The 140,080-nt window shown below is 53.7% G+C and overlaps 3 protein-coding genes across 8 annotated transcripts in view; 2 read left to right on the forward strand and 1 right to left on the reverse strand.

The window, feature by feature from the left end:
* ARVCF (ARVCF, delta catenin family member) overlaps window positions 1-38,393 on the reverse strand; it is a 47,855-nt gene extending 9,462 nt beyond the window's left edge. The window contains exons 1-5 of the mRNA XM_025400532.1: window positions 38,366-38,393; window positions 11,101-11,328; window positions 2,458-2,616; window positions 1,738-2,264; window positions 276-775 (exon numbers count right to left, since the gene is read on the reverse strand). Coding sequence (XP_025256317.1) covers window positions 276-775; window positions 1,738-2,264; window positions 2,458-2,616; window positions 11,101-11,310 — 1,396 coding nt within the window. The 5' untranslated portion in view covers window positions 11,311-11,328; window positions 38,366-38,393. The remainder of the gene's footprint in view (window positions 1-275; window positions 776-1,737; window positions 2,265-2,457; window positions 2,617-11,100; window positions 11,329-38,365) is intronic.
* Window positions 38,394-49,409: 11,016 nt separating this feature from the next.
* On the forward strand, window positions 49,410-101,440 carry TANGO2 (transport and golgi organization 2 homolog). Of its 5 annotated transcripts, XM_025400106.1 has the most exons (10): window positions 49,442-49,603; window positions 51,894-52,015; window positions 71,287-71,381; window positions 78,196-78,284; window positions 87,686-87,805; window positions 88,658-88,772; window positions 91,157-91,227; window positions 96,763-96,916; window positions 98,864-98,968; window positions 100,072-101,440. In XM_025400106.1, exons 3-10 carry the CDS (start codon window positions 71,326-71,328, stop codon window positions 100,190-100,192), a joined length of 831 nt encoding a protein of 276 aa, XP_025255891.1. In that variant the 5' UTR covers window positions 49,442-49,603; window positions 51,894-52,015; window positions 71,287-71,325; the 3' UTR covers window positions 100,193-101,440. The 5 variants fall into 5 exon arrangements, with proteins under 5 accessions (XP_025255893.1, XP_025255891.1, XP_025255892.1 ...); XM_025400105.1 differs by lacking the exons at window positions 49,442-49,603; window positions 51,894-52,015 and adding an exon at window positions 53,920-54,048; XM_025400108.1 differs by lacking the exons at window positions 51,894-52,015; window positions 88,658-88,772; window positions 91,157-91,227 and having other exon boundaries at window positions 49,410-49,603.
* A 13,230-nt stretch (window positions 101,441-114,670) lies between these two features.
* DGCR8 (DGCR8, microprocessor complex subunit) overlaps window positions 114,671-140,080 on the forward strand; it is a 31,915-nt gene continuing 6,505 nt past the window's right edge. Inside the window, exons 1-9 of one of the 2 annotated variants that reach the window (XM_025398252.1) lie at window positions 114,671-114,822; window positions 120,149-121,145; window positions 121,613-121,772; window positions 124,146-124,288; window positions 124,453-124,735; window positions 125,898-126,095; window positions 126,332-126,433; window positions 127,273-127,371; window positions 129,818-129,900. In XM_025398252.1, the coding sequence (XP_025254037.1) occupies window positions 120,426-121,145; window positions 121,613-121,772; window positions 124,146-124,288; window positions 124,453-124,735; window positions 125,898-126,095; window positions 126,332-126,433; window positions 127,273-127,371; window positions 129,818-129,900 (1,788 nt within the window). In that variant the 5' untranslated portion in view covers window positions 114,671-114,822; window positions 120,149-120,425. The remainder of the gene's footprint in view (window positions 114,823-120,148; window positions 121,146-121,612; window positions 121,773-124,145; window positions 124,289-124,452; window positions 124,736-125,897; window positions 126,096-126,331; window positions 126,434-127,272; window positions 127,372-129,817; window positions 129,901-140,080) is intronic. The other variant, XM_025398253.1, reaches the window with a different exon arrangement.

A 140,080-nucleotide genomic window follows, 5' to 3' on the forward strand; every position in this document is an offset into this window, starting at 1 on the left:
GAGGCAGGTCCCAGGGGAGTTTCTGTGGGGGCAGGAGGTGAGGGGACATGCCTGAGGGGCCCACTGTCAGCCTCCCGCCTATAGTAGAGACTGGGGAGCCTGTCACAGCATCTGGGCCTGATGACTGGCTCCTGGGGCAAGCGTCTCAGTGGCTGCACTCCTGCCCACCGGGCACTCTCCCAGGCGGTCGCAGGCTGCGTGGCCTCGTTCCTCCCGTGCTGAGCCTCGCACTCTTCTCTTCCCAGGGGATGTGGGCATGGCCAGGTCCCACTCACCAGTGACAAGCTCGCGGACCTCGTTGTCCCGGGCGGCCCGCAGCAGGCGCACCAGGGCAGGCACACCACCACAGTCCCGGATGGCGGCCTTGTTGTCAGTGTCACGGCCATAGGAGAGGTTGCGCAGTGCCCCACAGGCCCGGCGCCGCACCTCAGCCCGCGGGTGGTCCAGCAGCGCCACAAGCAGCGGCAGCCCCCGCAGCTGCCGTACACGCCGCTTGACACCCTCGTTCTCAAAGCACAGATGTTGCAGGTAGGCGGCCGCATTGGCCTTCACGGGGTCCACGGGGTGCCGCAGCATGGCCAGCACCTCAGGCAGCTCAGGGTCCCGCCAGCGCGGCTCCTTGCGGGCGCTATCCACTGAGGGCGAGCGCCGCACCAGCCGGTCCAGGCTGCCCAGGCTGCCCCGTTCAGGCTGGGCCAGGGGCGCCGTCACCGCTGGGAACGCAGGCCGTTCATCTGTCAGCTCGCCGCCATCATCTGCCGCGTCCTCGTAGGCCCTGCACAGGCAAGTGGGGCGCGTGGACATCGTCACAGCAGCCGCCAGCCCCGCCTCTGAGCTGCCCCATGACACCTTCTTCAGGACTGCAAACTCACCCAGCAGGGCTGGGCTGAGAGCACCTGCATCTCCGCCCGAAGCATGGTGGGGACACAGAGAGTCATGCACCAGCCCAGTGAGAACCAATTCACAGCCAAATGCCAAACCCCAGCCAGAGGCTATCAGGACCCAGGCAACCCTCCCAGGACAGCAAGCTCACTCACTGCTGTCACCAGGCAGTGTTCCCCGATCCCAAGCAAAACATGTTTCTGTGCGATATCTGCTACGGCTGCTGGAGAGACCCACCTCCCTTCCACGAAACCACCCCATCTTCCATGAGGCCCATCTCTGGCTGTGTCAGGATGGAGAGGGGGTAGATGGCTCTCTCCACATGAAGCCATCCCAGTAGGACCATCCGAGGGGTGTTCAGGCCACCAGGCCCTTGCGGCACAAGATCTCCTTAACTCTCAGTAGCCCTGTGGGTTGCTGTCATCAAACCCACTGCCCTGAGGCTAGGAGTGGTCAGGTGACTTGGCCAGGGTCACACAACAGAATCCAGACCCGGGCTGTGGTCATGTCCCCACTCCAGAGATGCAGAAACTGAGGGCAATGGGGACAGAATCAGGGGCTGTGACAAGGGCCAGGGCTCTGGGTTCTGGTTACCCAGAGTGTGGATGGAGCAAGGCCGGTGGTCCGCACTCTTCCCAGCTTTTCCTAGGCCCTGGGCCTGCAGGATGGCGCCCAGCCGAACTCCTACCACCCCAGGGTCCACCTTTCTTCTCTCCCTGACAAGAGCCAAGGCCAATTCAAACTAACGTGCATGACTAACTCAACTGCAGCCACTTCACAAGTGGGGCACTCTGTAGTTGGGTGGAGGGTGGACTTCCCAGAGGAGGTAGCCACAGGGAATGGGGTGCAGCTCACCTGGTGTGAAGGCCCCGCCCACACTCAGGCCTCCTCCTCGTGGCCGTGCCATAGTCAGGTTCCAGCTCAGGGCCACCCTCGTCATCAGCGGCCAGGCTGCGCGTGTCATCCTCCAAGCCATACGGCTCTGCCTGGAAGCGCTCGGGCAGGGAGCGGCCACCTGGTGGCCCAGGCTCAGGACCCACTGAGAAGGCCTCCCGGTGGCCAGGCAGTGTGAAGCAGCCATCACCAGGGCCTGGGCCAAGGGGGCCAGCACGTGGGGGCCGCACACCCAGCCCTCGGGACAGGCTGCCATAGCTGGAACTGTCCCGGGGCTCGGGGCCTTCGGGAAAGCCAGCCCCGCTGCTGAGGTAGGCTCGAGAGAGTGTGGCTGCCGGGCCACCACCACGCAGCAGGAAATGCCGGTCCAGGGCACCATCGGCAAAAGGGCCTAGTGGGGGGCCGCCATCCAGCAGGGGGAGTCCGTCTGGGCCCAGGGGCACCTGGCGTACTGTCCGAGTGGTCACCGTCTTGACAGTCTTGGTGACCTGGTAGATGAATAGGCAGGTAGGTGGGGTAGCCCGAGAGACATAGAAACCGCTTTGTTGGGGCCTGGCTGGCCTTAATTTCCCACTCGAGCAATGAGGCCCCCGGTGGCAAGCTTCCATGTCCACTCTGCAGGTGAGACAGCTACAGCAGCCTGGCCCTGCTCACCTACCCACTGCCTGGGCCTGTCCATACCTTGGTCTCGGTGCGCCGGGTCGTGCCATCTTCAGATGTGACAATAGACACATGGGAAGTGGGTGTGCCGGGGTCCTCCTCCACCGTCACGGTCTCCTCCAGCACATCAGGCGCCTCCGGCATCGTGGCCAGTGAGGCCTGGCTGCCTGGGCTCTGCTCCTGGGGCAAGGAGGGGCATTGGTGGGCAGGCCTGCTGCTCAATCATCCCTGGAGTGCAGGTCCCCACGCACAGCAGCTCTGCCTCAGCTCGTGCTGGCCAGCACACCAGGGTGCCTTCCTCCTGGTCCTAAACCCACCCACCCCAGGGCCTGTCTCGGCCCAAGCTAGTAAGGACAGCAATAAGTTCTTGCCCTCTGAACATCAAGGTGCTAACCCTGCCCTGGCACCCCATCCTGGGGTGACCCTGGGGCTGGACCCCCATCCCACGCCTCCTCAGGCTGAGTTGGCAGATAAGGCCACAGACCCTGGGGGTGAAGTCTAGAGGGCCCTCCCCAAGCTGCATGGCCTGGCTGCCACAGGCTCCTCCAGGCCCCACGAGGTGCCAGTGAGACCTGCGGGATGCATTCCTGATGTCACCCGCCACCCCTAGCTGGGACATCATGGTGTCCTGGGGCCTCCTCCCTCACCTACCCCAGAAACCTTGAGTATAGAAGCCTTGTGGGGGCTGTTTCAGCACTGCCTACTGACTACTGTGGCCACACTAAGGTTCCCGCCACCAACGCCAGCCAGACGCCCTCAAGGGACAGAAATACGCAGTTCCCAGAACGCTCTATGCACCTGTAGCACCAATACATCCTTACTCTTTCCAGCCCAGACATTCTTTAGTGTTGTGCAGGTACAGCCTGGCCCTACCTCAGGCCAGTGGCTGGCGCCCCCAGTGACTGAGACTCTGGGCATCGTATCAGAGATCAGACACAGTGGATTTGAGCCTATGGGTGCCCTTGCCACCATTCTGCATGGGGTGACGACACTGGAATTCTAGGCAAGACAGCTCTGGACTGAGACCTTTCTATCCACATGCCTACTGACTAGACTTGCCAGTGGGAAAACTGAGGCTCAAAGAGGATAGGCTGGCCCACATCAGAGCCAGGCCCAACCCCTGCTGCGCTGAGTGGCTTGAGGACCTGAGACCCACAGCCTGCTCTGGGCCTCTGACTGCACAGGTGCCTGGCCCCAGGGCCACATGGCACCAACATCCGGGGATTGGCATCTAGCCAGGACGGGCAGAAGCTGAAACCCAAGCCCTGGTGGGTGGGTGAGGGGGAGCACATTCCCAGGCAGCCAGGGCAGGGTCAGCAGGAGGACAGGCCCCGCTCTGTGGCCCAGGCCCCTGGTCCCTGCACAATGGGTCCCTTGCCTGGGCCCCCTGGGGCCTGCACAGATACCAAGCTCTCTGCCAGGCTCCAGAGGGAGACTCTGCCCATTCTTGGGCCTGGGAGGTGAGCCAGGCTAGATACTCAGCGCTGCCCTCAGGACCTTCCTACCAAGGCCTGTGGGCTGGGAAGCCTCCCCAGGTCAGGGTCCTATCCTGGTGGAATACTTGACCCCCAAATGCACGCAGTGCAGGTGTCCAGGAAGGGGCCTGCACCAACATGTTAGGACAGGTGTATCCCTCAGGCTCACTGACAGAGGAAGGAAGTGGCCACAGAAGGTACCTCCCCCTCTCCCGGGGCAGGGTCTTAGAGGATGACAGGTAACTTTATAGATGGGAAAACTGAGGCCTGGCAGGGGGAGAGGATTTACCTAGAACTTCACAGTGCAAGTGGGATTTCAAGCATCCCCAGAGAAGGCAATCTGGCAAGGAAGCCTTTGGGCCTCATCTCACCCTCAGTCTTGAGATGTACGTGGAATGCCTGGCTAGGAAAAGGGGACCTGTTCCCTGAGAAAAAAAAATAGACTGAGGCCTAGAGTGGGGACAACTGGTATGCCGCCACGCAGGGCAGGCTGGGCTCTTCTCCAAAGGCACTGGGGAGCTGGGACTGCTCTGAAGCAGGAGAAGGCTTGTGTGGCCCATCACTGCTGGGGCTGGGCTACCCCATCTGTATCTGGCAAATGTGTGTCAGGCCCTGAGCTCTCTCTGCTGGGCCCTGGGGGAGCTCATCAGAGTTCAAGCAGGTGCCCAGGCACCGAGGGGCTGCAGTTCTGGCAACGGGGTGAGGAGGGTATGCAGCAAGACTGAGGGGATGTTACCCAGGACACTCTGCCAGTGGGATGTGGCCCCTCATAGATGCATATATTTACATCTATTAAAGACTCAGAGAAGAGCCCCCTCCTCCCTAGGTAGGCAGTGGGGGTAAGGGGGAGACGAAAAGGGGAGGACATCTCAGGACCCGGATGCCACTCTGTGGCCCAGCTTATCCCTCCCACCAAGGCTGTGGTGCAGGTCTGACAAGCAGAGCTGGGGTGGTCCAGGAGAGCCAGGTCCCCCCCAGCAAGACCTGGCAACCGTGCGGCATCACCCATCAGCCCCGGCCTAGCAGCTCGGCAGTAGGATCCCAAGGCCCCAAGAGTCCCTGCTGGCAAATGACCTCAGGGAGCTAAAAATGGGCGATGACTTCACCCGGCTGGCAGGAGCATGAGTCAGCCAGTGATAAAGCCCGGCCCCCGCTACACATGCCCAGGCACACACACATGCATATACGTGACCCCTCAGACAGGGACACAGGCACGTACATGTACCTGTGCGAATACCCAGCCTGGCACAGGCCGAGCACATCAACCTGTGTGCTCTAACAGCACCCCAAGGGCACGGCGCCCACTGTTCCCTGAGGCACACTCGTGAGCACACATCCTCCCGTCCTCCATCGTGTGTCAAGACCCTTATCCAGGCAGGGCCTCACAGACTCTCAACACACAGGGACAGGGGCCACCAACTCTGCCAATCACCTGCCCAACATCCACTCTGGGAGTCTCAGAGCTGGCTGGCAGAGGGAGAAATTGAGGTGTAGAGTAGTGAGAGGCCCTAGCCATCTGGTGGCTCAGGTCTCTGCAACATCTTTAGGGTGGGGCTGTGGAATGGTGGGCTGACTCTCAACAGAGGAGTTGGCTGCAGTCCCTGGATCCCTGTCTGGCCCCAGTGTCCATGTCTGACGTGCGCCTGCCCAGACTGGCCCACTCTCAGGGACCTGCAGCCTCACACAGCCTCTGCCTCAGACCCGACTCTGGGCTGTTCCCCTCTGCACTCTAGACATCGGGTCTACCCTGAACACCCTACCTCCAGTCCAACCCCATATGCTGCATTCTGTCAGTCGTCTCTCATCACCTCCTCCCCAGCCGGGGCTCCATCCTTGCTCCTCTTGCATCCTGCCCAGGCTCCCAGCACTCACCCCTCCCTTGGCTCTTCAATCTCTGGTGCACCAGGTCCGGGGCCCCCAGGACTGGCCTGGAAACAGGCTGCTGCCCAGGCCTGAGATTTCCCATGAGCTCCCTTGGGCTTGTGGGAAGGGCCAGAGTGGCCAGGGAGGTAGACCACCTACCCCTGCTCACAAGAGGGTCCTAGGAACACAGGGATGAGCCCAGCATAGGGGCTCTGGGCCCCATCACGCACCTGGGACTCAGCTTCTTCACAAGAAGGTGGGAATGACAGAGGGGGCTGCGGTCATGGGACATGCCGGGTAGCACTAGTCCTACCTTTGTGGCAAAATGCAAGGAACACAGGGAGCAGAAAAGCAAGACTGGACTAACACAGAGAGGGACTGCTGGTGGACAGGTGGCTGGGCCCTGGTCCCATAGCACTTATCTACCCGAACCGCTGGACTTCACAGATGTACAACCACAGTCTGTGTCCTGAAGAACAGACTGCAGGAGCAGGCTCCTCCCCTGTCCACGGCCTGGCTAGCACACACAGGGAAAGAGTTAAAGTGAGATTGCACACCTGGATCTCACACCTGCAGGCCAGGCTCCCAGAGGGCAGGAGGTGGCTGCCATCAGTTGGATGAATGAATGAATCTCCTCCATCCCCAGCATGGCCCTCCCAGGTAGAGTCCAGGACAAGCCAGGCTGGCATCTTCCACCAGGCAGCAAGCCCTTGGCCACCACAAAATGCCCTTTCCCTTAGTGCCACAGCTTCTGACCAGTCTCCAGGACCTGGAGCTCACTCCTCCACACAGCAGTGCACCTGCCAGGGCTTGGCCCCAGGCAGAGAAGACAAAAAGCCAAGCTGGGGGAGCAAGCTTGGGGTGGGAGAGCAGGGCTGACTGTCATCCACCTCAGCCTCCCCAAGCTCAGCTCAGGGTCATCAGACACACTGTGACCATGGATTTCCCAAAAACCATTCCCTCCATCTCTGAGGGCCAGACTCTGGGGGCCACACCAGGGCCGTATGACAGGCAGGGGCCTGGCTACCCAGGTGGGCAGTTGTGTGGGAGACCTGCCTCCCACCACAGAGGGTCTTGGCTGGTCTCTCCTCTGCTCAGTTTCCCTGCCTATTACTGAATCCAGCACTGCTCAAAGCAGAGAGCAGACTGCCTATGCCTCCGCCCCCCCGCCCCGCCTCAATGCTGAGAGGGGGAGGACCCCGTTTTCCTTAGAGATCCCCTCCAGCATCCATTAGTGGGCAGGGCCTGTCTCTACCCCTCCCATCACGTGCGCCTCAGAAGCAGAGAAGACTTCCATTAAAGCTCCGGAAGCTCCTTTGCAGGTCCCGGGAGTCAGAGCCGGCGCAGGGGGTGTGGAGGGAAGAGGAGGAAGCCTCTCAGGGAGCAGAAGGCCTACCCGGGCTTCCCTCTTCAGACTCCAGCCTCCTTCCTGCACAGACAGAAGCTGCTCAGGAAGGCCCTGGCTCTCCACCCGTGTCCCCAGGCACCTGTCCTGGGCGCTGGCCAGGAAGCGCCCATCCGGTCCCGGCCGGTTCCAAGAGGAGGGTCAAACTGCCAGGGGTCCCGGCCCCCGAGGACCCGGGGATGGGCTCCACAGTCCCCACGGCCCCTCCTGCACACCCGGGGGCACCGCACTCACACTGCCACCCGCCTTGCCCTGGCCCTAGGCTGACGCAGCCCAGCCAGGGGCGCAAGACAATAGCCGCCTCGGGCCAGCGGCTCCGCGGAACAAAAGCTGGTCGTCCCGGGCAGGCCGGCGCCCCGCCCTCCGCCTCCGACCCCTGGGCCAGGGTCCCCCCAAGCCAACTTCCCTCCAACCTGTCTGAGTTCGGCCGGCATCGGGCCGGGGCTCGGGGGCTCTGGCCAGCGGCGAGGGTGGCTGTGGCTGGACCAGGCTCGGCTCCGGCGCCTCGGCCGCTCGGGCTCAGGCTCGGCGGACTCGCTCCCCGCGGGGGCGGATCTGGCGGCGGTCACGGCGAGCAGCCAATCGGGCGGGGCCGCGCCCAGGTGGGGCGTGGCGGGGGCCGGGGAGGGCGTGACGGGTGGGCGGGGTGAGGTCCCGCCCCCCAGAGACAGGGGGTGGGGCCTGCAGCCCCGGGGTCGTACCCTGTCCACCCACCCCCCCACCCCCACCCCCGACTCACTGCTGGCTTGGGCGTCTGCTCCCTCCCCTCCCCGCGGCAGGGGTGTCATTTTCCCGCCGAAAGACTTTGGCCAAGTCCTTCCCAGGCCTCGGTTTATGACCACACTTCACTCCGCCTGCTGAGGGGGAAATAGTTCCGGCAGGGCAGGTGCCCGTGCTGCGATGGACAGAGCGCAAGGCCTCCCTCACTGGCACAAACCTGGCTGAGACTCAGTTTCACCTGCCGTGAAATGGGGGCCGGTGAGACAGCAGTCACGGTCTGCGAGATCCCTCCAGTCTCCCAGATCCGCCCCTCACCCTCCTGCCTAGCCGCCACTCCGAAGGGACCTGCAAGGAACTGTCCCCACAGAGTTCACTGGGGACCTGGAAAAGGGCCCAGCAGGGGACCCCCACTTTGTATCTTGGGCTCTCCCCATCGAGGCACAGAACCCCGGAGTGCACCCCCACCGCTCCCCCAGGCCAGCCTCAATGTGGGCCACACCCTAGGGAGTCTGGTTCTGCTTCGGTGAAAAACGGGATGGGAAGGGCTGGGCTGGAGCCACCTTCTTATGTCAAACCCCACAAAGGCCAAGCCAATGGCTCCAGCATCACGAACAGGGAAACAGGTTCCGAAATGAAATGAGCTGGGACCAACCCAGAGAGGCTCAGTGGGTCTGGAAAGAGAAAGGGCTCGGGCCCAGGCCTCCCACTGGCTTCTCCACGGACCCCTCAGAAAACAGCCTCTGCAGGGACCACACCCTGCTGCCCTGAATGCCATATACGGAGGCCAATCGGCTAGCATGCTCAAGTTTCTAGGTGCCCACAGTGTGCCCCTCTGAGTCTCAGTTCCCCCACCTGCAGAGGGGTGAGCTACCCTAGTATTGGCCAAACTCCTGTATCTTGCATCTAGGGCAGACCTGCCTGGAACCCCTGGAGCAGAGCGCAGAGGACCAAGCACTGCGCCAGAAACGCACCCGCATCTTATCTTTAAGCTGGCTCCATCTTCTCAACTGCACCAGTTGCTAGTGCCCCAGCCACCTACCCACCTCAGATGAGCCCGAGGCAAGTTCCCTGATGGCACCCCTCCCCACCAGGTGGGCGTCAGTCCTGCTTCAGCTGGCTGTCTAGAGGAGGGGCCCCTTCCTGCTGGAAGATGAAGGGCAGGTAGCCAGGATCCTGGAGCAGCCCCGTGAGTGCAGGAGCACTCCCCCTGACCTGGTTCCCCAGCCTCAGCCCCCAGCTACCTGCCTTGCCTGCCGTTGCCCGGCTTCCCAAAGCCCAGGCTCTGACCCTGTGGCTCAGCAGGTAGATTGCTAGGCACTTCCTACTGAGACCAATCTGGGAAGCCTGGCCAGCCCAATGTGGCCCTGCCTCCCCTAGTATCCTCATCAGCCCAGCCAGTTGAGCTGCAGCCCTGGCAACACATGCTCTCTTCAATCCCAGCCTGAGAAAATCAAGGGCAGGGGTGGAGTGGGGCCGGGGTGGGGAGTTCAGGGGCAAGGGTGGTAGGTGGAGGGGCAATAGCCCGAGGTCTTGAAGTATTTTGCTTGAGGAGGTCAGGGTAGCTCCAGGCTGTGGGAACATCTTCCCACCAGGGCATCAACCCTCTGGGGTGCCTCGGGTCCTCCCACACTGCCTGTCTGAGGACTGTTCCGGTCTGGGAGGGTTGGACTGAGCACACTGGCGCCTGAGAGGCGGCCTTGGGGTCACTGGCTTCTACTGTCCCCATGTGGCCCAGCTGGGCCCAGCATTCTGCTTCCCCTGCTCAAGTTTGAGGGTACAGGCCTCACATTTTGGAGTATCTCAAGTCTGAGGCTGTGAGGGTGGTCCTAGCACTGGGACCCACCAGAGGCCTCTGAGCACCAGGAGCCATGAAAAAGGGCCCCCCCAGTGAGTCTCAGACCCTCTGGGGACATTAATTTGGCACTGACCATGCACTGGTGCTGGGCTGGGCCTTTTATGAGGATCTCGTGAGCAGACGTAGGAAGCGTGACTTGCCTGCTGGCCAACAGGACACCAAGACTCAGGGAGTAGTCACCAACCCCAGGTCCCTCGGCCTGACACAGGCTGCTGGTTCTGAGCCCCACATGCCCCAGTCAGGTGAGGAGAGCCCATGGGGCCGCCTCAGCAGAGACCAGCATTTGCTCCTTTTCTCTCTAGACGAGAAGGGCCAGGCTGCCCCAAGCTCCTGGCATGTGTGTGCCAGGCACATGTTCCTAGAGTCAGAGCCCAGCAGGACCAAAGAAGGGCGGGTGGGGGTGCAGGTGCTGGGAGTGTGCTGGGGGAAGTCTGGTTGCTGGGTTTAGAGGGGCAGGGAGCTGAGCCAGGGAGACAAGACTCTGCTGGGTGAGCCCTCTTAGGGTCACTCTGTGAAGAACCCAGAGGCCACAGCAGGAGGCAACCCCCCGGCCTCTAAGCTGGGTGGTAAGGAGGGCCCCCCTTATCAGCGGCTGCTGGGACAGCTCCACCCTGACTCCTCACTGCACTAGGCCTCAGTCAGTAACAGGAACCATGATAATCACACCACATCCCAGGTCTCCCTGCATGTACTTGTTCCAGCCTCCCAACCCCAAGCCAGGGGCCCCTGCTGTTTCATCTACAGGTTAGAGCACTGGGGTGCTGGGAATGGGGTGTCCCAGTGGTCTAACTGTTCACTGCATACCCCAACTTTAGAGTTCTTAGGGCCTGGCCATGGAACACAGAGGGCTCTATATCTCCTGAGGCTGAGTAGGGGCCTGAGCCCATTCTGAGGATAATGGCCAGCAGAGAAAATGAGGCTCCCAGGTCAGCCTCTAAGCTGCAGGCAGAGCTCTGGGCCTTGCTCCAGCCTCCTGCTGGGGCTGACCCACCAGAGCATGCAATGAACACCGTAGCAGGGTTAGGCATGAGGCAGGCAAACCCCTAAAGTGTCTCTAGGTAGACCAAAGAGCTGCCCAGAACAGACCCCATCCAGCTGCCTGGGCCCTGAGGGCTCAGGGGAGGGTGCTGTTCTGAGTGTTGGGCTGTGTCCTGCCCACTCTTCACATGGTACCTAGCATACCCAAGTGGGTCCAGCCCAACCTGGGATCCCATTTTCCTTTCCTCCCCAGGAGCCCCATCAAATCTTGCAATAAGCAACTGCATGCTGGCTTGTGGTCCACCAGGACCCACTGATTGTTTTCCCATTTGGCAATTTTCACCCTTCCCAAGTCACTAGGCTGTTACCTGGAGGACCAGCTGTTGCCAGGCCATTGGCAGGGGCTGCCCACCGCCCATGCCACCACTGACCATGCCAGGCTGCTGGGCACGCTCCAGCTGCAGGGCAACATGGCGCCGCTCTTGCTCCAGTGCCCGTGTCAGCCTCTCGAAGCGGGCCTCCTGCTCCTTCACCGAGGCCAGGATGCTGGCAGCCGAGTGCACATTGCAGTCCTCCATGACCAGGGCGCCCGCCAGCTGCAGGCAAAGCAGAGCAAGCTCAGTGGGGTGGGGCACCAGCCTGGCAAGGCCATCACGGGCCCCTGCCCGCCCCACTCACAGACCATACAACTCACTCCCAGACCAGAGCATCCAGCCCTCTAGAGGGAAGCACATTGATTAAATTCTAAATTAAAAGTCATTAATCCGAGACTGTCTGGAAGCAGCGGGCTCACTCCCCATGGGTCACGGGACTCTGACCTGGCTCCTCCACTTCCTGCTAAGGCCTAGCAGAAACATGGGCCGTGGGCAGCTTGGAACCCGCTGGGAAGGGCAGGAAGAGCTGGTATGATGAGAGCTTCCTACCTCCCAGGCCCTCTGCTGCCCATAGCACATGCCAGCTCACCCTCCATTTCACAGGGCCACCTCACTCCCATCTCACAGAGGCAGATGCCAAGGCCCAGAAAGGGTGGGGGACCATTTGTAGCCACACAGCAGGTGTGGCATGGCCAGTGTGGCCAGCAAGCAGGGAGTGAGAAGCTGCTCCACTGATGGGTACCCAAGACCCTGAGGCAGGCACACGTGACCATAGCCTGAGAGCTCCCGGCAACATTGGTCTGCAGACCAGCAGTCCAGCCTCCACTCACATCCACATTGGCCAGGAACAAAGGTGGTGCCTGCTACACGTGACAGAGTGAAAACTGAGGACAAGCCTGGTTGAGGTTCTGGCTGGGGGTGCATGAAGTTAGAGATCCTAAGCCTGGAAGTGGCTGGTGTGTGTGATGCCTTATCCAGAAAAGGGCAGGGGCCAGGCATCGGAGGCCAGGCACAGGGTGGGATTGGGTGTGCCGGGCCCAGCCCAGTGTTGCCCTTCAGGGCCCCAGGGGAGCAGGCAGGGGCCATGAGGGCTTGGCAACTACAGTGACAAACCAGCACTTTCCCTCCCGGCTTGCTCCCTGGCTGCCCAGGATGTTTGTTTTTCACGGGTAAAAAGAAGCAGGACAAGTATATGGAGCTCAGATCCAGGTTCACTGCAGTGGGCAGGGCATAGCCACGAGGCCACACTGCCCGGAGCACAGTGAGCATGGCCCAGTGCCCAGGCCTGCTCAGGCATCCTCCTGGCCGGTCCCGCCAGCCTGCTGAGGCTGACTGCTGGATCCCTTGCCCTTGCACCAATATAGGGCCCTCCATGGGGAGGACACACATGGCAGGTGACATCCCCAGAGGATCAGCACTGCTGCTCACTGGTCTGGATGGAGCCAGCTGCAAGGACAGAGCCCCTAAGAGAAAAACCAGCGCTGAGCTCAGTTGCGCCAGTGCTGGCTGGGCCAGCAACACGGTGCGAGGACATGGGTGCACCTCATAGGTGAAGAGACACCGTGGAGCCCAGCACCACCAACAGCTGGGAAAACAGGCCCAGCAAGGGCGAGAGACCAGTGCAGGCCCCAAAAGCTGCTCTCCATTTCCGCAGCACCTGTCCCACAAATGAACTGTCAACACGAACTTTCGGGGAAGCCAGCGTGAGTGGAGGAGCTGTTTTAAGCCAGCCACAGAATGGAAGAATGCAGGGAGAGCTGGGGGCTGCCACCCGAGACTGAGGTGCAGACTGGATGCTCCAGCAAAGGGAAAAACAGCACTGCACACGCAGAGCATGGTCACACGGCTCTTCTCTACACACCTGATGCTGTCTATCCACACACAGGTCCCAGACCCACCAACACAGGGGAGCCTTGTGCATGAATGGACTGAATCCAGTTCTGGGCCTGAGGTGGGAATGGTAGGGTATTCCCCCTGGGAGGGCCAGGGCAGATGGCAGGGGCCATGTCACTGGAGCCCCCAGCCCAGTCCTGGCTGTAGCACAAGCCCGTCTCAGCCGAACCTCGGAATCAAGGGGCAGAAGGGAATGGGATGCAGCCCTGGATGGCAACAATCGGGACCACAGGGTAGTCATTGGCTTCGTGGACCTGGGCTGGCTTACTTCCCTCCCTGTGCAGAGACATGGACCCTCACCTACACCACACGCCCCATCCCCCATCTAGCAGGACCAGGCTTGGGTCGCAGACCCTGAGGACAGCTTATCTGACCTAAGCCTCTCCAGCACACCCTGGCTCTGGGGTCTAAAGATGCCCACCCTAAAAGGGCCCACTGGCTCTGGCTGAGGGCTCAACTCCAAGGCCACAGTGGGAAGGTGACCAAACCCCACACTGACCTTCTCATTGCCCAACTTGGCTCAATTGGTGCAAAATGACCATGTGTCTCTCTGGAGACATCCAGAAACACTGGCCAGTGTTTGGGGGGAGAGTCTGGCAGCCATGCTCAGGACAGCAGAGACCTCGGTGCTGGGCCTGTGCCATCTGTCCCAGCTACAAGGTATGCCCTGCATTTGCTCTGGGGGAAAGTGCCCTGGGCCCGCAGGTCATGGCCTTGGCACCTCAGGTGTCTCAAGAGCAACCTGGGACACGCTCCAGGCAGAGCACGGAAGGCCCAGGTCCACTCCTCTGACAGAGTAGCCTCTGGCCTATGACAGGAGCCCATGTGGATACAAGGGATCCCAGCCCAGAACCATAGAGGGCTGCTTTTCAGATGATAACTCAAAATGCTGCTTTTATATTCAAGTAATATATCACGTCAAGGAAAGCAAAATGTGCATGGATTCTTAAGATCGATGGGGCCTGAGTGGATGCTGGGCAGAGTGGGCACCAGATTTACTTTTGCTAGAGCCCAGGAGAGCCTTGGGGGCAGGCTGGGAAGGGGGACGCTGCAGGGACTCTGGCTGTCCTCTCTAGCCAATGCCACCTTGGCCTCCCCTAACCTGGGAAGAGCCCAGCATTGCCCTGTCGGGTGGACCCCTCACGACCCCCCACCCAAAACACAGCAGCCAGCTTCATGCCCAACTCTGAGGAGGCCACTTCTTGCCAAACATGTTGGCCCCAGGAGTTTACTTAGCAGCAACGCAGGAATGACAGTGCACAGTCCACCAGTGACCAGACTTCAGGACCATGTGGACACCATATTCCAGCCAGAAAACATCAGGAACTGAAGAGGGGTTGGAAAGGTTGGGGCCAAATTGAAACTCTGAAAAATAAATTGCAAAACAAAAGTGACGACCCAGCCCCAGCAACAATGGACATTGGCCTGGACCCAAGGGGGGTCGAGAGCCTCCAGGTGCTCTCACAGGACGAACTGCTGGGCAAGCAGGTGGCCCAAGGAGAGAAGCATGGCAGGAGAAGAGGGTGCCCCAGGCACACAGCCCATGGGAGACTAGAGGGAGGGAAAGCAAAGGAGAGATGGGGGAGGATGGACAGACAGATGGATACAGGGATGGATGGGGGATGGATGAATGAATGGAGGGTGGCTGGGGCAGTGGTGGAAGATGGACAGAGGGATGGACAGATGGATGGATGGGTGGGGGGATGGTGGGGGATGGACAGAGATGTATGGATGAATGGGGATGGACAGATGAATGAATGAATGGGTTGGGGGGATGGTGAAGGATGAACATATAGATGAATGAATGGATGGGTGGGTGGGGGGATGGTGGGAGATGGACATATAGATGGATGGATGGATGGATTGGGTGATGGTGGAGGATGAACATATAGATGGATGGGTAGGTAGGAGGATGGTAGGGGATGGACAGAGAGATAAACAGATGGATAGATGGGGGGATGGTGGGGGATGGACCGACGGATGGACAGATAGGGGAATGAGGGGTAAGAGGACAGATGGGTGAATGGATAGGCGAGTGGGTGAAGTGATAGAAGGGTGGACAGCTAGATGGATGATTGGATGGGTTTATAGATGAAATGAATGGATGGATGAGTAGTAGATTTGCAGGTGGGTGGCTGGAGGGATGGGAGAAGAGGCCAGATAGAAGGTGGTGTAACTGAGTGAGTGAACAAATGTGTGGACAGGAGGCTAGTAGGTGGTTATATAAGAAAATGAGGGGAGTTGGGAAGATGGGTAAATGGTGTCTAGTTGGATGGGAAGGTGGCTGGATGGATACGGGTGGTGTTGGAGGGATAAAACGATGATGGAAGAATGTGTAGGAGGGTGGGCAGATGGGATGCTGAAGGTTGGGTGGATGGAGGAGTGGATGATGGAGAAAATAGAGTGGGATGCATGAATGGAAGGGTGGGTGGGCTGTGTGGGGGCTGGTGGGCAGGAAGGTAGTGCTGGAACCTCATTAAGTGGAGAATGTCCTGGCCCCCAAACCCTCTGGGGCAAACCACAGTCAGCACACACTGTCAGGAACATGAAGGCATGGTGAGGAACCTGAGGGTAGAAGCTAAATCCTTTCCCTGAAACCAAAGCTGACATTTGACGTCTTCTTGCCAACCCAGACATTCCTCCTCGGGAGTGCAGCCAGAGCCTTGTCCGGAAAATGAAATTATGGGGCCCGAGTCCAATGTGGGTTGAGGAATTAGAGGAATTTCCGAAGGGTCAGGCCAGTGAGGGGTGGCAGGCGGGGCCTAGCTCCCATCCTGACCCCTTGCCAGCTGTCTACCAGGACACAGCCAGGGCTGCGCTGGCCCCCGTGACGGGAGAGAGGGGATGGATGACCATCGAGCTTCCTCCCACACCCCCTCCCCCCTCCACCCATCCCTACGAGCAGGAAATGACGCCAGAAGTGTCCTGGCAGGACTTGGACCCAGCCCCAGCACCCACCGTCTGCCTGGGAGGACATCCTGGGAGCTGCCAGCACAGAAACTTGCTCCCCACCCTAGCTGGCCAGGCCTTGTGGGGGCCCCATGTTTACCCTGTTGCCCCTACTGTGGTCAGATGGTGCCCAAAGCCTTGCGGGGAGCTTCTGGCCAAGCCCACTGGCCAGGCACTGCACCCGAGCTGGGACAGGGCCAGAGCCAAGGGCCTGAGGTGTGGGGTTCACAGGGCAGAGTCCACGCCCATCTGTGCCAAGGCCAGGACCACAGTCCCTTGCAGACTGTGTTGGGCCTGGGGTGCCTGGGCTGGGGATGACAGTTCTCAGCCTCTAAGCAGCAGAAGGAACCCCTAAGGAAAGATGGACAAGCGTGACTTTGTGAGAATGAAACTTTCTGTATTAAAAAAAAAAAAAAACAAAAAACAAAACGGGTCACACAGTGTGGTCATGATTTTTAAAGAACTGACACCATTTAGAGCCACACATGCAGAGAGTGTTTTGATGAAATAAAGAGTGCCAGCGCTACTCGCACACCATGACTCCAGCATGGTGAGGCTGGTGTGGGGTGTGCGGGACCCACCACACTAGGCTCTCCACTTCTGTGCATTTGTAATTTTCCATAATGGAAGAAGCAGACACAAAGAAAACGAAAAGCCAATCGGCATGTTGGGATCAAGTATTTGTAACATACAACAACAAAGTGGCATCCTCAACCCATTAGGGGCTCTCATAGGCTGCTCCACAGCCCCACAGTCCTGCCCCTGCTGGTGTACCACTCCTCGAAGCACGGGCCGCTGGCATCATCAGAACCTCAGTAGGAAATGGACAAACCAGATACCCTCCCCACCCGGCAGGCCAGTGCAAGCAGAGGCCAGGGACTAATCTCTCCAGGAGCCAGGGCGGTGCCCACTGTCAGAGAGCCATAATCAGATTCAGCCTGGAAATTTGATTTCCCCAGCAGAGGCGGCGAGCCAGGCTGGATGAGACGCCATCAGGGGGTTGGGTAGAGGGACAGAGATAGTTCCCCAGGCTGTCCACATGCTCACTCAGTGGCACCCGCTGATCATGTGAGCGACCACTCCCACGTCCAGGGAGACTACTCAGAAAGGGCCTCTTCCCACGGTGCTCCTGCCCTGCACTAACGCAGTGCCCAAGGCCAAAGGTGGCCAGGACCAAAGCTACACTGGTCAGCCCCAGGGGGCCTGCTGGATGGGAGGTCCAGGGGCACCAGGGACTGTGTGGGGCTGATACGGAAGTTGGGGGTCTGGTCAAGGCAGGGACACTGCTGGGGGCCAGGGAGCTGGGCAGCCTAAGGTTAGGGTAAGGGCTGGCTCTAGGGAATGTCAATGGCCGAATGAGCCCAGTGACTACAGGCAGGATGTGACAGGTGAGCAGGCGGGGCAGGCGAGTGTCCCAGCAACTGTCCCTCCTCTGGGAGGCATGAGCCACAGGGAGCCACTGCTGGAGGTCCCTAAAGGGTCTGGGCTTAAGATTCCCAATCTAGCAGGTCACAGACACCTGCTCCCTGAGCCAACAGCAGCATCCTTTAAGTCTGCTTGGTCTCCTGAGACCTGCCTCTCCATGAGGAGACATGGGATCGGGTGGAAAGGAGTCCTCCAGGCCCCAATTCAAAACAGCCCCCAATGCCCTTCCTGCGCCTGACCCAGACTCTAGCTGCAGCTGCAGCAGACGGGGGTCCTGCAGACTCCAAGCCGTGGAGTAGTGGCAGTGAGGGCCACATTCTCTGGGCTCCCTGCTGCAGCCTGCCCAGGACACCACCAAGGGCTCAAAGGCTGGGGAGCTCCAGGGAGAGGGCTGCAGGGGCTGCCAGCGCAGTGTCTTCTCCCCTGCACCCTCAGCCCACCTAGTCCACCCCCAATGATGAACATGAAGCCTGTAGGGGTGTGGAGAGGTGTAGTGCCCCACTGAGTGGGCCGGACATTGGTGGTGGCCCATTGCCTCCACGGCTTCCCGGGACGGGCACCCACCCTGCAAGGTGCCGTGTGGCTCATGCCCCTGCCTCAGGGAGGGCAGGCGCAGTGGAGGCGGGGTTGGGGGGGGCGGTTACAAGGCCCAGACATGGAGCTGAGCCCCATCCTCTGTACTCTGGGGTGGGCACAGGGACCAAAGCATCCCTGAGGAGGGAACTGACAGGGCTCATAGCTAGGCTGGGATCAGAGGCAGACAGCCACAGGACCTGGGAGCCCTGCCCTACCACGCCCTATGGCCCCACTGAGGCGCTGTAGGGGACAGCTGTCCACCAGGCTGAGGGGCCTCAGTGGGCAGGTGCAGCAGTTGCCATGCTGGCCACCAGCCTGAGCACACAGGGCCCTCCGCCTGCAATGCCCTTTCCCCCCCGAAGATAGTGGGTAGACCCCTTCTTCCCAGCCCCTCTATCGCCATGGCAACATCCAGGCTTCTCCTGAGGGACAGAGCCTCTTTGTGGTGACACAAAGCCCCTTTGAGGGGAGGTGGGGGTGCAGCTCCTGGGAGCCTGTGGCCAAAGGGCCCCTGGGGGGTAAAGCAGGGCCCCCCAGCCCAGGCCCCCTCCCAGGTTGCGGAGCCAAGGAAGCTGAGGTAGGAGAGCCTTGAGGTTAGCCCAGCCTGCCCCAGCTGCCCACCCAGAAGGGTCTCCGGATGGATGAGCCGGACAGCCCGGGAGGCCAGGCCGAGGCTGGGCAGAGACAGTACCGAGGAGCCTCTCTGCAGGAGCTAGGGGGTTCCCGCTTTCCCCCTTGTTGTTTTGACAAAGAACACACTCTGCTTAGATAAGTGGAAAACAGCACTGGCAGCAGAGCTCCTGACGGTCAGGAAATGCCCAGGATGGCCGCAGGAACAGTGCCTGGTGGGAGATGGGGGCAGGAAGTCCTCTGTGGGAGGGCAGGCAGGGGCCGTGAGGCGTGAGGTGGAAGGTCAGATAGTGGGAGGTCTGGCACCAGGTGTGCTGAGAGGACTGGCCCCGGCATCATGGCCCCACCCAGTTCACTGTCCTCTCACTTCTCTGGCCTTGGCCTCCGTCTTCACCTGTCCACCCAGGGGAAAATGTTGCCGGCCTTGCTGCAGCTAAAACCCTGGGACAGGCCAGAGTTGGATAACAGGGAACCTCACCATGGCTTGGCTTATTCCAGGGCTGGGGAAATGGAACCCTGAGGATGATGTGGGTCTCTGGCACAGTGACAACATGGCTGCCCCATCCATGCTTCAGCCCCACAGCCAGGGAGGCAGAGGAGGCCAGGCCACATTTCCCCAGACTCCCAGCCCTGGAGTTCCTCCTGCACTGGCCTGAGGGTCCCTGCCCCCATCCCCACCTCCCCACCCACTGACTGCTGCTGACCAGGCACCTGGCAGCTCCCTGCATGCAGGCACCCTGCCCAGAGGCCCTCCCCAGGTGACCTCACTCTGACCCACAGCAGCTTTGCTAACTAAGCCTGTGCGGTGGGGTCGGGGGGGTGGTCACTGGCCCCCCGCGGCAGTACGAGGAGGTGCTAGCCCAGGGAGAGATCCATTCTTTTGTAGGCAAATCTACCCGATTACCAGGGAGTGGGGCCAAGGGCTGCCCCCACATGGCAGTGCCTGGGTCAGCAAACACTCACTGCATCCCCTACGCAGGCCCTCACCACACCCCTCCCAGCCTGCCTTCCCCACTGGCATTCCACTGTCTGCTGACACCTGCGGGCACAGGGGTGGGGGTTGGGACCCTCCAGCTGCCGTGGCAGGGAGTGGCCATAGGGTGGTTGCTGTGGTGGATGGAGGCCATGGGGTTCAGGATGGATCAGAGGAAGGTGTGGGTGACAGAATAAGTCCGGGCTGACCGCAAGAGATCAGGCCTGGGTGGCTGGAGGGAAGGGCTGAGACCCTGAGCAGGAGGGTGCAAAGTGGGTCTGTGAGGCTGGAGAAGCTGAGGGACTGCTAGATGCATGAGGTTCTGGAAGAGGGGGTTCAGGCTGGAGACAGAACCACCAGCAGCTTCAGCCTGTGAAGCCGAGAGACAAGACAGGTGCAAGCCCCAGTGCCTCCTCCACAGTACCCTCCCCTGACCTTCTAAAACAAGGAGACAAAGTCACTTTCCCAGCCATCATCTTCCCTGCACTGGAAGGGGCAGAATCAGGACCCAGCACTGAGAGGTGAGCCTCAGGAAGGAGGCAGTGCTGCCATCTCTTGGGGACAACAGCCTGTCCCCTAAAAGTCCCAAAACCCTTGGGAAAGGTGTTTCTCACTGCACCCTTCTCCCACCCAGCACATCAGAGGAGCCAGTGGTACAAACCCTTGACCCAGCATGAAGTAGAGCCCACCCTGTGATATGCAGGGAGGTTCCACGTCTCATTTGGTCTGCCCTTGCCCCAGGGTCCTGTGTGGCCTCTGGCCAGCGCTGGCTGCTCCCAAGGCGCCTGGAGCACAGCCCATCCCTCCCAGAGCCTGAGCTGGACACTGGCCTTGCCGCTCCCAACCCCCTCCCCTGCCGGGAGCCAGCTCCACTGTGGAGTGCCCATGGCAACAGGCCTAGACACCAACCTCCAGCAAGTGCGCAAAGTCCTGCCTTTCATATGCAAGCAACGCAGAGGGCCAGGCAGGGAGCTGCACTACCCCATCCAGGGCAGATTCCAGGCCCTGCGGCCTCCCATCTGGCTCCCACTCCCACATACCAGGAGAGCCACAGGACTCGACTGTGTGTCCAGTCCCCGCCACAAAGAGGTGGGAACCTTGCAGAGGGAAGTGCTGACAGTTTGGGGCCCTCCTCAAAGCCACCTACTGGCATGTGTGCAGCTGCCCACACTGCTATGGTGTGAACGCCAGTGTCCCCCAAATTCATGTTAAAACCCAATCTCCAATGTGACACTATGAAGAGGTAGGGCCTTTAGGAGGTGATTAGTGCCCTTATATGATCAGTGTCCTTATCAAAGCGGCCCTTGGGGGCTGCTTTACCCCTTCCGCCATGTGAGGACACACAGAAGGCACCATCTATGAACAGCCTTCACCAGACATGAAATCTGCTGGCGCCTCGATCTTGGACTTCCCAGCCTCCAGCACTGGGAACAGTAAGTTTCTGTTGTTTATAAGTGACTCCGTCTAAAGGTATTTGGTGGCAGAGCGTGAATGAACTAAGACACACACAGACACACACACAAGCACACCCACGCAAAGGGACTCACAGATGCCCCACGGGCACAGGCGCCAGGAGGCACACTCGTCCACACCCACGTGGCTGCTGCTTGTCCCACCTAGAAGTCCTGACAGGCCCTTTCGGGGATGGGGGACATCTCGGCTCCTGGTGAGGATCAGCATGCTAGGTAGACCCCATTCCTGTCCTGGACACCGGGCAAGGCAGACCCCTCCAAGACCCCGGAGGCCAGGTCAAGCCTGCCCCTAACACCACAATCTGCAGGACCCTCTGCCTCTGATCCCGTATGAGGTTCCTCTGAGACACGTGGGAGTGGCTGGGCCTGCAGACCCCGAGCTTGCACAGACCCACCTGCAGGGACAAGCACACCCTAGTGCCCAGGAAAGACCCTTCCACCATGGGTCATTACTTAGGAAACAGCTGGTATGTGCCCTAGAAGGTTAAAGACGGTGTTCAACTCCACTGGCCACAGACCACAATGAAAAGAAGCTGCTGGCCGGGCGTGATGGCTCATGCCTGTAATCCCAGCACTCTGGGAGGCCAAGGTGGGCGGATCACCTGAGGTCGGGAGTTCAAGACCTGCCTGACCAAAATGGAGAAACCCCATCTCTACTAAAAACAAAATTAGCTGGGCGTGGTGGTGCATGCCTGTAATCCCAGCTACTCAGGAGGCTGAGGCAGGAGGCAGAGGTTGAGGTGAGCTAGGATCGCACCACTGCACTCCAGCCTGGGCAACAAAAGCAAAACTCCATCTCAAAAAAAAAAAAAAGAAAGAAAGAAAGAAAAGGAGCTGCTATGAACAATGAGGATCCCATGGAGGTTTAAAGAAAAACCCGGCAGAGGCAGTAAACAGCAGACTGCAGAAAACACACAGTGTGAGACTAGAGAAAGTACACTAAGACAGTTCCCCGAACCCCAACAGCAAATGGGAGAGATGACAAGAGGATGGTGGGAGCCACCGAAGACAGACCCCAGGGCCAAACTTCCACATGATAGGAGTTCCCAGAGGGAGAATGACAGACAGTGCTCTTCCAACCACAGAAAAACGACCAGAAACCACCTCAACTGGAGTGCGTCCAATGGGGCTGTCAGCGTCGGGGCTATCAGTGTCGGGGCTGGAATCTGAGTTAAGGTATGAGCTTTCTATCTAGAAAAGAAGCCCAGGAAGTCATGGATGTGTCTATCTCTGGTTTTTATAATTCAGTCTCATTTCCTCTGGCTCCTAAATGTGCCGTGTCCACTTCGAGGTGTAGGGAGGAGGTCTGTCCAGCCCTGACCTGCGGGCTGTGCTGAAGCCTGGGCCACTGTCTGCACCAGGCTGTCTGTAGGCCTGCAGGGGCTGCATGCTGTCGCTCTGTAAATGTCAGCCTCAACACGCTGCTGCCTGCTGCCTGGCTCCCGTCTCTCACAGCTCAGACACTGTTTTATGATAAGAAAGAGCTGACAGCTTTGTTAAAACAAACAAACGCCTCTCCTCTTCACTTGAGATCTTTTACAAAGTTAACATTGCTCTGAAACCCCATAAGGAAAAATTATGGTGAGGTTTCTGGATTTTCAGAGGCAGCAAACTCATCTTACCTAGAGCCCTGGACTACCCAGAGAAGTAGTTTTAAGAACCAAAAGAAGAGAATAATTTGGGAGTCCGTGAGGCCTGGATAACACAAGGGATCCTGTGCTTGCACTGCTGGGATTCAAATTTGGGGGCTGCCACCACCACGAGTTTGTAAGAAGCCCCCAGTCGGCACATGAAGATTGTGTCAAGGGAATAGCAGCTGCTGATGTGTGGAACTGATTTTTTCAGCAAGGGCCTGCGATTCTGAATGCATTAAGGCAGCTCCAGTTGTCTGTAGCAGTCCTGTCAGCTGCCCATTGGGAGCATTTTTACTGGCTCAGGAAATTCATGGATCTGTGGACTGATGACTCCAACAGATTAGGTATGAATCCAAGAACCACAAAACAAAATCTAACCAAGCCAAACAACCACCAAAAAATAAAACAGAATAACAACAACAACAAAAAAACTCAATTTGTTTTCCTTTTCTTTGCATGATATTAAAATAAAAAGATGGTAACAGACTACCATAAACATTTATGCACCAACAAATTAGATAACCTAGATGAAATGGAAAAATTTCCCAGAAACACACAACCTACCACAACTGAATCATGAAGAAATAGAAAACATTGATTAGATTTACAACTAGCAACAAAACTGAATCAGTAATCAAAAACCTCCAGCAAAGCAAAGCCCAGGACCAGATGGCTTCACTGGTGTATTCTACAAAACATTCAAGTAATTTTAACACCAATCTTCCTCAAACTTTTCCCAAAAATATAGAGGAAGGAACACTTCCCAATTCATTTTATGAGGTCAGCCATACCCTAATACCAAAGCCAGGAAAAGACACTACAAGAAAAGAAAACCAATAACTTATGAATACTGAAACAAAAATTCTCAAAAAAAAAAAAATACACTAGCAAACCAAATTCAGCTGCATTTTACAAGAATTATAAACCCTAACCAAGTGAGATTTTACTCCTGGAATGCAAGGACGGTTCAATGCACAAAAATCAATCAATGTAATACACCACAGTAATAGAATAAAGGACAAAAATCACAATCATGTCAAATGATGCAGAAAAAAACACTTAACAAAATTTGATAGTCTGTCATGATAAGAAACAATCAAACTAGGAAAAGAAGGAAACTTTCTCAACATGATGAAAGCTATATATGAAAAGCCCATAACATCATACTCCATGGTGAAAGACTGAAAGCTTTTCTCCTAAGATCATAAACAAGACAAAGATGGCTGTTTTGATCACTTCCATTCAACATAGTACTAGAAGTTTTAGACAGAGTAATTAGGCAACAAAAAAAAAAAAAGAAAGAAAGAAAGAAAGAAAGAAAGAAAGAAAGAAAGAAAGAAAGAAAGAAAAGACATNAAAGAAAGAAAGAAAGAAAGAAAGAAAGAAAGAAAGAAAGAAAGAAAAGACATCCAAATTAGAAAGGAAGAAGAAAAACCATCTCTGTTCATAGATGACATAACCTTATATGTATAAAACACTAAAGATTCCACATGCATTTTTAAAAAACTCTATTAGATGTAAAAAATGAAATCAGCAAAGGTACAGGATAGAAAATGAATACCCAGAAATGAGTTGCATTTCTATATATGAACAATGAACAATCCAAATGGGAAATTTAAAAAACTATTCCATTTATAATACCATTAAAAAGAATAGAATACATAGTACTAAACTTAAGAAACTTAAGATCTGTACACTGAAAACTATAAAATACTACAAAGAAAAATTAAAGAAGACCTAAATCAGTGGAAAGATATCCCATGTTCATGGCTGGGAAGATTTACTACTGTTACAATGACGATACTACTGAAAGGGATCTACAGATTCAGTGCAATCCCTATTTAAATTCCAATGACAGCTAGGCATAGTAGCATGTACCTGTAGTCCTAGCTACTCAAGAGGTTGAGGCTAAAGAACTGCTTGAACCCAGGGGTTCAAGGCTGCAGTAAGCTAGATCACACCATTGCATTCCAGCCTAGATGACAGAACGAGACCTGTCCAAAAAAAAAAAAAAAAAAAAATCCCAATGACATTGTTTTCAGAAACAGAAATCTATTGTAAGATTCATATTGATCTTTAAGGATCCCAAAGAGCCAAAACAATCTGGAAAAAGAACAAAGTTTGAGGACTCACACTTCCTGATTTCAAAACTTACTACAAAGCTTTAGTAATCAAAACAGTGTGGTATTAGCATAAAGACAGACACATAGACCAATGAAATAGAATACAGAGCCCAGAAACAAACTCTCACGAATACGGTCAAATGACCTTCAACAAAGGTGCCGAGACCATTCATTAGGGAAATGATGGTCTTTTCAACATAGATACACTTACAGGTGGATACACACAAGTAAATGAAGGAACTCACACCCTTGCCTTATTACATACACAAAAATTAACTCGAAATAGATGAAAGAGCTAAACATAAGACCTCAAACTATAAAACTCTTAAAAGAAAATATAGGGGAAAGTCTTCATGACATTGGATTTGGCAATGATATCTTGGATAAGACACCAAAAACACAGGCAACAGAAGTAAAAATAAATTGTACTACATCTAAATTTAAAACGTCTGTTCATCAACGGACACAATCAATATAGTGAAAAAGCAACCCACAGAATGGGAGAAAAGATTTGTAAATCACGTATCTGATAAGGAATTCATATCCAGAACATGTAAAGAACTCCCAAAACTTAACAACAGCAAAAAAACAAATAACCCAATTTAAAAATGGGTGGAGTTGAACTGACATTTCTCCAAAGAAGATACACACATGGCCAACAAGCATGTTAAAAAATTTGCTCAACATTTCTAATCATTAGGGAAGTGCAAATTAAGGCTACAATGAAATATCACCTTACACCCATTAGGATGGCTATTTTATTTTAAAAAAAAAAAAAAGCATTGGCAGGGATATGGACAAATTAAGACCCTTATGCATTGCTGGTGGGAATGTAAGATCAGTACGGCAGTTCCTCAAAAAATTAAAAATAGAATTACCATACGGTCTAGCAATCAGAAAAGTCTGCATTATGTCTCTAAAAGAATTGAAGCCGAGCGTGGTGGCTCACGGCTGTAATCCCAGCACTTCAGGAGGCCGAGGCGGGCGGATCACGAGGTCAGGAGATCGAGACCATCCTGGCTAACACGGTGAAACACCGTCTCTACTAAAAATACAAAAAATTAGCCGGGCATGGTAGCAGGCGCCTGTACTTCCAGCTACTCAGGAGGCTGAGGCAGGAGAACGGCGTGAAACCGGGAGGTGGAGCTCACAGTGAGCTGAGATCGCGCCACTGCACTCCAGCCTGGGCAACAGAGCAAGACTCCATCTCAAAAAAAAAAAAAAAATTGAAAGCAGGGTCTCAAAGAGATATGTGCACAACCATATTCATACCAGCATTATTCACAATAGCCAAAAAGGGGAAGCAACCCAAGTGTCCACTGGTGGATAAATGGGTAAAAAAATGTGGTGGAGACATACAAGGGAATATCATGCAGCCTAAAAAGTAAGAAAATTCTGACACATACTATTCTCACGATGCTAAGTGAAATAAGCCAGTCACAAAAAGACAGATACTGTGGGATTCTATTTATATTAGGCATCTAAAGTAGTCAAATAATAGGAAAAGTAGAAGCAGTTCAAGAAAGGGGCAAACAGGGAGTTTTCTAATGGGTACAGAGTTTCTGTTTTGCAAGAATAAAACAAAGTTCTGAAATTGGTTGCACAGCAATGTGAACAACGTGTACAACGCTACTGAATTGTACACTTGAAAATGGTTAAGATAGTGAATTTTGTGTTATGTGTATTCTACCATAATTAAAAATTAAATTTAAAAAAGAGGCCCCCTCACATAATAAGAAATTGCCTAATACCCTTTTATTTGTTTATTTTTGAGATGGAGTCTTGCCCTGTCATCAGGCTAGAGTGCTGTGGCATGATCTGGGCTCACTGCGAGCTCTGCCTCCCGGGTTCACGCCATTCTCCTGCCTCAGCCTCCTGTGTAGCTGGGACTACAGGTGCCTGCCACCACACCCAGGTAATTTTTTTTTAATTTTTTTTAATTTTTAGTAGAGATGGGGTTTCACCATGTTGACCAGGATGGTCTTGATCTCTTGACCTTGTGATCCGCCTGCCTCAGCCTCCCAAAGTGCTGGTATTACAAGCATGAGCCACCGTGCCTGGCCTACCCTTTTTAAATAAATAGTATATCAAAGGTAAAAATTTAAGGCTGGGTGCAGTGGCTCACACCTGTAATCCCAGCACTTTGGGAGGCCAAGGCAAGTGGATTGCTGGGGCCCAGAAGTTCAAGACCAACCTGGGCAACATGGCACAACCCTGTCTGTACAAAAAAATGCAAAAATTAACCAGGCATGGCTGGGTGCAGTGGCTCATGCCTGTAATCCCAGCACTTTGGGAGGCTGAGGCGGGTGGATCACCTGAGCTCAGGAGTTCGAGACCAGCCTGGTCAACATGGTGAAACCCTGTCTCTACTAAAAATACAAAAAAATTAGCCGGGCATGGTGGCATGTGCCTACAGTCCCAGCTACTAGGGGGGCTGAGGCAGGAAGATCACTTGAACCCAGGAGGTAGAGACTGCAGTGAGCCAAGATCGTGCCACCACCCTCCAGCCTAGGTGACAGAGTGAGATTCCATCTCCAAAAAAAAAAAAAAAGAAAGAAAGAAAATTAGCCAGGCATGCTGGCGTGCACCTGTAGTCCCAGCTACTTGAGAGGCTGACGTAGGAGGATCACTGGGGCCTGGGAGGTCGAGGCTGCAGTGAGCTCCAGCTTGGGTGACAGAGTGAGACCCTGTCTCAAAAAATAAAAATAAAAATAAAAATGTAAGAATACAGAATTGTATACATATGTAACAAACCTGCACGTTGTACACATGTACCCTAGAACTTAAAGTGTAATAATAATAATAATAATAAAGGCTAAAAAAAAAAGAATACAGAATTGTCAGTTTAGAAACAGTGAAGAAATATACTCCCACATCATACCTTAAAATGTATGGGTTACAGCCAGTATTGTCCTCAGAGGTAAATTCATAGCCTTAAACCGTTTAATTATCAAACTATAAAGGATGAATATGAGTAAACTAGGCCCCAAACAAAAATTCCCATTGAAATGACCAAGAAAATACGGAAGTTAAGGGAATAAAAATTGTACCTATCACTGACTACCTTTCACAAGCCAGAAAGAGAGAAATTTTCAACAGATATTGTTCAGAGAAGACAGGACTAGAGAAGATACAGAAAATTAATCTGTGAGCCCAGGATCACACTGTCAAGTTCCCCGTTGTGCCTGTGCAGAGATTTACAAAAATCTAAACCTTCCCCTGCCCCTACAGCTGAAACTGAAAGTCAGAGACAGAAACCACCTGGGCTTCTGCTGGGTGACAGGTCAGGGCAGGCGCAGCAGCCAGCACAGCACCTGACATATAGCAGGTGCTTGAGGTGTTTCTGCTGCACAAAGAAAGCAAGGATGAGCAGCCAGGAACAGTGCACTGGCCAGCAAAGCATCGTAGCTCCCATGCGCAGACCAGCCTGAAGAATCAGAGCTGGGCCCTACACTGAAGGCAATTTGTCCAGGAAATTGAAGAAGTGTCATGAGAAGGACTGCCCTGGGGCTCCAGAGGCTCAGGAGGTGCTGCCTTGGCGAGGCCATCTCTGCATCTAGAAGGATCAGGGAGTGGGCCACCCAAGCACTCTGCAGAGTCCAAAGTGGGGGTGGGCAAGGAGTAAGGATGGTGGTGTCCCAGGGACTGAAGATGGCTTTTATCCTGAAGGGGATGGGGAGACTCACGGGAGGAAATCATAAACATTTGCTGAAGCAGTGGGCAAGAAAATCAGGCTCAGCACAGGAGCTTCCAAGGCCCTGGCAGAAGGAGCCCCTACCAGTTGCAGGGGAAGGGACAGGGGACACTGCCCCACTCCTACCCAGTCCCTTTCTGGCTGCCCAAACCTGCTGTCCTCAGATCTGGGGGACACTCCTCCTGCCCTACCAAAATGGCAGTGGCTCTGGGAGGTAATTACTATTGGTAGGTGATATACTTTGAATATTTGTCCCTGCCCAAATCTCATATTGAAATGTAATCTCCAATGCTGGAGGTGGGGCCTGGTGGGAGATGATTGGATCATGGGGGCAGATTTCTCATGAAAGTTTTCACGCCATCCCCTTGGTGCTGTCCTTGCGATAGTGAGTGAATTCTGGCTGCATAAAAGTGTGTGGTACCTCCCCCTCCTCTCTCTCGATCCTGTTTTCGCCACGTGAAATGCCTGCTCTCGCTTCCCCTTCCGCCAGGACTAGAAGCTTCCTGAGGCCTCCCCAGAAGCTGATGTTGGAGCTACGTTCCCTGTACAGCCTGCAGAACTGTGAGCCAATTAAATCTCTTTTCTTTATAAATTTCCCAGTCTCAGGTATTTCTTTATAGCAATGAAAGAAGAGCCTAATACAGTGGAGGTTTAGAGACTCCAAGTAAACATGGCAGGACAGGTGGGTTTAGGGTTGGGGGCGAGCACCAGGAGTAAGGGGACCATGCTAGCTTACGGAATGGACCTCAAGACCCAGGGCTCCCCAGGACACGAGGCTGTCAGCGTGGGCCACTGGGTCACAGGCAGCCTCCTTCCTTGCACCACACTCTGGGGCCTGCCTACGCCCACCCCCAGCAACACTGAACCTCTGGAAGACCCTGGCTCTGCAAAGACAAAAGTCTGTGAACATGAAGCCTTAATTTAAAATTAACCAATGCCTCTTTCACAGGTTTGGTAAATAAACGTCTGGAATTCTTTCTTCAAACACAAATAACCGAGTTAGTCTCATTACAAACAATAGCTCCCTGCAGATGGGCAAATGCCACAGAAATGTCACCAAAAAGCCTGGAAATGGAGGGTGTGCTTGCCTGGGGCTGGGCTGGCTCACTGAACCTCAGTTTCTCCAGTATAAGACACTCCTCTCCCACAGGTTCTGAGGTCCTGGAGGAAGATGGGTCTCACCCAAGTCCCTGGCCCCAGTTGAGTCTGGGATTCATCGGATAGAGCAGTTGGGTTGGGGGAGCTCCAGCTGAGAGGAGGTGGAACCAGGTGGGGTCCTGACCATGCCCTGTCCTCTCCAGGGCCCTAGCCAGGCTGCTGGCCCTCCCAGGGGGCAATAAGACCCCATTCTCCCCAGGCAGGGGGACACAGGTGAGGCTTACAGTCTCTGCTCACTGACTGGGGGACCTGGTGCCACGGCCTACCTGCCCCAGTGTGTTCAGAAGGCCCTTCTCCAGCAACCTCGGTTCCCAGAAGGTGCCACGTGCAGCCAGGGTGCTTAGAACATAGGACCGACACAGTGGCTCACGCCTGTAATCCCAGCACTTTGGGAGGCCAAGGTGAGCGGATCACCTGAGGTCAGGAGTTTGAAACCAGCCTGGCCAACATGGTGAAACCCTGTCCCTGCTAAAAATGCCAAAAATTAGGCTGGGTGCGGTGGATCACACCTGTAATTCCAGCACTTTGGGAGGCCGAGGCGGGCGGATCACCTGAGGTTGGGAGTTCGAGACCAGCCTGACCAACATGGTGAAACCCCATCTCTACTGAAAATACAAAAACAAACAAAAAAATTATCCGGGCATGGAGGCTTATGCCTGTAATCCCAGCTACTTGGGAGGCTGAGGCAGGAGAATTGCTTGAATCCGGGAGGTGGAGGTTGCGGTGAGCTGAGATCACACCATTGCACTCCAGCCTGGGCAACAAGAGTGAAACTCCTTCTTGCCGGGCGCGGTGGCTCAAGCCTGTAATCCCAGCACTTTGGGAGGCCGAGACGGGCGGATCACGAGGTCAGGAGATCGAGACCATCCTGGCTAACATGGTGAAACACCGTCTCTACTAAAAATACAAAAAAAAACTAGCCGGGCGTGGTGGCGGGCGCCTGTAGTCCCAGCTACTCGGAGGCTGAGGCAGGAGAATGGCGTGAACCTGGGAGGCGGAGCTTGCAGTGAGCCGAGATCGCGCCACTGCACTCCAGCCTGGGTGACACAGCGCGAGACTCCGTCTCAAAAAAAAAAAAAAAAAGAAACTCCTTCTCAAAAAAGAAAAAAGAAAAAAAATCAAAAGTTAGCCCACTGTGGCGGCACATGCCTGTAGTCTCAGCTACTCAGGAGGCTGAGAGAGAAGAATCACTTGAACTTGGGAGGTGGAGGCTGCAGTGAGCTGAGATCACACCACTGCACTCTAGCGCAGGCAAGAGTGAGACTGTCTCAAGAAAAAAAAAAGAACATGAGGGGTGTCATCCTTCTCCCCTCCATCCCCAGGCCCTGGCTCCAGGCCCCTAACCACCTCCTGCTGACCTCACTTCTCCTGTACCCCAAGTCCTCCTGTACCCAAACCGGAATCCCATCCCAAATCTCCCTGTCCCCCACCTCCTCCCAAATCCCTCCTCTCCCTCCTCCTACTCCCCTCAGGGCTGTCAGGCCTTCTCAACAGGGTCCCCACAGCCTCATCCTTCTCCATGCTGGGAGACCTGGTAGCCCATGGCATGTTACAAGGGGCACAGCTGATCCCCTCCACAGAGCCCTGGCGCCCACACCTGCACATGGGCTTGTAACCGGAGGTGGGGGGAAGCTGAGGTGCACCAGCTGTGCGCACAGGAGGCTCAGCCCGGTGAACCATCTTCACACCCAGGATCCACCAATACCCTTGCTGCAGGTCCCAGAGGCCTGCCTGGCAGGTGATCATCTGCAGGAGTGCTGGCATCACCCGGCACCAACACCCACAGGGACCAGGCTGGGGTGAGAAAAGGCACAGGACTGGCGGGGAACAGAAGCTAAGCAAGAAGCTCCCGCACCTACTGTGCGAGGTGCTAGAGGCAAGCTCGGTGGGGACCAGCTCCGGGCCGAGGATGGCCTGGATCCCATAGCAAACCAAGAAGTGTGTCACCTCACACACCCCCGCTGGGGGATCTGGGCTCCTAATTCACAGATACGGAGCCATGCACAGGGTAGCGGCACCTCACGGAAGGGGCAGATCCCTGCACTGTCTGTCTTCTCATTCGGGGGTCTGTCCTCAGTGCAGGGCCCCAGGCAGGCGCTGTCTGCAGAAGGTGGGAGTGGCTGTCTCTCTGGAAGGGGCTGCTGGGGCCCCTTCCCTCAGCTGCTCCCTGAGGCCTTGGTATCCCTGGTGTCTGATCATCCCACCAATGCTCTGCCCCCAGCACACACACATCTTCTGCCCCACTGGGACCTCAAGGTCAAGCCCAAGTTGTTCAAATACAGAAAAGCTACTCAGGGCATGAAATGTTTGTTGCTGCAGCCCTGATGGTGGAGAAAAGTTGGAAACAGCCTGAACGCCCAAGATGGAAGCCATCTCCTGAACACACCTGGGAAAAGAGCAAGCCTGGAGGGGAAGGAGCTGGGGTGCCAGAGGAGAGGCAAGCCCAGCGCAGTGGGACACCAAGGGTATGACGACAGGGGGCGCTGATGGGCAGTGCCAGGGGCACAGGACCATGGCACACATCACACTTAGAAAGCACACATCGGGGAGGGTGGGGGAGGTCAGGTGCACTGGGCTGTGCGCCTGCAACAGGCATGAGTTTTTGTTCCTCCTTTACTGTGTTTTCTACATTTTCTATAAACAAGCACATACTGCTTCATTATTTAAAGGGCCAGGCACGATGGCTTACACCTGTAATCCCAGCATTTTGGGAAGCCGAGGCGGGCAGGTCACTTGGGGCTAGAAGTTTGAGACCAGCCTGGCCAACGTGACAAAACCCCATCTCTACTAAAAATACAAAAATTAGCCAGGTGTGGTGGCGGGTGCCTGTAGTCCCAGCTACTCAGATGGCTGAGGCACGAAAATCACTTGAACCCGGGAGGCAGAGGTTGCAGTGAGCCAAGATTGCACCATTGCACTCCAGCCTGAGTGACAGTAAGACTCTGTTTCAAAAAAAAAAAAAAAAAAAAAAAAGTGGGGGTGCTGGCACCACAGTCACCTGGCCTCTGCCACTCGGTGTCTTGGCCTCTCCTTGGCTCTCAGCCTCTCAGGCACACCCAGGGGAGCCTGGCCCAGCAGATGCAGGAAACACGTCTATGGCACTGCCAGGGCCTCAACTCCAGGCCTGGGGTGGGTGTGGTGGAGCCTCTGAGGAGGGAGACGCTGCGTAGTGAAGGGTGGACCTTGTCCAGGGTGAGACCTCTCCACCTACACGGTCCCTGACTGCTCAGTGGCCTGGCCTCACTTTTTCCACCTGTACACTCACTGGCCCTCCAGGCACTATGGACCCCCTGGATGGGCCCTGGGGGCACCCAGCACCTCCCCCCAGGGCACACAGCAAAGGCCCTAGGGAGGACTGGGAGGATGGGGTTGTTTCTTTTGTTTTTTTTTTTTTTTGAGACAGAGTCTCGCTCTGTCGCCCAGGCTGGAGTGCAGTGGCGCCATCTCGGCTCACTGCAAGCTCTGCCTCCCAGGTTCACGCCATTCTCCTGCCTCAGTCTCCTGAGTAGCTGGGACTACAGGCTCCCGCCACCGCGCCCGGCTAATTTTTTGTATTTTTAGTAGAAACAGGGTTTCACTGTGGTCTCGATCTCCTGACCTTGTGATCCGCCCGCCTCGGCCTCCCAAAGTGCTGGGATTACAGGCGTGAGCCACCGCGCCCAGCGAGGATGGGGTTGGTAGCCATCTCTGCAGCATCATTATCTTGCAAAATGCAGCAAGTAAATTCAGATGTGTAAATGGCCTAATTAGAATTTCAAGAAGAGTAAAAATATTTTTAAAAGAGAAAGTTTAACTAAAGGCTTATTTTAAATACTGAAGTTATCAACTGCAAAATGGTCAACCTGGCAAGATGGGCCACAGGGGAGGGGGTGTGGGGTGCCCAGCCCCCATCTTCCCCAGCCTCACACCGTATTGCTATCCCCACGTCCTCTGCCAGGCAGGTGAGAGAAGTCTTAGGCTCCCCAAATCTGAGCTTTAGGGGGGCACCCCCACAGGAACACTCCTACTGCATTGGACCTGACTCAAAGGATGCCCTCTGCTGTGGGTCAGGCACCCAGCCTGAGCCCAGGGAGGCTTCAATAACAGCCAGAGCCAACTGCAGCCAGAGGAGGCCCAAGGAGGGACCAGAGAGGCAAGCCCAGGGGCCTGGGATGCTCCAGGGAGGAGAGGGATGAGGTGAGAGCTGGGGTAGACACGGGGGATGAAATGCACCAAACAGCCACTGCACTGCGGCCTGTGGACAGCTCAGGAGAGTCCCTGTGCATGGCATGGCCAGGGCCCTTGCTGGTGTCCTGGCACTGCAGGCCTCCCCAGGTTGACCCCATAGCACAACCTCACCACCAGCCACGAGTCATCCTGAACAAGGGGCGGCACAGCGGGGGTGGCTGGCCAGCCTACATTAGGCTCTTCAGCTACAAAGATAAGGTCTTCATGCGGCAGCCAGATCGCTGACCACCACCTGCCCACCAGCCCAAGGCTGGGACACAAAGAGGACACACATGAGCCCCTGGTCTGGCAGTGCCTCTGTCAGAGGCATGTGAACCAGAACAACTCCATCTTGAATAGGAGCTGGGTAAAATGAGGCTGACACCTACTGGGATGCCTTCCCAGACAATTAAGGCATTCTAAGTCACAGGATGAGATAGGAAGTCGGCACAAAATACAGGTCATAAAGACCTTGCTGATAAAACGGTTTGCAGTAAATGAGCTGGCGAAAACCCACCGAAACCAAAATGGCCACAAGAGTGACCTCTGGTTGTCCTCACTGCTACACTCCCACCAGCGCCATGACAGTTTACACACGCCATGGCAATGTCAGGAAGTTACTCTGTATAGTCTAAAAAGGGGAGGCATGAATAATCCACTCCTTGTTTAGCATATCATCAAAAAATCACCATAAAAATGGGCAACCAGCAGCCCTCAGAGCTGCTGTCTGTGGAGTAGCCATTCTTTTATTCCTTTACTTTCTTAATAAACTTGCTTTCACTTTGCACTGTGGACTCACCCTGAATTCTTTCTTGCGCGAGGTCTAAGAACCCTCTCTTGGGGTTTGGATCAGGATCCCTTTCCTGTAACAACTCTGCCTCGGGTGACAAGGATATTGGAGCCCATGACGCTCGAGGATGAGGCCAGTCCTCCCAGCAGCCTGGGCAAGGGACACCCTCCTGCTTCCCCATGAAAGGCCACGTGAGCTGACGTCAGGAGAGTCACACCCCTCACCACAGGCTGGCTCAGGGGCTGTGGGCCCCGAGGTCCCAGCAGTGCCCCCAACCATAGCATACAGCATCGAAAGGCCAGGCACCCACAGAGAGGGCCAGGGGGCTGTGGGGGCCCAGGCCTTATTCTCAGGAAACGGGTCCCAGGCACACCACAACCCTCACAGGGGAGCCGGCCTGCTCCAGCAGTGCCAGCTCACAGGGAGTCCCATACAGGTCCCAGGGAGGAGAAACCACACACACCCCCAGAGAATGACCACACCCCCCCCCAGAGGCACACACAGGATACCTGGGACGCCTGCCAGCACACCGACAGCCAGGAGGCCCCCCACCCCGATCTTTACAACACCGGCAACCACAAACTGTAAGACACGAAAGCGTTGGGGCGTTTCCATTTTCTAATGACAGAAGACGCTAGTCAAGAAACAGTTCAGGCTGGGCGCGGTGGCTCATGCCTTTAATCCCAGCACTTTGGGAGGCTGAGATGGGAGGATCACCTGAGGTCAGGAGTTCAACACCAGCCTGGCCAACATGGTGAAGCCCCATCTCTATTTAAAAAAAAAAAAAAGATTACAAAAATTAGCCAGGGATGGTGGCAGGCGCCTGTAATCCCAGCTACTCGGGAGGCTGAGGCAGGAGAATTGCTCGAACCTGGGAGGTGAAGGTTGCAGTGAGCTGAGGATGCACCACTGCACCCCAGCCTGGGTGACAGAGGGAGACTCTGTCTCAAAACAAACAAACAAAAAGGAAACAGTTCAGATGCAGCTGTAAAAACAAAGTTAAATCACTGCTGCCCGTTTACATCAGAATAAATACTAGTTGGTGCTATGGGCTGAATGTGTGCCCAAAGTCCATGTGCTGGAAACTTAATTCCCAACACAACAGTGTTGAAGGTGGGACCTCTAAGAGATGTTTAGGTCACAAGGGCTCTGCACATGAATGGATTAATTCCGTTACTGTGGGAGTGGATTTGTTATCTCGGGCGTAGGTTCCTGATAAAAGGATGGGTTCTGCCTCCTTCAGCGCTCTCTCATGTGTGCTCCTGCCCTTCTGCCACCTCCTGGTCCTGGGGTATGCCGCGAAAAGAAGGCCCTCGCCAGATGTGGCCCCTCAATCCTGGACTTTCCCGTCTCCAGAATTGTTAGAAATAAGTCTTTGTTTTTCAGGAATTAGCCAGTCTCAGGTATTCTGATACAGCAGCACAAAATGGACCAAAACAGACAGATTAAGTCCTGTGTACAAAACTAAAGTAAAAATACCTTCTAGAAGAAAAGACAGGTGCATGTTTATCTGGCTATATGCTAGAGAGGGTTGACTACACAGAGTGACGGAATATCTAAAAATGGAGAAAGGCCGGGCGCGGTGGCTCACGCCTGTAATCCCAGCACTTTGGGAGGCCGAGGCGGGCAGATCACGAGGTCAGGAGATCGAGACCATCCTGGCTAACATGGTGAAACCCTGTCTCTACTAAAAATACAAAAAATTAGCCGGGCGTGGTGGTGGGTGCCTGTAATCCCAGCTACTCGGGAGGCTGAGGCAGGAGAATGATGTGAATCCGGGAGGCGGAGCTTGCAGTGAGCCGAGATCACACCACTGCACTCCAGCCTGGGCGGCAGAGCGAGACTCTGTCTCAAAAAAATAATAATAAAAAATAAAAATTAAAAAATAAAATAAAAATGGGGAAAAATCCAACAGACTTCACCACAAAATGTGAAGCATTTTTGACATCAAAAATGATCATAAACGAAAATTAAAAGGGTGAGAAAAATGTACAGCAGGCAGAAAAATGAGTGAAGAATGAATATCTTTTATATATAAGGACTCATACAACAGCTGAGAAACCCATCAAAACCCAAGAGAAAGCCCGGCATAGGGGCCAGGAAGTCACAGGAGACGAAGCCGCAACACCCCGCAGGCACACGGCGGCTGATGGAGGAGGCCAGGCTGGTGCTGATCTCTGACAGGACACCACTGCTGGTCAGCTATGGGAAAGGGCAGGGCATCTGTGTCCCCACCAGCCCTTCTCACCCAGGCCTGGTCTCAGCGTGCACTACCCCATCACACCCTCCCAGTTCCTCCTCCTAAGGGAGCCCTGCTACTCATCACTATCTTGTAACTCCACAGTTGGCCACTGGTTTCTCTGTCTGTTGTGTTGTTTCTCTGTGTGTCTCTTCAACCCGGCTGGGAGCTCCTCAGGGGCAGGACTGGGCCTGATGTGCCTGTGATGCCCAGGACTCAACATGAGGCTGGGTGAGTGGGTGCTGAGTATGGCAACACATGGGTGTTTACATCAGCCCCTGTCCCAGATGAGCCCTGAGGCTCCCTCCTGCTGTGGGCAGGACCACACCCCAGGGCCCAGCAGAGCAGGCAGCCACAAGCCAGGGCCCAGGTTGCCCAGGCCAGCACCACACCAGTGCCCAGAGCAGACATGACAAATCAATCACCACAGCAGACCGGAATAAACAATCACCACATTCCAGGTGGGCAGGACAGGAGATGGGGAAAGGCAGAGAAAGAGGCACAGAGAGGGCCACAGAGAAACACAGAGAAGACCAAGAACTGGAAGGCGGAGGGAAAAGGAGGGACAAGAAAGGAGCAAGCAACAGAGGGAGAGTGAGCAAGTGTGCTTGGGCAGCCTTGGACCTGCCCAGCCAACCACCCTCCTGCAGGCCTTGTTACTAAGGCTGTCGTTTGGCATCTGACTGACCTGGCCTCCCTGAAGTGTGGTGGCCTATGAGGAGTTAAGGGCAGTGGGACAGCCCCTCTTGCCACCCTGAGACGCCCCATCCCCTGTGCCACAAGCAACCCAAGTACCCTGCCTGAGCCTCTTTGTCCCAACCCAGAAGACCCTGCATAGCCAAATGTCCTGAGCAGTGACATTCTCGGCCAGACGCTGGTCCTCCCACGTGGTCTATGGCTGTGATCAGAGCACGTTCAGACTATTCAGTTACGGGTTGTCTGCAGCCATTTTCATCCTACAATGGCAGAGCACTGCAACTGTGACAGAGACCATAAGCCTTGCAAAATTGAATTATTTACTCTCTGACCCTTTCAGACAAAGTTTTGTGTGCCTGGCCTCCAGGACTATCCTCTGTCCCTGTGGCTCCAGTCTCCCAGGGGCAAGTGAATGGCCTGGCCCAGTAGGCTGTGCCGATACTGGATGCCACTGCGGCTAAGGCAGGTGAAGAGCAGACCCAGTGAATATCCAAACCAACATCAACTAGCAACCTAGTCAGCCAGCCCCAAACAGGCTTGTCCCTAAAGCCAGACATCAAACCAGTGGCTGCTGTCCATATTCAGGCCAGTAACAAACTGGCCTGAAGCCGGGAGGCAGGAGGCCCTCACATCCACCCTGTCCAGCCCAGGAGCTGTGCCCACCCAGGGTGAGAAGGACCAGGAACACACCGTGTCCACGGCCACAGTACATCCCTGTCACCCCCACCCTCCAGGCCCACCAAAACACTCTGCTGTCCTATGTGGGAGAGGATGTCCCCAAGCTAAACCCAGGCCACTCACCTGTCTTGAGGGGAGATCAGCATGTCCTGACGCCCACCCTGCGGGCTCTGGCTCCTGCAGAGAAACCAGAAGGCACAAGTGAGGTAAATCCAGCTGGTAAGTCCCTGCTGGATAAAGGTACACGGGCCCAGACCGTCCTCTAAGCAGGACCTTGTCAAGCCTGACCTGAAGGTCATCCCGTGGTGCTCCCGACTCATAACCACACACTCATGTGTACCTTCTTGTCCCCACGTGTCCAGGACTGCAGTTGACACTGGGCTGCCAGGGTTCCTTGTCAGCATTTCCTTTTTTTTTTTGAGACGGAGTTTGGCTCTGTCACCCAGGCTGGAGTGCAGTGGCCGGATCTCAGCTCACTGCAAGCTCCGCCTCCCGGGTTTACGCCATTCTCCTGCCTCAGCCTCCCGAGTAGCTGGGACTACAGGCGCCCGCCACCTCGCCCGGCTAGTTTTTCGTATTTTTTATTAGAGACGGGGTTTCACGGTTTCACCGTGTTAGCCAGGATGGTCTCGATCTCCTGACCTCGTGATCCACCCGTTTCGGCCTCCCAAAGTGCTGGGATTACTGGCTTGAGCCACCGCGCCCGGCCCCCTGGAAATGTTAAGTGAGCAGAGTGTTAGTTTTCAGAAAGCGTTTCTACTTGGGGCAAGTACTAAGAGGGCCCATACTAGAGCTGTGACGCTCTTCCCATTGTGAAAATATGCTGGCGGGAGGGAGGGAGGAGAAGAGAAAACATCATGATAAAAGGTGATTGAGACCCAGCCAGGGTGAAGCTTTCCTACGGAGGGAGGCCTGAGGAGCGAAGCGGGGAGGGGGAGAAACCCCACAACTCCAGACCAGCCCACTTGCCCACGCGGCTCAAGGGCTATGCCATCGGCCCAAGCTGCCTCTGGGGAAGTGGGACCGTGCCGCCCCCATCTCAAAAAACGGTGGCCACTGAGTGAGGCCTGACTACCACCGATGCAAATGTCAGCCTGGCAAGAATGAGATGGCCGGCAAGGGGTGGGGGAAGGGGAGAGAAGACGGAGGCACACCCGGCTGGCTCCGGAACGTTTCCAAGCAGGATGTTGGGAGGCGAGGGGTGGGGAGGTTGAGGGGAACCCACCTCGCTGACTCACTAAATTCAGGTACAGGGACGTGGGGGAGGGGGGGAGCCGCGGCGGGGGGGGGGGGGGGCACTTGAAAATTAAACTGACCCCTCATACAGCCCAAGTAGAAGAGTCTATGCGCATTAAAGAAAGCAACACACAAAGAAAAGTAAAGCGCTGATAAAAGAACAATAGGGCCCCCGCCAGGGCGGAGGTTACCTAGGCAACGAGGGAGAGAGGGAGGGGCCTCCAGAAGGGAGGGCGAGAAACCGGTTGCCCCAGGCTCGGTGAAGTTTCGGCGAGACCTCCCTCCGTGCCACCTCGACTTTCAGTAACAGTGGCCGCTAGGTGATGCCCGAAGACAACCGATGCCTGCAAGTGTCAGTCATCACGGAAAAGAAGCGAAGGATGGGTCGCTCTGGGTCGGGGTGGAGGTTGGGGAGGGGGATGCGGCGGAGGCACACGGCGTCGCCGGCGTCTCCCGGATCCCTCTCAGACCAGGCCATTTCCGGGCCCAGGGAGTCCTCCCACGCGATGCCCGCGACTGGTCTCCCAGAACCCCCAGGGGCACAGCCAAAGTTTCTGCCCCTGGGATCACCTGGCACTTCCATTCCCCCAGAGAGAAGAGAGGACCAGGGGTGCGGGCGCGTGGAGGACGCCAGGGGTGGAGGTGGGAGCTACCGAAGACAGAAGTGCGGTCATTAGCGTGTCAGAGTGGACTCCAGACCCACGACCTCAGAGAGGCAATACCTGAACGAGTGTTAGTGCATGACATCCACGCTCCCGGACACAGCGTGGATTTCACGGGGAAAGCAGTGCACATCACACTCCCTTCCTGTTCCGGGGCCAGATTTTGCTCCCGAAGTACCCACTTCCTCAACCGTGTTCCCCAAAGTCCACCCTGTCGTGAATCAGTCATGAATCTAGTCAGTACCGCGAATCGCGGAGCATCCACATCCCACCACTAAGATCGGAGTCCGCACACTACACATCGCCCCACGCAGTGTCTCCCCACAAGAACATCACCGCCGTCCTAGCTGAGTAGTGATACAGTGCCATTTCTTTCATTTTCTGTTTCTTGCTTGCTATTTATGTATTTAATTTTGAGACAGAGTCTCACTCACTCTACAGCCCAGGCTGTAGCGCAGTGGCAGGATCCCGGCTCACGGCAACCCCCGCCTCCCAGATTCAAGCGATTCTCCCGCCTCCGCCTCCCGAGTAGCTGGGATCACAGGGGTCTGCCCCACAGCGCCCGACTCAGTTTTGTAGTTTTAGTAGAGACGGGGTTTCACCACGTGGGCCAGGCTGGTCTTGAACTCCTGACCTCCTGATCCGCCCACCTCGGCTTCCCAAAGTGCTGGGATGACAGACGTGAGCCACCGCGTTCAGCCCCTACAGTGCCATTTCTTGGAAATCACTCGTGGGAACACACACTTATGGGTCACGTGTGAAGAATTTTCCTTTTTCTATTTTTTTTCCCTTTGTGTGTGTGTGTGTGTGTGTGTGTGTGTGTGTGTGTGTGCGCGCGCGCGCGCGCGTGCGCGTGCGTGGGCGGGGGCGGTGGGACGGAGTTTCGCTCTTGCTGCCCAGGCTGGAGTGCAATGGCGCGATCTCGGCTCACTGCAACCTCCGCTTGCCAGGTTCCAGCGATTCTCCTGCGTCTGCCTCCCGAGTAGCTGGGATTACAGGCCTGCGCCACCAAGCCCGGCTAATTTTGTATTTTTAGTAGACACGGGGTTTCTTCATGTGGGTCAGGCTGGCCTCGATCTCCCGACCTCAGGTGATCCACCCGCCTCGGTCTTCCAAAATGCTTGGATGACAGGCATAAGCCACCGTGCCCGGCCTTAGCCGTTTATTTTAAAGTCGAGGAGCTTATCAGGGAAATACGAGAAGTTCGGACGTCACAGGTGACAGAGAGAAAGGTCTGCAAATGGCCCTTCCATCCAAGTGGGGACCCGGCCTCGATCTCCCGAAATCATGCACCGAGTGGGGAAGCCCGGCAAGGCCCGTCTGTGTAGATTCCTCTCGGCCTCTCTAAGCATGCACTTCTCACTTTCGTGGAAGGGGCAGGGCCCTCTCCGGGACGGGGGAATCTGACAGACAAAGAGACAGACGTAGAAAAAGAGAGATGGACAGACAGAGACAGAGAGAAACGGACAGAAAGAGCGAGAGAGCGAGAGAGCGAGAGAGCGAGAGCGAGAGCGAGAGAGCGAGAGAGAGAGAGAGAAACAGACTAGACAGGGAGGGGGAGAGAGGGAGAGAGACAGACAGAGGCAGACAGACAGGCAAAAAAGAGAGTAAGACAGAAGACAGACACAGTGAGTGAGAGACACAGGTAGAGAGAGAGAGACAGACAGAGTGACAGAGAGAAAGAGAGGGACAGGCAGACAGATAAAGAGAGTGACAGAGAAAGACATAAACGGACAGTCAGAGACAGAGAGAAACAGAGAGAGAGAGAGAGAGAGAGAGAGAGAGAGAGAGGCAGACAGACAGACAGGCAAAGAAAGAGAGTAAGACAGAAGACAGACACAGTGAGAGAGACAGGAAGGACAGAAACGGACAGAGAGAGACAGAGAGGAAGAGACAGAAAGAGAGAGGGTCCTAGCCCAATAGTGATACAGTGCCATTTCTTTCATTTCCTCTTTCTTTCCTTCTTTCTTTCTTTCTTTCTTTCTTCTTTTTTTTTTTTTCCTTTGTTTGTTTTGAGACGGAGTCTTGCTCTGTCACCCAGGCTGGACTGCAGTGGCGCGATCGCGGCTCCCTGCAACTTCCGCCTCCCGGGTTCACACCATTCTCCTGCCTCAACCTCCCGAGTAGCTGGGACTACAGGTGTGCACCACCAGGCCCAGCTAATTTTTTGTAATTTTTATAGAGACAGAGTCTCCCGAGGTTGCCCAGACTGGTCTATAGCTCCTGAACTCAAGCAATCCACCTGCCTTGACCTCCCAAGTGCTGGGATTACAGACGTGAGCCACCATGCCTGGCCAGGGACCCCCTTTTCTTCTTTTTTTTTTTTTTTTTTTTTTTTTTTTTTGTTTTTTTTTTTTTTTTTTTTTTTGAGACGGAGTCTCGCTCTGTCACCCAGGCTGGAGTGCAGTGGCCGGATCTCAGCTCACTGCAAGCTCCGCCTCCCGGGTTTACGCCATTCTCCTGCCTCAGCCTCCCGAGTAGCTGGGACTACAGGCGCCCGCCACCTCGCCCGGCTAGTTTAGTTTTTTTATTCTTTAGTAGAGACGGTGTTTCACCATGTTAGCCAGGATGGTCTCGATCTCTTGACCTCGTGATCCGCCCGTCTCGGCCTCCCAAAGTGCTGGGATTACAAGCTTGAGCCACCGCGCCCGGCCCCTTGTCAGCATTTCTAATGCTGTTGACCATCCTTCAGGAATGTGATCCTTCAGAGATGTGGACGGATAATGATGTCTTCCCCATCACACACAGCACAGCAGGAGGACTCCCACCCTAGGGTGGCCAGGCTCGGGTCCTGCTGGCCCATGCAGGTGCTCATAACCCCACAAGGCACCTGCTCTACCTCCCTGGAGTCTGCTCCTGCCTTGTAGGCCAGGCCATGTGCCTCTCCTGAGGTTCCCTGAGGCCAACACAGATCCTGGGCCCTCAGAGGCAGGCAGCTGCCCCCAACAGTCACCAGGACAGGGAAGGCTGGGAAGCAGGCAGGTTCCTGGCCCTGGAGCTGAGGCCAGGTATGAATGACCATTTGGTCCCAGCCAGGTGTGAATGACCATTTGTCTGGGATGGGGGGACCTGGCACTCAAGCCTGTGGTGCTCAGGCTTATGGGCTGGAGCAGGAGACAAGGGGGTGCCTGTGCTCACACAGCCTTCAGCCTTCCTCAGGGAAGGACCCTGCGGTTTCCTGTCTCAGCCAATGGCCCGAGGGACACATTCCCTCTCGTTATATCTAGGCCTGGGGATGTTGCCAGAATGTTCATGTCGTAAAAATGAAAAACAAGACACCGCAGACAGACAGGGAAGGGCTGGGCCTCGGACGGGAGGCCGTCTCTGGGGAACATGGGTAATGAGAGCTCTCTCCCCCAGCACTATGGTGTTTTCTAGACGGTTCTGAGGCTCTGCCCAATAGTCCTTTGTGGTCATGGTCCATTCTGGCGCCCCCACGGTGTGTCTCCCTGTCTCCCAACAGCCTCTTCATCATGGGAAGGGGTCCAAGTGAGGGTGGGCAACAGGCTACGCCTCAGGGTGGGATCATGGGGGGTGGGACATGGGGCCTGAGGCAGGGAAGAACCAGGGACCAAGCCAGGCACATGTGCATATGCATGTGCGTGCATATGAATATGAGTGTGTGTGGGTGCCTGAGAGGGGCAGGCCCGGCTGGGAGCCCACCCACCAGCACTGCGTCCCCAAGAAGAGATGCTGCTCCTACTCCAAGGTCTGAGGCTTAGGAACCAGCTTTTGCTCTGAGTGTGACATTGCTAGGAAACCTCTGCTTTTAGCTTAAGTGTTCACATAGGTTTTGAACCACAGAGAACCATGTGACTTTTTAAAATCAGCCCTGATAAGCACCAGCCTCTCCCGAGGAGTCACCATGTGCCACAGACTCACGACACACTGGCTGCGAGCCATCATCTCATGGACACCACCAGGTGCCTCAGGTTGGCTACACACCCCATTTTACACATGGAGAAACTGGGTCCAGGCCAGACAGTGGCTGGGCCAGGATTTAACTCAGGTCTTCCTGCCCCCAGGGCCTCCCAAAGTCCCCCACCCAGATGGGGAAGTATGGCCAAAGAAGAACACGGCTCTTTCCTCATGGGCCTCCCGCCTCATGGGGTCCAGCCAGGCCAAGAACCTGCAACCATATGGGAGAGCCAATAGGAGACCTTGGGAAGGGGTTCAAGTGAGGCACTGGAGAGGGCTTCCCCAAAGAGATGGGTGGGAGCAGAGAACAGCAGCACCACAGGAGGCTGGATGGTAGGAGCAGCCAGAGCTGCAGGTCTCCTTCCTAAGGGTACACTAGCCACAGCAGCATCGTACAGGCAGGGGCAGAGCAGAGCATCTGTGGCCAACCTAAGGGAGCTCTGCGCAAAGGACAGATAGAGGGATGACAGGCAGGACAGTGATGTGAAGGCAGAACTAGTGATGGGATCATATGGAAAGGTAGGGCGGTGCTCACCTTGGGGAGCCCCCCGAGTACCACTTCAAGGCTGCTCTGCAGGCTCTGAGGTCACCTGCCTGGCCAAGGACCCACTACCAGCCGCCTCAAGGCCGGGGGACGATTACACCCTTTATTGGGCCCTTTCCCCCAGTGAGGATGGCCTGGCATGGGCCCCCCCACCAAACTCTCCAGACCCAGTGGCTGGCCACGGGGCTCTGCCAGCCCCTGGCTACACCCCACTGATGCCCTAGGAAGGCCTGTGGTTCCAGCACGGTATCCATGATCCAACCAAAGGGCTGAGAGGTCTCATACTGGAGCATGAGCCTGGCCCAGGCCACATAGCCAGATTAGCAAGCTACAGCCCCTTGGATGGCTGACAGCACGGGGCAGCTCCCATGGGTACACACTGGGCCCAGAACTGGGATGGAGGATGCAGCCCGGGCTGGGTAGGCAGTGAGGAGCCCAGGTGAGCTCATTCTGCACTCTCTGAAATGTGGTCTCATCAGGCCACCCCCTCCCCAAGTCTCCTCACTTCCTGCTCTGTGAGCGGGAGGTGACACTGACTGCAGGTAGCTGAGAACATGCCCTGGTAACAGCCAACGCAGGCAGATGCGTGGAGTGCCCCGTGGCCACTGGACAGGGAAGGTCCTTGCTGCTCAATGACAATGGTGTCTCCTACAGCAAAACCCAGTGTTCTCCTAGGCCTGCTGCCACTCTGGGCACATAGTGAGAACACGCCCACTTCTACTGTGGACATTGAAACACAGCCCACACCTGGGAAGGCCTGGGAGGCCCCTGGGCACACACTTGAAGGACGCTGCACTTTTGGGGCTACATAGGCACAGGGCTAGTCTTGCACTATCCCCACTGAGCCTGTGTGTGGTCACCCACCACCTGGCCTTCAGACCTCCTTCTGCCTGCACTAAACATGTAAGGGGCACAGAGGAGACTTGTTTGGCTCCTCTCCAACTCCAGGCCCTCCACAGGCAGCTCAGAGGCCGAGCTCTGGTCATCCAAGCCAGTAGTCTGGGGAAGGGTCCTGGTCTGCTGCAGGAAGCTGGGTGGAGCCAGTCTTGCCTGCCATGGTGGTCCCAGCTGCCCTCTGGTGGCCACACTCGGCTTCCTATTGCTTTGCAAGAGACGGCAGTCCCTCAATCAGCAGGGGCAGTGGGAAGGGCCTGGGCCTAACTGGTTATGGGGTGGGGTGAAATCTGTGGCTCCAGGCATCCACCAGCTCTGAGTCATCTTCCTGACCTGAAATAGGCCAAGATGTGAAGCCCCTGAGCCAGGAAAGCCTACTAAGGGATCCTTGATACCGTGTCTCCTCAGAGTAACCCAAGACTTCATCTTGTTTTTTTCTGGCTTTTTTTTTTTTTTTTTTTTTTTGGGACGGAGTCTCCCTCTGTCCCCCAGGCTGGAGTGCAGTAGCCGGATCTCAGCTCACTGCAAGCTCCGCCTCCCGGGTTCACCCCATTCTCCTGCCTCAGCCTCCTGAGTAGCTGGGACTACAGGTGCCCACCACCGCTCCCGGCTAATTTTTGTATTTTTTTAGTAGAGACAGGGTTTCATGTGTTAGCCAGGATGGTCTCGATCTCCTGACCTCGTGATCCGCCCATCTCGGCCTCCCAAAGTGCTGGGATTACAGGCCTGAGCCACTGCGCCCGGCCTTTTCTGGCTTTTTTTTTTTTGAGACGAAGTCTCGCCCTGTCACCCATCGCCCGTACACCGCTGGAGTGCGATGGTACGATCTTGGCTCACTGCAACCTCTGCCTCCCGGGTTCAGGCAACCCTCCTGCCTCAGTGTCCCCAGCAGCTGGGATTACAGGCGTGTGCCACCAGGCCCAGCTAATTTTTTTGTATTTTTAGTAGAAACCGGGTTTCACCATATTGGCCAGGCTGGTCTCAAACTCCTGACCTCATGTGATCTGTCTGCCTGCCTTGGCCTCCCAAAGTGTTGGGATTATAGGCGTGAGCCACCGTGACCAGTCCATCCTGGTTTTTTTGGTTTTGCTTTGTTTTTGTTTTTGTTTTTATTTTGAGACAGAGTCTCGCTCTATCACTCAGACTGGAGAAGAGTGGTGTGATCTCGGCTCACTGTAACCCTCACCTCCCTGGTTCAAGCAATTCTGTATCAGCCTCCCAAGTAGCTGGGACTACAGGCACATGCCACCATGCCCGGCTAATTTTTGTATTTTTAGTAGAGACAGGGTTTTGCCATGTTGGCCAGGCTCGTGTCTAACTCTTGACCTCAGGTGATCCGCCTGCCTTGGCCTCCCAAAGTGTTGGGATTACAGGCGTGAGCCACCATGACCGGCCTCATCCTGGTCTTAATTGAAGCTAGTGGCAAAAGAACAGACACCTCCCCACGACTAAGCCACCATCAGGGAAGTCCCCAGGACCCCCAGGGCCCACCTGGTGCTCTACAGTGCTGTCCCTAGACTCCCACCCTCCATTCCTGGCCCCATCTACAGAGTGGGCCCTGACTCCCTATCCCAATTCAACCCTGTCACTCCCTCTGCCAGGGCCAGGTGGGGAACATGACAGATGGGCTAGACAGAGGGTGGTGCCTGGCATCCATGCGCAGAGCTCCCTGCTCCTCCCAGAGACTGGGGATCCTGCTGCTCCTGCTCCTCCTGTACTCACTCCGGACAGCCTCATGCTCCCCCAGGCCAGACTCCTGGGGTGACAGAGCACAGTGAACTCACTCTGAATCCCTAGTAGCACAAACAGGAGGAGGGGTGCTACCCTACCCTCACAGAGCCACAGAGATGCAGAGGGCCCCTGGGGCTGGGAGGACACTGCAGGGCCACCTCTGGAAGGGGTGCCAGAGCAAACACGGGAGCCAAGCAGCCCAGATGTGGTGGGTGGGGAGGCTCAAATTTAGCAGGACTGAGGGTCAGACCTTGTTCTCCCAGGAGGGACCTTGGTCAGGAGGTTCTTGTGTTTATGCAGAAAAGTCTGACAGGGCAGCTCAGCCAAGAGCTGGGCAGGGGCTGGCTTGGCTGTGCTCAACTACCCTCTCAGCTGGGACTTGAGTCCCTTAGCGAATGTTCTGTGCCCAGTCCTCTGCTGGGCCCTGGTGGACCCCAGAATGGGGGTAGGGTGGGGTCAGGAGACAATTGGGAGCAGACATTGTGGATAGGATGGGGCAAGACTGGGGGAAATGCCTTCCCAGACACGCTGTGGTTCACACTGTGGCCTGACCTAAGGCCTGGATCACCTGCTCAGGAACTGACTGGCCACTGGCATGGCACACTGGGCAAGAGAGCGCTGACTGGCCCCTGCATTCAGCACCATCTCAGCTCCAATACAGTGAGTACAAGACAGGTAACACCCGCCCTGTTTGGACCAGACCTCTAACCACAGCCTGGATCCCAGAGCAAAGGCAGATAAGGCAGTAGTAAGGAAGTAGTAAGAAGTAAAGGCAGCTACCCTAGAGAAGCTAAGGTCAGGAGAGGTGGAGGCTCCCACTGCACCCCGCTGGCCCATACCATAGAGGAGGCTTCCCCCACAGCGGCGTGGGTACCTACCTGAGGTTATTAGACAGCAGCATTAAGAGCCTACTTTAAAAAACACCCATAGGGCACCTTTATTTTCCTTATTTCTAAATATGCCTGGGTGTAGGGAAAGGGAGCTGAAGTCCTTTGGTTCCATTTTAAGTATGCTACGTTACACATAGCTAACAAACGGTGAAATTTTATAAGCAGCCAATATTTAATTATTTAAAAATTAAAATAGGCTGGAGATCTCACGCCATCTGCCCAGGGCGACTCCCCAGCAAACCGAGCAGAGGCTCCCTCAGAGTGCAGAAGACGTGCTCTGCACGGGCCCCGAGGGGGCGCAGGGCGACGTGGGGAGGGAGACCCAGGCCGGGAATCCAGGTGGCGTGCCCTCGCTCATCCCCAAGGCGGCAGGAGCAGCGCGGCGCGGGGATATCCCTCCGGGCCGTCGGTGCCCCTGCGCTTCCCGGCGGCGCGCTGCCCCAGGAAAGTTCCCGGCCTGCCGCCCCTCGGGCCGTTGGAAAGTTTCCGTGGCCGCAGGGCCCCGGCAGCTAGGCGCCAAGCGTCGCGCGGGGCGGACACGGCTGCGGGGTCGGGCCACGCTCAGCTGGAGAGCTCGATGCAAGGCGCCCGGCCGGGTAGAGTAGGGCTCGGAGACCGCGCACAAAGGGACCCGCCCCCTCCCCTGGCCCGAGGTCTCCGGCGCCGCAGAGCGCACGGACAAGACGCGGGTGGGGCGGAGATTGGCTCCCAAGCCCGGCCCAGACCCTCGCCCTAATCTCGACTCCGGGCACAAGACCCAGTCCGGACCGCTGCCCGGAACGCGTCCCAGATCTGCAGCCCCGCCCCCAGTCCCGGCTCAGACCCGCGGCCCCAGCCCCAGGTCCCGCACCCCGCCCACTGGCTCAAGCTTACCCGGAGCGCAGCGTGGGTGGCTGCGCAGCGTGGGCGGCTCCGCAGCGCGGCCCCGGACCCCAGAAGGGCGTCCCCGGGTCCCTCGGCGCGCGGGGAGCGGCGTTCCCAGGGCGGGGCGCAGCGCGGGTCGCCGTCCACTGGGCCGCAACTCGGGCCCGTGCGGGGGCCGCCCCCTCTCCCTCCGGACCCAGCAAGCAACCCGAGACCCCGGGCCAGCCCTCTCGCCCTCACGCGGCCCGTGTGCAAAGCGGACCGGGCCGGCGACGCGAAACTCCGCCCGCCCCATCTGACCGCAAATTTTCCCATTGGTCGAGAGACCCGGCGCGGCACGGCAACCGGCGCCGATTGGACGGGTGCGTGGAGATGACGGCTTTCCATTGGGCCTTCGGGATGTCAGTCCCGGCGTCTGACCGGCCCCCTCGCGGAGGGGCCGAGGCCCCGGCACCTGCCCGAACCTCTGCGGTGGTAGTGGCCGGGTAAGCGGGGCCGCTTCCTCCCAGCCGAGTTACGAGAACATCCCCCGACCATCCAGCCCCGAGCAGGGACTGGTAGAGCCGGCGCCCCTTCCCCGGATTCCGGCCGCGTAGCCTCCATTACCACCCCCAGTTCACAGGTATCCTTCTTCAGCGCCTGCTACTCGCTGTGCGCTGCGCGGTGCGCGCCGCGCCTTCCTGTCGACATCGAATTGTATTCCTCACGCAAACCGCGAGGGAGAGTTCTGCCACTATCCCCATTTTACAGTTGGGAAACAGCCTCAGAGAGGTTCTGACTTGCTTGAACACAGTCGTCTGACCCTGGGGCCTGGGGACTCTCTCACCCTCACCGCCCCTGGGCCCCCGGAGCGGGGCGGCGGTGGAGGTAGGCTGCCGTATTTCCGAGAGCAGGAAGGGACCCCTTCGGTAAACCAGGGGCCCACCAGGCCTGGATGTGGAGACCTCTTAGGCTTGTCCCACCTTTCAGGTCCCCCATGGGGCCGCCCTTATTACCTCCTCCTGGCATCCTCACAGCCCCACAGCTCTCCGTCTGGGGAAGTGGAGTTGTGCGTTTATGCCCCCGTACTGCTGTCCCATTTTCTCCACCTTACCTGGAGTCAGAAAGAAACGCGGCTTCGCTGCCTGTTGAGATTGGCATGGTTGCATTTCCTCTCCAGATTGAGAGTACCTGACATGAGTGGGAGCATGACTCTCCGCCAGCTCCGCGTAACCTTGTGGTGTGGGGGGAACCAGCAGGAATGCTGCCCAGTGGGCTTTTCTAGGGGGAGGTCCTGAGATGACTTCTTGGCCAGTGACCCTGGCTCATGCATGCTGTCAGCCTTTCCTGCCCTGGATGCACCTGGACATGACCAGTTCCTCAGCTCATTGCATTCCCCAAGGCCACCTGGGGAACCAAACTGCCCACAACCATGCTCATGGGTGGTGGAGGGGTGTGACCAGACACTCTTGTCTTTTCCACCCATATTGGGAGTCCCGTGTGTTCACCCAATCATTCCTTGGCCAGGACAAAGAAAATGAAATGGCCCAAGGCAAGGACTCACTGCTGGGGCCACCGCTGGGTCCATCTGTGTGCTGGCAGCATGGTGAATCGATCCCAGCTACCTTTCAGAGCCAGGCAGCTACTATCAATCGATTGGAGCTGGCACTTCATGTGCCAATTGGCCTCCTGGCATAGGGTTGTTGCTTGCTGCTCTGGGAGGGCAGAATGAAATATCTGTCCCTAGAATAGGGGCCCTCACAAGCCAGGTAGCTGTCATCCTGTGGAGCAGCACCATGGTGACATTCTGGCTCAGGTGCTGTGTAGCTGAGGGGTCGTTTCCTCCATTTAGGAGTAGACGTGGCCGGGCGCGGTGGCTCACGCCTGTAATCCCAGCACTTTGGGAGGCCGAGGCGGGTGGATCACGAGGTCAGGAGATCGAGACCATCCTGGCTAACACGGTGAAACCCCGTCTCTACTAAAAATGCAAAAAATTAGCCGGGCGAGGCGGCGGGCGCCTGTAGTCCCAGCTACTGGGGAGGCTGAGGCAGGAGAATGGCGTCAACCCGGGAGGCGGAGCTTGCAGTGAGCCGAGATCGCACCACTGCACTCCAGCCTGGGCGACTAAGCGAGACTCTGTCTCAAAAAAAAAAAAAAAAAAAAAAAAAAAAAGGAGTAGACGTAATGAGTCCAGCTGTCCCCAGCCATCTCTCCAAGGCCATTGGACCCTGGTTCTGCTGGAGCCCCTCTTCTCACAGTGACCTCATAGTCCTGTACCACCCCCTCCCCAGACTTGCAAGGACTGGACAGACCTCTGTTGAAAGAGCACAAAAGAGACAACCATACACCAACATCTGTGCAAGTGAAACTACTTCTCCCCACTTCACCACCCCTACCACCCATAGAGTTGCAGAGACCTGTCTGCCCTTGGCAGGCAGGATCACTAGCTGAGGTCAGAGGATGTGGGGGCAGCACCAATTCAAACAGGACTAAGGACTGCTGTCCAGCAGTCGGCCCATTAGGCTGCAGCTAGAAACACAGCAGGGGAGGCTGGGCGCAGTGGCTCATGCCTGTAATCCCAGCACTTTGGGAGGCCAAGGCAGGCGAATCACCAGAGGTCAGGAGTTTGAGACCAGCCTGGCCAACATAGCAAAACCCCATCTCTACTAAAAGAATACAAAAAAAGGTAGTTGGGCATGGTGGTAGACACCCATAGTCCCAGCTACTTGGGAGGCTGAGGCAGGAGATCGCTTCAACCTGGGAGGTGGAGGTTGCAGTGAGCTGAGACTGAACCACTGCACTGCAGCCTAGAAGACAGAGCAAGACTCCATATCAAAAAAAAAAAAAAAAGAAAGAAAAGAAAGAAAAACACAGCAAGGGAGACCACAGGGACCAGTAGCCCAGTGTCCTCCCTCTCTCATCCTGTCACGTAGCTCCATAGGGACAGCTGTGGGGCCCACAGGGAAAGCCACAGAGAGAAAATGCTTTCGGCTGGGTGTCAAGAAGAACTTTTCAACAGTTGGAGCTGTTGAAACCAAAAGAGTGGCCACAGGAGGTAGTGAGCTTCCTATCTAAGTTTATGTGCAATTAGAGGTTGGATGCCAGTGAGCCTGTTGCAGCCCCAAGCTTCCAGGGCTTAGGTGCCCACCCTAGACCCATCTCATCTGCTGTCACCTGTTTCCTGGCATCATATGTCATCCAGACTGGAGTGTCAGTGGTAACAAAGAACATCAGAGTGTCTTCTCTAGCCCTGTCTAGCTGGGAAAAGTATGGCTGGGGGTGGGGTTGGCCCAAGGCCACAAGCTGTGACAGAACAGGATGCAAACCACCATCTGACATGTTACTGCATCCCTCTTTGTGGGCAAAGGGAAACCTTAGTCATCTCATGTCCAGCTTTGAGGTGCATGGTCTGGTGCTTTGGGGCAGCCCACTCTGCAGCTGCTGCCATGAACCCCAGGGCAGAGTCCATCACCCCCAAGCCCCAGATCCCACTTGTCCACCATCACCACCTCTTGGCCCTATAGATTGCATAGGTTTGGCTGCTCAGAGGGAAATCACTGGTACCAGCCCTACACGATCCCACTGCTGGATGGTGGGAGAGACAACCATGTCTGGCTGGGTCTGCGGCCCACTGGCCATGAGTCCCTGGACATCTGGAGTCCTTGGTTTACTCGTGTTATAAAAGGTTCTGTTGGATTCCAGGAGAAACACAGATAAGACAGCAAAAGTGTGGAGCACAACAGGCCTGCATGTAGGTCCAGGTTAGACTCTTGCCTTTGCTGATTACCAGCCAGGTTCTTCCCATCCCTGAGCCCCAGTTTTCTGCAGGGCATCAGGGCACCTAGGTCTTCAACGCAGGTTGAAGCTAATCTGGCCTCTCGTGCTTGCCACCTTTTTTGACTTCAACTGAATGACATAACTCCTCCAAGGCTCAGTGTTTACATGTTTACATCTATAAAGTGGGGTGAAAGAACTGCTGACCCAGACATTGGGTTTAGAGTGCTTTACACATTATCATTATCCCTAATGTCCTTGTCATCCATGTCATAGTTTTTTGAGTACTCACTCTTTGAGGCAGGACATGGGCCTCTGGGCTTTGACTCTCCACCTTTCTGCCACATAGGCCCAGGCACAGCCCAGAGGCCACTGGAGCAGGGGTCCCAGCTCATGCCTCTGTCCTGTTGGGAGGGCCCCAGTCAGTATCCACCTGCTCGCCCTGCACAAGTCAAGCTGGGCCAGCCCCTCCTCACTGGGGCCTGGACCTGGATGTGAGCTCAGAGGCTACAGTGGGGGGTGAAAGTAGGGGAGGGGATGGGTGTGCAGGGCATAGTGCTCAAATGCCTAGTCCAGGGTCTGGGGTCCATACTGAGAATGGCAGGGACATCAAGGAGGAAAGAGCCGACCTGGAGGCCATAAAGTTAAGGAAAGGATGGCCAGGAGGAGGATGGTCAGGTCCAGAGGCGGGGTTGAGTGGACAGGATGGGAAGACCAGGTCGCAGTCTGAGGGGGCCGTTCCAGAAATGAGCATTCCTGTAGCTCTTTCGAGAGAGGCCGCAGGGTGGGCAGGTGACAGATGGTGTCCATGAGGGCATGAGCTGAGGGGCGGCTGCAACCTCCCAGGGCGTCCCCGCCTGAGGTGACAGATGGTGTCCATGAGGGCATGAGCTGAGGGGCGGCTGCAACCTCCCAGGGCGTCCCCGCAGGCAGGGAGTCGCGGAGCACCCGAAGGCCGCGGGATCGGGAAGCGCTCAGGCGCCCGCGCAGCACCTAGCCATGGCGCAGCCCCGGGGGCGGGGAGCCAGGAGTCTGCAGCCTCCGAGCGACAGCGCGCGCGCAGCCAACGGGACTCCGGCATGCGGCGCGCCGCCCCGCCCCTCGCTGCGCGGCCCAATGGTGAACGCGCCGGCTTGGGGCCGGGCGGGGACTGGGCTGGCTGCGGTGGCGCGCGGGCGCGGCACCCGGAAGTCGGCGGCGGCGGAGGCGGTGAGTGCGCGGCTCCGGGGCTGGCCGACTCCTTTCGTGGTCTGGCCGGCCTGGGCTCGGGGGCACCGGGCTCTGGGTGCGCGGACCGGGCTAGGCTGCTTGAAGGTGGGTGGGCTGGCCGCACCGCCTCGCCCTGCCTCAGTTTCCCCTTTCTGAGGTATGGTATAGAATCAGGCGGCTGGGTCAGGGGCTACCACGTCGATCCCGGCCGACGAAAATGCCCCGCGCCTTACTGGAAGGCGTTTTTGATACTCCCCGGTGACACGGGATGCGAGGGACACTGGCAGGTGGGAACCAGACTCGCTGCGGGGAGGCTGAGACTGACAGGGCCGGGAGCTGCGTGGTCCCTGCAGGGTGGGTGGGCTGCGCGGCCTTGGCCAGCATCAGGGACAGCTCTGGAGCCCAGTCACTCTGTCCCCTACCTGCGGCCTGCTGCGGGCCGGCAGGGTGACAGCTAATGTGGGTGTGAGTAGATAGTAAGTGCTGGGTCATCCCTGCGCCTGAATGCGGCCTTCCTGGGGAGGTTTGGGTAGTTAGATCCCCCACCCCCACCTCCAGGGCATCAGAGGTAGGGGCTGGCAGGGCTGCACTCAGGGCAGTCCTTGCCCCACCGCAGCCTGGGCTTTGCCCGTTTTCCTCTAGGGAAGTGGGCACAGAGAGGGCTGTTTGCTGAGATCCCCCACCTTCCCTGCCCCCAGCACCTCTTCTGTGCTCCCTTGGCTTCCTGCTGGGCCACAAGCTTTAGAGTGAACCTTCTGCCCTTGGACAAGTCCCTGGGCCTCAGGCCCCCTTCCTCTTCAGGAATGTCACATGCCCTGTCCTGGCCCGGGCTGTCTGCACTGGCCAGGCCTGTCGTGTGGCTCCAGACCTCCTAACCACTGTTTTGCTGTCACTCTGGGGGCAGAGCCTTCTTCCATGAGGCAGATGTGACGGCAGCTATAAGGGGTAGCTGAGTAGCTCTTTGGAAGGCTTTCTCACGCTAGCTCATTTGCCTTTGGGCAGCCTTTTGGGGCAAGCATTCATTGATCCAGTCCTGCTCACACAAGGAAAACTCAGGCTAAGGGGACAGATGGTGTTCCCAAGGTCATTCAGATCCAGGGCCCGCTCCCAGTGCCTCTACTACTCCTGGGCCACTCTCCTAGGAGTTTTCCTGCATTTGTGTCCTGTTGGGTGGGTTGGGGGCAGCTGGAGAGGGTGACCATGTTGTTAGATGGACACAGCAGAGCCTCTGTTCCCGCAGGATCCTAGTGCTCTGGTGGTCCAGGGTGGGGTGCCCTGGTGCCCCCACTCTCTTGGGCGCCTACACAGCTTTGTGTTACTTGCATGTCCCCAGACTGCAGGCCCCTCAGACCAAGCCCCTGCCTGCTGTGATGTGTGGTGGCCATAGCCCTTCCCTGAGCTGAGATGACCAGCTGTCAGCTCTGCCTGGGCTGCCAGCCCTTTGTGCTTCCTTGGTCTTCACTTGTGGGCTGTCATTCTGATTACATTTTGCAGTGTGTGTAATCACATGTAGTGTCTTGGGAACTTGATCCTGTGCCTGGCTTCTGCACCAGATGGTGAACTTGGAGGGCACCCTGGTGCCCACCTAAGCGTGCTGCTTCTGAAAACACCCACAGATATATGAGGGACTTCTCAGGGACCCCAGAAGGGGTCTGGAGAGAAACAGCCCAGGACAGGGAGGCTGGGAAGACTTCTCGAAGTAGGGCCATGCTTGTCATTGATACTCCAGATGCATGAGAAGCAGGGCCCATCCTTTGGTGATGTGTCAGTCAGCACATGGCAGCAGCATGGCAGAGCCTGGCCTTTGTTGGCCCCTACCATAGGGTTTGGGCTATCTTGAAAACAAGCCTATCCCTACCATAAGGATGGGCTCTGTGAAAACAAGGTCACCCCAGAAGGCCTGAGCTGCCTTTTGAGGTTATCACTGCAGCTTTTTCCCCTTTTTCTCTCAACTTCCTTTTTAGATTGCAAAAATAGTTTATGCATGCTTAAAAATAAAAAAGGCCGGTCTGCTTCTCCCAGCGGCTGCTCCCCTGGTGCGCTTGCTGACAGGGGAAGCGCATCTTTGAGGGTGCATCCATCAAGATCTTCAGTGCCATGCTAACTTGAAGTGCTTGCCTTCACCCTCTTTGCGGGCGTGGTAGGAGTGCCCCCTTTTTGTTTTCACTAACCACTCAGGCTGCAGGGGCCGCTGCGAGGCTGACCTGTTCCTGGCTTGTGAGGAAGCTGAGTGTTCCTCCCAGGAGGGCCTGAGGATGGGTCCACCCCGTGTCCAGAGCCTTCTGTCTGCTCACGATGCATCTTGTTTGTGTAGCTCCTTGGAACTGGGAAGAGACAGTGATCCTCTGGTGTGAGGCTGAAGTAATGCCCCGGAAGCATTGTGAAGATCTGAGGAGAGAGTACCACTGTAGAAAATGTGTTGTGATAGGCTGGGCGCGGTGGCTCACGCCTGTAATCCCAGTACTTCGGGAGGCCGAGGCGGGCAGACTACGAGGCCAGGAGATCAAGACCATCCTGGCTAACATGGTGAAACCCTGTCTCTACTAAAAATACAAAAAAATTAGCCGGGCGTGGTGGCATGCACCTGTAATCCCAACGACTCAGCAGGCTGAGGCAGGAGAATCGCTTGAACCCGGGAGGTGGAGGTTGCAGTGAGCCGAGATCACACCATTACACTCCAGCCTAGGCGACAAGAGCAAAACTCCATCTCAAAAAAATAAAAAATAAAAAATGCCATTTAATAGCCAGAGAGTGTAGATTGGTGAGGTGTTGCTGAGGAGATAGGAGGGCAGCAGGGCATTGCAGTGGACTTGCAATCCAGAGGGTTTCCCTACGTTAGGACTTTCTCTGCCCAGGCCCTGGGAACAGCGACACTGTGTTCTCATGTGTGTTTACCGCCTCTGCTGGCAGCCATCAGGAGCCCATGTCACATGTCTGTGTCTGCCTTGTCCTTTGAAAAGAGCAGCTCAAGCTTTCAAGCTCCGCCCCTGGGGGCTGCCACAGCTGATGGGGTGGGGATTACAAGGGGTGGGGATTGGGCGCCTGGCTGCTCAGCCCTGCTGCACCAGCCCTTGTGGCCATTGAGGCCATTAAACGGGGGCAGCAGACTGTAGGACTCAGTTGCCCTCTGTTTTCAGGGACTCGCCACGTGTAGCCCCAATAGGAGCCCGGCTTGACGGCTACCCTCCCAAGTGTCTAGGTCCCCTCGTTGCTGTGGTTCTAATAACTTTCTGTTCCCTCGTGTGCACCCCTGCCTCTGTCACCTCTGCTTTCTGCTTAGCACACCTCCCCTCTGCCCACGTGCTATGTTTGCCTTTTTGGTTGCCAAAGGGAAGTAGTTCCACCAAGAGCGTGTGTCCCATCCCCTGTGGCCCCCAGGGTCTCCAGGTGTGGCGTTGCCGTGACAGCCCAGCTGCACCCCGTCCTGTGCAGAGCTGTCTTGCACTGGGGCTAATTGGGTCTTCTCTTGCTTTCCGTGAACAAGTGACACTTGGGTTCTTGCCTTTCCTTCCCTTACTTCCCTGCCCATAGAAATGTCCCAGTCCCAGCAGGGAAGGAGGGCAGGATCTGTGCACTTTCTTTTTTTTTCTTTTTGAGATGGGGTCTTGCTTTGTCACCTCAAAAGGCTGAGGCAGGAGAATCGCTTGAACCCCGGAGGCAGAGGTTGCAGTGAACTGAGATCATGCCACTGCAACCTCTGCCTCCTGGGTTCAAGCGATTCTCCTGCCTCAGCCTCCTGAGTAGCTGGGATTACAGGTGTGCATCACCATGCCCAGCTAATTTTTGTATTTTTGGTAGAGACAGGGTTTCCCCATGTTGGCCAGGCTGGTCTTGAACTCCTGACCTCAGGTGGCCCACCCGCCTTGGCCTCCCAAAGTGTTGGAATTATAGGCGTGAGCCACTGCACCTGGCCAGTGCACTTTCTTTTGAGGGTGGACATTACTGTTCCCCGCTGGGAAGCATGCCTACTGGGTGTGCACACTTTCAGTGCCTGGTGTGACGGATTGTACAAAGTGAACCCAGCCACACAGCTACCATCCATATCACACGTGAAACCACCGCCAGCACCCGAACATCTCTGTCATATCCCCCAGTGGCTGCCTAGACCAGGTGGCCCTGCCCTGCCTTCTTTTTTTTTTTTTTTTTTTTGAGGCGGAGTCTGGCTCTGTTGCCCAGGCTGGAGTGCAGTGGCCGGATCTCAGCTCACTGCAAGCCCCGCCTCCCGGGTTCACGCCATTCTCCTGCCTCAGCCTCCCAAGTAGCTGGGACTACAGGCGCCCGCCACCTCGCCCGGCTAATTTTTTTTGTATTTTAGTAGAGATGGGGTTTCACTGTGTTAGCCAGGATGGTCTCGATCTCCTGACCTCGTGATCCGCCTGTCTCGGCCTCCCAAAGTGCTGGGATTACAGGCTTGAGCCACCGCGCCCGGCCTGCCCTGCCCTGCCTTCTGTCTCCATGGGCAGATGTTGCTTATCTCTGGCCTCTGCATGGAAAACCAAGCAGAGTGTTATCCAGGTGGCCCTGCCCTGCTTTCTATCTCCATGGGCAGATATTGCTTATCTCTGGCCTCTGCGTGTGGAAGACCAAGCAGAGTGTTATCTTCTGGCTGGGACCTCCCTGCTGGGGAACAAGCCTCGGGAACGGGAGCTTGTTCCTGTTCATCGCCGTGGAAGGGCACAGGCTGGCTTCCTTTCCAGGTTATGGGCTTTCTTACTGTGTCACTTTGTGGACTTGGGCACCTGCAGAGTGCCTGGCATGGTGAGCAGGCGTTGGGGCGTGGCGTGATCTAGGCAGGGTTTGGAAGGTTCTTTGAATAGCCAAGAGGGACAGTCTGAAGGGTGCCCTCCAGACACCCAAGAATGCATTGAAGCTAGGGTGACTACTGCAGCCTCAGAGGCCTGGTGACAAATGCAGGGCCTCAAGGGGCCCATGTGACTAGGAGTTCAGGGTGTGTCTGAGGTGAGCCAGACTAGATGGCCGGCGGCCACCTGAGGACGATTGGCTGTGTGTTTGGGAAGCATGGGTCGTCCCCACCTCACAGCATTCACACAGGCAGACAGCGGACAGATCCAAGAGCTTCACCAAGGCCGGGCTCAGTGGCTCACACCTATAATTCCAGCATTTTGGGAGGCCGAGGCGGGGTAATCACGAGGTCAGGAGTTCAAGACCAGCCTGACCAACGTGATGAAAACCCGTCTTTACTAAAAATACAAAAATTAGCTGGGCCTGGTGGCATGCGCCTGTAATCCCAGCTACTCGGGAGGCTGAGGCAGGAGAATTGCTTGAACCTGGGAGGCGGAGGTTGTAGTGAGTTGAGATCGCGCCATTGCACTCCAGCCTGGGCAACAGAGCGAGACTTCGTCTCAAAAAAGGAAAAAAAAGAGCTTCACCACTGTGCAACCATACAAAGTAGTTAAGAAAAAGGAGTTCTCATTTTGGGACAAGGAGAGCCTTCTTTAGCAAGACAGGGGACATGACCACTGTACGGTAACAATGGGAAAATCCCATGTAATATAAGACTATTTATATGAGGCAGCATCACAGGCAGAGCTGAAAGGCAGGGGACAGCTAGGGAGAAAACAGTTGCAGGCCTGGGACAGGCACATGGTGGCCCACATCACACCAGGGTCAGTGAGACAAAGGCCCAGTTGTCAGTAACCACGTTGGTGAATTGTAGGCAAGAACATACAGGAGGTCGCAAGTTGCCCAGCCAGTAGGGAATGCCCATAAAACCCTGGCGGGAGCATTTCCTACACCACATACACCCTGGAGGTGGGTGAGTGACAGCAGGTTCTGGCGCTAGACGTTAGCGGGAACTTGGCCGAGTCTGCTTATCTGAAAGCGTCACCCATGGATGGAGCAATTCCACCTCCTGGGTCTCTCCTAGGAATGTCCTCAGCCGCTCTCCCACTGCTGTAAAGAAATACCTGGGACTGGGTCATTTATTAAAAAAGAGGTTTAATTGGCTCATGGTTCTGCAAGGTGTATAGGTAGCATGATGCTGGCATTTGCTCAGCTTCCGGGGAGGCCTCAGGAAACTTAACAATCATGGCAGAAGGCGAAGCATGAGCCAGCACTTCACACAGCTGGAGCAGGAAGAAGAGAGAGATGGGAGAGGTGCCACACACTTAAAACCAGATCTCGTGAGAACTCTTATCACTGTGCAGTACCGGTGGGGGGGATGGTGCTAAACCTTCGTGAGAATTCCGCCTCCGTGATCCAATCACCTCCCACCAGGTCCCACCTCCAACACTGGTAATTACAATTCAGCGTGAGATTTGGTGGGGACACAGATCCAAACCAAATCAGCCCATGTGCAGAGCATGTGCTAGGGATGGTCACTTGATGGGACTAAGACACCAGCCAGAGCTGAGAGGCAGAGAAGCGGGAAAGCTGGGCAGTGGTGAACCAGTGGGGACATGGCTCTGGTGGAGATGGACTTCATGGCCAGTCAGGGAGAACGGAGCAGTGGGACCCTAGTGTGTTAACCCCACAGCATACATGTGTCTGCTCACATGTATGTGCAGGCAGGCTAAGAACACTCTGGTGCCACAGGCAGCCCTTGGCTGAGGCTTTTTTTGTTTTTTGTTTTTTGTTTTTGAGACTCAGAGTCTTGCTTTGTCACCCAGGCTGGAGTGCAGTGGTACTGTTATAGCTCACTGCAGCCTCAAACTCCTGGGCTCGGCCGGGCGCGGTGGCTCAAGCCTGTAATCCCAGCACTTTGGGAGGCCGAGACGGGTGGATCACAAGGTCAGGAGATCGAGACCATCCTGGCAAACACGGTGAAACCCCGTCTCTACTAAAAAACACAAAAAACTAGCCAGGCGAGGTGGCGGGCGCCTGTAATCCCAGCTACTACTCGGAGGCTGAGGCAGGAGAATGGTGTGAACCCGGGAGGCGGAGTTTGCAGTGAGCTGAGATCTGGCCACTGCACTCCAGCCTGGGCGACAGAGTGAGACTCCGTCTCAAAAAAAAAAAAAACAAACAAACTCCTGGGCTCGAGCAATCCTCTTGCCTCAGCCTCCTGTGTAGCTGGGACTACAGATGCATGTCACTGTGCTCGGCTAATTTTATTTTATTTTTATTTATTTTATTTTACTTTACTTTTTTGAAACGGAGTCTCACGCTGTCACCCAGGCTGGAGTGCAGTGGCACAATCTCGGTTCACTGCACCCTCTGGCTCCTGGACTCAAGTGATCCTCCTGCCTCAGCCTCCTGAGTAGCTGGGATTATAGGCCTGTGCTACCATGCCTGGCTAATTTTTGTATTTTTAGTAGAGACAGGGTTTCACTGTGTTGGCCAGGCTGGCCTTGGAATTCCTGACCTCAAATGATCTGCCCGCCTCAGCCTCCCAAAGTGCAGGGATTACAGCCATGAGCCACTGCACCCGGCCTTATTTTATTATATTATTAATATTATATTGAGACAGAGTCTCCCTCTGTTGCTCTGTTGCTGGAGTGCAGTGATATAATCATAATTCACTGCAGCCTTGATCTTCCAGGCTCAAGCCATCCTCCTACCTCAGCCTCCCAAGTAGTTGGGACCACAGGCATATGCCACTGTGCCTGGCTAATTGTTTTTATTTGCTTATTTATTTATTTATTTATTTGAGACAGCGTCTCACTCTGTCGCCAGGCTGGAGTGCAGTGGTGCAATCTCGGCTCACTGCAAGCTCTGCCTCCCAGGTTCACGCCATTCTCCTGCCTCACCCTGCCGAGTTGCTGGGACTACAGGTGCCCGCCACCATGCCCGGCTAATTTTTTGTATTTTTAGTAGAGACGGGGTTTCACCATGTTAGCCAGGATGGTCTCGATCTCCTGACCTCATGATCCACCCGCCTCGGCCTCCCAAAATGCGGGGATTACAGGCGTGAGCTGCCGCGCCTGGCCTTTATTTGCTTTTTGTAGACAGGGACTTACTGTGTTTCCCAGGCTGGCCTTAAACTGCTGACCTCAAACAGTCCTCCTGCTGGGCCTCCCAAAGTGCTGAGATGACAGACATGAGCCCTGCCGGGATGGGGCTTTGGCCTGTTAAATGTAATTGGAAATGTTTCTCACCAGAATGTGCTCCTGGGTGACCTGAGCAATGGGATTAACAACTATGGACCCCACCAGCCTCCAGAGCTGCCAGTCGTGGCAGCAGGAGACTCAGCCTTGGGCTGGGGCACAGAGAGGCTGAATAGAGGGTGAATGAGCAGGCAGCGTGTGAGAGGGACCAGCGTTTCTTGGCATTATACAAAAGCTAGTAGAGGTGGTGCTGGTTGGTGTGGGGTGGGCGACTGGCACGGTCAGGTGCCTGATGCCTGTTGGCCTCCTTGGAAGGAGACGCTGGCAGTAGTGGGTTCTGGAACATGCAGGAGGGTGGCCTGGATTTGTCCTGCAGCACCGAGGTCTGCCTGTTCCCCACTGGGTCTTCCATTTGAGGTGCTGTCAGCATGGTCCTCGTCCCCCTTGCTGCTTTTCCCCATGGGCCTCTGCAAGGTCACTGCCCACGCTCCACCCCACCTACCTGCCTGTGTGGTGGGCACTGAGAGTCAGGGAAGCAGATCCTCACTGCTGGGCAGCAGGCCATGTGCATATCCATCAGGGTGCCAGACCTTGTCCCCATGCAGCCCTGGCTGGGGTCATTGCCGCTGCTGCTCTCTGCTTGTGGCTCTGGCCCGTCTTTGCCCAAGCCTTCTGTCTGAGTGGTTTTCTTGTCGTGCCTTTTTTAGACACCACATGGAGTGAGGTTTGGGGCTTGCCTCAGCTGGAGTCTCATTCTTCTTAGAGAGGGAGTTTAGCCCCTTTCCATTTGGCTCTTAGGACAGAAGGCCCTGTTGGTTCCTCCGAGAAGCCAGGGGAGGAGCCCTAGGCTGGAGAGGGGATTCTGGAGCAGGGTGGATCTCAGAAGCAGAAGGTGGGCAGAGAGGACGGTGCATGCCGGGAAAGTTCTCGAAAGCATCAGCAGATGGGCCCAGAGTGCCTGGAAAGCTTCCGCCCTTCACAGACGGCGCCATGCACTAAGAATAACCCGTGCCAAGTCCAGGCTTTCTTCCTATTTTGCAGAATTACCAGGTTGTTAGGCCAGGGGAACGTATGCCGGGATTCTGGGAAGACTTCCACCCGCACTGTTATTCTTAGAGGACGGGAAGCCCTTGGCTGTGGTGTGAAGAGGGCTCTTTCTTTCCATTCATACCTCACAGATCCTCTGGCCAGGCTCAGGGCGCTGAAGGACTCCAGGAGTGTGTGGGGGATTTCCTCCCTGGAAGAGGCCTGTGCTCTGTCCCTGCTGAGGCTGGCGGCATTTGCAGTCACATGGTGAGCTCGCGGTGACTGTCCCCCTCTTACCTCCCTGGCAGGGTTGGCAAAGGCCACACCAAGGTCCCAAGTGATTGGTTCCCAGGCCTCCCTGCACGGAGGCTGTGCATGTCCCCCGGGCATTCACTCTAGCTGTCTGGGCTGCAGGGAGGCAGGGTGCCTGGCCCTAGTGGAGGTGACACTCTACTGGGGGTGGTAAGTGTTGACCATCACAAAGGCGACCTCTTTCATCACATCTGTGTGAGAGGAGCTGGACCCTCCTCAGATATGGACGAGCTTCACAACCCACATCCTTTCATCTCTTGCATGTCCACCAAGTCCCTATGTGCTCCGGGAGGCAGTGGTACAGGCCGGCCGCTCCGCATGACCAGAGCACCAGTGCCTCATACTCCAGTGCATTTCCTTCCCAGGGTGCGCAAGGACTCTTGTAAAGAGGGCATTCCCGTGTAAGCAGTTGCTTTATTTTTTTTATTTTTTTGTTTTTTTTTTGAGATGGAGTTTTCCTCTTGTCTCTTAGGCTGGAGTGCAATGGCACGATCTCAGTTCACTGCAACCTCCACCTCCTGGGTTCAAGCAATTCTTCTGCCTCAGCCTCCTCAGTAGCTAGGATTACAGGCGCTCACCACGATGCCCGGCTAATTTGTTTTTGTTTTATTTTTTTTTAGATAGAGTCTTGCTCTGTTGCCCAGGCTGGAGTGCAGTGGCACGATCTTGGCTCACTACAACCTCCACCTCCTGGGTTCAAGCAATTCTTGTGTCTCAGCCTCCTGAGTAGCTGGGACTACAGGTGCCTGCCACCACGCCCGGCTAATTTTTGTATTTTTAGTAGAGACAGGGTTTCACCATATTGGCCAGGCTGTTCTCAAACTCCTGACCTCGTGATTCGCCCACCTTGGCTTCCCAAAGTGCTGGGATTACAGGTGTGATAATTTTTGTATTTTTTTTTTTATTTTTTTTATTTTTTATTTTTATTTTTTTATTATTATTTTTATTTATTTATTTATTTATTTTTTGAGACGGAGTCTTGCTCTGTCGCCCGGGCTGGAGTGCAGTTGCCAGATCTCAGCTCACTGCAAGCTCCGCCTCCCGGGTTCACGCCATTCTCCTGCCTCAGCCTCCCGTGTAGCTGGGACTACAGGCGCCCGCCACCACGCCCAGCTAGTTTTTTGTATTTTTTAGTAGAGACGGGGTTTCACCGTGTTAGCCAGGATGGTCTCGATCTCCTGACCTCGTGATCCGCCCATCTCGGCCTCCCAAAGTGCTGGGATTACAGGCTTGAGCCACCGCGCCCGGCCTTATTTTTATTTTTTTTTTATTTTTTTGAGACGGAGTCTCGCTCTGCCGCCCAGGCTGGAGTGCAGTGGCCGGATCTCAGCTCACTGCAAGCTCCGCCTCCCGGGTTCACGCCATTCTCCTGCCTCAGCCTCCCGAGTAGCTGGGACTACAGGCGCCCGCCACCGCGCCCGGCTAGTTTTTTGTATTTTTTAGTAGAGACGGGGTTTCACCGTGTTAGCCAGGATGGTCTCGATCTCCTGACCTTGTGATCCGCCCGTCTCGGCCTCCCAAAGTGCTGGGATTACAGGCTTGAGCCACCGCGCCTGGCCTTGTATTTTTAGTAGAGACGGGGTTTCACCATGTTGGCCAGGCTGGCCTCAAACTCCTGACCTCAGGTGATCCACCCCCCTCAGCTTCACAAAGTGTTGGGATTACAGGGGTGAGCCACCTCACCCAGCCGGCAGTTGCTATAAAATTTTTAAAAAAGATGTCGTTAAGACCCAGTCATTAAGACTTCCTGAGGTGGGAGGATCACTTCAGCCCATGAGTTTGAGAACAGCCTGGGCAACATAGTGAGACCCGATCTCTCCAAAAAAATTTAAAAATTAGGGCCAGATGCAGTGGCTCACGTCTGTAATCCCAGCACTTTGGGAGGCCGAGGTGGGTGGATCACGAGGTCAGGAGATCAAGACCATCATGGCCAACATGGTGAAACCCTGTCTTTACTAAAAATACAAAAATTAACTGGGTGTGGTGGTGCGCACCTGTAGTCCCAGCTACTTGAGAGGCTGAGGCAGGAGAGTCACTTGAACCTGGGAGGCGGGGCTGCAGTGAGCTGAGATGTGCCACTGCACTCCAGCCTGGGTGACAGATCGAGACTCTGTCTCAAAAAAAAAAAAAAAAAAAAAAAAAGCCGGGTGTGGTGGTATGCACCTGTAATCTTAGCTACTTGGGAGGCTTGAGGTGGGAGGATGGGGATGGCTTGAGCCCAGGAGTTCAAGGGTACAGTGAGCTATGATCACATGACTGCACCAGGGTGACAGAGTGGAGGTAATATGCTTCCTCAAGTAGCCGTGAGAACGACGCTTCTTTTCTTGTCCTGGCTCAGGAACCTCACCACCATGCCATGTTGCCCTGCTGCGCTATGCTGGTGTTGTGGGTTGGTGGCAGGACGTTTGCCCACCTCACAGGCCCTGCTTTCAGTCTTGGAGTATGGCTCTTCTCGACTGCTGCCCACACGGCCTCCTGTCCTCAGCCTGGACTACATATCTGGGCTGTTCCATCCCTGTGGGCCTGTGAGGCCTGGCCATGTGCCTGTGCCATGCCAGTGGCTTTCAAGATGATGTTTCTAGTAGGACCACATGTGAGCACAGTAACCACCATGGCCAGGAGGAAGCTGGCTGCCCATCACCACCTTGCCCAGGGACCTCTTGCGCCCTGGCGGGGATCAGCAGCTCCTGCTGTGGGAGAACAGAAGGCAGCATGCTGACTTCCAGGAGTGTCCGCAGCATGGCTGGGCAGATTAGAGCTAGAAATGAACAGATCTAGTGCTGAGGCCATCCTGGGTCTCTGGGGAGCTGCCAGGCTGTGGGTGCGGGGTCCAGGAGGCCCACTTGATCCCAGCATCCCACATGTGCCTGCTCGGGGTGGCCAGCTCACTGCTTCTTCACCCCTAGCCCCACCAGCAGGTGCCCCACCATGAGCCCCTCCAGGTTCACCTTGCCCATCCCCACCATGTCACCTGGGAGTCGTGGTGGGATGGGATCACAGCTACAGAGCACACAGCACAGGGAGGAGCTCATCAGCATCTTCCCCCCTGTGGAGCCCTGGCCCAGCCTCCTTTTGGACCCACCCTGGCAGCGGGTTTTGTGGCACCTGCCCCACCCGCCCAGTAACCTACTTGCCCAACTGCTATCCCAGTGGCCGTGAGGCCGTGACAAGATGGGGGCGTGTAAAGCATTTTCTGCCTGGAGAGGATGGGCGTGTGGCCATCTGACTGCTTCTGCAAGCCTGGTGGTTGTGTGCAGGATATCCTGGTGGTCTCAGCCCCCTGGGGCAGGCGGGTCCCCTGCAGGATGCAGAGACTGGGCGTGGCTTCCTGCAGATGTTCAGTTGCCTCTGGGCTGTGGCCTCTGAGACCCAGGGCAAGGCTGCTGGCTGGACCGCAGACCCTCCTGCCTGCCTCTTCCTTCAGCTGCTCTTTGTGGTCTGGCTCTGGCCGCCTGGGCCTCAGGGCCAACCCTGAATGGCTTTGACCACTCTGTGGCCTTCTGACTGCTGAGGACTTGCGGAGAGTTCACTGGGCTTGGCTCAAGTGCTGAGCCCAGGGCAGGGTTGGGGACAGGCAGAGTGGGGCCTTACCTGGAAAGCCAGGCACGATTGTCCCTGGGACACCAACCCTCCTGTAAAGTTGGCCAACTCGGGCACCTTTGAGTGCAAGCTCTGTGTGGCACAAGAGATGCCCTGAGGAGCCCAGCCTCACCTGGTGTGATGGGACCTGTGGAAGTTGTGGGAAGTGGTCCTGGCCACCCGTGTGCCCACCTGCCCTGTGCCCAGATCAAGTTGTGGTGACCAAAAGGACAAGGACTATATCCATGGCTCCCTCCCAGAGCCTGGCAAGTCAGCAGGCATGAGAGGGTGTTGGAATGCTGTGGTGGGCTTGTGTAGGGGCCGTGCAGGACCTAGGGAACCTGCAGGGCTTGGCTTAGGGAGCACACAGGGGCCCAGGCAAAGGCAAGGTCACAGGTTGGGGGAGGTGAAGCTGGCAGGGGGAGGGGGAGACCTGCTGGCTAGAGCTGGGTTGGAGGCCAGTGGGCAGTGGGCCTGGCTCGAGCAGGGGGCGAGGGATTGGAGAGAAAGGCAGTTCCTGATGGTCCCCTCCTCAGGGGCTGGCTTTCCTCTGGTCCTTCCCTCCCAATGACCGCGTCTTCGTCGAGGCCACAGCTCTTGGCTCTGCGCCCACACCTCCAGTGCCAGGCTGCCCGGAGATCCGTTGATGGCCTTCCCTTGGACCACGGAGCCCTCCCTGCCACTGGTGCCTGGAGGGCTGGTCTGCTGCCCCTGCACCCTGGCCAGCTAGGATGGTGGGGTCGTGCAGCTGAATTAGGGGTGCCTTTCTGTCCTATGTGTATCAGTGGCCAGAACTGCCCTCATCCGTGGCCTTGCCAGCAGCTGGGCGTGCAGCCCAGGGAGGGCTGAGGTCAGCTGAAGTTGAGACCAACGGCCTTCTCTAACACCCCAGAGGAGCATGTCCCTGGTGAGCAGGCCTTGGGTAGCCCTGGGCTCCAGGCCAGTGGGATTCCAGTGGGAACCGGCTGACAGGGCTTCTCTAGTGACTGCAGCCAGGGGTTCTCATGTGCGGGAAAGACCAGCTCCTCCAGAGTGAAGGGACTTGTGTCTTCTGGCCACGTGGTGAGTGCTGGGCCCACCCCATCAGTGGCACCTAGCAGGTGGACACCTGGGTGCACCCCCAAAGCCCAGCGTGCTCCCCATCTTCCTGCACTGCATTCAGGAGGGTTCTGCCTCATCAGCTGCACCTGATCTGCTCTTAAACCCACAGCTGAGCTTTAATGTGCAGTCACGGAAGCTTTCATTTCTAAAAGAACTTCCTAAGAGTTCTTTTGGCCAGGCGTGGTGGCTTACACCTGGAATCCCAACACTTTGGGAGGCCAAGGCGGGTGGATCACCTGAGGTCAGGAGTTCGAGACCAGCCTAACCAACATGGAGAAACCCTGTCTCTACTAAAAATACAAAATTAGCTGGGCATGGTGGTGCATGCCTGTAATCCCAGCTACTTCGGAGACTGAGGCAGGAGAATCGCTTGAACTTGGGAGGTGGAGGTTGTGGTGAGCCGAGATGATGCCAGCCAGCCTGGGCAACAAGAGCAAAGAAACAAAAAACAAAAAACTGAGTTCCTTTTGCTGCTTTGTAAACCCAGTTTGCTCTTCATCACTTCCTTTCCCCTGCAGATATTTCTGAGCTGTCTGTTTTCTTTCTGCCATCAGAGCATGGTTGGTTGATGATGCATGTACGGTTATCTTTCTGCTGGTTCTTGCTCATGGTGCTTCTTTCGTTATGTGGCTCTTTCTGACTATGTACTGCTTCTGGTCTTTAAAAAATGATTTTGAGACTTCTTTGAAGTATAGGATGAAGGTATCTTTCTCCAGAGAGAACTTCAGGCACAGGGGCACTGCCAGTGCTGTAGCCCCTTAAAACTGTGTTTGGCTTATGGGTCCTTGTACCCCCAGTGTGGACCTGGACAACCGGCTGTGCCACCGCTTCTCAGGAACGTTCCCCCACTTTTGTGCAATGTCCCCATGAGCCCTGGGGGTGACTGTGGCTATAGTTCATCTCTCCCTGAGCATTGCTCTTTGGAGTCCCAGCCTAACTTAGGGGAGAGTCTTCTATTAGGTCCTCCATCCTGCGGAGGTGTCTGGACCTTGTCTTCTGTCTCCTTCGCCCCCAGGGGCCACCAGAGCATGAGCCCCAGTGTGTTCAGTGGGCAAACGCTCTGAGGCAGGATTGGCCACTGTATTCTGCTGTCCTCTGTGGACCACACTCTCCCAGGTGTTGGCCAAATGCTGCATGAGCTCATCAACTCCTGGCAATTTTTAAGATGTTTTCATATTTTATTGAGCATCTCGAGTTGTTTTCACCAAAAGGATTGGCCCTAGTAGCCTGCCCACCCTCGGATGATGGCCCCCTATGGGCGCTTCCAGGGCACCCAGCGAGGGGACCCAACCCACTTCCAGCCCCTCAGTCTGCTTCTCACAGGGACCCCTTGTAACGACATACCCTGTAGTTTCCCATCCTATGCAAAGAGCAGACCATCTCAAATGGCTGCCCATCCCCCACCACCCAGTGCATCTGCAGGTGGTGCTCATTGCTGTCCCAACACCTCAACTGCACAGCCACCAGCTCCTCACTGAAGCAGACGGTGCCCAGTGGCTATCCCTCACGCCCGTGCCTGTGGAGGCACATACCCTGAACCCTCTTCACCACCCTCCCCACTCATTAGACTTTTCTTGGAGGAATCTTTTTTTTTTTTTTTTTTTTTTTTGAGACGGAGTCTCGCTGTGTCTCCCAGGCTGGAGTGCAGTGGCGTGATCTCCTCACTGCAAGCTCTGCCTCCCGGGTTCACGCCATTCTCCCGCCTCAGCCTCCCAAGTAGCTGAGACTACAGGCGCCCGCCACCACGCCCGGCTAGTTTTTTGTATTTTTAGTAGAGACGGGGTTTCACCATGTTAGCCAGGATAGTCTCGATCTCCTGACCTCGTGATCCACCCGCCTCGGCCTCCCAAAGTGCTGGGATTACAGGCTTGAGCCACCGCGCCCGGCCACTTGGAGGAATCTTTTTGGCTCTCTTCAGTATTTGAACAGCTTCTTGGCTGTCCCATGTCCCAGCTATGAGCACTGGCTCTGCCCTCGAGCCATGTCACTAAATCATTGCACACGTGCACATTTCAGGAAACTTGGGTGTCACCCTTGGCTGGCCTCGGATCTAATCTCCGTTCTCCACTCGTTTGCACTGTAGAAAACTGCCTGCTCTGGGCCCCAGAGGTCCTTGGGTGGGGAAGAGGTGTGTGCTAAGTGTGCAGTCACCCAGCGTGTCCACGGCACGTGTCAATGCCAGCTGCTTTGGGTGTGTGGGGCCCTCGGGTCCTGTGGGATGGTGAGTGTGTGTGCTGAGTGGGGCCTGTAGGCCCTGCATCCCAGGTGAGTGGGCCATGCTGTCCTGCCTGGCAGGATGGGGGCGGAGGCAGGGCTGCCTCCATTGGTAGCATGTGGGGTGGGGTTGGTGCTGTTGTAGGGGAGGAGATGTGCATGTGGAGGACGGTCTTAAAGGAAAAATGTATACAGTGGTCCGTTTCCAAGACAAAGTGCCTTGAATTGGCTTAGGTCAGCAAACTACAGAAGAAACAGGACATACTAGGCCCCTGCTTGGATAGCTGATGTGTGCTTGTCAGCCTCCTCTTTCCCCCCACTTAGTTGCCTTCACCCGAACCAAAGAAGTTTAGTCTAAGATGAAAGTTTACTAGCCTGCAAAATAGCTCGTTTTGTCCATTCTTACCAGCCTGCCTGCTACTTAGGTCCTAAGTTAAATACTTAAAAAGTCCCTGAGCTGACTAGGACTGCAATGCATTGTGGCCTGCAGCAAAATACAGCAAGACAACCCCCAAAAAACACCCGAAGCCCCGAGCCAACAATTAATAGGCGACGTCCAGGAAAAATTGTGACCCCATAGTACTCGGCCTATAGGATCTAGGGGAGGGACCTGTGCACTAGGGGTAAATTGCTTGTTGAAACTGTGCTGGGTGTGCCTGCCTATCTGACACCTGATTTTGCAAGACTGTCGTTAAAAGTCTCACTTTTTCTGGTCTCTGGGTCTCTGAGTTCATTCTTTGAGTTTGGATGGGTAAGTTTGTTTTTCACAGTGTGGCTCCTGCCCTCACTGCTGCTGCCCCCTTTGGGCCCCCCAGCCCCTCAGCTCGGTGTGTCCAAGCCTTCAGAGTACCGTGGTGCTGATGAGATGCTTCTGTTCAGGGCTGGTGTTGCAGGTGGTGGAGAGACAGTCTGGCCAGTGCTGATGAGTGCGTGGGTTTGGGAGGTGTTTGTGTGGCGCTGGCCAGGAATGTGGTGTCCAGTTCCCCCACACCCAGCAAGCGGTACAGGCACCACAGAGGTGGTTCTGTTCTGGCCTGTTGCAGGTTCGGAGCGCAGCTCTGAGTATCTGGCATCCTCTCAACTCGGTGTTTTCCTTTTCCCGCAGACCTCTGGACCTGTGTGAGCAGAGCCGCCCTGCACCACCATGTGCATCATCTTCTTTAAGTTTGATCCTCGCCCTGTTTCCAAAAATGCATACAGGTAACCCCCTCGCTCTGCGTCTGCGGCACCCTGCAGGGCCCTGGGTGCCCAGCCAGTTCTTATGCCACCCGAGCTGCTGTGTGCAGGAAGGTGTGTGGGCCAGGCCGGGGCTGCACAGGCCTGGCACTGCCCTCCAGGACAGGGTCACTCCGTGTGGGATGCTGTCAGAATGCCTCTCGGGGCGGGGACTCCAGTCGATGTACAAAGACGTGAAGACTGAGCCACAGAAGGCAGCCATAGGTAGGACAGAGGAGTGACATGGGTCCAGGCGGGCTGCAGTTCTCTGGGCTTTGAGGAGGGTTGGGCGGCAGAACCAGGGCAATGGTGTCAGTGAGTGAGAGCCAGCTTGGGCTGGCTGGTCGCAGCTGCTGGTGAGAAGTCAAAGTGGTGGCCAGGCTAGGGGTCTGTGTGTGGGTTCTGAGCTGAGGAAGAAGGACCTGGGGTAGAGGGGACACTGAAGACCAGCCAGAGGAGTCAGGAAACCAAGGCCAGAAGCCACCCCTGACCCTGGATTCAGGACGGCCACACCTCCATTCCCTAGGACACCCCAGCATGTATCCCCACGGAGAGTGAGGCAGAGATGTAACCCATGCCCAAAATGAAACTTGTAACCATTCTCTAATGCAACTGCTTGGGAAGCTTTCATCATTTTAAAATCTATACCAGAAATGATTTGAACCATTTCAAGAGGGTCTCAGATTTCAGTCATCACAAAGTTGCATAAATACCATGCTGCTTGACTTCAAGGCTGAGTGAAGTCATTTCAGGCCAAGGAATCGGGAAGGAAGAGTGTCTGGTGTTTTCCCTTTTTGCAGTTGGGTGAGTGGCAGGGCCAGGCTAGGGTCCAAGCAGCAGACAGCATGCTGCAGGGAAGGTGGAAGAAATGTTAAGAAAGAACTGTTATCTGCCACAGGGACTGGAGTAGCGTTGGGCTGGTTAATGAGAGAACAGAATTCTAAAGAATGTAGGGGCCAGACGCGGTGGCTCACACCTGTAATCCTGGTGCTTTGGGAGGCCGAGGTGGGTGGATCACAAGGTCAGGAGATTGCGACCATCCTGGCTAGCAGGGTGAAACCCCGTCTCTACTAAAAATACAGAAAATTAGCCGGGTGTGGTGGCAGATGCCTGTAGTCCCAGCTACTCAGGAGGCTGAGGCAGGATAATTGCTTGAACCCAAGAGGGAGAGGTTGCAGTGAGCTGAGATTGCACCACTGCACCCCAGCCTAGGTGACAGAGCGAGACTCCGTCTCAAAAAGAAAAAAAAAAGAATGTAAGGACCGGGTGTGGTGGCTCATGCCTGTAATCCCAGCGCTTTGGGAGGCCGAGGTGGGTGGATCACGGGATCAGGAGATCAAGACCATCCAGGCGAACATGGTGAAACCCGTCTCTACTAAAAATACGAAAAATTAGCTGGACATGGTGGCACGCACCTGTAGTCCCAGCTACTCGGGAGGCTGAGGCAGGAGAACTCAGAAGGGTTGAACCCAGACAGCAGAGGTTGCAGTGAGCCGAGATCACGCCACTGCACTCCAGCCTGGGCGACAGAGCAAGACTCCATCTTAAAAAAAAAAAAAAAAAAAAAAAAAAAACGATTAAGGGCTGGGTGCAGTGGTCAGCACTTTAGGAGGCTGAGGTGGGTGAATCAGAAGGTCAGGAGATCCAGACCATCCTGGCTAACAGGGTGAAGCCGCATCTCTACTAAAAATGCACAAAAAAATTAGCTGGGTGTGGTGGTGGGTGCCTGTAGTCCCTGCTACTCGGGAGGCCGAGGTGGGAGAATGGCATGAACCTGGGAGGCAGAGCATATAGTGAGCCGAGATTGTGCCACTGCACTCCAGCCTGGGCAACAGAGTAAGTAAGACTCCATCTGAAAAACAAAAAAGATTAAGGTAAAATTAGGTCATGTGGGTAGGCCGTAATCAATATGATGGGTGACTCAGATACGCACAGGGGAAGCTGGTGTGTATACAGAGATAGAAGCAGTTGTCTGTATATCGAGAAGACCCTCAAAAGGAGCCAGCCCTGCTGACGCCTTGATCTTGGATCTCCAGCATCCAATGCTGCGAGACAATAGTGTCTGTTGTTGCAGCCGCCTAGTCTGTGGCAGCCCCAGGAAACTAGCACGCTGAGGAGAGCTGGCCAGCTCTGTATGCGTTTCAGGGCTGCCTCCTGCAGGCTGCCGAAGAGACTCAACCCACCCCGAGTGCTCCCACCTCTGGGAAGAAAGCTTGATGGCCAGTCTGCAGGTGCTGGTCAGTGCCACCGGTCCCCTGGGTGGAGAGGAGGAGGGTTGACATGGGCCCCTCTTGCTTTCACTTAGAACCTGTGTGTTGCTGCCAGGACCTGTCCTGTGGTTTCTGCCATACCAGTTGGCCTTGGGATTTCTCTGGACTATTTTCCGAAGCCCTAAGCCAAAGGCGAAATGTGCCACCTCTGGGTGACTAAGCAGATGTGCGCTGTTTTCCTGACTTCATGGGAGGGTGTGAGACACTTCTGGTGGCTGCTGCTGCTCTGGCTGTGAGGTGTCCAGCCAGGAGAAGGGCACGCTGCAGGCTGGGAGCACAGGTGCTCCTACCGAGCCCCTGACAGCACCTCTGCAGCACTTGGGGAGGCTTTGTACAGGTATCCAGCTAGGCTGGGCTGGACTCCTCACCTGTGGACTGGGGTAAAAAGTGGGGTGCTTTAGGCCACTATGTTTTTATTATTATTGTTGTTGTTTTAGAGACAGGATCTTGCTCTGTTGCCCAGGCTGGAGTACAGTGGTGTGATCACAGCTTACTGCAGCCTCAAACTCCCCAGCTCAAGTGATCCTCCCACTTCAGCATGCCTAAGTAACTGGGACTACACCATGCCTGGCTAATGTTTTTTTTTTTTTTGGTAGAGAGAAAGTCCCTCGCTATGTTGTCCTGGGTGGTCTGGAACTCCTCCTGCCTCAGCCTCCCAAAATGCTGGGATTACAGGCATGAGCCACCATGCCCAGCCTAGGCCACCGTGTTTGGTAATTTGATACCCATCACAGAAAACCAAGACCCCGCAGCAAGATAACAGTCACTTCATCATGTCACCCTACCTCTTTCGAAACTGCCTGTTTACGGCCAGGCGTGGTGGCTCACGCCTGTAATTCCAGCACTTTGGAAGGCCAAGGTAGGTGGATCACTTGAGGTCAGGAGTTCGAGACCGGCCTGGCCAACATGGTGAAACCTCGTCTCTACTAAAAATACAAAAATTAGCCTGGCGTGGTGGCGCACACCTGTAATCCCAGCTATTAGGGAGACTAAAGCGGGAGAATCACTTAAGCCTGGGAGGCAGAGGTGGCAGTGAACTGAGATAGCACCACTGTACTCCAGCCTGGATGACGGAGCGAGACTCCATCTCAAAAACAAACAAACAAACAAAAACAACTGCCTGTTTATAGCCCCATGCGATACCCCTTGCTGACTTCAGCCTGGAGTGGCTGCAGGACAAGCTGTTACTTCATGGGGCAGCTTCCATGGGGTCACCACTCAGGGTTTGATCACTGGATCTCAGGCCAGAGTACCTCCTATGTATCTGTCACCAAACTGCCTCCCAGACAGTGCACACACTCACCCCCCAGCAGAACACACTCGCCCCCTGAGATGATGCATATGCCCCCCGAGACGGTGCACACACTCACCCTGCCTAGCAGCGTGGGTGTCAAGTGGTGATGGATAATTAGTGGTTTCAGTTATTGGAACAAAATAAAGCCTGGGTGACTTGCCATCCTCAGGGACCTCGCCGTGGTGGGTGCATCCCTGTCTCTCTGGACGTGGGGCACAGATAGGCTTCTATCCATGTGCAGCCCTACCACTCATGACGGAGAGAGCTACTTCCTCCCCTCTTTGGGGCTTGATCTGGGTACTGGGCATGCTGGCTCATCCCTGAATTATGTATTCAATGAAATCCCTGGCAAACCACCAGCAGTTCAGCTAAACAGTGACTGCTGGTACAAAAATAACCTGGCAATTAATGTTCCTGATTTATTAGGCAAACATATATAATTGCTCCTTGTTTAAAAACAGACAGCTGAACATCTTAGGACAAAAGTCCATGCTCATTCAGCTTTTCTTTTTACTTTTCCCCCCTTTATTTTCCCTTTGCAAGAGCATTATGTCAGAATCAGCACCCGAAGCCAACAGCCCCAGCCTGGTTTGGGGTTGGACTGGGATGAGATGTCCCTGGCTCCCCCGACCCCTGTTCACCTGCAGGGCTCTGGGACGTGGAAGCAGAGGAGGAAGGTATTTAAGAGAGAATGCTGAGCGGAACCACATGGAGCTTGACCCCACCCATGGCTCTCATCCCAGACCCTGGCGCGTCCCCACCATAGCACTCAGGGACTGCGGTGTTCTCCCTTCTGCCCGCTGGCCAGGTCACAGCCAGTGGGCACCTTCTACAAGACTGGCCCATCCAGGTCTGGGGCAGGTGCACTGCCTTCTACTGCACTGTCCAGCCCACGGAAGGTGGGCTCTACTGCCATCCCTGCTGCAGAGGTTGGGGGGCACTTCTGCCCAGAAGGGACATGGAGACTTGGTCCAGGTCTGGGTTGAAAAATAGCAGTTAGAGGTACAAAGGCTGAGGCTCATATCAGGGACAGAGACCACCTCCCCCTACCCCAGGCAGCACATTCCCAAGACCTGGTACAGCCCTGGGGCTAGCTGGGCATCAGAGCAGGCTGAGTGAGGCACCCTGGAGGTGCTGAGGCTTCCGTAGCAGACCCCAAGGGCTCTAGGCATGGCACAGTCCCTGGCAACAACCAAAAGCATTTCTCCAGTTCTGCAGGCAGGAAGTTTCAGGGGCAGATGCTGAGTTGGGGGGCACACATGTGCACACAGGCCTCCAAGGGCATGAGTGGTGGGTGCAAGCACCACTTTCTTTTTTATTTGAAATGGAGTCTCGCTCTGTCACTCAGGCTGGAGTGTAATGGCATGATCTCAGCCCACTGCAACTTCTGCCTACCGAGTTCAAGCAATTCTGTGCCTCAGCCTCCCAAGCAGTTGGAATTACAGGTGCCCACCACCACGTCCGGCTGATTTTCGTATTTTTAGTAGAGACAGGGTTTCACTATCTTGGCCAGGCTGGTCTTGAACTCCTGACCTCATGATCCACCCTCATCGGCCTCCCAAAATGCTGGCATTACAGGCATGAGCCACCGCACCCAGCCATGAGCACCACTTTCACTCCCAATTTTATGAATGTCTGTTATTTCACAGTTCATCAGAAGCAAATGTTTTATGAACTTAATGTGCAATGATCAATATGGAAATTATTTTTAAACACTTGTCAGGATCTCATCACTGCAGCTTGGTTTCATACTCACAGTGTGATGGTAGGACAGCCGAGCCCTGCTCCTTGGAGCTGCCTCTCCATGGCACAAGTGTTCAGGGGGTCTTCAGCCATCATTTTTTTTTTTTTTTTTTTTTTTTTTTTAGAGACAGGGCTTCTCTGTTCCCCAGGTTGGAGTACATTGGTGCAGTCACAGCTCACTGCAGCCTCAAACTCCTGGGCTCAAATGATCCTGCTCAAATTAGCCTCCCAAGTAGTTGGGAATACAGGCATGCACCACCACGCCTAACTAATTTTTGTTTTTGTTTTTGTTTTTGTTTTTTGTAGATATGGGGTCTTACTTTCTTGCCCAAGCTGGTCTCAAAACTCCTAGGCTCAAGTGATCCTCCCACTTTGGCCTCCCAAACTGCTGAGATTATGGGTGTCATCCGCTGTGCCTGGCCCAGCCATTGCTTCTTAGATCCTCAGGTCTAACGAATATTGCAGGAACTGACCCCTTCCACTCAGTCACCACTATGTCCTTATTTGTTTTCTTCTAGTGTCCAAGCTGGGACTTGAAACTCAGTTTTCTTTCCTCAAGATCAGGGCTATTAAAGTTTAGATGTCTCTCCTAATTGCAAAAGAAATATTTATTTGATTAGGCTGGGTGTGGTGGCTCACACCTGTAATCCCAGCACTTGGGGAGGCCGAGGCGGATGGATCATTTGAGGTCAAGAGTTCTAGACCAGCTTGGCCAACATGGTGAAACCCCATCTCTACTAAAAGTACAAAAAATTAGCTGGGTGTGGTGGTGGGTGCCTGTAATCCCCTCAGGAGGCTGAGGCCGGAGAATAGCTTGAACCCGGGAGGCGGGAGTTGCAGTGAGCCGAGATCGCGTCACTGCACTCCAACCTGGGTGAGACAGCGAGACTCCATCTCAAAAAATAAAAATAAATAAAAATAGAAATATTTGTCTGATTCATAATGCAAAAAACCTAGTAAGACAGAGAAGTTCCCATCCACTCCCCACCGACCCCAGAAATTAACTCCAAAAGACACAGAATGGAGCAGCCCTCAGACGCCCACATGCTGTGCCGTTCAATCTGTATCCTTGAGCTCACGCTTCCAGGAGCCCATGGATTTGTTGTGAGTGTTCCCAGGGCTGGGGACAGATGGACAGAAGGAGGGACAGGCCCCCACCCTCCAGCCTGGGCTCCAGGCATGCTTGGTGCCAGCCCCTAAGGGCCTAGCAGAGCCGTCTCCCGCCATTGAGTGGTGTGGATGTGTGTCCCTGCCCAGCATCCTCCTGTTTACGGGCAAGGCTCTGAGTGCAGTCCCGGCTGCAGGCTCCCGAGAGCTCACCTGGAGCCACTGTGCTCCTTCCTCCTGTGCAGGTGCGGCGGGACTGCTGGCTTCCTGCCCTCTCTGAGACTGGTCCTTATTGCCACTCAGGCCAGTTTGGTGTGTGAAGAGAGAAAAAGACTTGGCTCGCTCGTTTCCATCTGAAGCCATCAGTGGTGCTTTCCTCTTGCAGGCTCATCTTGGCAGCCAACAGGGACGAATTCTACAGCCGACCCTCCAAGTTAGCTGACTTCTGGGGGAACAACAACGAGATCCTCAGTGGTGAGTCTTCCTGCGTGCTCCGCGATGGCTGCGCCTTGTTACTTCCCTAGCTCCTGTGTGGCCGAGTGACCCTAACTGAGTGGTGCTGCCTCCGAGTGTGATGGCGGGGTGTAGAGGTGGAACCGATGGGGCTCGTGGTCGGGGCCAGCCCCAGCACTGGGCATCGCCAGAGCTGCCCACCCAGCACTGTCTGCGCTGCTTCCTGTGCCATGCGTGTGCATGGGAGCCCCATCATGCGAAAGGATCAGTTGGTTTTATTTGGATCCTCCTTTTTGCTGAGGGCATGTGGGTGGATTTGTGTGATGTACAGATCCACACTCGGTCACGTTGTGAAGCGACCCAGTCATGTGAGTGTGTGCATGTGTGTGTATGCGCACGTGTGCGTGCCTGTGTTTGTGTTTGTGCATGAGCACACTTGCTTCAGGGATGGCAGGGCTGAGTTTGGGGAGCCGCTGGTGCTGAATCCCTGTCACCTGCACCATGCCTGTGTTGCATGAGGTGTATTCATAGGGCAGAAGTAGGGGTGAGAACCAGGTCCTCCCCTCCAAAGATACCAGCCTCGTTGAAGTCCTGTTGGACAGGAAGCAGTTCCTGCCCATGGGGTGGTGGGAGTCTACATGGAAGATGTGCAGAGATGGCTGGTGAGGCCACAGATTACTCTGCCTGTGTATCAGGTGCCAAGTGGGCCCGAGTCATCCTGGCATGCTCCAGGGTGCCCACTCAGGCCAGATGTGTGACCTCGTGGGCCCATGGAGGCTGTGTGTACCCTGTGCTGCCTCCCAGGCTGGGAGGGCAGGTGTTGGGATTACAGGTGTGAGCCCAACACTTTGGGAGGCAGGGAGGCTGAGGCAGGAGGATTACTTGAGCCCAGGAGTGCAAGACCAGTCTGGGCAACATGGCAAAACCCTGTCTCTACAAAAAAAATACAAAAATTAGCCAGGCGTGGTGGCGTGTGCCTGTGGTCCCAGCTACTCAGGAGGCTGAGGCTAGAGAATTGCTTGAGGCCAGAAAGCAGAGGTTTCAATGAGCTGAGATTGTGCCACTGTACTCCAGCATGGGTGACAGAGCAAGACCCTGTCTCATTCAATCAATCAATCAAATAAAAGCTCAGCTGTGGGGTTTTGTGAGGACTCCTATGTAGGCCTGTGGCCTGGCAGTAGTATGAGAATGCTGCTGAGGCTGAGTGGTCCTGGCACCGTGTGGGAGGAGGACTGGTGCACGGAGACTGAGGCAGGGCGGTCCTAGGCCTGCTGGTATAGGAGGATGCAGTGGGTGCAGGGCTGGTCAGGATGGGTGGGTAAAGGCACGGGACTGATGTCCTTGGAAAGTGGAAGGTTTTTGTAGATGAAGACGTGGCGGCTCAGAGGGTTTCCCTCCTCTGGCTCCTTGACTGTTGTGCCCTCCTGGGCTCCATCCCACCCTGGCACCCAGGTCTGTTAGCTGCCTCTGAACTAGTGCCAACCCCAGGAGCTCTAGTCTTATGGAATTGTTCACCCCTATGGTGTTTTGACGGTGGCAGCTGGTGCACGGATGTACACAGGCTCCTGCCAAGTGTTGGGGTGACCATATCACTAAGGCCCACATCCTCTCACTCTTTGGCATCACCAGATTGTGTGCAAAAGTTTAGGACGGTGGTTCTCCAGGTGTGGTCCTTGGGCCTGTAGCACCAGCTTTACTTGAGAACTTGTTGGAAATGAAATCACCCTGGTGCAGTGGCTCACGCCTGTAATCTCAGCACTTTGGGAGTCCAAGGCAGGAGGATCCCTTGAGGCCAGGAGCTTGAGACCAGCCTGGGCAACATAGTGAGTCCCTGTGTCTACAACAACAACAAAAAATTAGCTAGGTATGGTGGCACATGTCTGTTGTCCCAGTTACTCGGGAGGCTGAGGTGGGAGGATCACCTGAGCCTGGGAGGTAGAAGGTGCAGTGAACCGAGATTGAGCCACCACAGTCCAGCCTAGGCAAGAGAGTAAGACCCTGTCTCAAAAAAAAAAAAAAAGAAAAAGAAAAAGAAAAAAAGAAATGCAAATCAAAATCGTTAAATTCATAAAAATCTGGCCATTACTTCTTTTTTTTTTTTTTTTTGAGATGGAGTCTCGCTGTGTCGCCCAGGCTGGAGTGCAGTGGCCGGATCTCAGCTCACTGCAAGCTCCGCCTCCTGGGTTCACGCCATTCTCCTGCCTCAGCCTCCCGAGTAGCTGGGACTACAGGCGCCCGCCACTTCGCCCAGCTAGTTTTTTGTATTTTTTTAGTAGAGACGGGGTTTCACCATGTTAGCCAGGATGGTCTCGATCTCCTGACCTCGTGATCCGCCTGTCTCGGCCTCCCAAATTGCTGGGATTAGAGGCTTGAGCCACTGCGCTCGGCCTTTTTTTTTTTTTTTTTTTTTTTTTGAGATGGAGTTTCGCTCTTGTTGCCCAGGCTGGAGTGCAATGGTGCCATCTCAGCTCACCACAACCTCTGCCTCCCAGGTTCAAGCTATTCTCCTGCTTCAGCCTCCCGAGTAGCTGGGATTACAGGCATGCGCCACCACGCCAGGCTAATTTTGTACTTTTAGTAGAGATGGGGTTTCTCCATGTTGGTCAAGTTGGACTCAAACTTCCAACCTCAGGTGATCCGCCTGCCTCGGCCTCCCAAAATGCTGGGATTAGAGGCATGAGCCACTGTGCCTGGTGGCCATTACTTCTTCAATTAGTTTTTCTGTCTTCTCTCTCACTCTCTCCTTCCCTCCAGTTACATACATATATTAGTTCACTTGCCTTTGTCCCACACCTCTGTGATGCCCTCTGTGTACTTTTCTCGGTGCTCCTGGATCTTGCGGTTTTCCAGCCTGGTGTCTGGGAGCCAGCCCTACTCCCCGGCCTGTGTGAGCACTGGTGGTTCTTGCCCCAGTGTCATATAGTCTCTTCCCTGAGATGCTGACCAGACATTCTCTGTGCAGCTCCTTCCTCTCTGTATTTTTGTGCCACTGTCTTCGTTCGTTTGTCTTGCTCTAAAGGAAAAAGCTGAGTCTGGATAATTTTTTTTTTTTTTTTTTTTTTTTGAGACAGAGTCTCGCTGTCACCCGGGCTGGAGTGCAGTGGCCGGATCTCAGCTCACTGCAAGCTCCGCCTCCCGGGTTCACGTCATTCTCCAGCCTCAGCCTCAGCCTCCTGAGTAGCTGGGACTACAGGCGCCCACCACCTCGCCCGGCTGGTTTTTTGTGTTTTTTAGTAGAGACGGGGTTTCACCGTGTTAGCCAGGATGGTCTCGATCTCCTGACCTTGTGATCCGCCCGTCTCGGCCTCCCAAAGTGCTGGGATTACAGGCTTGAGCCACCGCGCCCGGCCAATTTTTTTTTTTTTTTTGAGATAGAGTCTCACTCTGTGGCCCAGGCTAGAGTGCAGTGGCACAATCCTGTCTCACTGCAGCCTCTAACTCCTGGCCTCAAGTGATCCTCCGACCTCCGCCTCCCAAGTAGCTGGGACTACAAGTTCACACCACCATGCCCAGCTCATTTTTAAAAATAATTTATAGCGACAAAGCCTTGCTGTGTCACACAGGCTAGTCTCAAACTCCTGGCCCGAAGTGATCTTCCTTTTTTGGACTCCCAAAGTGCTGGGATTACAGGTATAAGCCACAGTGCCCAGCCAAGGCTGGGTAATTTTTCTTTTTTTTTTTTTTGAAACAGAGTCTTGCTCAGTTGCTTAGGCTGGAGTGCAATGGTGTGATCTTGGCTCACTGCAACCTTTACCTCCCAGATTCAAGTGATTCTCCTGCCTCAGCCTCCCAGGTAGCTGAGATTATAGGCACCTGGCACCACGCCCAGCTAATTTTTGTATTTTTGTGTTTTTTTTACTATTATACTTTAAGTTCTAGGGTACATGTGTACAGCGTGCAGGTTTGATACATAGGTATACATGTGCCATGTTGGTTTGCTGTACCCATCAGCTCGTCATTTACATTGGGTATTTCTCCTAACGCTATCCCTCCCCCAGCCCAATTTTTGTATTTTTAGTAGGGATGGGGTTTCACCAGGTTGGCTGGGCTGGTCTCGAACTCCTGACCTCAAGTGATCCACAAGACTGGGTAATTTATAAAGAAAAGAGGTTTATTTGGCTTAGAGTTCTGCAGGGGACCTGAAGCATGGTGTCAGCATCTGCTTCTGATGCAGGCCTCAGGAAGCTTCCAATGATGATGGAAGGGGAAGGGGAGGTGGTATGTGCAGATCACACGCGGAGAGAGGAAGCCAGAGAGAGCGGGGAGGTGCCACGCTGTTTTAAACAATCAGTTCTCAGAGGAACTAATAGAGCTAGGACTCATCACTGTGAGGACAGCACCATTCATGAAGGATCTGCCATTAGGTAGATCTGTCTCCCATTAGGCCCCACCTCCAACATTGGGGATCAGTTTTTTGGGTTTGTTTTTTTTTTTTTTTGAGACAGAGTTTCACTATTGTTGCCCAGGCTGGAGTTCTATGGTGCTATCTCGGCTCACCGTAACCTCCTCCCGCGTTTAAGCGATTCTCCTGCCTCAGCCTCCAGAGTAGCTGGGATTACAGGCGCCTGCCACCACGCCCAGCTAATTTTTTTTTAGTAGAGACAGGGTTTCACCATGTTGGCCTGGCTGGTCTGGAACTCCTGATCTCAGGCAATCCACCCGCCTCAGCCTCCCAAAGTGCTGAGATTAGAGGCGTGAGCCACCTCACCCAGCCCGGGGATCAGATTTTAACATGAAATCTGGGGGACAAACATCCAAACTGTGGCAGCCATGAACTCTGGGTGTCTCAGTTTCCCCAAACACTAAGCCCCTCTTCTCAGCTCAGGGAGTCTGCTGAATTCAGCCCGGTCCCGCCACTCCCTGGGCTGGGTCCTGGAGCCTCTCTAATCATGGGCTCACTTTGTTTCCTGTCTCTCATATCCTTGTTTGTAAAACCCATTTGATATGGTTTGGCTGTGTCCCCACCCAAATCTCATCTTGAATTGTAGTTCCCAAAATCCCCACGTGTCCTGGGAGAGACCCAGCGGGAGGTAATTGAATCATGGGGCAGTTACCCCCATGCCGTTGTTCTCATAATAGTGAGTGAGTTCCACGCAATCTGATGGGGTTTTTTGTTTTGTTTTGTTTTGGTTTTGGTTTTGGTTTTTTTTGAGACAGAGTTTTGTTCTTGTTACCCAGGCTGGAGTGCAATGTTGCGATCTTGGCTCACTGCAACCTCCACCTCCCAGGTTCAAGCAATTCTCCTGACTCAGCCTCCTGAGTAGCTGGAATTATAGCCGCTTGCCACCACGTCCGGCTCATTTTTGTGTTTTTAGTAGAGATGGGGTTTCACCATGTTGGCCAGGCTGGTCTCGAACTCCTGACCTCAGGTGATCTTCCTGCCTCAGCCTTCCAAAGTGCTGGGATTACAGGCATGAGCCACGGCTCCCAGTCAAGATCTGATGGTTTTACAAGGGGCTTTTCCTGCTTTGCTTGGAACTTCTTCCTGCTACCATGTGAAGAAGGACATGTTTGTTTCCCCTTCCGCCACGATTGTAAGTTTCCTGAGTCCTCCCCAGCCATGCTGAACTATGAGTCACATCTCTTTCCTTTATAAATTACCCAGTCTTGGGTATGTCCTTGTAGCAGCGTGAGAATAGACTAATAAATACACCATTGTTTCATGTATTTTATTTATATTTTTTGGTTGTTTTATGCAGGAGGGTAAATCTGGTCCTTGTTGCTTGGGCAAATTTGGAAGTTTTGTTCTTGTTTTAATTATTGATTTGTAAGGTTGTTTATCCATTCTAGATATGAGTCCTTTGTGCCTACTGATTTCCTTAATGATAACTTTTGGTGAGCAGGATTTTTTTTTTTTTTTTTTTTTTTTAAGGTAGAGTCTCAGTCTCATTCTATCGCTAGGCTGGAGTGCAGTGGTGCAATCTCAGCTCACTGCAACCTCCACCTCCCAGGTTCAAGCGATTCTCCTGCCTCAGCCTCCGGAGTAGCTGGGACCACAGGCATGCACCACCACACCCAGCTAATTTTTGTATTTTTAGTAGAGACAGGATATCACCGTGTTGGCCAGGATGGGCTCTATCTCTTGACCTCGTGATCCACCTGCCTTAGCCTCCCAAAGTGCTGGGACTGCAGGTGTGAGCCACCGTGCCCAGCCAGAATATTTTATTTTAACAAAGTACAGTTTATCTTCTCTTTTATGAGTTGTTCTTTTTGTGTCTTATCCAAAAAGTCTCTGCCTACCCAGAGGAAAATATATAACAATATTTTCTTCCATTTGCTTCTAGAAGCCTAATTTTGGTTTTTGTGTTTGGTCTATGATTTATCTCAAGGTTTTGTACATAATGTGAGGTAGGGGTTGAGATTTACTGCCTCCCACCCCCAAATCTCTCTAGTTGTTCCAGCATCATTTATTAAATGGGTTTTCTTTTGCCTAGTTCATTACTATGGCAACTTGGTTGTACATCAGTTGAACATATACGTGTGGGTCTATTCCTGCCTCTGTTGTGTCCCTTTGATCTACATATCTGTCTTGATGTCAACAGCACACAGTCTTTGAGTGCTGTTGCTTTTTAGTAAGTCTTGAAATCAGGCTAGGCACGGTGGCTCACACCTGTAATCTCAGCACTTTGGGAGGCTGAGGCAGGCAGATTACCTGAGGTTGGGAGTTCAAGACCAGTCTGACCAACATGGAGAAACCCCGTCTCTACTAGAAATACAAAATTAGCCAGGTGTGGTGGTCCATGCCTGTAATCCCAGCTACTCGGGAGGCTGAGGCAGGAGAATCACTTGAACCTGGGAGGCGGAGGTTGCAGTGAGCCGAGATCATGCCATTGCACTCTAGCCTGGGCCACAAGAGCGAAACTCCATCTCAAAAAAAAAAAAAATAGAAATCAGAAAGTGTGGGTCTACCTTCTTTTTCAGGACTATTTTGGCCATCCCAGTTCCTTTGTATACGCATAGATATTTTAGTCAGTCTGTTAATTGCTATAAAACAAAAAGCCCCCTGGGATTTTGACTGGGCAGGTGTTGAATCTATGGGTCATTTGGGGAGAAGTGTCACCTTAAAAGTACTGAGTTGTCTAAGAAGTACCCAATGAAACAAATAACAGCAAGACACACTATTGAAGTTGGGCGCGGTGGCTCACGCCTGTAATCCCAGCACTTTGGGAGGCCAAGGTGGGCAGATCACGAGGTCAGGAGATCAAGACCATCCTGGCTAACATGGTGAAATCCCGTCTCTACTAAAAAAATGCAAACAAATTAGCCAGGTGTGGTGGTGGGCACCTGTAGTCCCAGCTTCTCGGGAGGCCGAGGCAGGAGAATGGCCTGAACCTGGGAGGCGGAGCTTGCAGTGAGCCGAGATCTCGCCACTGCACTCCAGCCTGGACGACAGATTGAGACTCCGTCTCAAAAAACAACAAAAAAAAAACAAACAAAAAAAACCCCACTATTGAATCTTTCAGTCGGTGAATATGCACATCTCTCCTTAAATCAAGTCAGCTCAACTTGAGACCCTCAACAGTGCCCTGGAGTTTTCAGTCTTTGTCACCCATTTTTCATTAAATATTTTCGCTTTTTTTTTTTTTTTAAATCACACCAAGGGTTTTAAAATGCTGTTATAAATGGTATATTTAAATTTTCGCTTTCCAGTTCTTGCTAGCATTTACTTATTAGTTCTAATACATTGGTCTTGGTATTCCTTTTGGATTTTCTTTATATATGATCCTGCTGGTTGCAAATACAGTTTTGTTTTGTTTGTTTGTTTTTGAGACAGAGCTTTGCTCTTGTTGCCCAGGCTGGAGTGCAATGGCGTGATCTCGGCTCACCGCAACCTCCATCTCCCGGGTTCAAGCGATTCCCCTGCCTCAGCCTCCCGAGTAGCTGGGATTACAGGCATGTACCACCACGCCTGGCTAATTTTGTATTTTTAATAGAAATGGAGTTTCTCCATGTTGGTCAGGCTGATCTTGAACTCCCAACCTCAGGTGATCCGCCCACCTCGGCCTCCCAAAGTGCTGGGATTACAGGTGTGAGTCACCGCACGGGGCCACAAATACAGTTTTATTTCTTTATTTTTGATCTTTATATCTTTTTTTCTGTTATAATTGATTATTGTTATAAAAATAACATCTTAGGGCCAGACACGGTGGATCACACCTGTAATCCCAGCACTTTGGGAGGCCAAGGTGGCTGGATCACCTGAGGTTGGGAATTCGAGACCAGCCTGGCCAACATGGAGAAATTCTGTTTCTACTAAAAATACAAAATTAGCTGGGCGTGATGGCATGTGCCTGTAATTCCAGCTACTCAGGAGGCTGAGGCAGGAGAATTGCTTGAACCCAGGAGGTGGAGGTTGCAGTGAGCCAAGATCGCACCATTGCACTCCAGCCTGAGCAACAAGAGTGAAGCTCTGTCTCTAATAATAATAATAATAATAATAATAATAATAAAAATAAATAAAATAACATCCTAGCCAGTGCAGTGGCTCACTCCTGTAATCCCAGCACTTTGGGAGGCTGAGACAGGAGGATCGCTTGAGCCCAGGAGTTCGAGACAAGCCTAGGCAACACAGTGAAACCTTGTCTGTACAAAAAAGTGCAAAAATTAGCCGGGTGTGATGGTGCACGCCTGTGGTCCCAGCTACTTGGGCTGAGGTGGGAGGATCGCTTGAGCCTGGGAGGTGGAGGTTGCAGTGAGCTGTGTGATCGCCACTGAACTCCAGCTTGGGTGACAGAGTGAGACCCTGTCTCAAAAAAATAAAAAACAAAATAAAATAATAAAAATAACATCTTAATGACAGCCTTTTTTGCCCCAATCTTTGGGTAAAATGACCCCCTGGTCTCCTGTGGCTTTCCGGGCCTCTCCAACCTTGTGGCACTAGCAGTGGCCTGCGCCCTGCAGAAGATTTGGCGGGGGTGAAAGTCCTGGTTGTGTGCTGGGCTCCGACTGAAGGGCCTGCCCTTTGGGCCTGGTGCATCCTGCTGGGTGAGGATAGCCAGCGTCCCTGCACCCCATTCATGCGATTGGAGCCTAGTGCTGCCCCTCAGCCTTGGAGCTTGGGCTCCTCAGAGCCTGTGCAACTCTCCCGGCTCCAAAGGTTGCAGAGTGAGGGCCAGCCTCCTGGCCCAAGTGAGAGGATGTGTTCTGCAGGGCGTCTGTTGGGATAGGTGTGGTTGGTGTCATAGTCGTCCTTCAGGGCAGGGATCTCGCTTGCATGACCCATGAGCCCCAGGGGCCGCCTGGCCTTGAAGAGTTCCAGCCACTATTCCATAGCTGGGGCTGCTGGGCCAAGCTGCATGTTGAATGTCCTCTAGGAGCTTGAGGCAGGAGCTGGGCTGAGTATGCGTCTCCCAGGGCTGGGGACCGGGGGGGGGGACTGGAATGGGTGGCATCGGTGGTGGTAACACTGTCATCTGCCACAGGGCTGGACATGGAGGAAGGCAAGGAAGGAGGCACATGGCTGGGCATCAGCACACGTGGCAAGCTGGCAGCGCTCACCAACTACCTGCAGCCGCAGCTGGACTGGCAGGCCCGAGGGCGAGGTAAGGCGAGTGGGGTGCGACCAAGGTGAGACAGGGTGGGGTGGGGCGGGCCTAGGTGAGACAAGGTGGGGCCAAGGGACTACAGGACTGGCCAATGTATGATGGAGCATGGCGGGCCAAGGTAGGAAGTGCCAAGGTGCTTGTGCTCAGGTGTGGGATGGGGCAGGGCTGAGGTACTGTGGGGCAAGGCCAGGTTCCAGAGTGGGCGGTGCCATAACGTGGCAGGGCAGAGCCCAGGTAAGGGTGGGGACAAGAAGGGGACAAGCTGGGCCCTGGAGCAGATGGGGGGCTTCTGCGGGCATATCACCACCACCGCTGAGGTGTGCTGCAGGGGTATGTGGCAGAGACAGGAAGAGTGAGGAGGGGCATCCCCATTTCCCATGCCCTGGCCCTCTGGTGTCACAGCTGGGAGCCCACTCCCACCTGACCAACACAGCACTGTTTACTCCTCTTAGGGAGCACTCTCCACTTGTCCTCATTGCATGTCACTCCTGACTGCTGTGTCACTGACCCCTGCCTGGAATGTGTGTAGAGTAGATGCCTTCCCTGAGATGACAGCTCTGTGGACACACATTGTCCCCACTGAAAGGTGTTGTTACTTCATGCTGGATTTCCATAGGAAGACATAGTGAGGAAAAATTTTTTTTAATAAAATGAGCAGTTTTCAGTGCTGACCTGAGTGGCAGCCAGGCTAATGAGATGTGGCTGACTCTTGTGACAGTCATGACAGGCCAGGGCTCCAGTGGGTCCCCTCGTCTTCCTGCATCCTCCCCAGGGGGCCCCACATCAGTGTTCCTGGGGGAAGAGCACATCCCTGCAGCTGTGGACACGGCATCTGTCCCCTGCCTACAGGTGAACTTGTCACTCACTTTCTGACCACTGACGTGGACAGCTTGTCCTACCTGAAGAAGGTCTCTATGGAGGGCCATCTGTACAATGGCTTCAACCTCATAGCAGCCGACCTGAGGTGGGTCTGCCAGAGGGGGATGGCGGCTCTGCCCAGCACTGCCTCGGGGGCAGGCCTCAGGCTCATCAGGAAGCCGGGTTCCTCTGGAGGCCGTGGCAGCCTCTCCAGGGATGTTGCTCCTCATGACTTGGCAAACATTCTGAGGAATGAGCCTGTCACAGATGTACCAACTCGGGTATTTGGGAGTGAAGCCCAAGGCTTCCTGTGATGGCATGAGGGCTGCTGGCTCCCTGGAGAAAGCTGAGGCTGTGAAGAACAGTCACACAGAGTGGCCCTGGCTGGGTGTCCTCCCTCCCACGGGCAGGCTGTGCAGAGCAGCCCTCGGCAGCCCTGGCCTGGAGTGGCTGGGATGCTGTGCTCCCAGGGAAGCTCCTGTTGGAGACGAGTCCACAGGAACTGCAGAGGTTTTGTGTGTTTTGCCCTTCTGTGAAGTGCGCATTCCTCCCTCCTGCCCTCCTCCCCCTCCAACGCCCCAGAACTTGGCGAATGCTGGTAGTCTGGGCCTTCCGCCAGGACAGGCAAACGGGAAGTGGTCGGCACACTGTGGCGGGCCCTGAAGCTGCTTCCTTCCACAAGAGCAGGTCCACAGGCCGCTGTCCTGGCTCCCAAGTCCCAGGCCTGCTGTTCGTTGAGCATCCCTTGTGTGTGGCATGCCCAGCCCTGCCCCGCACGGGCCTGTGCACTTGCTATGGAGGCTCAGAGAGTTGCGGTGTCCCCTAGGTGGAGAGCCGAGGGCTGGCGTGGGGCACTTGCTGCCCGGAGCCCTTCTTCCTGCCCATGCCTTTGTGACTCCAGGTGGCAGAGCCTGTGTGCTCCCTACATGCCTCCATGCTCAGGAACCACTTTCCCTGGTCAGTAGTTCCATGTGGGTCTGACTTAGCCTCAGGAGAATGGATCCGTGGCCGTGATGCCAGCAGAACTCGGCACTCAGCAGCTGTGTGGAGGTGGGGTACCAGGGGTACCATGCCCTGAGCAGATGCATGGGCTCCTGTGGTTGGGGCGTGGGGTCTTGGGCTCCTCAGAGCCTGTGCAACTCTCCCGGCTCCAAAGGCTGCAGAGTGAGCGTCAGCCTCCTGGACCTAGCCTGAGGATACAGGCAGTGGCAAGGAGAGTGTACCACAGGTCAGGCAAAAGGTGGTGCCAGGGCCAAGGCTGGAGGGTGGGGGACATCAGAGGTCAGCGAGCAGCCCTGCTGGTAGGTACAGATGAGGAAGCCAAGGCCTGGAAAGGAAAGAGGCTTGTCACGGCCACAGCTATCCCTGGGTGAGGCCTGCCCTCCGCCTGGCCTGTGGTAGTGCTGGCAGTGGCCCCAGCATGGGTGTCCAGTTCTGTAGGTCCTTACACAGAAAGTCCAGAGGAACTTTTTGCCTACAAACAGTCTCTGAAATTATGAACCGAGTGTCTTAGGAAAGTTGCCAAAGACCATGGTGAGGAAGAATGGGAATGGAATGTGAACGTGGACAGGGGGCCCTTGAAGCCTACTAGGGGTGGGGAAGGTGGGTCCCACCTGGTGGGCAGCACTTGGGGAGGAAGACACCACACCTGGCTCTTTCTCTGCATCTGTTCATCTCGAAGGGCCAGGGCTCCATGCCCAGCATCTGGCCTGGGAGGGCATCTCACAGACCACAAAGAGATCCTCTTCACTTTGCAAAAAAGGCACTTCAAGTTCTAGAAGACTTACTGTGGTATTGAGGATTGGAATATTTTCAGCTGGGGAGCATTTTTAACTATTTTCTTTTTTAAAATTAATTTATTTTGTAGAGATGGGGTCTTGCTATGTTGCCCAGTCTGGTTTCAAACTTCTGGCCTCAAGCAGTCCTCCCTCCTCAGCCTCCAGAGTAGCTGGGACTATAGGCATGAGCCACTATGCCTAGCTCAACTGTCCCTTAACTATTTTAATTGTACACTTAACACATGAAAGTAGGAAAATGTGGTCTTTGGCGCTTTTTTTGGAAGCCTAAATCACCCTGGGGCCACCTGTCCAGAAACGCTCAGAGATGAGCTGTGGTGGGGGGCCTGATGGAGAGGTTGGTGATGTGGGGATGCGGCTCAGCCCTGCAGTTGTCCCCATGGGCAGCCTTTTGTGTGCCCATGCCATGGGGCATTCGGCAAGGCAGGAAGGCCTTTTAGATGTTGTGCTTCCCAGGCTGGTGGACCCCGAGGTGAGCTGGGAACATATCCATGATGCTGGACAAGAGCTGGGGCCTCCATGACCCTGCCTGCCAGGTGCCCAAGGGGCTGGGTCCTGCAAGCCCCTGACCTGGCCACAGTGGGCTACTATGCACATCGCTAGCCTCCAGAAACAGGGCTGTGAGATCCCCAGGCAGTGTCGGGGGAGGACACCCTATGGCTGTAGTCTGACATTCTCTCCCCTTGGTCTGCAGCACAGCAAAGGGAGACGTCATTTGCTACTATGGGAACCGAGGGGAGCCTGATCCCATCGTTTTGACGCCAGGTGAGCCTGCCCTGGCAGCCTGATGGGGTGGGGGGCTGTTCCTATGCAGAGGTTACCCCTGTGCTTTTTAGAGACCAGGCCCTTGTCATATTACTCTCCTGGGATGACTTTGTGGCCGTTTAAGTGCCTTATGGTCTGTAGGGACCTTGCCCTGCACCTGGACACTTCAGAGAGCCCTGGCTCCCTGCTCGCCCCCCACCATGGGCCTTTCCTGCTGAGCGAGATATGCCCCTGTTCTGGGCTTCCCACCGCAGCCCTGTAGCCCAGCCGGCCACCCCCAGCCTCGCTTCCTGTGCCGTCCCAGTGTGCCCTGTGCCTGTCCCTTCTCAGACCCTCTGGGGCCGTCACCACCCGGGTTCTTGCCTGGTCTGCTCCCTGACGCACATGTACACACTCCACTCCAGCCCCACACAGACGCACACCTCCTGTACCCAGTCCCCAGTCGGATCCCCGGTCCCCATCCTCAGGGCCTCAAGCCCCCCTGCACCAGGTCACACTCCACAGCTGCGTTCTTCCTGCCCTGGCTCTGCACCACTGCCCAGCCTGTGCCTCCTGCTGCATGTCCTTCCTTTCCCCCTTCCTTGGGTGCTGCAATTTCCTGGAAGCTTCCTTTGCCAGTGCCCCAACCTGGACAGAATGTGTCACGTTGCCCCCTCTGCAGCCATGTTCTGGGAGGGAGGTCTGCATCTTGTCCCAGGTCTGGTGCCAGGACAAAGCAACACTCCTGGGAAACGGCATTTGCCCTGGGTGCACAAAACTGTAGGGACCGGAGCCCAGGTTCCGGGGCCAGCTGGCTCGCTCACTTCCATGCTCGCTGCTTGCAGAGACTCCTTGCTGGTGGCATCATGGAGCTGTGCCTCAAACGCCCACTTTGGTCCCTCTATTCAAGCTGCTGGCTCACACAGGGCGTTTCAGCACCTGAGGAGTGTGTCAGTGCCCTTGGTGCCACCTACACCCCTCTGTGAGGGGGCTCCCTCACACCCCTGGCTCCTCTGAAGCTCCGTGCCCACGTCACACAGACTTCCTTTGGCATTTGGCATAAATCACCAAGTGAGATTGCAGGTCACAGGTGCACACCTTCCCACTGGGTATACATGGTGGAACTGAAGCCCCAAGCATTCCTGGAGGGGCCCAAGGTAGATGGTAAGCAGTCCCCAGGACAGCTGAGTGGCCCCACTCCTCCTGCATCTTGGGGGGCTGGTGGTGCTGATGGGCTCATCATGAGTCCTATGGTCCTTGCCTGGCCCACACTGGAGCTAGCTTCCATCCACAGATGCGCCCAGCACCCCATTTGCTAGGGTAGTGCCCAGGCCCGAACCCCTGGGCTAGTTGGGATCTCCAGAGGAGGCATCTGCCTGGAAGGTGGCTTCCAGTGTCTCCCACCCATTGGCCCCACGCATACCAGCTGATGCCCTCTCCTCCACCTGGGGCTCGTTCTTCCGGCCACCCTCTGTGACCCTGGTCTTCCCCTCCCTACCTTGAATACAACTGTGGGCAGTCCACCTGAGCTCCCAAGAGCTGGGCAGTGGCACAGACACAGACACTACCAGCGAGGCAGGGATGTGGCCCCAGAAGGTCCTGAGCTTGCAAAGGATTGTTCTGACTGTCTCAGCCAGCTCTTGCTGTTCCACCTGCCCCAGGACCTCCCTGTCAGTTCAGGGTCCGTGGGGTTGGAATGTGTAGCAGGGTGGGTCTGTGGCAGTGGAGTTGGGCCACGCTGAGCCTGTGACTGCCCAGGAGAGAACTGGAAACTAAAAGGTGCAAAACCAGAGACCCCCTACCACCCCCTCATTCTGAACATTGGCCCAGAGGCCTCTGGGGCAGTCGCTCTAACCATCCACGTGACACCCACGGTTCTCAAAGGCTGAGACCTCCATGGCCAGAGATGCTTATTTTCTGCTCAGTTGTTATTTTGGGGAACTTATTTCTGTCTACATTCTGCCTCATCCCTGAGCCTGCCCCACCTGGTCCACGTTGCCTTTATTTTTTTGATAACAGCTTTATTGAGATATGACTGACTAGCAGCACAGTTCATGCATTTAAAGTGTATCATTCAGTAGGTTTCAGTTCATTCACAGAGTTGAGTAACCATCATCACTACCTAATTCCAGGACCTTTTCTTGATCCCCAAAGAAAGCCATACCCATCAGCAGCCACTCCTCAGTTCCTGCTTCTTCAGCCCCTGCAACCTTTAATCTGCATTCTATCTGTGGATTTGCCTATTCTGGACACTTTGTATAAAGGGAATCCTATAATACGTAGTTTAGGGGACTTTTTTCACTTAGTGTTGTCTAAAAACCCACCAGCGGCCGGGCGCGGTGGCTCACACCTGTAATCCCAGCACTTTGGGAGGCTGAGGCAGGCGGATCACGAGGTCAGGAGATCAAGACCATCCTGGCTAACACGGTGAAACCCCGTCTCTACTAAAAATACAAAAAATTAGCTGGGCATGGTGGCAGGCGCCTGTAACCCCAGCTACTCGGGAGGCTGAGGCAGGAGAATGGCGTGAACCCAGGAGGCGGAGCTTGCAAGTGAGCCGAGATCGCGCCACTGCACTCCAGCCTGGGAGATACAGTGAGACTCCGTCTCAAAAAAAAACCAAAAACCAAAAAAACCAAAAAAACCTCACCAGCATGGCTAAATAGTAGAAAGGAGAGTTTTATTCGCCGTATCAGTTTACAGACTTGGAAGAGAGAGTCTCTAGCATGGACTGAGGTGCTCTCTTTAAAGAGGAGAAGGGCAGTTTGAGTTTTATGTCTCCTGAGGTCCATATCACACAATAGAGTCATACATATTCAATAGGTTTGGGGAAAATCCATACATATTTATGAGGGGACCCGAGAACATATGCAATAGATAAACATATATGTAACATACATCCCATGTTCACTTTGGGGTGGGGTTTTAGCATTAAAATGGGGTAAAATCTGGCTCTTTCCATCAGAAGGTGAGCTCTAGGACACGGAGTGCAGCCTCTATGAACTGCTGAAACCAGCTTACGGTCTGTAGTTGCTTATCAGAAAAGAGTGTTTGAAGGCTGATTCTGTGTCCAATCGGGGTTGTAGTAGTCTGGGCTGTAAGTCAGAGTTAAGAGGGTCTTGATAATGTGTGATAATGAGTTAAGATAATGTGTGTGATCGCTGCTATTGTGAGGGAGTTTATCAAGAGTGTGTTTTTTCTTGTAGCCATAGGAATTTAAGGAGTTGCCAAGCCAGCTGCCCTGAACCCTCAAGCCAGTTGGTACTTTTTGTTTCTTCCCTTCATCCCTTAATGGACACTTGCATTGTTTCCACCTTTCACCTGTTATAAACAGTGCTGCTCACAGTGTGACCTCACAGCGTTTGTGTGGTCGTATGTTTTTATGGCTCTTGTGTGAATACCTAGGAATGGAGTTGTTAAGTTGTATAGTAACCCTGTTTAACCTTTTGAGGAATATCCAAACTGTTTCTCAAAGCTGCTGCAGCCTTATACATTCCCACCAGCAATGAATGCGGGTTGCAGCTTCTCTGAATCCTCACCAACACTTGCTATTTTCTGTGTTTTTGGTGATAGCCATGATAGTGGGTGTGAAGTAGTGTGGACTTGTGGTTTAGTTTGCATTTCTCTGATGGCTATGATGTTGAACAGCTATTCTCATGCTCGCTGGCCGTTTGTATGTCTTCTTTGGAGAAATGGTTATTCAAATTGGGTTGTCTTTTTGAGTTATAGGAGTGCCTTATACATTCATTCTAGTTACAAGTCTCTTATTTAAAGCACAAAGCTTTAAATTTTTAAGTCCTGTGTCTCTTTCTTTTTTTTTCTGTTGCTCATCATTTTGGTTTCTTTTCTAAGAAACCATTGCCTAATCTAAGGTCATGAAGCTTTCCTCCGATACTTTCTTCTTAGAGTTTTATAGTTTTTGCTCTTTCACTTGGGTCTTTAGTTTGATTTAAGTTAACTTTTTTTTTTTTTTTTTTTTGAGACAGGGTCTGGCTCTGTCACCCAGGCTGGAGTGCAGTGGTGCAGTCATGACTCACTACACCCTCAACCTCCTGGCCTTAAGAGATCCTCCCTCCCTGGTCGGGCGCGGTGGCTCATGCTTGTAATCCCAGCACTTTGGGAGACTAAGGCGGGCAGATCACAAGGTCAGGAGATCGAGACCATCCTGGCTAACATGGTGAAACCCTGTCTTTACTAAAAAATAGAAAAAAGTAGCTGGGCATGGTGGTGGGTGCCTGTAGTCCCAGCTACTCCAGAAGCTGAGGCAGGAGAATGGCGTGAACCCAGGAGGCGGAGCTTGCAGTAAACCGAGATCGTGCCACTGCACTCCAGCCTGGGCAACAGAGCAACACTCCGTCTCAAAAATAAAAAATAAAAAAGAGATCCTCCCTCCCAAGTAGCTGAGACTGCAGATGTATGCCACCATGTCCAGCTAACTTGTAATGTTTTGTAGAGATAAGGTCTCACTATTTTGCCCAGGCTGGTCTTGAACTCCTGGGCTCCAGTGATCCTCCTGCCCCAGCCTCCCGATGTGCTGGGATTATAGGAGTGAGCCACCTCTCTCGACCTGAGTTATCTTTTGTGTATGATGTGAGGTAGAGTCCAGAGTCCAGCTCCATTCTTTGCCCACGACTATGCAGTTGAATGGTCTTCCATGTCGTTCATGATGGCAAAAGCACTGTGACACCTGGGGCTGGAGGCTTGGCTCTGGGGGCCCTGGCAGAGCCAGGGCTGTCTCCCTGAGAAATGCCTTGGCCAAGATATTCTCCTGGAAGTCTGACAGGGAAAGGGGTGGTGTCTTGGTCTCCCTGGTGCATCATTTGGGGTGCATGGCTCCCATCAAGCCCACCCCTGCTGCTCTGGCTTCTAGAGAAGAGCCTCTGAGGTGAGGTGCTTCTCCACCTCAAGTCCCTCCCCTTCGCTTTTTGTGTCATGAGAAACCCTTTTCCTGTTGGCCTTGCCTTCTGCCAACACTCTGGGAGCTTGTTCTGAGAAGCCACAGTTCAGAGTCTGTGCACTGAGCCCCCTGGCTCTCCTAGCCAGGGGCCTGGCTGGTATGCAGAGGTGGGCCATGCTCTGCTGAGGCCTAGCCTGCACCTGTGCCCACTGTGTGGCACTGTTGGGGGTTCCCCAGATAGGGACATGATTATGGTGGGTGCCTCCTGGCCTCTGATGGCTAATTCTCCCGCTCTTGAACTTCTCAGGTGGCCCCCCAACCTGGCGTGAGATGGAGAGGTTCCCTCTTGGCTGCCCCCTTTGCCTGTGAGATTTCAGGTTGCTCATTTCTTATTCATCCATCCATGCTGCTGGGCATCTGTGCCTTGTGGTCTTCTGTGGGTGCCCCTTTCCGCCTACTGCTGAGTTCTCTACTCTTTGCCAAGCCGTGAGGTCAGGAATGAGCATAGGGAAGGTGCTGGAGCATGGAGTGGCTTGGCCTCAGTCTGGCCTGATTTCATTGTCCCCAGCTGTACCCCGTGTTAGGTGGGTGGCAGGTGGCAATTTGCCCTGACATGGCACAGCAAGGCCTCTGCATGGCCAGCCGATTACTCCCCACAGGCACCTACGGGCTGAGCAACGCGCTGCTGGAGACGCCCTGGAGGAAGCTGTGCTTTGGGAAGCAGCTCTTCCTGGAGGCTGTGGAACGGAGCCAGGCACTGCCCAAGGACGTGCTCATTTCCGACCTCCTGGATGTGCTCAACAATGAAGAGGCGTGAGTGGGCGGGTCCTGCTGGGGTGAGCCCTGGTGTCTCCCAACCAGGGCAGAGGGAAAGGCAGGCCCTGCCGCCCTGGGAGGCCCGTGGAGGTGGCCAGGCTGGGTCCCCAGCTGCAAGGAAGCTGATGGACATGCTGTCCTCCCTGCCTGTCCCCTCGAGCCAGCTGAGGTTTCCAACACCAGGGACATTTGATGACAGGAGATGGGCCCAGGCCCAGGCCCAGGGGAGGCTCAGTGTGCCCAGAGGCTTGATGCAGCCACATGGGGCCCAGAGCAGATGGATGCTCCCCTCTGCATGCTGAGGGCTAGCGGGAAGTTCCAGAAGATTCTAGACACTCAGCAAACCCAGGCGGAAGAGACAAATCATGGAAATGAGTGGCCAGGGTCAGCACTCTCAGGGTTGATGGGGCTTCCCGCATGCGGTCTGTCCCCAGCGACCCTGGGCTGAGTGCTGGGCAGGGACTTGCAGTTCCGGGAACTGCCTGGGTGTAGGTGCCCCCACCCACTTCCTTGCCTGTAGGCCTCAAGGCCCCTCAGGTGCCAGGCACCGGGGTCTTGGTTGCCCCAGCCAGGGGTCCTGGTGCTTGCCGTGCCGGCCTTTCTCCCACTGAGCAAGATGCCCCACCCATCCCTCGTTCCCCACCCAGGTCAGACCACTGCCCTGCCCAGGTGACCCAGCATCCACTCCCACCTTGTCCAGCTTGCCCCCTTCAGAGAAGCCCCCATGGACTGTCTCCCACTCCTCCCCCTGGGGCCCCTTTCTGCCCCCTGTCTACCCTCCCTCTCCTCTGGGCCGCTGATCTCTGTGGCCTCATCCTTCAGCCTCAGCATCACTGCCTCATTGGAAGAGCCCCACCTGGGCGTGCCCAGCTGTAAGTCCACACTTACAGCGTGCCATCTGGGACAGGCCGAGGACCGGCCCTGGCTGCCCTCACTGATGGCTGGAGCCCCAGTGCTAGCTACAATGGCTGGTTTGAGTGGACTTCTGTCACAGGGGCAGATGCCCACAGGGCACCTCTTGGGGCAGGCAGGGAGCTTGTGTGTGCCATCTGGGGCCAAAGCTCTACGATTGAGTCATAAGTTAAGGGTAGATGGAGATTTTCCGCCTTGAGCAGAAACGTGTAGGAAACAGGCCTGTTGTGGTGGCGCATGCCTGTGATCTCAGCACTTTGGGAAGCCGAGGTGGGTGCATCACCTGAGGTCAGGAGGTCAAGACCAACCTGGCCAACATGGTGAAACTCTGTCTCTACTAAAAATACAAAATTAGATAGGCTTGGTGGTGCACACCTGTAATCCCAGCTGACGACTGGAGCCCTGATGCTAGCTACAATGTCTGGCTTGAGTGGACTTCTGTCAGGAGAATCGCTTGAACTCGGAAGGTGGAAGTTGCAGTGAGCCAAGATCGAGCCATTGCACTCTAGTCTGGGTGACAAGAGTGAAACTCTGCCTCAAAAAAAGAAAAGAAGAGAAAAGAGAAGAGAAGAGAAAAAAGAAAAGAAGAAAAGAAACAAGCCTTGGCCGGGCGCGGTGGCTCAAGCCTGTAATCCTAGCACTTTGGGAGGCCGAGATGGGCGGATCACGAGGTCAGGAGATCGAGACCATCCTGGCTAACACGGTGAAACTCCGTCTCTACTAAAAAATACAAAAAAAACTAGCCGGGTGAGGTGGCAGGCGCCTGTAGTCCCAGCTACTGCAGAGGCTAAGGCAGGAGAATCGCCTAAACCCGGGAGGCAGAGCTTACAGTGAGCTGAGATCCGGCCACTGCACTCCAGCCTGGGCGACAGAGCGAGACTCCGTCTCAAAAAAAAAAAAAAAAAGAAATAAGTCTTGCAGTTCCCCGGCCACTCCCCAGAGCCAGTTAGGCCACCAGGTGGGATGGGGCTAGACCGAGCTATGGGCAGGCCACAGAGGGACTAATGGCCACCGCTTCCCTCCATCCTGCAGGCAGCTGCCAGACCCGGCCATCGAGGACCAGGGCGGGGAGTACGTGCAGCCCGTGCTGAGCAAGTACGCAGCTGTGTGTGTGCGCTGCCCTGGCTACGGCACCAGGTATTGCAGCCCGGTGGGTGCGCCACCTCCTATCCCATGTCCCACCTTCCACACTAGAGGGCCGGCAAAGAAGCCAAGTGCCCCCATGTTCCATAGCGAGGGCCAGGCTCCTTCCTCGCCTGAGTGGATTCCAGAGCTTCTGCCCTGTCCAGATGCAGCTACAGGGTGAGCAGATACCACAGGCTCCCAGGGCCCCATAGGCTGGGCTTTAGGAGCCAGTACATAGCCACACGGGGCCAGGATGGCCTCAGGGCTGCCTGCACATTGGTGGATCCCTGTGGGCAAACGCCCCAGCACCATGGTGGCACTAGGCCTGCGGGCTGTACCCTTGGGTGGCAGCTGCTGGCCAGCGTTCCCGCCTGGGGCTGGCCAGCCCATTGGCAAGTGCACAGTGCCATTTCTTTCAGCCCCTCCTCTATCATAGACTCATATTCCTGTGTATGAGGGAAAGGCAGGTGCCAAGTCCTCTCTTTGATGGCATGGCCACTGGGTCCCACCCCACGGGGAACACTGAGTGTGTGTCTGCCCTGGGAACCACCCTGTGCCAGGGCTGCTGGGGAATCCGGTGCCACCCTCTGTCTGCAAAGCCCACAGCAGAGAGGGTTGGAGGAGAGGAGAGTGCGCTGAATGTTTGCTTCAGGTGGGCTGGCATGGCCTGGGCATTCGGAGAGAGGGCACAGGAGGGGAGTCTTCCAGAGGAGGCCTGGGCCCCAAGTGGTCAACAGCTTGACCTCTTGGAAGAACCAAGCGTGGCTGTGTCTGGGAACCTGGGCCTCCGAGGGGGAAGCGTGTGGTCAGCCCACAGGCTTCTGTGTGCCGTGGCTCATGCTACACAGGGAGAGCAGGGCAAGGTGGGGTGGTTCCTAGTGAAGGTGGCAGGACTCACTTAGCGTGGGCCTGCGGAGCCAACCAGAAGCTCACATGCCACTGACGGCCCCTCATCATCCCCAAGGCTGAGGCTGCTGTTCTTCGGTGACTTGGCACAGCCTCCAGGCATGGGGGTCCTGCCTCTACCTGCCTGCATTCTTGCCCTAGCTGTAGCTGTGACAGGCAGGGTAGGGCTGAGGGACACCAGGTGAACGAGGGACCCTGCTCTCTTTCAGAACCAACACCATCATCCTGGTAGATGCAGACGGCCACGTGACCTTCACTGAGCGTAGCATGATGGACAAGGACCTCTCCCGCTGGGAGACCAGAACCTACGAGTTCACACTACAGAACTAACACCACCTCTGGGCGTGGCCAGTGGGCTCCTGGGGGGCCCTGCCTTGAGGGGCACTGTGGACAGGAAACCTTCCTTGGCCATACTGCATTGCACTGCCCGTGGCTTGGCCAGCATCCCCTGGATCAGGACCGTGTGGTTTGCGTGTTACCTGTCTGTGTCCCCATGCCCAGCTCAGGGTCTGCCTTTACGCCAGTGGGGAGCAGCAGAGTCTGACACCAGGTCTAGGACTGGCCCAGGTACACCATGAACATGTGGATACACCGGAGCCCATCTTGCACATGTACACAGGCACACACACGGCACACCCATACACTCCTGCACGTGCACAAGCACACACACGCAAGGCATATACATGGACACCGACACAGGCACATGCACATGTACATGCATAGGTGTACTACACATGTGCACACATGCACAGTTGCACAGACATGCACACACACGATGCTGGACAAGGCAGAAAGGCAACTGTCACCTCTCATGTGCTTCTGGCCAGTGGGCCTTCGTTCTAGTCCGATGACAGGAGTAGGCTTGTATTTAAAAGCGGCCCCTCCTCTCCTGTGGCCACAGAGCACAAGGCATGCTTGAATTCTTGACAAGCAGACCTGCTCCTGCAGAGGAGACAGCCACATTTGGAACTGGGCACAAAGAAGACCTGAGAAAAACCCACTCTCTTTTTTTTGAGATGGAGTCTTGCTCTGTTGCCCAGGCTGGAGTGCAGTGGCACGATCTCAGCTCACTGCAACCTCCACCTCCCAGGTTCAAGCGATTCTCCTGCCTCAGCCTCCTGAGTAGCTGGGATTACAGGCATGTGCCACCACGCCCAGCTAAGTTTTGTATTTTTAGTAGAGACAGGGTTTCACCAGGTTGGTCAGGCTGGTCTTGAACTCCTGACATGGTGATCCACCTGCCTCGGCCTCCCAAAGTGCTGGGATTACAGGCGTGAGCCACCGCACCTGGCCGAAAAACCCACTCTCATAACAGAAGTGCAGACTCATTGCCAGATTCAGTGCCCTTGAGTGTGCCAGGGTGCTTTGTGTTTGGGACAATCCTGTGTGTGCCAGGAGGCTCCGTGTGCACCAGGGGCTCTCAGATTCCCGCTTACCCAGCTGGAGGCCATGGCCCTGGCAGCCCCATCTCAGCCAGCCCTGCTCTCTCCCTCCTCCCACCAGGTGAGGCAATCTTCATAGGAACCTGTACCCGAATGTGAGCTGCTGATAATAAAACTTGAGGCTTTGGTGAGCGCATTTCGAGGCCTTTCCCTTGTGTGCAGGGTGCCAGTGGGAGCTGTTGCGTCTCCCATGCAGCCAGACACCCTGGACAAGGCCCTTCCCACCTCCCCTTTTCCTCACGGCTTCTTCAGCCCCACTTGTGGATGCCTGTGGGTCAGCCCATCTGTCCTTGGGCAGGGGCCGCCGCGAGAGACCCCATGCGTGTGGGATGTGGTAGATGCCGGTTATGGGGCCAGTCACCCATACAGGTCTATCGGGTCGCCGTGGAGGCCTCACTGGAGGGGGAGGCAGGCTGGCCTGGACTTCTGTTGGATGGTGGGGGCCAGGGGATGGTAAGAGGGGCAGGAGAGCAGGTCTGCATCTGTCTCAGCCCCAGGAGCTCCTGGTTTGGGGCCAGCTCTAAGGAGCTTACATACCTGGACCTGGCCGACTATAAGGGGGTCCCGGATAGCCAATGCTGAGATGCAGACTTTTTAAAGCCTCTGGGCTTCCTGGCCTGATTGTGACATGATGCAAGTTCACCTAGGGAGGAGCAGGGACCTCCCCGTCCCTTCCCCTTCCTGCCCAGACCACTCTGCTGGGCTTGGAGCCCTCCATGGCTCACTTTGAACTCAGAATTTCTGAGTTTCCCAGCTGCGACCCAGGCTACACCCCCAGGCCTGAGGAGAAACTGAGGCCCCAAGTCCCATACGTGTCCTCTGAGTCAGGACAACAGGCTCCTGGCTGGGGGCACTGCCCTTGCTGCCAACACATTCACCTGCCCCAGTGGTCACTGTGTCCTGTGCTGGCGACCAACGCCAGCACCCAACCTAGATGGCGTCCTGCCCTCATGAAGAGCCCCCTGGATGTTCACCTCTGCCCAGTTCACCAGGAAGAGCAGTCTCTGCTCTTGCATGGGTCCCTCTGCCCCCACCCTGCCCAGGGCTCCCCAGTAGCCTGAGCCCCTAAGGAAGCACAGCCCTCAATGGTGATTCTATTGGTGTTATGAGTGGTGTCCCCCAAAAAGATATATCAGTGTCCTGACCCACAGTACCTCAGAATGTGACTGCATTTGGAGATAGGGTTTTTCTGGGGATAACCAAGGTGGAATGAGGTCGTTAGTGTAGGCCCTGATCAAACACGACGGCTATCCTTATAAAAAGGGGAAGACTTAGGCTGGGTACAGTGGCTCATGCCTATAATCCCAGCACTTTGGGAGGCTGAGGCAAGAGGATTGCTTGAGCTCAAGAGTTTGAGACCAGCCTGGGGCAACATGTCGAAACGCTGTCTCTACCAAAAAAAAAATACAAAAATTAGCTGGCCATGGTGACTCACACCTGTAGTGCGAGGCTGAGGTGGGAGAATCGCTTGAACCCAGGAGGCAGAGGTTGCAGTGAACCAAGATTGCACTACTGCACTCTGCCTGGGCAACAGAGAGACACTCTGTCTCAAAAAAAAAACAAAAAAGGAAGATTTGGGCTGGGCGCAGTGGCTCACATTGTAATCCCAGCCCTTTGGGAGGCCAAAGCTGGAGGACTGTTGAGCCCAGATTAGCTTGGGAAACATAGCAAGACCCCATCTCTACAGAAAAATTAAAATTAGCGTGGCATGGTGGTGCACACCTGTAGTCCCAGCTACTTGGGAGGCTGAGGTAGGAGGATCACTTGAGCTCAGGAGGTGGAGGCTGCAGTGAGCCGTGATTGCACCACTGCGCTTCAGCCTGGATGATGGAGAAAAACCCTGTCTCTTAAAAAAAGGAAAAAGAAAGATTTGGACATGGACAGATACGCACACAGGGAGAACACCGTGTAAAGACTGGAATTCTGCGCCACAAGCCAAGGCATCACCAGAAGCTGGGAGAGGGGCCTGCTTCAGAGCCTTTCCTGGAGCCTTCAGAGGGAGGAGGCCTGCCGTCACTCTGATCACGGACTTCCAGCCTCCAGAGCTGTGTGACTATAATAAATGTCTGTTATTTTAAGTGGCTCAATTTGTGATGCCTTTTTTTTTTTTTTTTTTTTTTTTTTTGAGACAGGGTCTCACTCCATTGCCCAGACTGGAGTGCAGTGGCAAGATCACAGCTCACTGCAGCCTCCACCTCCTGGGCTCAGGCAATCTTCCCACCTAGTCTCCTGAGTAGATAGGACTACAGGTGCATACAACCACATCCAGCTAATTTTTTGTATATTTTGTAGAGAAGGAGTTTTACCATGTTGCCCAAACTGGTCCCAAAATCCTGGGCTCACATGATCCTCCCACCTTGGCCTCCCATAGTGCTGGGATTACAGGTGTGAGCTACCGAGCCCAGACTGTGGTGGTTTTTTTTTTTTTTTTTTTTGAGACAGAGTCTCACTCTGTCACCCAGTCTGGAGTATGGTGGCGCAATCTGGGCTCACTGCAACCTCCACCTCCCAGGTTCGAGCGATTCTCCTGCCACAGGCTCCGAGTAGCTGGGACTACAGGTGCGCCCGCCACCACATCCAGCTAATTTTTTGTATTTTTAGTAGAAACGGGGTTTCACCATGTTAGCCAGGATGGTCTCGATCTCCTGACCTTGTGATCCGCCCACCTCAGCCTCCCAAAGTGCTGGAATTACAGGCATGAGCCACCGCACCCAGCCGACTGTGTTGCTTTTTTAAGGCAGCCTTAACAGACTAACACAGTTGTGATCTTCACTTTACAGATGAAGAAACTGCAGCTTGGGGAGACACCATAATGGCCCCCCAGTTCCCAGCCAGGTGGAGAGGCAGACCCATGGGCCAGGACAGAATAGGATGAGCACAAGGTGGCACCTCTGAGGGTGCCTGCCCCACAGATCCATGGTCCTCCCATGCTGGTGTCCCCACAATGTCTGGCACTGTTCTCCACTTCACCTTACTTGCCCAGGCCTACCCCATACCCTCAACTCACAGCTACACACTCTGCACAGCTCCTGCCCCAGGGTCTTTGTGCTCACAATTCCCCTGCAGATATCCAAACCACACTGCTCCCCCAATTCCTGCAGGTCTTTACTGAAGTCTCGGGCAGGCAACTCATTTAAAGTTTCAGTCTAGCCCAGCACGGTGGCACAGGCCTGTAATCCCAGCTACTTGGGAGGCTGAGGTGGGAGAATCGCTTGAGCCCAGGAGTTTGAGGCTGTAGTAAGCCATGATTGCACGACTGCACTCCAGCCTGGGCGATACAGCGAGCCCCATCTTGAAAGAAAGAAAAAAGAAATAAAAAAGGAGGCTGGGCGCAGTGACTCACACCTGTAATCTCAACACTTTGAGAGGCCAAGGCGGGTGGATCACTTGAGTTCGAAACCAGCCTGACCAACATGGTGAAACCCCATCTCTACCAAATATACAAAAATTAGCTGGACATGGTGGCGGGTGCCTGTAATTCCAACTATTCGGGAGGCTAAGGCAGGAGAATCGCTTGAACGTGGGAGGGGGAGGTTGCAGTGAGCTGAGATTGCACCACTGCACTCCAGCCTGGGTGACACAGGTAAACTGCATCTCAAAGGAAAAAAAAAAAAAAAAAAAAAAAAAAAGGAAGGAAAGAGGAAGGGAAGGAGGGAGGAGGAAGGAAGGAAGGAAGGAACTCTCTTTTTCTCTATGGCAATGAGCACGCACCATCTGGCGTGTTTTGTGCTAGGATTGTTTCTTGCCTGTCTCTCCATCAGAATGGGAGCTTCAGAAAGGCAGGGACCTTTCTTCTCTTGCCCCACCACCGTACTCTGATGCCCAGGCCAGGTAGACATTTGAGCCAAGAATGACAGTGCTGATGCTTCCCAAGCCCCCATCTATTTGGGCCAACCTCTTGATGCAAGGCCCTTGTGCTAGTAGAGGGTATAGGGGCCCAAGGCCAATGCCTTCTAGAAGAGCTTTGGACGTGACAGCAGCAACGGCTGGGCCTGGACAATGGCCTTCCTGGCACTGCCTAGCCAGTCCTCTGTGCTTGTCGCCAGATGCACCTGATCCCTGAGTCCCCAGCATGGATCCCTTTCTCCCAGGCAGATGGGGAACTCACCTCCTTCTCAGATGCCACTTCCCAACATAAGCTGCTTCTGCCCTCTGGCCCCAAGATGGCCAAGTTGAGCTGTGTAGACATAGAGTCTGGAGGCATGGGGCTGGCCAACATGGAGGCAATTCTATGAACAGACATGGCCAGGCCAGGAATGCGGCATGGCCTCAGGTCTCATCCTGGAAGACCTGGGTTCCTGATCTGCCTGCAGACTTCTTGAGACCATGTCTTGTTCTCATGTGCCAGCAGATGCCTGGCTCATGGGTGAGCTGGGCTTAGGTGGAAACAGGAGCCCAGAGGGGAAAGGATCCTCCTCCAGCTTGGGGTGGAGTCCCAGCTTCCAGTCATCAATCTTTGCAGCCCTGGGGCTGGACCTGGATAAGGTTCCATGGTAAGGATCCTTCTCCATCACCCAGTCAGTCCCAGGCTGTGTGGCAAACTGGCTGGGGTGGACAGGTCTGAGGTCTCAAGTCTGACAGGGGCCCGTGGAGCCTCCAGCTCACCAACCAAGTGTGAGAGGTTGCTGTGGTTGAATGGCCATGTGCTGGACTCTGACTGGCCCAGCCACAGGAAGGCCGGCATCCCCTAGCTGAGTCCTGGACCCAGACCCTCCAGGGCATGGAGGCCATTGTGAGGGATCTGGTGCTGAGGTGGCTGGGGAGGCCTGTGCAGGCCTACAGCTTTGTCATCTGCAACATTCCTCTCCCCACTTCCTTTAAACTTTTTCATTTAGAAATGATTTCAATGGCCAGGCACGGTGGCTCACGCCTGTAATCCCAGCACTTTGGGAGGCCGAGGCAGGTGGATAACCTGAGGTTGGGAGTTCGCGACCAGCCTGACCAAAATAGAGAAACCTTGTCTCTACTAAAAATACCAAATTAGCCAGGCGTAGTGGCACATGCCTGTAATCCCGGCTATTTGGGAGGCTGAGGCAGGAGAATCGCTTGAACCTGGGAGGCAGAGGTTGCAGTGAGCCGAGATCGTGCCATTGCACTCCAGCCTGGGCAACAAGAGCGAAACTCCGTCTCAAAAACAACAACAACAAAAGAAACCTCATCTCTACAAAATATACAAAAATTAGCTGGGCATGGTGGCAGGTGCCTGTAATCCCAGCTACTCGGGAGGCTAAGGCAGGAGACTTGCTTGAACCCGAGAGGCAGAGGTTGCGGTGAGCTGACATGGCACCACTGCACTCCAGCCTGTCAACAGAGCAAGACTCCATCTCAAAAAAAAAAAAAAAAAAAAAAGATTTAAAAGTAGAGCAAAAAATTCCAATATCTTTCACCCAGTTACCTCAAATGTTAACACCACACCCAATCACAGAAAAATGATTACAACTAGGAAATTAACACTGATAATGTTAAAGAAGGAATTATTGAATGACACTTGCCAAAGCACTGTAGGGAAGACTTTATTCAGGACCGTCTTGCTAAGTATAGGGACCATGGGAATGAGATTCTGCAGTGGGGGAGGGAGATTAGGCTCAACTCCGAATGGGCAAGCGGAAATTGACAGCCAAGGGGCAAGGGGGTGGGAGCTGGGTCAGCACATGGAAAATGACTAAGAAGAAACATCCTGGTAAGGGAGATTCTGGCTACACCAACTAACAGGATTTTTGCTGAAGACAGGCCATGGTGACCAGACATTTTCACCTGGGGGACAGTGTAGGAACGGATTAGATAAGGAGGGTGATCAGATGTCGAGGGTCCGGGGTGCTTCTTGCTAAAGTGACTCTGCAGGGTTCTTGCTCTAAGTGAAATTTACAAGGAAGTGCACAGATGGGCCTAGAAGAAGGTTCAGAAGCCTGGTTTGGCCAAGCAAAGAATCTATGTCGGTCCCTCCTCTTGTTCAAGGAAAGAAGAGATTATCTTTCCTCAAATAGTACAAGTCCATTTCCTTGCTGGGCTGCCTTTTGTTCATTAAGGGCCAGCTGAATCATCTGCTGGGACCGGCAGTAGAGGAGATCTCCTACATGGTCTGAGCCATCAGGCCTTGCATGTTGAAGATAAAAGCAAAACAAAGGTATTAGTTGGAACCAACTATAAACTCAGTTTCTGAGTTCAGAGGGCAGCTACTCAAGAAGATTTCCGGGTGCTGTGCTTGAAGCATCTTCAGATGAAGTAGGGGCTAACAGATTTTCCTGGATGGCAGTTTGCATGTCACGAAGGCTGCCCACAAATTATCTTCTGTTATGGTGCCATCTCTAAAGTTTCTTTTTTTTTTTTTTTTCAGATGGAGTCTCGCTGTTGTTGCCCAGGCTTGAGTGCAGTGGCGCAATCTCGGCTCACTGCAACCTCTGCCTCATAGGTTCAAGTGATTCTCTTGCCTCAGCCTCCTGAGTAGCTAGGACTACAGGCGCACGCCAGCACACCCAGCTAATTTTTGTGTTTTCAGTAGAGATGGGGTTTCACCATGTTGGCCAGGATGGTCTCAATCTCTTGACCTGGTGATCGGCCCACGTTGGCCTCCCAAAGTGCTGGGATTACAGGTGTAAGCCACTGTGCCCGGCCTAAAGTTTCAATCAAGTTGTCCAGCTTCAGCTTACAGGGCTTCCGGAAATGGGAAATTTTATTTTTTAGTGGTTCCAGGCCAGAAAGGTGGGAAAAAAACTGGAAACATCAGTTTAGAGAAAATCAGATATTAGAGGAAACTAGAAGAATTCAGGATCCAATCCAGTTTGTAGGTAAAGATCAAAACCTCAAAAACAATGAACAGGGCTAGAATCTAATAATGGGTGCACTGTAATTTTCTTCTGAAACTAATTTTTCTCTATACAGTCACCCTATTTCTATCAAAGATGTTGAAGTAAGACTAATTCATAGCATAAGTTTAGGTTGATTAAACTTGGCCTAATTACTTACATAAGTGCCACAACAATAGTGAGTGAACACATAGGCTTTCTTTAAGTTTGCTTTGCTAGGACTTTTAATGGGCATCTCAGGTTGGGCTTTTAAAAGCCTTGCCAGGCTAGGAAGCCAAGCCAAAGCCTCACCATCATACTTCATTTGCAGTCGTTACAGGTTTGGGTGAATTCCTCTCTTTTTGAGGTCCGCCAAAATATCCTGACATTCTTGGCCCTGTCAGGAAGTGACTTTCCTTACTCACCTACAAGGCAACCATGTGACCCATGTATTCAAGGTATCAAAACCATTTTTCCCCAAGGGCTTTATTGGTTCCATAAAGTCATCCTTGGTTACTTAAAGTTGTCTGGCCATATCTGAAAATATGGCATTTCAGTCAAAGCCTTGGTAATATAAACAGCATTTCCAATTGTATCCTGGAGAAGAGGTTCTTACTGAACTTATGTAAATAAACATATTGACATGAAAATCAAAATACTCATGAATAGTTTCTGAATTATGGAAGGATAAGGCAGAGAGAAAAAGTAATTGTTTCACTTTTGTTTACAAAGGCACACTTTACCAAACTGCTGTAAGCTATGGATAGCTTAAAAGAAAGGAGAAAAAAAAGCTTTCTTAAATCTGGAAAACAAAACATTAAAGAACCAGCAATGTTTCCAACAAAACATAAAAAAATTATCCTGGCTGGGTGCAGTGGCTCACACCCGTAACACTTAGGGAGGCTGAGATGGGAGGATCACTTGAGGCCAAGAGTTTGATACCAGCCTGGTCAACATAGCGAGACCCTATCTCTACAATAAAATTAAATAAATAAATGTCATTGGTTTATTCATCGCCATGTAATTTATTCTTGTTCTGTTTGATCTTGGTCAGCAGTTTCAGGAACCCATCGGTGTCGTCATTCGAGTTCTGAAAATTCTGGCCAGGCGTGGTGGCTCACGCCTGTAATCCCAGCACTTTGGGAGGCCAAGTCAGGCAGATCAATTGAGGCCAGGAATTTGAGACCAGCCTGGCCAATATGGTGAAACCCTGTCTCTACTAAAAATATAAAAATTAGTCGGGCGTGGTGGGCGCCTGTAATCCCAGTTACTCAGGTTGCAGTGAGCCGAGATTGCGCTACTGCACACCGGCATGGATGACAGAGTAAGGCTCTGTCTCAAAAAAAAGTTCTGGAAATTTTTTTTCCAGAGTTCTTGAAATTTTGTTCAAGCAATTCTCCTGCCTCAGCCTCCTGAGTAGCTGGGACTAAAGGCACGCGCCAGCATGCCCAGCTAATTTTTTGTATTTTTAGTAGAGACAGGGTTTCACCATGTTGGCCAGGATGGTCTCCATCTCTTGACCTCGTGATCCGCCCGCCTCGGCCTCCCAAAGTGCTGGGATTACAGGTGTGAGCCACAGTGCCTGGCTCCAGCCACAATTTTAAGTAATCAAAAACCTAATAAAAAACAACATGAAGAATAAGGAACTATCTTGATATAACACAAACATCTGTTTCCAAGGTCAATTATTTAAAAGGTAAACAGAAATCTTCACAATCTCAAATACTCTAAGAAAACTTTGTCATTTTAACAGAGAAGACCAAATTAAAAGTTCTGCATCACTGTACTACTAATAAAGCTAATTTTAACGAAACCTTATAAATGAATCCATCTAATCTCACACAAGATAATATTTATTTTCCAAGATTTCTTTTCTATAGATCTTTTACAACTTAAAAAAATTATGGCCAGGCACGGTGGCTCATGCCTGTAATCCCAGCACTTTGGGAGGCCGAGGCGGGTGGATCATGAGGTCAGGAGATTGAGACCATCCTGGCTAACTCGGTGAAACCCTGTCTCTACTAAAAATACAAAAAATTAGCCGGGCATGGTGGCGGGCACCTGTAGTTTCAGCTACTCAGGAGGCTAAGGTAGGAGCATGGCGTGAATCTGGGATGTGGAGGTTGCAGTGAGCTGAGATCGTGCCACTGTACTCCAGCCTGGGCAACAGAGTGAGACTCTGTCTCAAAAAAAAAAAAAAAAAAAAAAAAAATTCTATCAGTACTTTTTTTCCCTACATTTTCTTTCTCATTCTGAAACAACCAGTTACTATATATATTAGCACAGCATCAGTTATTTCTTTAAGGGATTTTATAAATTAATTTGGTGCTACTATCTGGAGGTAGAAAAATATCATGTATACATAACATACAAACATACATATGTAGTTGCTCTGCAACTAAAGTTGGCAGAGGCCAGACGCGGTGGCTCATGCCTGTAATCCCAGCACTTTGGGAGGCCAAGGCAGGCAGATCACTTGAGGCCTGGAGTTTGAGACCAGTCTTGCCAACATGGTGAAACCCAGTCTCTACAAAAATACAAAAAAACTAGCTGGGCGTGGTAGTGTGTGCTTATAGTCCCAGCTACCTGGGAGGCTGAGGCAGGAGAATAGCTTGAACCCAGGAGGTGGAGGCTGCAGTGAGTCTCTGTCTCAAATTAATAAATAAATAAATTTGGCAGAGTATACAGTCTGGAGGGGTTTGAGGAGAGGGGATTCAGGTGACTGAGAAGTTCTGATGGGAGAAGTAGGATCCAATAGAGAGAACAGAGAGGCCTCATAGTGAACTGGGAAGAAGAGACTTCCAGCCCAGGAGTCAGGGAGCGAATCCCCATTCAGAACAAGGAGCCAGGAGGAAGACCTTCCAACCCAGGAAGTATTATACCTTTCAAAAGAAGCCTGGGACCTTAAAAATCAAAATCTGTCCTTACCAGTTAGAATAAAAGTTTGTCTACAGCCATGGCTCAGGAGTTTAACTCACCAATACATCCCCAATCAGCCAGTCAGGAGAGAAGACAAAGGCTGCAAAGTTGCACACTGAGAGTCCTGGGTTAGGCCGGGCACGGTGGCTCATGCCTGTAATCCCAGCACTTTGGGAGGCCGAGGCGGGCGGATCACGAGGTCATGAGATCAAGACCATCCTGGCTAACACGGTGAAACACTGTCTCTACTAAAAATACAAAAAATTAGCCGGGCGTGGTGGCAGGCGCCTGTAGTCCCAGCTACTCGGGAGGCTGAGGCAGGAGAATGGCATGAACCCAGGAGGCAGAGCTTGCAGTGAGCCGAGATTGCACCACTGCACTCCAGCCTGGGCGACAGAGCGAGACTCCGTCTCAAAAAAAAAAAAAAAAGAGTCCTGGGTGAGAGTCCTGTGGCACCACAATCATTAAAGAAAAAAATTATTCAGCCTTTGTCAAAGCATGGTAGGGAAGGCCTTATTCAGGAGTATTGCCACCGGCATATGGACCACAGGCAATGGGGTTTTGCTGCAGGGGGGAGATTCAGCTCAACTCTGAATATAGCAGGGACAAGCGTGAACTGATAGCTAAGAAGCAGGGTGGAGGGTGAGTGGATGGAAAATTACTAAGAGGAAACATGAGTGATAAGGGGGATTCTGGCTAAGCTGACCTAAGAGGATTCTTGCTGAAAACAGGCTGGGGTGATCAGACATCACCTAGAGGATGGTGGAGGGATGAGGAATTTCATCAGTATTATGGGGAAACGAAAGAGAGATCAGCCTGTTACTGTGTCTACATAGAAAGAAGTAGACAGAACAAGACTCCATCTTGTTCTGTATTTTAGATGCTGTTAATCTGTGACCCTACCCCCAACCTTGTCCTTGCAAGAGACATGTGCTGTGGTGACTCAAGGCTTAAAGGATTTTGGGCTGTGCAGGGTGTGCTTTGTTAAACAAGTGCCTGAAGGCAGCTTGCTGGTTAAAAGTCATCACCATTCTCTTAATCTCAAGTACCCAGGGACACGTATACTGCCAAAGGTTGCAGGGACTTCTGCCTAGGAAAGCTAGGTATTGTCCAAGGTTTCTCCCCATGAGATAGTCTGAAATATGGCCTCATGGGAAGAGAAAGACCTGATCGTCCTGGAGCCTGACACCCGTGAAGGGTCTGTGCTGAGAGGCCTCTTGGCAGTTGAGATAGAGAAAAGAAAGCATCTGTCTCCTGACCGTCCCTGGGCAATGGAACATCTCGGTGTAAAACCCGATTGTATGTTCTGTTTACTGAGAAAGGAGAAAACCGCCTTAGGGCGAAAGATGGGACTCTGCACTAAAAAGGTTTATGGAGATGTTTACATATGCATATCAAGGCACAGCACTTTTCCTTAAACTTAAGTCACAGAGATCTTTATTCATGTCTTACTGCTCACCTTCTCCCTACGATGATCCTATTATCCTGTCACTCCCTTTTTCTAAGATAGTAAAGATAATGATTAATAAATACTGAGGGAACTCAGAGACCCCGGCCGGCCCGGGTCCTCTGTATGCTGAGCGCTTTTTCTTTCTCTATACTTTGTCTCTGTGTCTCATTTCTTTTCTCAAGTCTCTCCTTCCACAAAACAAGAAATGCCCACAGGTGTGGAGGGGCAGGCCACCCCTTCAAGTATTGAGGGCAATCAGATATCAAAAGCAGGGTGGTTCTTGCTAAACTGGAATTCACACAGATGGACCTAGAAGGTTTAGGAGCCTGATAAAGTTTGGCCAAGCAAATAATCTTTTGTCAATACAACAACACAATACTTTTCACTTTTTTTTTTTTGAGACAGAGTCTCCCAGGCTAGAGTGCAGTGGCGCAATCTTGGCTCTCTGCAATCTCCACATCCTAGGTTCAAGCAATTCTCCTGCCTCAGCTTCCTAAGTAGCTGGGACTACAGGTGTGTGACACCACGCCCAGCTAATTTTTTGTATTTGTAGTAGAGACAGGGTTTCACTATGTTGGTCAGGCTGGTCTAGAACTCCTGACCTCAAGTGATCTGCCCGCCTCGGCCTCCCAAAGTGCTGGGATTACAGGCATGAGTCACCATACCCCGCCTTGCCCACTATTTTTTTGGAGACAGTCTCGTTCTGTCGCCCAGGCTGGAGTGCAATCTCAGCTCATTGCAACCTTCACCTCCCAGGTTCAAGCGATTCTCCTGCCTCAGCCTCCCGAGTAGCTGGGATTACAAGCACCCGCCACCACACCTGGCTACTTTTTGTATTTTTAGTAGAGACAAGGGACAAGGTTTCGCCATGTTGCCCAGGCTAGTGTCGAACTTCTGGGCTCAAGTGATCCGCCTGCCTGGGCCTCTCAAAGTGCTAGGATTACAGGCCTGAGCCACAGGGCCCGGCCCACTATTTTTATCACTCAAGATTTTCGTCTGCAGCAGCTATTATTGGGGTGGCTACCTAATGGGAAATTTTTCTATTTCCACTATTCCTTCCACATTTATTGACAGGAAAGTTAGTCTAAGGAAGAGCTGTATCCTCACTTACTCATATCCTCCTTTAACTTTTTTTTTTTTTGAGACAGACTCTCACTCTATCGCCCAGGCTGGAGTGAAAGTGGTGCTATCTCGGAGCACTGCAGCCTGGAACTCCTGGACTCAGGCGATCCTTCCAACTCAGCCTCCCGAGCAGCTCGGACCACAGGCACCCGCCACCAAGCAGCTAATTAAAAAAAATTTTTGAGCCAGGCGCAGTGGCTAACGCCTGTAATCCCAGCACTTTGGGAGGCCGAGGCAGGCAGATCAATTGAGCCCAGTTTGATACCAGCCTGGCCAACATGGTGAAACCCCGTCTCTACCAAAAACATAAAAATTAGCCGGGCGTCCTGGTGGCGCCTGTAATCCCAGTTACTCGGATAGGTGAGCCAGGAGAACCACTTGAACCCGGGAGGTAGAAGTTGCACCCCAGCCTGGGTGACAAAGCGAGACTCCATCTCAAAAAAAAAAAAAAAAAAAAATGTAGATACTGGGGTCTCACTATGTTGGCCTGGCTGGTCTCGAACTCCTGGGCTCAAGTAATCCTCCTGCCTCGACCTCCCAAAGCTCTAGGGATTACAGGCGCAAGTCACCGCGTCCGGCCTAACCCTCCCTGTTTTGGATCTCCTGTTATAGTATTAGCAAATGGAAAAGCTCCAGACAGTTGAGCACACGCGTTCTTTGTAAATGATGACGTCTGATACAGTGATGCTTTTAACCGGGTTGTGTAACACCTGTGTGTGCACAGTCTCTTTTGCAGTCTCCACTGAAGGTGGCCCGTCTGCACGTCCGCTCCCGGCTTACCCCGCGCTCCCTGTTCCCGGCATTCCCGGCGCTCCCCGCGCTTCCCGCGCTCCCCCGCTCCCGGCATTCCCGGCATTTCCCGTTCCCGTCGCTCCTCGCGGCTGCCGCCCTCCGTCCGGCGAGCCCCGCCCGGGCAGCGACTGTTAGCGCGACAGCGGCCTGGGGGGGTCTCGTCCCGCCCGCGCGGCCGCGCTATTGGGCCGCGCGCCGCGGACGCGCGCGCTACGCGCCACCGATTGGCGGCCTCCGCAGCCCGCTCCGCGGCTCCCCCAATGCGGGGCGGCCGCGTGCGGGGATTGGCCGCGCGCCGCGAAGGTCCGCCCTCCGCTCGCCCGGCGCGGCAGGCTGGTCCCGGCGACCGGAGGGCCTGGACAGGCTTTCCAGATGGCTGCGGCGGTCGGTCGGTGAGGCTCTCCCGGCTGTGGTCTGGCTGCGGGCGGCTCGGGTAGCCCGCGGGCGCCTCAGGTAGGTGCGGGGCGCGAGGAGCGCCCCGCGGGCGGGCGGGCGGGCGCCGCGGCCTGCGCGAGGGCGCGCCCTTCCCTCCCGCCTCCCTCCGGGACCGAGGCCGCGGGTGGGGCGGGGCCGGGGCGCGGAGCCCGGCCTTTGTGAGGCAACATGGCCGCGGGCGGTGGAGAGCGCGGGGTGGGGACCCCTCCGGGGCTGGGGGGCTGGCCCCGGGCCCAGGCGTTGCCGACTCTGGTCGCTGTCCGCCGGGATAAAGAGGCTCCTCTCCCCGCGGGCCCGAAGCCCTAGCATCGCCTTCAGGCGGGAAAGGTGTGGACAGGGACAGTGCTCGCCTGGGACCCTGCTGGCGTTAACACAGTTTGGGAAATCCAAGAAGTCGCCTAAGTCTTTTTGTCCACCAAATGCTCACGGGTTGAGTGTCACGTAGATAATTGGGATACGGTTTTATTGTAACAATGAGCATGGCGGAAATAAATGGAAGGTGGCAACCTGTTGACAGTGATGCCTGTCTGGTGTCAACCGATGGACTTGGCTTTCTTGTGGCAGGAGTCTGATTTGCCTTTTTGCATGCTTGCATGTACCGTGTTCCTGTACGGCAGTCCCGTCTATGGCTGTCTACTGTTCGAGGCCAACCACCAGGCGAGGATCCACTATTTCCTGGCCAGACTAGACTCCTGGCTGTGGGTGTGGCCCAAACCCTGCTGCAGGCCTTCACTCACAAAAGGGAGTGAATGGCCAGCGCGGGGTACCCAGTGTTGCCTCTAAGTGCGGGATGTGAGGCCTGTTGGAGGATGACAAAAGGAACGGATGAGGTCATACTGCCGCTGGGTTGGGCGGGAGGCTGCAGCGGGAGAGACTTGACCAAAAAGCAGCATCCATGGCGCTGGCACTGGTGCTGGCCCGTCGCGGCCAGTGCCTCGGTTAGCCAGCACAGCAAGTGGACTAGGAAGAAGGGTGCTGTCCAAGTGTATGGGTTTTCTCTCCGTGCCAGGGGTCCAGGGGAGCTTGCCGTGAGCCCATTCCTGTCTGATGGTCCTGTTGGCAAGGCAGGGTTTGCATCCGGTGTTTGGTCAGCTGGAGCAGTGGGGAGGCCTATGGGCGGAGAGCTCCCCTTTGAGCCCTTTGCGGCCAGGCACCGTGTGGAGCACTTCCCAGGGGTTGTTTTGTAGTCTCACCACGACCTTGGGGTAGGAAATGTGCTTTCTGGCTGGCTTGCCCAGTCTTAGACTCTGTTGTTGTAGCCCCCTCCTTTGTGATGTCATCCAGCCTCCTGGCTTTAATGCCAACTTTCCTTGACATCTTAACAGCTCCAGCCCTGGCCTCCCTTCTAGGCTCCAGCCTGGTGTTTCTGGCCACCTCTTCTGTATCTCCATGTGTTACTCTGGCGCCAAATAGCCATATCCAAACCAAACTCAAATCTTCACCCATGCCAAAACATTCCTTGGCCTGTCTAAAGTCCCTTTGATTCCTCTTTTTCTTACAACTTCATGCAGTTGACAGGAGGCCCTGTCAACTCACCTTCTATTTCTAAGCACAGACCGTTTTCCACCACCTCCAGGTTAACATCCTGGCCCAGCCTACCTGGTGAACCTCTAATTCTCTTTACTGTCACCTTTGGTCCTCACTCCCCATCCACCACCTATAGTTTTTCTGGACACAGAGTGATTCTTCTTCCTCTTCTTTTTTTTTTTTTTTTTTTTTAAGACAGAATCTTGCCCTGTCGCCCAGACTGGAGTGCAGTGGTGCGATCTCAGCTCACGCAACTTCTGCCTCCCGGGTTCAAGTGATTTTCCTGCCTCAGCCTCCCAAGTAGCTGGGACTGCAGGCTTCCACAACCACCACGCCCAGCTGATTTTTGTATTTTTAGTAGAGACGGGGTTTCACCATGTTGGCCGGGCTAGTCTCAAACTCCTGACCTCAAATGATCTGCCTGCCTCAGCCTCCCAAAGCCCTGGGATTACAGGCGTGAGCCACTATGCCAGGACACAGAGTGACCCTTTTTTTTTTTTTTTTTTGAGATGGAATCTCACTTTGTTGCCCAGGCTGGAGTACAGTGGCGCAAACTCCGCTCACTGCAATCTCCGCCTCCTGGGTTCATGCCATTCTCCTGCCTCAGCCTCCTGAGTAGCTGGGACTATAGGCACCCACCACCATGCCCGGCTAATTTTTTGTTTTTTTAGTAGAGATGGGGTTTAACATGTTAGCCAGGATGGTCTTGATCTCCTGACCTTGTGATCCACCTGCCTCGGCCTCCCAAAGTGCTGGGATTACAGGCGTGAGCCACCGCACCCGGCCCAGAGTGATTCTTTTCAACCATAAGATGGTATAAAACAGAGGTGGTGTAGATGCAAGCCAGCTTGCCTGCTTGTAAAGCAGTTCCATCGCTTCCTAGCTGTGCGACCTTGAGCACATGAGTGAACCTTTCTTTCATAGTGCTATGTGAGAACTGGGTGAGTTAAAATGCTTAAAAGTGCTTAGAACAGGGCCTGGCTGAGGGTTGGTTGCCACCGCTATCCTGGAATCAGCTGATGCCACTGCGTGGGCCTTCCTTTCCGGTGGCCCATCTCTCTCACTAAAAGCCAAAGTCCTGGCAGCAGCCTCGGAGGACCAGCCCTGATCCATCTGCCCTCATGGACCTGGCCCACTGTCACATTCCCTCAGCACACTGCCCCAGCTGGCCACACCACATTCCTGACCCCGGCCCTCTGGTTTTCCTCTTAGTGTCACCTGGAACTTCCCCTCCTCCCAGCCCTGTTACCCACCTGGCTTACTCCTCTGCCTTCACGTGGACACAGGTCATGAGGCCTTCTTGGATCCTCCTTCCTAAAACTGCCTCCCCTTCTTCAGGCGCTTTTCTTGTTTTGTTTTTGCTTGAATACTTCTTGGCATGTGACAGTGTACATACTCTTCTTAGTTGTTAGCGGTCCATCACCCCCACTAAAATGTGAGCTCTGTAGAGCAGGGTTTTGTCCACTTTGTGTCTGCAGCATCTAGGATGGTGTGTGTGTGTGAAGAATGGAGAAAGCTTGTAGAGGGGAGGAAGGAACTTGACCAGGACTGCCCACCACTGAGCTCTGGGACCGGGCAGGTTTCCTGCTTTCCCAAGGAGCTCACTCACTTGCACGGCGCCAGGCTTCCCTGCTGTGCATTTCTTCAGGGCCGCTGCTCAGCTCCTATTAGCACCTTTGCTTGGAATGTCTACTCTAGCTGCTGCTTTGCCTTCTGTGGTAGCAGGCTTCCCCATTCCACCATACTGTTGGTCTCTAATCCCCTGCTCCCTGTAGCTTCTTCATGTAGCTTTTTGTGTCCCAGAATCACGGATTGACTCACCAGGGTCTCCATGGGACTGCCAGGTTCTGAGGTGTCTGGTAATCTGTGGCACTGGGCGCATTGACCCCTTGGTCTGTTCTCTGAAATGGTCTTTCTTGGTTGTCAGGAGACTGACCTCACCCCACTTAGTGTTCCTCATGCCTACTTGGTTGCCGCCCACAGCCTCCTGAACGTCTTCGGCACTTTATAGTCAGTTATGTGCTGTGTTTCCTGGATTATAGTCAGTTATGTGCTGTGTTTCTTGGATCCTTAGCACCTTTGATGGACACATCTTTCGAGATGTACTGTGTGAAATTCCCATTGGATTCAGAAATGTTAGGACATCCTAGAATCCAGGAAATGGGGTGACAGCACAGTGGTCATTGCCCTGCCAGTGTGTCCAGGCCCTGTAACCTTGTCTCTTGTTCATGTAGTGCGTTCCTCAGAGTAGATTGCCAGTGGATAGTTGTTCAATGTATTGAGTAAACCTAAACTAGTCTCTGGTTTTCATGTCGTGTCCTCTTCGAAGTACAGCCACCATGCCCTATCCCTTGTTAAATGCGTGATGTCTGCATCTCCTGTTCTTTCTGGGAATCTTGGGAGGATGTTATGTCATGCAGTGCGGTTTGCATGTGTGCATCTTTACTGGTGTGCACGCATGTGCATGCATGCGTGTTCCTGTGCACGTTCTGGGAGTGTGCATGTGCGTGTGTCTGCATGTGCTCCTCCTGCTCCGATGCAAGGTTTTCTGGCTGCCCCCTCAGACCCATCTTCCCTGCTGCATGTTGTCGCTTTCTTCATGCTTCCTCTGTAGTAAGGCTTCCTACAGTTTCTTCCTTAACCCTCATCTCGGGGCGGCCTTCCTCCTGTGGGTTTGGCGACTACCTCCTCAGTGCATCTTGGCCTTCCGTATCTGGGCCAGTCATGGCTCCAGAGTTGTGGCCTCGGCACCTTCAGAGCCTGCCTGGAGGTCCCCTCCATTCTCCTCGCCAGGCTCCTGCCTGCATGCTGGAATTTGGGTGTCCTTCCTTGTCTTTAGTTCCCTCTTTTCTCTGCTCTCCACCTCCACTGGGTCAACAAGTGCGGTCAGTTCTGTGACACTGTTCTTGGCCCATTGCCTGGGCCTCTTTTACACCTTTGTCCTCTGGCCTGGAGGACTGTCCCTGTGCCTCGGGTGCAGTTGCTTCTGCCTGGCACAGCTGTGGGTCTCCCCTCTCAAGCAGAAACCTACTTGTGGCATGAGAGTCGCTTCACCTTCAGTGGCTCCTTATTGTCCCTAGGGCGGAACAGGCTGCAGATGGCACCCAGGCCCCTCTGTGCCTCGGCTCCAGCTGTCTCTTGTGGCTCCCCACCCCAAATCCTGGCAGGTCCCTTCCCCACAGCCACCCACCCCTCTCCTCCATCGGGAACAGAACTATGCTGCCACCTCTGGTGACCTCAGCACGCTGCATCACTGTCCCCGTCCACGTGCTACCCTGTGGGCCCAGGAGAGCCCTGGGGTCCCTGAGTAGCAGAGCGCCTGGCCATGCCTCTGAGGCCCCTAGTGCCGCAGAGTTGAGCTGAGGGTCTCGCGCTCGCCCTCTGACTGACCCAGCCCTTTCAGGTGAGTGGATTGCTGTGCTCTAGTGGCCTGAGGGAGGCCACGTGCCTTCTGTGTGTTCCAGAAAGGGTGCCTCCCACCGCATGCTTGCTTATCTGAGTTAGAAGAATGCTGTGGTGGGGTTTAGTGTAAATTTTTAAAATATTTTTTGAGCCTTATGATTATATAGTTTTTGTGTTTCTGAAGTAGGAATTAAAGTGGGCAGTTAACAAAATATTTAACTTTGGACTTAAGTTATAATTCAGGTTCTGAAGAAAAAAAGTAAGGTTAATTTGTTCTGATGCCTTAAAGGTCCTCTTAGGGAATATTATTTGAAGCCCTTTACTGTGCTGTTAATAGTGCTTGACTTTTAACTTGGTACCAGGGGAGTGGAAGGTTTCTGTCATTTTGTGATGATATTTTTAAATTTCTTTGCAGGTAGAAGAAGAAAGGTGCCACTCCGGCATGAAGACAGACTCGCTTAGTCGCCAATCACTTAAGCTGAGTGCATTGTGATTTCCAATAATTGAGGCAGTGGTTCTAAAAGCTGTCTACATTAATGAAAAGAGCAATGTGGCCAGCTTGACTAAGCCGCCAGCGCACAGCGCGGCAGGACGCGCCTGGGTCTCAGCGGACTTTTGCATGTTAGCTGTGTAGATTTATGTGAGGGCTTGTAAAACTCTGGTCTTGTAAACTAGTCTTAAGCGCTTTTAATATGGAGACAGATGAGAGCCCCTCTCCGCTCCCGTGTGGGCCCGCAGGAGAAGCGGTGATGGAGAGCCGAGCTCGCCCCTTCCAAGCGCTGCCCCGTGAGCAGTCTCCACCACCTCCCCTGCAAACGTCCAGTGGTGCAGAGGTAATGGACGTTGGCTCTGGTGGTGATGGACAGTCCGAACTCCCTGCCGAGGACCCCTTCAACTTCTACGGAGCTTCTCTTCTCTCCAAAGGATCCTTCTCTAAGGGCCGCCTCCTCATAGACCCGAACTGTAGTGGCCACAGCCCGCGCACCGCCCGGCACGCACCTGCGGTCCGGAAGTTCTCCCCTGACCTTAAGTTGCTTAAGGATGTAAAGATTAGCGTGAGCTTTACCGAGAGCTGCAGGAGTAAGGACAGGAAGGTGCTGTACACAGGAGCAGAGCGTGACGTGCGGGCGGAGTGCGGTCTGCTCCTTAGCCCTGTCATTGGGGACGTGCATGCTTGTCCCTTTGGCGGGAGTGTTGGTGACGGGGTAGGCATAGGGGGTGAGAGTGCTGATAAGAAGGATGAGGAGAATGAGCTGGATCAGGAAAAGAGAGTGGAGTATGCAGTGCTCGATGAGTTAGAAGATTTTACTGACAATTTGGAGCTAGATGAAGAAGGAGCAGGCGGGTTCACGGCTAAAGCAATCGTTCAGAGAGACAGAGTGGATGAAGAGGCCTTGAATTTCCCCTACGAGGTATGTTGGCAGCCCCTCCTTTAGAGGGCTCTTAGCAAAACCCAAAGAGAGATTTGGAAATTGCAGCATCTTTTGAAAGCAGGGAAATTAAAAAAGAAAAAAAACCAAAATCGTCTCTGAGGTGGAATAATGTTAATGTGGAGAAGAGAAAGATGTAAGGAGTCCACATTTTTAAACTTTCCTAATGAAAAGTTTGGCCCATGGATAGGCCTTGCACCCCTGATCCAGCACCTGAGGCAACAGGTGCTGCTGAGACACTCCTTGGCAGTGTGTGCCCCTGGACCAGGTGTGTTGGTGTCAGCTGGTAGCTTCATCCCGTTTGTTTTTCAGATGATCATGCACCCTAAGGGCACATCTAGGCCCCGTGAGAGCACCTCCTTTCTGTGTCCTCAGGAATGCTGTTGAGCTCTCCTGGTGCAGGAGCATGAGCGCCAGGGGCTCTGGTGTCTGAACAGCGTGTTTTGCAGGATGACTTTGACAATGATGTGGATGCTCTGCTGGAAGAAGGCCTTTGTGCCCCCAAAAAGAGGCGAACAGAGGAAAAATATGGCGGAGACAGCGACCATCCGTCCGATGGAGAGACGAGTGTGCAGCCGATGATGACCAAGATTAAAACAGTGCTCAAAAGTACGTGGGTGGGTCAGAAGTGGTGGGTGTTCCGGGGCAGTGGAAGGGTGGTTGCCTCCTTAGCAGAAATGCTTTGAGAGAGCTCTGGTGCCAGGTAGTGGGCTGGGTGGAGGCATGTTTGAGGACAGGACAGTCATGTCTGAGGAGGGAAACACAGGATGTAAGGATGCAAGGACATCCTGGTGCATGACCCAGATTCAGATCCTGGTGTGTGCTATGGAAACCACAGAGCAGCAGACACTGTGCAGAGGAATAGGAGGGGACTTCTGAGGGGGTCAGGAGGAGATGTTGGTGCATGCCAGGAGCCAGCATGACCGTCAGCTGAAGGGTGTGGAGGCCAAGGGCAGAGGTGGGTGCACAGTGAGATGGCAGGTGATAGTTGTGGTCCAGGTTCTGGTTCTGTACCAAGTGTCACAGGAAGCCACCAGAAGCAAGTGGTGTTACCTGATTTTTGTTTAACAACATGGCTTCTGGGCCACACATGGTACGTGTACTTCAGGTGGGCAGGGTGGAAGTGCCCTGGTAGATGTGGCACTTCCTCAACTTTGAGTTGAGGGCAGTGGGGAGAGCACTTGGGAGGCACCCAGAGTTGCACTGTGAGGCTCTGTCATCGATGTGGTGCAGGTGTTGGGGGAGTTGGAGTTGGTGGCTTGGAGGCACCTGTGAGGGTCTTGGTGGAGATGTGGGACTCGGTAGAGGGACTAAAGAGATGCACGGGGACTCATGCTCACAGGTGAGACCCCAGGCTGAGGGCTGGGGTGCAGAAGGTGGCAGGGTGCAACTGGGAGCAAAGCAAGGGGCGGGTGGCATATGGCCATCCTCCTTGGGCCATTGAGGGGACAAGTCAGCCATGCCAGGTGCCACATGTTGCTGCCTATGTCGTGTTGGTAGCAGTTAAGCAGGAGGGCTTTTGGGCCAGAAGGTTGCAGGCAGGGTAAACCTGGGGCTTCAGCTTCTGGGGCTGGGGACAGGAGGCTTGACCTCCGGGCCTCTAGGAGGCTGGTTTGGTGCTGCAGTTTCAGCAGGCTCATTCAGAAGGTAAACCCATGTTCGTCCTGCACAGCTCACAGGTCAGCAGCCATTCTGGCCTGGATGCCTGGACGCTCACAGATGGACAGCTGCATGTGATCCCTCCCTCAGGTGGCTGGGCCAGCTTTGTGTCCACTCACAGTCACAGAGGAGCAGCCCCAGCGGACCCGTGGCCCGTCTCTTGCCTGGCTCCTTATTCACTTTGCTTCTTTTCCTGACTTAGCCCAAAGCTGGCAGGAGGCAGCTCCATCTGGGCCTGACTCCGTGGGGAGAGCACCCCCGCAGTGTGCGTGCACTCCGACCTTTAACACTCCCTTCCTGGATCATCACCTGATGGTGACCTGGGTGCAGGTGTCAGGTCCAGGGTCAGGGCCACTTGGTGGGAACCTGGCCCTGAGAGTCACTGGCCCTTTTTCCCCTTATGTATATTTTTTAAGATTTAATTTGCTTTCTTCTGTTTTCTAATTTTTTTTTTTTTTGAGGTGGGGTCTTGCTGTTACCCAGGTTGGAGTGCAGTGGCATGATCATAGCTCACTGCAGCCTTAGCCTCCCAGGCTCAAGTGATCCTATCCCCTCAGCCTCCCAAGTAGCTGGGACTGTAGGTGTGTGTGGCCATGTCTGGATAATTTTTAAAAGGTTTTTGTAGAGTCGGGGTCTTGTTGTGTTGCCTAGGCTGGTCTTTCTAAGTTTTTGATTTGTTCCCAATACCTGTGAGAAAGTTAAGTTTTAGTTACATCTTTGCCTTATGCTCTTCCCAGCAGTCAGGCCTGGTGGCAGGTGTCAAGTTGATAAGTCGTAAACCTCTTCCTCACAACTGCCTATAAAGCAAAGAAGGGGTTGGGAGTAGTGCATTTAACTGACTTAGAAACGGAATCATTTGAAGCAGTGTTTGTATGCTGCTGAGAGTGCAGCTCAGTTACAATGAAGACTTGTCACCTGGTCCCTGGGAGCAGTGGCTGACAGCCATGCAGTTTATTAGTAAAGCTCACCCAGCCCCAAGGCGCCTCTGGCCACAGCCAGGCAGACAGGAGAGGAGTCCAGTGTCTATAGTGCTTACCAGATGTGGAGGCAGGAGCTGAGGCTGGGACTTGTATCTTGCATGGACCTGTTCTGTGCTCCTTCATGTACTGGTTTGACATGTGTAAATTCCCACCTCAGGCCGCATGCTATCTGTCCTAGGCCTAGAGGCATAGCAGTGAGGAAGGAAAGAGGAACTTCGATTCTTTGTGAAGATCCAGATAAACACATGCATAGTACCCAACAATTTCTTGTGCAGGAGGTGCTGTGACAACAATTCCAAATGTTTTTACAGTGATTATAGGATGTTCTTGTCTTCCTGTGCAGGTCGTGGCCGCCCACCTACAGAACCACTGCCCGACGGGTGGATCATGACATTCCATAACTCTGGAGTCCCAGTGTACCTACACAGAGAGTCTCGGGTGGTCACCTGGTCCAGGCCATACTTCTTGGGAACGGGAAGCATACGGGTAGGGGAGGCATCAGTCGTGACTTTAGGCTTGTAAGTTCTCAGACCAAAATGTGCACATCCCCCCACACGGCACCACAGTCAAGCAGAGGCCGGTGAAAGGCATCAGAGTTTCAGACTCTCGGGTTGTCCTTGTAATCCATATTGCAATTTCACTATCCACAGAAACACGACCCTCCTTTGAGTAGCATCCCTTGTCTGCATTATAAGAAAATGAAGGACAACGAGGAACGGGAGCAAAGCAGTGACCTCACCCCTAGTGGGGATGTGTCCCCTGTCAAGCCTCTGAGCCGATCTGCAGAGCTGGAGTTTCACCTGGATGAGCCTGACTCTATGGGTGCAGACCCGGGGCCCCCAGATGAGAAAGACCCACTAGGGGCTGAGGCAGCCCCTGGGGCCCTGGGGCAGGTGAAGGCCAAAGTCGAGGTGTGCAAAGACGAATCTGTTGGTGAGTTTTGAAGGACTCTTCCCTTCTTGCCTCCTGGGACCCATGAGCTTTGTTTTTCTAATGAAGGTCATCATTGTTCCTAGTTGTACTTGTCAGCAAGGGGCTGCGCACCTCCACTGTTGATGTGGCTGAAAGGCTTGTCTTTCTGTCCTTGCAAGAACCTGCCTGGGCGCAGCACCCTAGGCTCCTGTCCCTGGGCTCTGCAGGGCCTGCATGGCTGAGGCTGCTGGGGAGATGGCTGCTGGCATTGGCAGTGGGCCCTTTTCTCTTTGGTTGTTTGTATGATCTTTCCCTAAGTCTTGCTTTTTCAGTAGGATGTGCTCATGTGGCATTGTTTTGATTTATCTTGATGAGCTCAATGAGCCTCTTTAATCCATGACTCAGTGTTGGGAAACTGTCACCATTTTGTGGACAGTTCCCTCTTCAATCCTGCAATTGCTTGTTGGATGTATACTGGTGTTTCCCATTCTCTCTTCCATGTCTTTTAGCCTAGTCCCACCATTTAAGTCTTAGTTCTCTCTTCAGGTGCGGCAGGTCTCTGTGAACCCACCTGCTGGATTACTTTCAAAGAGCACTTTCCATTTTCTAGGTTTCTGTTTGTCTGTACATCACTACCCAGCCTGTCTCATAACTCCGTGGAGTGTGGGGTGCCCTAGAAGAGCCTGTGATGGGGGCTCTTGCCAAGGATGGGAAAGTGGCCCGGGAGGAAATGTGACAAATGCGAGACCCTGTGCAGGGAGCTGCCTGGGTGTGTTGCTGACTACAGAGGTGGCCAGGATGGCCAGAAGGAAAAGAGGTGGTCAGAGGTGGCAGGCGCATGGAGCCCGGGTGCTGCTGGCATTCTGGCACCTGTTTTGATGCAGGGAGGAGGTCCCGAAGGCCATCTGACTTTTTTAAGCTTTCTTTTTTCCTTTTTATTTTTATATTCTTCTTGCCCCAAATGAAGTAAAAGAACGTCTCAGAAATTCATCCGGAAGGGACCTGCCAGAATAATCTGAGCTGCTGTAGGGAGGGCTTCATTCTTTGCTTCCCTCCCCTTTGAAAGGGACGGGGAAGGGAAATAGTGTAACGTGACCTGGGCCTGCCCCACGCACTGGGCTGTGAGAACCTGACTCCTATGTTGGAAGTTAAGTAATTTGGTTCTCTGGTAAATCTGGGACAGATCTCGAGGAATTTCGAAGCTACCTGGAGAAGCGTTTTGATTTTGAGCAAGTTACTGTGAAGAAATTCAGGACTTGGGCTGAGCGGCGGCAATTCAATCGGGAAATGAAGCGGAAGCAGGCGGAGTCTGAGAGGCCCATTTTGCCGGCCAATCAGAAGCTCATTACTTTATCAGTGCAAGATGCACCCACAAAGAAAGGTATAAGCCTCTGCGTTTTAACATCAGCAGACTGATTCTGTTTTTATTTCTAATGTGATGTGTTGAGGGCATGTTTTCTGAGTTGCATTTCATTCAAAGCTTATGTTTATCCCATGAATGCAGGGGTCTGCCACATTCATGGTGGTGAGCCCCTAGTTACTGACATGGTAACAGGAAGCTGTGTGCTGGCTTGTGGCACTGCTTCACACTTGCTGAGATGATCCTTTTTGTCACAGAGTTTGTCATTAACCCCAATGGGAAGTCCGAGGTCTGCATCCTGCACGAGTACATGCAGCGTGTCCTCAAGGTCCGCCCTGTCTATAATTTCTTTGAATGTGGTAAGTCTAACCTTCCCCATGTCAGTCCTAAAGAATCACAAGGTGTCACTTCAGTCAGGGCTAGGGAGGCAGGCGCTGACCACTAGCCCTCCTCTACTGGGATGGGAGGGAAGGGAAGGTAGAGAGCAAGGTGCTGCAGATGGGTGGCTGGTTTCCTGGAGCCGCGCCCCGTCCGAGTGGGTGGCTCTGCTTTCCCCTTCCAGTCTGTCCCCTCTCCCCACCTTCCTTTTGTCCTGCCCCATCTGCTTTGCTGGTTTTTGATCCTGTGTTGTCATGGACAGCCTTATTGCAAGCAAGTCCTCCCCACTGTGCACTGGGTCCTTTCCCTGGTCTCCTGGTGCCCTGGGTGTCTGAAGGGTCCTTGGGCATGCATTTCCCACCAGCTCTGTTTTCCTTGGGCGCCCTCATCACACACCTTTGTGAAGACCACTCTGTCTTCCCCTTGGAAGCTGGAGGCTGGGGGTCACTCATCCTTTGGGGTGGTGTTTCTTTGGCAAGCAACATCTTGTGCTTTCCCATTCCGACAGTCCTGTGTCCGTCTTTCATAGACCTCAGTCCCTGTCATAGGAGGCTCTGCCCCTCAGCCTTCTGCCGCCCCTCTGGCTCACCATCTCCCATGTGCCCCATTTCCCTCCACTTTCCCAGCTATGCCCTTTGCTGCTGCCTGTCTGCTGCCCATCTCCAGTCCCAGGGAGCCCCAGGTCTCTGCAGTCAAACACAGGCTGACTCTCTTCAGGGACAGCCCCTGACTGCGCCTTGTCTGTTGCTGTGGGCAGACTGTCTACACGCTTTTAATGTCTTGACTAGTATGTTTTAAAACAAGTAATTTTAATTTTAAGAGAACCCAAGTGAGCCTTTTGGTGCCTCGGTGACCATTGATGGTGTGACTTACGGATCTGGAACTGCAAGCAGCAAAAAACTTGCGAAGAATAAAGCTGGTAATATGCTTGCTTGGGTGTCAAAGATACGTGCTGCCTGCTGTGTCTGCCTTGCTGCTTGGTTAGGGAGGGGCTGAGCAGTGGTGACAAGTGGCAGGTGTGGGTAGGGCATGTTTATTTTATTTATGTAATCATCTACTTTGGTTTTTAAAATTACATGCTCATTGGAAAAGGCTCAAATAGAGTAAAATGTGAGATTTAAAAGTAGAAGGCCTCAGCCAGATGCGGTGGCTCACACCTGTAATCCCAGCACTTTGGGAGGCCAAGGCGGGTGGATCACGAGGTCAGGAGATCGAGACAATCCTAGCTAACATGGTGAAATCCTATCTCTACTAAAAATACAAAAAATTAGCTGAGCGTGGTGGCGGGCACCTGTAGTCCCAGCTACTCAGGAAGCTGAGGCAGAAGCATGGCATGAACCAGCGAGGCAGAGCTGTGGTAAGCTGAGATTGCACCACTGCACTCCAGCCTGGGCGACAGTGCGAGACTCTGTCTAAAAAAAAAAAAGGCCGGGCACGGTGGCTCAAACCTGTAATCCCAGCACTTTGGGAGGCCGAGACTGGCGGATCATGAGGTCAGGAGATTGAGACCATCCTGGCTAACACGGTGAAACCCCGTCTCTACTAAAAAAAATACAAAAAACTAGCCGGGCGACGTGGCGGGCACCTGTAGTCCCGGCTACTCGGGAGGCTGAGGCAGGAGAATGGCGTGAACCCGGGAGGCGGAGCTTGCAGTGAGCTGAGATCACGCCGCTGCACTCCAGCCTGGGCGACAGAGCGAGACTCCGTCTCAAAAAAAAAAAAAAAAAGAATAAAAGTAGAAGGTGTCGGCCGGGCGCGGTGGCTCAAGCCTGTAATCCCAGCACTTTGGGAGGCCGAGACGGGCGGATCACAAGGTCAGGAGATCGAGACCATCCTGGCGAACCCGGTGAAACCCCGTCTGTATTAAAAAATACAAAAAAACTAGCCGGGCGAGGTGGCGGGCGCCTGTAGTCCCAGCTACTCGGGAGGCTGAGGCAGGAGAATGGCGTGAACCCGGGAGGCGGAGCTTGCAGTGAGCTGAGATCCGGCCACTGCACTCCAGCCTGGGTGACAGAGCGAGACCCCGCCCAAAAAAAAAAAAAAAAAAAAAAAAGTAGAAGGTGTCTCTACTGAGTGACAGCTGGGCCAGTATACCCCTCCCTAGTCCTGGCCCTGCACATATTCAGGGGTGTGCCTAGAGCCAACTGGGCTGTACTGGGCACACGCTGTAGTGCTTGTTTGTTTTTAAACTGAGCAGCATGTGGGCATGCCAGGAGGGAGGAGAAGCGGGCCAGCGTGCTGTCGGCATCCTCCCCCAGTGGTGCTGGCTCTTACCAGCACTATTTCCTGAGTCCTCCCACTCCATGTTTGTGCCTAGCCACACAGAACACCTGGCACAGCACAGCTCTGGGAAGGCCGTGTATCCTGGTGAAGACCCACTGCCCTTTTGTACCATGCCCTTGCCATTTGCATTCATGCCGTGCATTCATGGTAGTTGACGTTCTTTCACGAAAAACCATTTGCCTCAGCGTCAGGGTTAGTTGGCCTCTTGTAGGATGGTGTTGGGTGTACACCAGGCCTTGGCACCCACAGGTCAATTCTTGAGGTATCTGTCATGGCCATGCGTTTTCCAGAAGACCTACTGCCCATCTTAGAGAGATTCTGCCTAAGAGACTTTTGCAGCTCAACAAAGTGGGTGTGGTGGAGGTTTTGACAGATAACTTGCAGTGGGGTCTTGTCTGGGGGTGGAGATGCCTTGGGCATGGCTGTGTGCTCTTCCCTTTGCGGGGTCACCCGCTTTCCTCCCCATGTGCTGGAACCTACTTCCCCTGCCCAGACTCTGGCTGCCTTATAGACATCTTGGCTCCATGTCTTGCCAGCACTCATAGCTCTGTGGGGTCTATGGAGCCATCAGCCATTGGCTACGGCACCTCTGACTCCAGTGGCCATGCCTGTGCTCTGCCCTCCGGCAGCCCCCTCTAACGTCTCTCAGACCTGGCTGCATCTCTCCACCCACGCCAGCCACTGCCGTTGCCACCTGGTCAAGGTGCCTGCAGCAGCCTGCTCTCAGGCCTCCCTGTGTGGTCCAGGGCCCACGAAGCTGTTTTCTCGCGTACCACCAAAGTGGTTCCCTAACACACAGCTCTGAGCTCTTCCCTGCCTGCTCCCAGGACCCCAGGGTGAGAGCGCACATACCCAGTATGGCCTGTGAGGCTTTCCGGCAGCCTGCCCCACGTCTCTTTTCTTTAGAACGGGCTTTTCGTCTGTCCTGTCCTGACCCTGTCTCTGAAGTGCTGCCACTCCTCAGGGCCCTCGCTCAGCCCCTGAGCTGTGGGGATGGGAGGCAGCAGTGCACAGTTCACTCTGCAGGATGGTGAGAAGAGGGCAGCGCCCAAGCCTTACCCTCAGGCTCTTTTTTTTCATAGCCCGAGCTACACTGGAAATCCTCATCCCTGACTTTGTTAAACAGACCTCGGAAGAGAAGCCCAAAGACAGTGAAGAACTTGAGGTGAGTGTTGTGGTCCTGCCCTACTGGGAGCTGCGGGTGCAGTGTGGCTACCCTGCCCTATTAGTGTGAGTTGGGGGTGTCCATGGGCTGTGCCCATGCCTTCCATGCCCTGCAGGTTAGTCATCCAGCCTCCAGGTTCTTCTGTTTGTATTTTCATAAAAGAGGAAACTTGCCTGTCTTTGTATAGGCAGAGAAAAAATGTCCTTTTTCTTAGAGATTTTTGTCCTCTGTTTTGCAGCATTGAGTGTGCACCGTAAATGTCGGGTACATGTAGGTTTGTGATGGGAATGAATCTTTGAGGCAGAGTCTACAAGATTTAGATTTTTTTTTTTTTTTTTTTTTTTTAGATGGAAGCCTTCTTTCATCTCCGCGGTGACAGACTTTGATCCTGACCCTATTGCAACTTTCACCTCCCGGGTTCAAGTGATTCTCTTATCTCAGCTTCCTGAGTAGCTGGGATTACAGGTGTGTGCCACCATTTCTGGCTAATTTTTGTATTTTTAGTAGAGATGGGGTTTCACCATGTTGGCCAGACTGGTCTCGAACTCCTGACCTCTGGTGATTCACTCGTTTCAGCCTCCCAAAGTTCTGGGATTACAGACATGAGCCACTGTGCCCGGCCCTAGATTGTTCTTTATACACTTGACCCTTGAGCAATGTGGAGGTTAGGGGCACCAGCCTCTCACGAGGTCAAAAATTCACGCATCACTTTCAGTCCTCCCAAACCTTAACTACTGGTAACCTACTCTTGACCAGAAGCCATACCAATAACATAAATAATTGGTTAACACATATTTTGTTATGTACATATTACTACAGTAGTCCCCAACCTTTTTGGCACCAGGGATCAGTTTCAGGGAAGACAATTTTTCTACAGACGGTGTTGGGGGGCGGGGATGGTTTCAGGATGACTCAAGCACGTCACATTTATTGTGCACTCTTAATTTCTGTTATTGCTACATTATAATATGTATTGAAATAACTATACAATGCCATAATGTAGAACCAGTGGGAGCCCTGAGCTTGTTTTCTTGCAACTAGATGGTTCCCTCTGATGATGATGGGAGACAGTGACAGATCATCAGGCATTAGATTTGCATAAGGAGTGCACAACCTAGATCCCTTGAATGCACCGATCACAATTGGGTTCATACTCCTGTGAGAATCTAATGCTACTGCTGATCTGACAGGAGACAGAGCTCAGGCATAAAATGAGTGATGGGGAGCAGCTGTAAATACAGATGAAGCTTCACTTGCTCATTCACTCCGCACCCCCGCCCCCTTCACTCATGTCCTGCTATGCAGCCCGGTTCCTAACAGGCCATGGATTGGTACCTGTCCGTGGCCTGGGGGTTGGGGACCCCTGATATATACTGTATTCTTACATTAAAGTAAGTTACAGAAAAGAATGTTATTAAGAAAATCATAAGAGAAAATTTATTTACTATTCTTGAAATGGAAACATCATAAAGGTCTTCATCCTCCACATCTTCATGTTGAATAGCTGAGGAGGAGTGGGAAGAGGGGGAGTTTACCTTGGTGTCTCAGGGGTGGCAGAGGCAGAAGAAAATTTTTGTATAAGTGGACATGCAGTTCAAATCCATGTTGTTCATGCAGTTCAAATCCATGCAGTTCAAATCCATGTTGTTCAAGGGTCAGCCATATGAAGAACCATTTAAAACTAGCTGTAAACCTTTTTGGGTAAATGGTTATTTGTAGCAAGGGCTTCTGAAATTTTGAAGGCTGCATTCTTATTTATATAATAGCTTTATTGAGATTGTTTACATACTATTAAGTTTGACCTTTTAAATTATATAACTAAGTGGATTTTTGTATATTCAGAGTTGTATAACCATCATAACTACCTAATTTTAGAATATCTCGTCACCCCCAAAAGAAGCTCCATACCCATTAGCATTCACTCTTAGTTCTCTCCAACCACCAAAAGCCACTAATCTGTCTTCTGTCTCTATATATCTGCCAACTCTGGACATTTCATATCAGTGGAATCATATGATATGTGGTCTTTTGTGACTGGCTTCCTTCACTTAGTGTGCTATGTCAGCTGTAGGTTTTTATCAGAATAAGGAAATTTCCTTTTCTTCCTGGTTTGCTGAGAGTTTTTTTGGGGATGTTAGATTTTGTCAATGTTTTTTTGCTTCTATTCAGATGATCATGTATTTTTTTTTTGTTTGTTTTTTATTTTAGTAATATAGTGTATTATACTGGTTTTTGAATGGTGAGCCAACCTTGCATTCCTAGGATATATCCCACTTGGTCATGACATATAATGATTTTTTTAATATGTTGCTGGATTCATTTTGCTGGTATTTTGTTAAGGATTTTTGCATTTGTAGTTATAAGCAATATTGATCTGTAGTTTTCTTGTGATATCTTTGTCCAGTGTAACAACAGGTGCAGGTATCAGGATAATACTGGCCTCATAAAAATGGTTGGAACATGTTCCTCTTTCTTCTGTTGTGTGGGATAGTTTGTGAAGGATTAGTGTTCATTTTTTAAATGTTTGATAGACTGTGCTCAGTGAAACCTTCTGGTCCCAGGCCTTTCTTTGTCCAGAGCTACTTAATTGCTAATTCAATCTTACTTGTTATAGGTCTGTTGTGATTATCTATTTCTTCTTGAGCCAGTGTTGATAGTTTGTGTCTGTTTTGGAATTTTTTTCCCATTCGATATAGATTATCTAATTGATTAGCATATATTTGTTCCTAGTATCCCCATATGACCCTTTTTTATTTCTATATGGTTGCGATGGTCCCTTGCTATCATTCCTGATTTCAGTAGTTTGAAGTTTTCTTCTTTTTCTTGGGCAGTAAATTGTTACACTTGATATCTCACAGGTCTCTGAGGCTCTATTGTTTCTTCTCTGTTCTTTTTTCTTTCTGTCTCTCAGAGTGGATTATTTCAGTTGCCCTGTCTTCAAGTTTGCTCCTCTATCTTCTGTCGGCTCAGGTTCTGCTGGTGAACCCCTCTAGTGACTGTTTCATGATTTCTATCCTTTTTTTTGAAATTCTCTATTGGGTAATGTATTGTTTTTATACTTTAATTCTTTTTTTAAAAAGTTATATATATAGGGTCGGGCGTGGTGGCTCACGCCTGTAATCCCAGCACTTTGGGAGGCTGAGGCGGGTGGATCATGAAGTTGGGAGATCGAGACCATCCTGGCCAACATGGTGAAACCCCATCTCTACTAAAAATACAAAAATTAGCTGGGCGTGGTGGCAGGTGCCTGTAATCCCAGCTACCTGGGAGGCTGAGGCAGAAGAATCTCTTGAACCCAGGAAGTGGAGGTTGCAGTGAGCTGAGACTGCGCCACTGCACTCCAGCCTGGTGACAGAGTGAGACTTCTGTCTCAAAAAAAAAAAATATATATATATATAAAATATATATATATATTATTTTTATATATATAAAATATATATATTTGTATTTTTTGCTGGGGATAGAGATGGGGTTTCGCCATATTGCTCAGGCTGGTCTCAAACTCCTAGGCTCAAGCAATCTGCCCACCTCAGCCTCCCAAAGTGTTGAGATGACAGGCGTGAGTCACTGTGCTGGCATTATACTTCAGTTCTTTAGACATGGTTTCTTAGTCCTTTGAGCATGTTTTCTGTAGGTGATGTAAAATCTGTTTCTGGTAAGTCCAGTCCTCAGAGAACGTGTATATTAAACTGCCTTTCCCTTCATGTATAGGCTGTCTCTATTTTCCTATTTCTTTGCTTGTCTCAGAATTTTTTGTTGTTGTTGAGAATTGGACATTTAAAATATATGGCAACTCTGGAAATCAGATTACCCCACCTCCCTTAAGTTTATAGTTTTTGTCATATGTCCTTGCTCTCTATTTGTGACTGTATCAGTCTGCTAGGGATGCTGTAACAAAGTATCACATACTGGGAGGCTTAAATGACAGAGATGTATAGTCTCAAAGTTCTGGAAGCCAGAAGTCCAAAATGAAAGTGTCAGAAGGCTAAGAGAAGGCCTTTCTCCGTGGGTGGAGGATAGCGATCTTCATGTGTATGCCTTTCTCTCTGTGTGCATGTTGGTCTCCACATTCTCCATTTGTTAGAGAGACACCTGTCTCACTGGATTAGGCCCCACCCTAATGACCTCATTGTAACGTGATGACCTCTGTAAAGACCTTGTCTCCAAATACTGTTGCATTCTGAGGAACTTCAACATGTAAATTTGGTGGTGACAGTTTGCCTCATAATAGTGACTTTCCTAGATTGATTTTGTGAAGTGTGTATTCTTTGTGATTTGTGGCCACTGAATACACTGGCCCTTTAGCTGAGTGGTCTCCTGATGCTTGGACAGGGATTTTCTTTTGTTTTTTTTTTGTTTTTTTTTTTTTTGAGACAGTCTCGCTCTGTCGCCCAGGCTGGAGTGCGGTGGCGTGATCTCCACTCACTGCAAGCTCCACCTCCCGGGTTCACGCCATTCTCCTGCCTCAGCCTCCCGAGTAGCTGGGACTACAGGCGTCCGCCACTGCGCCTGGCTAATTTTTGTATTTTTTTAGTAGAGACGGGGTTTCACCGTGTTAGCCAGGATGGTCTCGATCTCCTGACCTCGTGATCCGCCCGTCTCGGCCTCCCAAAGTGCTGGGATTACAGACGTGAGCCACCGCGCCCGGCCTGGACAGGGATTTTCTTAAATTCCCTGAGCCAGTAAGTCTCCCGGCCTGTGCTGAGGTCTGTGGGTCTGTGGGGCTCACCTGGTGTGCTCCGGTGGCTGCTAACTGTCTTAGCCTTTGTCTGCCACCTGCACAGAGCCTCCAGGTCAATCAGCTGGGAGGTTTTCCTGGGCCTGCATGCAGCCATCTCCAGACATACGCTAGAGCCTTTCAGAGGCCCAAGGACATATCCAACTTTTCCTTCTCGGGTTCTTGGCCAGCCTCTTGTTTGCCCAACTAGTGCCCCAGCCTCTGGCAGCTGCAGGGTGAAACAGTTGCTACTGACTCCTTTTGACAAATGCTCTGAGGAACTGGGCTGTTTTCACTGAGTGAGGTCAAATAAAGACAAGTCCTGCCATGAGGCTTTTCCAGAGAGTGGCCAGGTAGACCCAACAGTGACAGTTCTCTGGGCCTGGGGCCTTGAGGACCCATTCTGCATTGAGTGGCTACCACAGAGCTGGGGAGAAGGGCTGGGAATGGGGCGAGTTAAGATGCCAGCAACTTCTTGTTCTTAGCAAGACTCATTGTCTTTCTTGAATCAACACTCCTCGGATTGTTGAAAGCCTTTCTTTAGTTTCCAGGGTTCTGAAAGAATTGATTCTGACTATTTTTGCTAGTGTTCTTGTTGCTTTGATGGAGGAGAGCAGATTTTGAAGATCCTTATTCAGCCATTCTAGAACTACTTTATGGTTTTGTAAAGTTTTGTCATCTTTGTGTACTGGGGCTGTTGTAAAATATGGTTAAGTGTCCATGGTAGTACTAACTTGCTCTTAAGTTTCTCGAACTCCTGGCTTCAAGCAGTCCTCCTGCTTCAGCCTCCCAGGGTGATGGGATTACAGGCGTGAGCCACCACACCCAGCCTCTTGCTCTCAAGTTTCTACATTTTTTCTGTGCTTTATGTAACTGCTTCATCGTGGACAGGCAGACAGATCACAGGCCGCACTTGGATCAAGCACAGTCTCCAAGTACTAGCTGCTCCAGGAAGAGTCACATTTGTACCTTTTTTTTTTGAGATGGAGTCTCGCTCTGTCGCCAGGCTGGAGTGCAGTGGTTCGATCTCCGCTCACTGTAACCTCCACCTCCCAGGTTCAAGCGATTCTCCTGCCTCGGCCTCCTGAGTAGCTGGGACTACAGGCGCATGCCACCATGCCCAGCTAATTTTTGCATTTTTAGTAGAGACAGGATTTCACCATGTTGGCCAGGATAGTCTGTATCGCTTGACCTCGTGATCCATCCACCTTGGCCTCCCAAAGTGCTGGGATCACAGGTGTGAGCCACTGCGCCTGGCCACATTTGACTTTTATTTCTGAGTGATCCAACTGTGGGAAAGATGGCTCCCAGGGAGGCTTCCAAGGCCCTCTGGGGAAGCGCTTGCGTAGACCCCTGCCCACCAAGACTCTTAGCATGGGTTGTTGCAGATGATGGTGCCTGAGTTGTATGGGTCTCACGCCACCTTCCTGTTTGAGTAAAAGCCCTGCCTTTTCTTTGCTATGGGGTGGTGGAAATGTCCATGAACCACTATGGGTTCTGGCGCCAGAAGAGGGCCCAGCTGGGAGTCAGGTTCTCAGCCTCCGTTCTGGGGCTCTTCTGTGAAGTGGAGAAGCTTTTCAGAAACTATATTGCAAAGTAGTATGAGAAAGAATAGGTTTCCCCAGGTGGAGAAGGACATGGGGGTGGGGCATGTGGTGGCTTCCGCTGTAGACTCGCCTGCCTGGGGCTTTTTCTACACCCTCCTCCGGGCCTCCCACACTACAGTCTGTCTGGAGCTAGCGTCAGATCTCCCCAGGTAAGGAGTTCAGTTCTGTGGGACTGCCACCACTTCCTGTGCCAGCTGCAAATGGGGACCCCGCCACCCAGCACAGGACCCCTCCTCATGCTTGGAAATTTGCTAGGACTCAGGGAACTCAGGAAGAACATTTTACTTACGAAACTTATTTTTCATGAAGGGCTGAGAGTTCCTCCCCTCTAATGACACATTTGATCTCTCTAGGGAACCCACCCTGAGCCATCTCAGCATAAGCACTGTGGTGGGGTCGTTTTGAATCACAGACAAACTTAGCCTCAGGAAATCCTCAGGGTTTTAAGAGCTCTGTTCTGGGAACCTGAGAGAAGACCATGTATTTTTATGATGCCATGCCTTGGTTTAGGGTGCCTTTTGTATGTGTCCCTCCTGAGAAGCTCTTTGACCCTCTGATTTGTATATATGTCATCTGTCATGTCCCCATTTTAAAATCTGTCAGAGGGGAAAGTAGCTTTTCCCTCAGTGGTAGGGCGCGGGTTTAGACAGGGTTGGCTGTCTCCTGTTCCTGGAAGTTCCTATTTGCTGGTCCTCCTGAGCGAGGCTCTCAGGTTGTGCTCCTGCCCCCTGCCCCTCCCAGCTGCCTGTGCAGAGTTGCCAACACCTGTCCTTGGACTGTCCCCTGGACAGCCTGGGGCGTGGGGTGGCATCCCCTCCTCGTGTGGACTCCGGAGGTGGGGCAGACGTGGCAGGAGGGTGGGTTGATGCCTGTGAGGTGTGGTGGCCACGTATGTGTGCTACTTGATTAAAAAGAGAAAAAGGAACAGAACTGGCATCATTTCCTTTTCATAAAGCTTGTGGTGATCTCTTCTTGGTATTTTGTTGCTAGCTGTGGGTTGGTGTTTCGTGGCTATTAAATTTAGGTATTAGTGACCAAATGTTTTTTTTTTCAACTTATTTTAAAATTTACATAGAGTTAAATTCACTTTTTCGTGCAATACTATGAGTTTTGACAAATGCAGTCATGTAACCAACACTGCAATCAAGATGCGGAACATTTCTGTACACTCCCACATGCTCCTTTGTTGGCCAAACTCTGCCACCTGTATCCTCTGGTGGGCACTGAACTTCCCCTGTAGTTTTGCCAGATCCTGAATGTCCTCTCAGTGGAATCACATGGTAGGTAGCCTTTGAACCTGGCCTGTGGCTTGGTGTGGTATGATGCATCCGTCATGTGGTCATTTGTACTTCTGAGTGCTGGCCACCAGGTGGCTGTGCCCCTCAGTGCATCTCTCCATTCTCCCTTGAGGGACACTGGCAGGTTTCTGGGTTTTGGTGATGGGCAGTAAGGCTGCTGTAAGGCTGTCCAGGTCTGCGTGTGATGGACAGATTCGTTTCCTTCAGGTAAACCCCTGGGTTGGGGTTGCTGGGCCATGCGGCAGGTGCACGCTTACGTTAGCATTGCCCTCACACCTTTCTCAGTCACTAGGTGACCGTGGAAGTGTGTCTGTTTCGGGGTTCTCTACTGTCTCTTGAGCTGTGTGTCCTTTCACTGATGCCACACTTTGCTGATGACTTGAAGTCTTGGAATCAGATAGTGGGAATCCTCCGAGTTTGTTATTCTTTCTCAAAAAATTGTTTTGGCTATTCTAGGTCCTTTGCTGTTCCATGTAGACTTCAGAAACAGTATGTCAGTTTCCATAAAAAGTTCTGGGCTGGGTGCGGTGGCTCACACCTGTAATCCCAGCACTTTGGGAGGCTGAGGTGGGTGGATTACCTGAGGTTAGGAGTTCGAGACCAGCCTGGCCAACATGGTGAAACCCCATCTCTACTTAAATATAAAAATTAGCCGGGTGTGGTGGCGGGCACCTGTAATCCCAGCTACTCAGGAGGCTGAGGCAGGAGAATCACTTGAACCCAGGAGGCGGAAGGTGAAGTTACAGTGAGCCAAAATTGTGCCATTGCACTCCAGCCTGGGCAACAAGAGCGAAACTCCATCTTAAAAAAAAAAAAAAGCCTGCATTTTGATTGGAATTGATCCTGTAGATCAATCTGGGGAGAATGGACATCCTAACAATATTGAATTTTCCAAATCATAAACATAGTTCATCTGTCCATTTATTTAGGTCTTCTTTGATATCTTTCATGGGTGGTCGGCAGTTTTGATCACATAGATTTCATCACATCTGTGTATATTCTACTAGATTTATAGTTAAATATTTTATGTGTGGCACTGTGGTGAATAGTACCTTAGTTCTGATTGATTGTTTATTGCTAGCATACAGAGCTAGAATTTGTTTTATTTATACTGACTTATTCTAGTAGTTTTTCTGTAGATTCCGTATCCAATTTTCTTCTTTTATTTGTCAATATAGTTAATTATGTTGATTTTTTAAAAATGTGTTCCTGGAATAAGTCCTACTTGGGCATGGTATATATTCCTTTTCGTGTGTTAATGGCTTTAATTTGCTAGTTCCCCACTGCATCTGTATTCTGGATGTTAATGTCATGGTACGGTTAGTGTCGTCAAGTGAAGGGGAAATAGCCCTCCTCCTGAGTTTTTCAGAAGGGCAAGAGAGATGTAGAATTGGTATCATTTCTTCCTTAAAATTTGGGCCTGTAGTTTTCCTAGTGGGAAAGTTTTAAACTACTACTGTATGAACTACTAACTATAACTACGACTACTCTGAACTACTGTTGAGTTTCTTGAACAGGTGTAGGGCTGTTGAGGCTACTGAGATAGTTGTGTCTTGCCAGGCATTGGTCCATTTCATCTAGATAGTGGAATGGAGAGGTGTCAGGCGTCTGTGGTGCTCCCGCATGGTCCTTTGGCATCTCCCAGGCACTGATTGCTTAGGTTTCTCCTGTGCTGTTTGTCAGAAGCAACAGGGATTTGTCTGCAGGTCACTTCTGCCGTCCATCTGCCCTCACGAGCTGGAGCCTCCACCTGTCCCTGGCGGGTTAACCCTCAGTAGCACATATGGCTTCAGGCAGCTTGGTGCCGGGCATCCTGGCTTAGGTCTTTTGCCAGAAACTTCTGAGCATGCTCTCTAGCTTCCACGGCCACGGCTTCTCTAGGGCCAGTCCCGAAGCCACGGGGTATGTGGGTCCTTGTGGGCCGAGAGCACTAGACGTTGCTAATTGGTTGGCTGGTTGACAAGCCCTTGAGGTTCCAGGGCCTGATGTCTTGGTGAGTGACCTTCCCTGGAAAAAGACCCACGTTGATTTGTGCACTTGAGAGGAGCAGTGTCTTCTGGAGACCTATTTGAAGACCGTAGCCAAGCCGTACTGTGAGGATTTTTCGCTTGCCAACCTCAGTGCTAGTGCCTTCCTCTTCCATGCAGTTGCAGCGAGTTGGCCTTCTTGCTGCTTACTGGAGTGGTAAGGGCAGAGGAGCTGCCCGCTGCCCTGTCTGTAGGGCCAGCGTCCCTGTGGAGTGGGCTTGCCACACTGTGGGGCCTGCACGGCGAGGTGTGTGAATCATTTGATTCTAGGCTTCCTCGCTGCCCATGGGCCAGGCAGGCTCCAGGTCCCTGCAGACCTCTCCAGAACAGGGCCGGTGGGGGAAGCTCTGTGAGGGTGTGGCTGATGGGTAATCTCCAGTACTTCAGCATGTGGTCTTTTTTGGAAAGAGGATGATTACAGATAGAATTAGTTGGGTTAACATGAGATCACACTGAAGCAGAGTGGTAGTGTGATCAAGTGTGTCTGGTTTCTCTAAGAAGAGGGAGGAGGGGCAGGGCTAGTAGACCACA

This window comes from Theropithecus gelada, chromosome 10 (assembly GCF_003255815.1).
Source record: "Theropithecus gelada isolate Dixy chromosome 10, Tgel_1.0, whole genome shotgun sequence".
Taxonomy (NCBI): domain Eukaryota; kingdom Metazoa; phylum Chordata; class Mammalia; order Primates; family Cercopithecidae; genus Theropithecus; species Theropithecus gelada.

Coding starts and splice junctions, on each gene's coding strand:
- TANGO2 (XM_025400106.1), top strand. CDS start 71,326: ATGTGCATCATCTTCTTTAAGTTTGATCCTCGCCCTGTTTCCAAAAAT. Junction 87,806..88,657: donor CTGGCAGGCCCGAGGGCGAG/GTAAGGCGAGTG, acceptor CCCTGCCTACAG/GTGAACTTGTCACTCACTTT. Junction 98,969..100,071: donor TGCCCTGGCTACGGCACCAG/GTATTGCAGCCC, acceptor GCTCTCTTTCAG/AACCAACACCATCATCCTGG.